The sequence below is a fragment of the Notamacropus eugenii genome, chromosome 2, assembly GCF_028372415.1.
Source record: "Notamacropus eugenii isolate mMacEug1 chromosome 2, mMacEug1.pri_v2, whole genome shotgun sequence".
NCBI lineage: Eukaryota > Metazoa > Chordata > Mammalia > Diprotodontia > Macropodidae > Notamacropus > Notamacropus eugenii.
In genome coordinates this window covers 29,434,534-29,578,712 of record NC_092873.1, presented here as the reverse complement: position 1 = coordinate 29,578,712, position 144,179 = coordinate 29,434,534, and the positions used below count along the sequence as shown (strand labels likewise).

General features: G+C 41.5%; 2 protein-coding genes and 3 long non-coding RNA genes across 19 annotated transcripts; 3 read left to right on the top strand and 2 right to left on the bottom strand.

Moving 5' to 3' along the window:
• Nucleotides 1-12,302: 12,302 nt before the first annotated feature.
• On the top strand, nucleotides 12,303-33,096 carry LOC140524830 (golgin subfamily A member 3-like). 2 transcript variants are annotated; one of them, XR_011973848.1, is made up of 10 exons: nucleotides 12,303-12,939; nucleotides 17,112-17,312; nucleotides 17,648-17,845; nucleotides 20,934-21,050; nucleotides 21,340-21,479; nucleotides 22,369-22,462; nucleotides 23,296-23,456; nucleotides 28,013-28,131; nucleotides 28,324-28,443; nucleotides 32,825-33,096. XR_011973848.1 is itself a non-coding variant. In XM_072639646.1 (8 exons), exons 1-8 carry the CDS (start codon nucleotides 12,676-12,678, stop codon nucleotides 27,507-27,509), a joined length of 1,272 nt encoding a protein of 423 aa, XP_072495747.1. In that variant the 5' UTR covers nucleotides 12,314-12,675; the 3' UTR covers nucleotides 27,510-27,775. The 2 variants fall into 2 exon arrangements, 1 of the variants encoding a protein (XP_072495747.1); XM_072639646.1 differs by lacking the exons at nucleotides 28,013-28,131; nucleotides 28,324-28,443; nucleotides 32,825-33,096 and adding an exon at nucleotides 27,413-27,775 and having other exon boundaries at nucleotides 12,314-12,939.
• Nucleotides 33,097-43,728: 10,632 nt separating this feature from the next.
• LOC140523435 (uncharacterized) lies at nucleotides 43,729-46,996 on the top strand. Its single transcript, XR_011973401.1, has 3 exons — nucleotides 43,729-43,838; nucleotides 46,376-46,725; nucleotides 46,834-46,996. It is a non-coding gene; the product is annotated as an uncharacterized lncRNA (long non-coding RNA).
• Nucleotides 46,997-65,782: 18,786 nt separating this feature from the next.
• On the bottom strand, nucleotides 65,783-137,432 carry LOC140524826 (golgin subfamily A member 3-like). Of its 14 annotated transcripts, none has more exons than XM_072639640.1 (11): nucleotides 137,214-137,432; nucleotides 110,860-111,058; nucleotides 110,392-110,484; nucleotides 107,199-107,364; nucleotides 81,494-81,694; nucleotides 80,961-81,158; nucleotides 77,862-77,978; nucleotides 77,433-77,572; nucleotides 76,452-76,545; nucleotides 75,454-75,614; nucleotides 65,783-66,110 (listed from the first exon to the last, which is right to left on the bottom strand). In XM_072639640.1, the coding sequence occupies exons 6-11, from the start codon at nucleotides 81,006-81,008 to the stop codon at nucleotides 66,044-66,046; spliced, it is 627 nt and encodes a 208-aa protein (XP_072495741.1). In that variant the 5' UTR covers nucleotides 81,009-81,158; nucleotides 81,494-81,694; nucleotides 107,199-107,364; nucleotides 110,392-110,484; nucleotides 110,860-111,058; nucleotides 137,214-137,432; the 3' UTR covers nucleotides 65,783-66,043. The 14 variants fall into 14 exon arrangements, with proteins under 14 accessions (XP_072495741.1, XP_072495732.1, XP_072495736.1 ...); XM_072639631.1 differs by lacking the exon at nucleotides 65,783-66,110 and adding an exon at nucleotides 71,129-71,494; XM_072639635.1 differs by lacking the exons at nucleotides 65,783-66,110; nucleotides 137,214-137,432 and adding exons at nucleotides 71,129-71,494; nucleotides 116,843-116,944.
• Nucleotides 99,334-107,189, bottom strand: LOC140524828 (uncharacterized). Its single transcript, XR_011973846.1, has 3 exons — nucleotides 106,532-107,189; nucleotides 105,779-105,863; nucleotides 99,334-102,868 (listed from the first exon to the last, which is right to left on the bottom strand). It is a non-coding gene; the product is annotated as an uncharacterized lncRNA (long non-coding RNA).
• A 16-nt stretch (nucleotides 137,433-137,448) lies between the features above and the next one.
• LOC140524829 (uncharacterized) lies at nucleotides 137,449-140,047 on the top strand. Its single transcript, XR_011973847.1, has 2 exons — nucleotides 137,449-137,875; nucleotides 138,740-140,047. It is a non-coding gene; the product is annotated as an uncharacterized lncRNA (long non-coding RNA).
• Nucleotides 140,048-144,179: the final 4,132 nt, after the last annotated feature.

The following is a 144,179-nucleotide window of genomic DNA, read 5'->3' as shown; positions in this document are numbered from 1 at the left end:
TGAAAATATAGGACCATTTTTTTAGGAAAAACACTGGAATGGCTGACTGGAGGTTAGATTGGAGTGGAGAGAGACGTGAGCAGACTTCAGAGACAGCACATATTCCTGCAAAGTATTGCAATAATCCATGTGAGATGATTAGCCCTTCACCAAGTACCACAGGAGAAAAGACTTGTAGAAGAGATGTTGCAACAGTGAGATTGTCAGGCTATGGTAACACTTTGACTATAGGGATTGAGAGATTGTGAAGCATCCAGGATTAGTGGACTAGACTGTGGTCTTATTTGTTACAGGGGTACAGAAAGGAGTAGTGGAAAATGGTTTAAGGATAAAGACAATGAGTTCAGTTGTGGACATGGTGAGTTTCATGTGTCTACTTGATATTCAGGTTGAGATATCTGAAACGCAGAGACACAAGATCAGCAGAAAGATTGGGGCAGGAAAGTTAGAGTTGGGAACCATCAGCATACAGATGATAATTGAATTTATGGGAGTTGATCAGATCACTCAGTGAAAGTGTATAGGGAAGAGGGCCCAGGATAGAACCTTGAGAGTCACCTATGTTTGGAGGAGGAACCAACCCAGGAACCTGAGATGGAGCAATCAGAGAGGTTAGAAAAGAACCTTGAAAACTTGTAGAAGAGAGGGTATCAAGGAGGAGAGAATGGTCCTGGGGTTCAGAGGCTTCAGAGTGGTCAAGAATAATGAGGACAGAGAAAAGGCTGCTGAATTTGGCAACGAAGAGATCCCTGATAACTTTGGAGAAAGTAGTTTTTGTGTCGTAATGAGGTCATAGCAGGATGGTGAAGGCTTAAAAAGAGATAATGGTGGAAGGGTCTTTTGTAGTGGCCTTTCCATGGAGTTTAGCCACAGAGGACAGAAAAGATAGAAGATGAGAGTTAGAAGGGATGGTAGGATCAAGTGAGGGGTTTTCTTGGAAGGGGGAGATGAGGATATATTTGTAAGCAGCAGAGAAAGAGCAGGAGTGAAAGACTGAAAATAGGAGGTGGAGACAGATGGTAGAGTGGGATAAACTGTTGGTGGAGATGAGATGGAAAGAATTCCCCCTTTTCAGGTGTTAGACTTGGTGAGAAGACAGGAAAGAGGGGCAGAAGACACGTGAATGAGGAGCTCATGGGGAAAGCTCTCAATATTTTCTGTACAGTATGAGGTGAAGTTCTCAGCAGAGAGAGTGGAAGGGGAGGGAGAACCATAGGACGTTTGAGGAGGGATGAGTAGGTTTGTAAGATGCACTGTGGAGAGAAGAAGAGTGAGCTGATGAGGGAGGTATAGAAGGTTTGCCTAGAGCAGTGAGGGCCCGGTTGACGTGGTGTTACCAATTTGTCGTGGACCTAGTCAGAACGATTGTGTGACTTTCTCCAACTTCATCTTGTAGCATATGTGTAGTATGCATAGTGGGAAAGGGGGGGACTGATCGAAGGCTGAGTTTTGAAAGGGAATAAGGGAGGAAATGATGAAGGGGCTAGGGATACAGGAGTGGGCTACAGTGTGGAAATGAATTGGTTTAATAAGGAGTCAGGATGAAAAAAAGAGGTGAGAGTGAACAGTACAGGGAGACAACTGAGGAGTAAAGGAATCAGAGCTCATTGGGGTAGGAGAGGAGGAGGTTTGGAAGCAGAGTTGAAGAGAAAGGAGCAAAGTCTGATGCTTAGGTGGGACAGGGCCAGCATAACAGGTGAGGCTGGAGGGAAGCAGAGGGATGACTTGGCTAGAACTAAGTTAAGTAAAGAAGGTGGCAGAATTTAGGTGGCGAAGAGTGATGTTTACATGGCAAGGAGGGAAGTCAGAGAGCATCTTAACTGAATAGAAGAGGGGCACCGAGGTGAGCTTAGGAGAGGGACCATAGGTACGGGGACCAGTAAGAGAATGATATGAGGGGCCTGCGCCAGAGGTTAGGGTTCCTAGGTAAGAGCTCTAGTGAGGCTTGGGTAGTGGGCAGAATGGGGCTGGATTTAGGCCAGCTAGATATTGCATGCTGTACCCCAGAGTAGTATTAGTCATGGTGCGCAGTGAGCCCCTTTGGTGGATTAACTTACACATATCAGGGAAAATGTGTTTATGTTAGGCATTGAAGGAGAAAGTGAAGTGGTAGGGGTGGTCTCCCTAAGATGGAATTGCATTATTGAGGAGAAATGGGGATGAATAGCCTGCTGTCTTTGCTTCCCTGCAGCCTTCACATGTGCCAATCAACTACTCAATCACAGAATTCCCTAGAAAAAGAACCCAGGCAGGAGGCTCATCTCCTCAAACTTGTGACTTTTCAGGGCTTAACACCATCTTTGAGATCACCCTCTTTGTCAAATGCTCCAACAGAGTCAGTTGCCATGGAGGTACTTCCTTCACTTCAGTCCACCAGCCAACATGTTCCCACTGAGACAACTGGCCAGTAAATCAAGACACCCTCACACACAATCAACCTCTTCTTCAACGAGAACCCCTGCTGTACCCAAGACATCTGCAGGAGGGAACATGGCAACCAGGAGTCTGTTGTTCACCTTGACTTCAGATGAAACAACAACTACCTCTGAGTCAAGCACTCCATTACAGACCAGCGTCCCTGGGAGAATTCCTTCTCTTCTCCCAATCATCCTGTCTAAAGCACGTACAATTACCATGGAGAAAACCAGTATGGGATCAATATTTATGACAATTCGACCAGATATCCTCTGCACAACTGCCTCAGCTTTAGGGATGGGCACCAGTCCTCCTGCCTCCATGTCCTTCTCTCTTTCAACTTTCCATGGCAAAGAACCAGGAGAAAACCCAGCACTGAATCCAGTACAAGCTGAGGTCACTACCCCACCGAAGTCAGACTCCTAGACTTGAAGAGAGTCTGGCTCAGCTGCCCAGCACCATCGTGCTATAAGGATCATCCCAACACATGTTCTTCCTTGGCACCTACCAAGGGATATCTGGGCCTATAACACTGTCTGTTTTCTTTCTGGAATGTACACTCAAACACCACACAACTCTCAAATATCAAACACATTCAGAGGGATCCCCAACTTTTACCAGGCCAGAGACAACATCCACTGTTGGCTCCCATGATGTAAGACAAGGAGCCAACCTTTCTCAAACTATCCCCTCTCCTCTCACGACAAGAGCCCTGACAACACAAACTCTACCTCCTACCTCTGAACACAGGGAGACCTTGCATTCTGAGAGGGCAGCCAGATCAGTTGGACCAGTGACTGGAGAAACATCTTTTCCTCCTAGTGTTAGAAGAGATGCTAGATTTTTCATCACTCTTGCAAACAGACAGCTGGCTAGTTATATGGCTTCCATAAGCACCCCTTCATTTGAGATGAGTCGGGGATGGGGAGCAATGGTGCCAGGGCATCTTTTCCTGCTGAGACCTCAGCTGACCTCAAGGCAAGTCATGCTGGAGTGTCTAGCACCAGGCCAGATGGCAATTCCACTCTACACTGCACCCTCCTTTCCCTGGGATTCAGGCTTGGAGCAAAAACAGTCTTGTGTCCTGTATCAACAGTGGCAAGTCATGCTACTTTTAGCAGCAGTAGCTCTGTGACTCATATAGGAGAAAGAACTGACAGCACCTCATCTTCTGCTACATCTGAAGTCATATCTCTTGCCATGACTGGAATGGCAAACATCTTTACTTGGCCAGCAATTCGCCATTCTGCTTGCCCTTATGGACTCATATTACTAGGACTTGAAGGGAATTTAGTTGTCTAGTACAAATATGTTAAAGTAGAGAAAACTCTAAAGTAGATGTGAACCTTTGACCAAAGCCTCACAAGGATAAGCGTTAGCAGTGTAGATTGAATCATATTCCTTTGACATACTTCCTGAAATGTGGTACCCAGATTTTCCTGTCTAATTGCTTTCTCCAGTGAAGCCTGTAGGGTAATAGCAACTTTGGAGAATTGTGGGTAAGGGCTTGGGCAAGTATCAATCAGTCAGTTAATCTGAGCTTAATTTTCATTTGTTATCTTTTTGCAAGAGAGTTGGGGTTAAGTGTCTTTGCCAGGGTCACATGGCCAGTGTCAAATATCTGAGGCTGGATTTCACTCAGGTCCTCCTGATTTCAGAACCAGTGCTCTATCCCACTGAACAATCTAGCTGCCCCCGGGTCTAACTGTCTATCCTAATTCATTCCTCTGCCACAGATATCAATAAAATTGCAAGTAAGGATCAGTACCTTCTCCTCTTATCTCTGTTCTGCAAGTCGTCCTGGGATCTGCATGAGTCAAAAATGAATCTTGTCATGGGATTGGTTCACTTACATGGGCCTCACAGACAAACGTGGCCACACTAAGGTTAGCATAGCAGTGTATAGCAGTCTCTGATGGAATCCTTACACCATAGGTAAGGCTTATCCAGGAACTGAAGCTGAACTAATGAATGCAGGGGAAAGTGAGGCAGTGGTTTGGGAGATGTCTTGAATATAGAAGGCGCCATGTTAAGAGGCAATAAAAATCTGTCTAAATGAGGCCAAAATTTCTCCTTCAACACTTAGGCACGCTTCAACCAACTGCCAACTCCAACTAACTTACATGAGCACAGAATTCTCCAACTCAAGAATAGTGACATTGGATAACGTCAGTGGATCCGACTTGGGAAGAGACTAAACAGGGTCCACCAGCATCCCCAAGATTGTCTCTATTGAGAGAGATACCATTTCTGTCACTGCAACAGAGATGATCATCATGGAGACAACTCCAGGTACAAGAGCCATTGAAGCTCCACCTTCTCACTGTGGCCACCATCACAGTTGGTTTCAGGCCTACGAAACAGAGAATAATCATGTACTCTTTCACAGAAGCCTCAATATCACATGAAACATTGGCTGGAGATGCCTTGGGCTTGCTGAAAGCCCAATACTTTGCTTGCCTCCAATAGAGGCCATAGTCAGCTCAATCTCCAGCAGTCCTTTTAAAGATAAGTAGAGCCAGGACAATGTTTTCTGCATTCCCTTTGGACATGCTTCTATCAGAAATATCCCCTAGGAAGAGTCCCACTACCACCCAGGCTCCATGGCCCACTGGATTTGATTCTACCCATGTCTCTGTCTGAATAACAGGAATTGAAATCAGGCCCATTTTTTTCTCTACCTTCAAATCCTACATCCATCAGTGCCATGGGAGTTGGGCCAAACCCAGATATGTCTATGATGTGAATCACCCCAGAAAAGTAGGATGCCTGCCCTAGACAGTAACACAGTCAGGGTCAGTGCCCTGTCCTCCATTGCTCCCAGAATCATGCCAACATCTCCTGGAAGAGACACACGAACTTTCTTGGTGTCTACAGAAAAGTCAATGGAGTGTAAAAGAGTGGGCAACAATTTCCTATAGACCACATGATACTCTAAGACAAGCAGCCCACAGGTCAAGGAGTAACTTGAATGGCTTTATATGATCTCCAACTCTTGTCTGCCCAGCCTCAGTGAAGAGACCAGTTACTCCAGGACTTTCTTTTCACTCTCTGAAAGAAGTGTGATGAGCTCAGAGAATCCCACTTGTATCACTTGCGACTGAACCTACATAGCCCACAGCTTTTGAGAAGTATACTGTTTCAGTTACACCAGTGGCTACATGCAGTGCTGATTCTGCCTTCTCCACCAGGACCCTAGCGTGAGAGCTACTCCAACAGGCCACACAGCTCTCTCAGAGCCCAGTGAAATTGCATCAGGGATGTCTCTCCTGATGAGCTGAGAGCTGGCCTCTTGACAAATCCTGTGGGAGGATGAGGTAAATACCTGATAAATCGGAGATTATCAATAAAAGAAGGACACTAGAATTAATAGTGATCCCTTAAGAATCAAGGGCATCATGTCTATTAAGATCACACCTTCCTATAGACAGGAAAGGAATACCTTTCTACAGGAAGGGGGGAATCTTAACAGGGGCTTGAAGGAAGTTAGTAAAATGAGGAGGGAAAGGACTCCAGGGATGGAAGGCAGTCGGCGAAAATGTGCTACGTTGGGAGATGGTGAGGCAATGCAAGGAAGAGCAAGAAGGCCAGTGTCACTACAAGAGGATTGGCAAATAAAAGGGGGGGCAGCCTGTGAATGACTCTGAATGCCAACCAGCACTTTCTATTTGATTCTTGAGGGTAAGAGAAAGCCATTGTATTTCATTCAATGGTAAAATGGCATGGGGAGACCTGGGCTTTAGGAAAATCATTTTGGTGGCTGAGTGGAGGATGGACAAGAGTGTCTTATGACAAGAAAACCCACCAGAAGGCTAATGCAATAGTCCAGGAATGAGGTAATGTGGGCTTGCACCAGGATGATGATAGGGTCACAGGAGTGAAGGAGCATATAGCAGAGGTGTCAGGAGAGCAAAATCTGTATTCCTTATCGCCAGATTAGACATGGGATTGGGAGTGAAAGAGAGTAATCTTGAACTGTGAGCCTAGGTGATTAGGAAGATGGTGATAGCCTGAAATTGAGAAACTGAGATAAAATGAAGGTTTACAGGGAGGGGCAATGAGTAGAATTTTGGATGTGTTGCATTTCAGATGTGTACAAGACAACAAATTCAAGATTTCTAACAGGCACTTGTCCAACAGGACAGATTTCACACCCCCTGAAGGAGGCACTCCCTCTGTTGCACCAATGAATGACTTCAGAACTAGGTGACAGTGGACATTGACATGGCAGTTTGGCCTCTAGTAGCACATCAGTGTGGGAGACCATCAGATCATGTAGCACTGCAGCATCACAGGCTGGCACACTCATCCCAGGGATGTTTCTTCTGGCTGAGAGTACAGCTCACTACATCTCAACTCCTTTGTGAGGGTCTAGGGCAGAGTTAGCTGGCTACAGTACTCCTTGCCCCTCTCCAAGTACGTCCGGGGTCAGGCTTGAAGGAGAATCAGACTCATCCTTGGTATTCACTTCACCAGCACCTGCTATCTCCATCACCAGCATTGCTGGGGCTCTGCCTGAAATAAAAACAGAGGTTCCCTGGTTCTTGACCTCTACTGAAGCCACATATGTCAACAGGATTGGTAGATATTATGTCTACTTTGCCCCAGACCTTCTCTCCTTTGTCTACAGTCACCATCTCTGAGGATACTTACAAGTCTAAGGCTATGAGCTTAAATATTCCTGGAACTGAAAGCCCAAGTGTCATCCTCAGCAGCAGGGTCACAGATATGGTGTCTTTTTATCTCGAGTCCCCTCCCAACCAAGAGCTTCTGGGTACAGTGGGAGAAAGCAGCACAGGTGCTTGACTGATCACTCCTTTACCTGTATCTCCTATGTCCTCAGCTGCTTTTATGGGAGAAGTACCAAGGGGGTTAGGTACCACTCGTGGCTTACTTCCACTGGTGATTGCAACAAAAAATCTCCAGTCTCCATTGAAGAAGAAGGCTGGGGATATCGCTATGACTCTTACAGGGCACAGCACAGAATCTCAAGTGAACTCAGCACTGCTTCTTACTACCAGCACCACTTGCATGGTTTTCCCTGGACAAAGCACAGTTTCCCCCTCATCTACTGAAGCTGAAGCCAGTTATCTCACCACGGTGAACATCAGCTCAACTGTCCCAAGGCCGGATATCACCTTTATCACCAAAATCCCAGATATTGGCCCTCTCTGTCCTGTGGTCACTCTCAGCCCCGAGATTCCAAGTAGAGTGTCAGACAAAAGCACAACTGAACCATAGACTACCACTTCTACTGAAGATCAACTGTTCTCAAACACTAATCCTGGAGGTTCATTGATCACCATGGCAGGCTCAACTTTTGTGGTGACTGATGCTCATATTGTTTCACAAGCAGACAGAAGGGAGCTCAGAGGTTCCTCTGACTACAGAGAGCATGATTACATGCAGGACAATAACAAGTATCAACTCAATTCCTCCAGGGCTCAACACAGCAGCTGAATTGAGCTCAGCCATACCTCCTCCTACAATTGCAGAGGAGACTCCAAAAAGTACTGAGGCCATTCTGACTGCCAGAGATATATACCCTTCTTCCACTTGGCAGTGGGTAGGAGGGGGAACTACAGTGACTCCTGTCCATATGAGATGAGGTTCAAGTGTGTCTGCCGTGACCCAGACCATCCTCTTTGAAATTCAAAGTTCATTTAAAATCACCAAAGCCCCATGGGAGATTGACACAAAGCATCCATTGTCTTGTACTGCAATCAAGGTCACTAACACAGTTACTCTATCAGATTTCACTCTGATCTCAGGGCTGGAGGAGGACCAGGATTCCAAAGGTGCCATCTCACGGACACAACCCAGCAGGACCCATCCCACCTTGTTTTGCCCTTCAGAAAACCCCATAACACATGGCACTAGTCCTGTGGACACCCTCTGACCAAGCACTATCCACTGGGCCAAGGGAGCAATTGCTTGAAAGAGGCACCAGTGCTGCTACTTTTCTTTTCAAAATGCTTGCTGAAGTCACTGTTCCAGCACCACAGAAAACTACCCACGGGCTTGAAAGTCAAAAGCATTTCTACCCTGGATGGTCAAACTGCCCTAGCAGTCCGCACTGGCCTTATTGGGAACTTGATCTCTGCATTGTCAAAGGTCACAGCTTATATCAGCAAAGATAGGGAAACAGTGTGAAATGGAGCTCCTCAGGCAGCCAGCCTTCAAGGAATTTGCCTCTAATGGGGGAGACAAGGCCTAGAAAGGAGTGGTAACCAGTGAGAGGCAACTGAGTGCCTCATCACGAAGGAATGGTACCTGGGGAACAAGTGGAGTACATGGACACATGACATTAGAGAAGTATGAGAGAGAGGATTGGGTCAAATTTCCAGACCTGGAGAGGATCTGGGGGATGAAAGTGTACCCGTGTACGGTAAAGGAGAGAGTGAGATGAAGCATGAGCTTGGATTCGATGAAAAAATATATGAGGAGAGTGATGCACCTATGGGGACCATGGTAGGCCAGGGCTGAATTTCTGGAGACTAAGCTTGAATCCTTCAAGACCAGTCTTTTGTGTGGGCATCAAGGAAGTAAGGAGGCTCGAAAAGAAATGGCTAGAGCATAGGTTCAAGGCCTGAGCAGGGCTGATGAGAGTGCTCTACGGGAGGAAGTGCCCATGATGTGCATGGGGGAGGAAAGTGTAGCTCAGGAGATTGGGTATTATCCCACTGAGAGAAAATGGATATCCCTGTGACAATAACACCAAACCTGCCCACATAAACTAACCAACTCCTTTGCTTGTAGCATTCTCTTCCAGGAGCACATTTCATGGGCTTAGGGAGTCTGATGTTACCAGCAAATCAGCAGAGTCTACCAGCATCCCCATGATGAGCTCCACAGTCAGAGATTCTATTTCAGAGACAGTTATCATGGAAATCCCTGTAGGCTCAGCTACCGTTCTGTGTACACTTCTCATTGTGGCCATGATCACAAATGGGCTCAGATCTGAGACACCCAGTGGACCAGCGAATTTTCCCAAAAAAACTTCACTTTCACCTAAGAGATCCTCCAGAGTGATCCTGATTTCTCCCATAAACCTCCCATGCTTCTTGACTCCAGTAGAGTCCACAGTCAGCCAAGGATCTAGAGAGCTTTGAAAGGCCACACTAGTGGCATGGGATACTCAGGCAGCAGCAGAGGCAGGTTCAGCTGCCTTGTCCTTCACTGCTCCCAGCACCATCCCAACAGATGGTGGAGGGGACACAAGCCCTTTCTTGGTGTCTACAGAAGGGCCAAAAGAAAGTCAGACAGTGTCCAGCACACTCCCAGAGAACACAGACACTTCTGCAAGCACTCACAGAGAACACATGCACTTCTAACTACATGAGTAAGCTACTACCCTGATAGAAGTTCCACTTCTTCTCTGCTCAGCCCAACTGAAGGACACAGTTACCCAGGACTTGGCCTTGAACCTCTTTGAGAAGCCTGAGGAATTAGGCTAGGAATGTGGCTAAATGCCCCACCTCATCGTTCATAAACTCTCTGATCATCCTCCTTTACATGGGAAGACACAAGATTAAATAGAAATTGACACATGAAGAACCACTTCAACAAGGTCCACAATCATTGAACTGTATGAATGTCAAGAACTGCTATAGAAATTTAACTGAATGCTATGAAAATCTAATGAACTCTTTATCCATTTAGAAGAGATATCAAAATTTATTTCCCTCCTTCCCTTGAAATATTAAGGGTCTATCAGTATGGAACATTGATTTAATGTAAAAACTTTTTGATGTATTGGCTAGTTGTGCTACACATTCTAAAATCTTTTATTTTAAGGGAAGTCTCTTCGTGGGAGATGGATATATTTGAAGATAAATATGTAAAAAACAAAATGTAAAGATATCTTTATAACTAATTAATGTAAAATTGAAGCAATTTAAAGGAGATATTATGCTTAATAACGTGCCAATGTATGAAACAATTTTAGAGAAAGACATGAATATATATATAAATGTAAACAGATCAGATCAACAGGAGAGAAAATGAAATACTTAGTCCCATCTTCATAAAAAAATTGAATAAGCTTTAAATGAGGTCCTTAAGTGCAACTCCCAGGATCACTTGCATTGACAAGTGAATACTACCAAACATTAATCTACTTAGCTCTAAAGATGCTCCCAAGAGTTGGTACTCTCCCACCTTGGCCAGCCATGGATCAAGCTATCTAAAACAGAATCCCCCTAAGTCTCTTTGGCAGTCTTACTGCACCTTCTTCCACACAACTGAGGCTCCTATTGAAACTCTATCTGTTGTATTCTTCCTTTGTTTGGGAAGGACTTGGACTCCAAGGCCTCTGAAGGACATCAGAGAAATGATAACGTGATTTGCACTAGACATTGTTTTGAGTGAGGGAGGGCTGTGCAAGGTCACCAGCCTCGTATTTTCCTCCTAAGCCTTCTGGATCCAGTGACCAGATATTAATCATGATAACTGGAGATGGGCCGGGATGCAGTGGGAGATGTTGTTTTCTTCTGCTAAGTCCTATTCTGGAATTCTCTTAGAGAGTGATTATGCATGTTTAATGAATAGAACTCTTTCAGAAATAATCAGGGAATGGCCATTGTAATGATCAAAAGAAAAAAATATGAGTAAATACGACTGGAGGGAAAGAGCAACAGTGACTACTGATAATCATTTAAACCAAGAAGGTTCAGAAAAATATTAAGTGGAGTTTGGTCAGGGACATATTGGTGTGCCATGTATGAGTGTACTTGCTGTAAGGTTTGGGAAGAGAGAGAGAGAAAGACAGAGAGACAGAGACGGAAGGAAGGAAAGAAAGAAGAAAAGAAGGAAGAATTTAAGGAAGGAGGGAAGGAAGCAAGAAAAGAAGGAAAGTGAAAGACAGACAGAAAGTAAGACAGACAGACAGACAGAGAGACAGAAAGGAAGGAAGGAAGGAATAAAAAAGAGAGAAATGAAGAAAGAGGAAAAGAAAGAATGGAAGGAAGGAAGGAAGAAAGATAGAAAGACAGAACAAAAGAAAGAAAGAGAAAGAAAGAAAGAAATATAGCCAATTAACCCCACGTTTATTGGTGGCCCTCTGGCCATTCAAATTTACCTTCCTTTGGAGAGGAGAAGGTAGGGGTCTACAAAATCGAAAAGATGAACTGAGGTACCCAGCTAGCTGCATCCCTATTCAAGCATCTAGGTCTACTCATAGGTCTGTGTTTGTCCTTAGTTTTTGAAGAAGACCATGTCATCAGAGTAAAGATGACATGACTTGCAGTTGACTATGTTTTGAGCGAGGTAAGGGCGTACCGCCTCACCAACCTCCCTTTCTCCTGCTGAGCCTTCTGGGTCCAGTGACCAAATGTTCATCAGGATGACTGGAGATGACCCAGCATGCAATGGGTGATGCACTGGGAAAACAAAAATGACCAAAGACATTGCCTGCCATGAACGTAGCTCACATTCTACCAGAGGAGACTACGTGCAAATAACGATATGCAAAGCAAACTATAATAGAGGATAAATAAGGAATGAAAAGAGAAGCACCCTGATTAAGAGAGGTCTGACCAGGGAATCATCCCTGAGTCCCCATTTCCAAATGTGAGCTTCTTCCAACCTCCTCTAGCACCTTTGTCTAGTGATGGTGGTGTTCCTGATGAGGATACTGCTGCTGCAGAACCCTGCTTGGGTGCCCCTGAGGGGGTCAACAAGTTGGACTCAAGGGAGGTGTACAGAGATTGTCATCATGCCTTAGGAGGGTTAGGACATGGGAAAAATCTGACCAGATCTGACCTGTCTTCGGTGGTCCTAGAGAACTCAACTGGGGGCTCAGTTGACTGAGGGACCCCTGGGGGTGGGGAAGGAGGCTCCTGTGTGGCCAGGTCCCTGGGGTTGGTAGTTGTGGTTGACTGGGGACACTGGGGCTGGTTCAGTGGAGTCCATTGGACTGGGTGGGGCAGAACTGTCTCCAATCCATTCAAGGGGTAGGAGTGATTAGATCAGTTAAGATGCCCCATCCTTAGAACTGAGGGGGCGGGGCTCAAGGGCATATAGGCTCTGGCATTCCAGTGCCTAGGTTGAGCCTGTGTCTTGGGGAACTTGGAACGTTCGTTGGTTGCCTGGTTCCCGTTTGTGCACGGTTCACTGGGAGCCCTCAGTTGTCTTCAGGATCCACAGAGGAGGTGGATTGGAGGTCCTTCAAGTACCCTGGTGACCCTGAAGCTGCCAAGGGGGCCGGAGACTGAGTGGGAGCACAAGCCTTAGTGGGAGGCAGTGTGCTTCCAGGGTGTTATGTGGTGGGGGATGGGAAATTTGGGGGCGTTACGGTGGGAGGAGGGGTGGTGGGGGGCCAATTGGTGGGACAAGGGGCCAGGAGAGTGGCCAACACTAGTCTGGGAGCTGCTGTGCGCTTTGGCTGTCGTGCTGCTGGTCGGCTGTGCCGTGCACATCTGGAAACAGTGTAGCGGGGCATTCTGCCATGGCATCGCTGGACACAGCAGCTACCTTGCCTGGCCCAGTGCCCTCCATCCCTGGCACTCAGGGAACACAGATCGGGTGAGACCATGGAGGTCCCAGGGACCTACCTTCCCCCTTCCCCAGAGTAGCGCCCTTAGTACAGCAGATTGCCAGTGGCTCAACACTCAGAATCACAAGGACTTTCCCGCCTTTCTTGTCTCCTTGCCTCGGGGGTCACTTGAGAGGCCCTCACCCTCGTCCCTGGGCCTGCTTCAGCCCAGGCCTGCCTGGTTCTCTTCAGCTGGCCCAGAAGCGGCGAGGCAACCTCCAGGGTGGGAGGACCCATCTCCCCCTTCCAACCTGGTACGGGCCCCTGAGATCTCTCAGCCACCATCTCCTAGTATGTCAAAGAAAAATCTGTTCAAAAACAGTCATAGCTTCTAAGTGCTAGGAATATGTGGAGGAAAGAAGGAGATTAGCTCCACAAAATGCTGTGTAAACCTTAAAGCAGCATGTAAGTGCTGTTAGAAACTTTTCATTATAGAAGCAATAATAGCCAGGTTGAAATCCTGCACTGGACTCTTCGTTGCTATGTGACCTTGGGCAAGTCATTGTGTTGAGGTTTGGGGGTGGTCGGAACCTGAAATAGCAACCCCCTGCCCTTCCCAGATAAACTGAACCAAGCCTTCTTTGACAGCCAGAGAAAAAGTTGATTATAGGTCTTCCATTTGGGGTAGACTGGTTAGGGACATGTACATTTGTGACTTACACATGGACCAGTTAGAAACTGAACCCTGGTGATAAGGTCCAGATGGAATCTGAGCACTATCATGGAGGCAAGTTGGGTCTTATATTCAGAAAGACTTTGGTAGGGATCTGGGCATGCTCCAGTAGTCTGGGGTGAGTGGAGAATGGATTTATGGAGGGTCTTGAAGGGCGTGACCAATAAGTTGGCATCAGGACAGCAGAAACCAATAAAAAAGCATTTTGCTAGCATGAAGAATGGGCAGTAGTTGAAGGTTCCCTGGAGGTAAGACAATGGAGGGCTAGGCTTGTAAGGGTAGCTGACATTTGGGCCCAGGGATAACGGGCCCAGCCCATTGATGACCTCAGCCAAACACCAGCTTCTGAGGCAAGACCATGAGAAATAACTTATTCACACTCTGGAGGGGTGAATAGAACAGCCTCCAGAAACAAAAGTAAGCCTTAAAAACCTTTACCTGACTACAAAGTCTGTCCCCTAGGACCTCATTGACTAGGTAATACAGGGTGTATAGTTTCCAATACCATGTTCTCCCTTCCCATACCTGTAGGTGTGGGATGACCGTGAAAATGAACCTTTAGCTTTCCTAGAAGAGAAATCAACATTTGTTAGCTTCTTATTCATGAGAATTCCAAGCTACACTTCACATTTATTCTACTTAGCTGCCTTCTAACCTCAAAACAAGTTCCAGACCAGTTGGACCTTTGCTTTGTGTGTTACCTTCTCTGTGAAACATAACTCCTTCCTTATGTCTCCCATTCTACTGATGGCTATTCTGAACTTAGGGAAATGATTTCTCCATGATATTGCTCAAATTTCCCTCTTCCTCTGCTAGAAAATAATCTAGTACTAATTCACGTTGATAGTGTCTCCTACAGTTAGTTTATTTTCCTGTATTTCTTGCAAGTCAAAACTCTCTGGCCTGTATGGATCCCTTTGGTTTCATTTCATATATTATGTAATTTTTGTGGAGAGAAAAATTGTACTCATTCCTCCCAATTCATCCTCTTTTATTTATTCAAATCTTTGTTCCACATCTATCTCCATTCTGATGAATGCTATCTCACTCTCTTTTCCATACACATCCTTCCTTCCATCCATCTCCCCTTTAAGCAAGAATAGATTGTTCTCAACAAATATAGAAAGAGGGAAAGAGAAGATGATGATCAACGCATTAATAAGTCAAAGGGGCAGTCCCTTTGGTAAGGACAGATATAGAGACCCAAAAGAAAAAGATAAAATATAATTGCACATTTAGAAGTCTCATCTCACACAGCAGTCTAGGGGTTGGGGGAGACACAGTCTGAGGCAGATTTCTGATCTGCATGCTCATCTAAGTCATCTTCAAAAAAGGAACTTCTTGCCGTCTTTATGTAGAAATCTTCTGTCTTTTGTCAATTCTGCTACAAACTTGATCTTGACACAATTTAAAATTACCATGCAGCCTTTATACCCTTGTTTTTCTTATGGAAGTGTATGCTATTTCTCCTGTTTGGTGACCCAAATACAGAAAAATGACTCTTTCTAAAGGATGCTTTTCTTGTTCTTCCACCAAAACAAAATTTTCTTAAGACTCAATTTCCTCATTCATGGTACTCCAATGCCAAATTTCAAAGTACCAAATCTTGTATGGTTTTCAAAATCTCTCCACCAAATAAGGATTTCCCCGAGGACTTTCCAAACCTAACAAATTATGAAATTTCTCTTCCCCCAAAATCAGGCTTTTTAGATAGACTGTGTCCATCCCCCCGTCACCACCTAGTCCAGTGTTTTCTGTAACGACTAAAAGCCCCCATCATCTTTTTATAACCAAGCTTGTAGGAGTGTGTGTAACATTTATCCCTCCTTGAACATGAACTGCTTCTGATTCCTGCCTCCACCTCTCTCTCTTCAATGAGAAGCACCCCCTTCTCCTAGCCCTTCCCCGTTCGATTTTCCAACAGTGTGAGATGGATTTCTATACATAACTGAGTTATTCCTTCTGGTGCCATTCCTTGCTTGAGTCAGTACAGAGGAGAATAAGGTTCACGGTGAAGGTTCAAGATTAAGGTTTCCCACCTCCTCCATCTTCCCCTCAACTGTTATAGTTCATTCTTTATTCTTTGTTGTGAGATAATTTACCTCATTGTACCTTTCCCTTTCCCTTTCTCCCAGTGTATTCCTTTTTCTAACCCTTTAATTCTTATTCCTTTAGAAATCATTGGTTGGTTTTGGGGACCTTTTCTCCTCCATCCAAAGAACCCTTTGTGAATACCAGTATTCTTCCAGTGTTGATGTATGGCTACAATACAGGGAGCACAGTAGAGTCCACAGCCTGAAAACGTAGAGAGCAATAGGGTAGGAAAGTGGGAAGCAGCTTTCCCACAGATCAGCCACAAAGAAGTGTGACTGGCAACTGCTATGGCCATGTAGTGAAGCTCGCATGGGCACAATCCAATGGGTCCACCTGTGTCCTCATGGTGTCAGGAGTCAGACTCTGGCAGACCTGTGTGTGGATAGATATGAAATCATTTCTTCATCACTCGAAGTCCAGGGTTCTATATTTTGTTCAACCAAGCTGCCCCAGGAACACCTAAGTTCCAATCTTACCTCAGACACTTCCTGGTTGTGTGAACTTGAGGAAGTCACTTCACTGCTGTATTCCCCCGAAAATTCTGTAATACACATTTCCAGTGAGCTGGACCTAGCTCATATACATGCAATTCTCTACACTGACAAGACCACAGATTTAGTGTGAGAAAACCAGAAAATTAGGCATGAGATGTGTACTCCTAAGACATGATAGTCAGCACTCAAATATTTGTCTGTTTTTGGTTTGTGTTTTAAACATCGTTTGCCTGAAAGTTGGGTTAAAAGAGGCAAACAGGCTAGGTGGCATTTAATTCACATTGTTTCTTCCCTTCAGGCTGGCCAAAGATAGAGAACATGCATATCTAAGGATCAGGAATGTAAATTCGGATTGTGTGCTCAAAAGAATGAGAAGGCTTTAACACGTGCTAGAACAATCCTGATGCATTACTCAGATTTATGATTTCCATAAATGTTTAACCATAATATGCAAAAGAATTTTCTTAACTGAATGAGTGGTAAATACAGTAAGACAAGAGAGGAGACAAACAATTAATTGAAATATGACCCAGGATATCTGTTTTCTTTACCATGAAAATGACATAACATAGCATATGTCCATGAAATATATATTTACGATAGTGCCTTCTCTTGAGGAGCTTTGTCCTTGGTAGTCATTAGTAGCAGAATGCTCTGGTCTACTTCATCTTGCCTTGTTGACACAGTAAAGGGAATTCTGGGAGTAGAGAAGTAGAGAGTAGAGAAGAGATATCTGTGAGACCAGGGGGCTACCTCTAGTCAATTAGTTCAGGCTCTGCCCTTTATCGACGTTTACATGATATTAAATGATTAGCAATCAAACAGCAGCCCAAGAAAGGACAAGTGAACACTGGAATTGTTGTGTTGGATGGAGGTGACTTATGGAGTTGATTTCTCACAGGGAAAGGTGACTATGCCTCAGGGAGACTCGCTATTGGATGCCTTGCAGCAGAAGAACCTGGATCTCATGAGACAGATCACCCTGGTCCAGGAGACTCTGCACATCCGGGAGCAGTCCTTCAGCGAGCTGCAGACCCAACATGAGGAGCTGCAGGGCAGGCTGGAAGAGTACCAGGAGAAAGTCATGGACCTGGAAGATGAGGTGGTTGTCTCTGCTGCTTCTTGGGGGAGATGTTAAGGGATGCTGCAGAAACAGAGTGTGAGAAATGGCAGGAAAGATGGGCTGGTGACTGTGGGGACTGCAATAATGTACAGGCTAGTGATTGGGTTTTGTGATGGTTGAAGCTGGTTTCTTGGGATGTCGTGTTGAGTACAACTCTATGGATACAACTTCTGTACATCTGTCACATATTTTATTGGTGTGGTCTATTTCCTGGAACATTACTCTGCCTGATAAGTATTCATCAAAATATTTTACTCACTAAAGTGTCCAACTAGCTCAGATCACAGGGAGCCTGTACTGTAATCTCTCCCCAGCTCCAAGAGCCAAGAGGCTTCAAAAGGCAAATACAGCGCCTGAAGGATATCAATAAGAATTTGACTCTGCAATTACATCAGGAGCAGGAAAAGGTTAACATTTTGGAACAGGCCAATGAAGCCCTTCAGGAGAAAAACAATGTCTTGGAAATGACTTCAATGAAGAGAGAAGCCGATTTAGTAGAGTTGAACCTGAAGGTATTTGGAGCTTTATGCTAGTGGGTTGGTTCACCTGCATCTTCAAATCAAAACACATTTTTCTTTAAGAATAGTTTGGAGGGAAACAATTTGACTGTGAGGCATGAGTAGAATTACTATTTCTTCCTATCTATCCTTGTGGAGATAGAATTTCCACAGTGAAAACGGGAACGTTTTTCCTTGTTTCATAAGGTTATAGTATATATGGTAATTTTACTCAACAAGGTTTTATTAAGGCACAACTTTAACCTCCGGGACTAAACCAACAAGATGAGTGACTCATGAATTTGTTTCCTTCTTTGTTTCTTCTTCTTCTTCTTTTTATTTTACTTAGAAAGGTGCTATTGTCTTGGCCATTGCTAAAGGTCTTTTCTTAGCTCCGTAGTTTGGAAATTTCTTGTGGGAAAAATTGCACTACACATATATTTTTTTTAAGTTTATTTATTAATTTTAGTTGTCAACATTCATTTCCACAATGTTTTGAGTTCCAAATTTTCTCCTCATCTCTCCCCTCCCCCATCCCATAATACTTGGTATTCTGATTGCCCTTTCCCTCAATATGCCCTCCCTTCTATCGCACCCCTCCCTTCACTTATCCCCATCTTCTCTCTTTTCTGGTAGGGCAAGATAGATTTCTATATAACATTAACTATATTTCTTATTTCCCAGTTATATGCCAAACAGTTCTCAACATTCCTTCCTAAAGCTTTGAGTTCCATCTTCTCTCCCTTCCTCCCTCCCCACCCATCCACACTGAGAAGGAAAGCAATTCAATATAGGCTATATGTGTATAGTTTTGCAAAAGACTTCCATAATAGTCATGCTGTGTAAGACTAACTATATTTCCCTCCATCCATCCTGCCCCCTATTTATTCTATTCTCTCTTTTGACCTTGTCTCTCCCCAAAAGAGTTTACTTCTAGTTACTCCCTCCTTCCATCTGCCCTTCCTTTTATCATCCCCCCACATATCCCCGCGCTCATTTGTCCCCCATTCTATCATCGCCCCACACCCCACTTATCACCTTCTCCTCTACTTTCCTGTAGTGTAAGATAGATTTTCATACCAAATTGAGGGAGCATGTTATTCCCTCCTGAAGCTTAATATAAAGAGAGTAAGCTTCACTTTTTCCCTCTCAACTTCCTCCCTTTTCTTCTCAATTGAAAAAATATATTTTTACCTCTTTTATGTGAGATAATTTGCCCCATATCATTTCTCCCTTTCTCCTCCCAATATATTCCTATCTCACCTCTTAATTTTATTTCTATAGATATCATCCCTTCTTATTCAATTCACCCTGTTCTCCCTCTCTCTCTCTCTCTCTCTGTCTCTCTGTCTCTCTCTCTGTCTCTCTCTCTGTCTCTCTGTCTCTGTCTCTCTCTCTCTGTCTCTGTCTCTCTGTCTCTGTCTCTGTCTCTCTCTCTCTCTCTCTCTCTCTCTCTCTCTCTCTCTCTCTCTCTCTCTCTCTCTCTCTCTCCAGAGAAGTGTGAGTATGTGTGGCACAATCTGTACAACTACACAAATACTGAGAAAAGTCTCAAGAGTTACAAATATTATCTTTCCATGTAAGAATGTAATGATTTGAACTTTAGAATGTGCCTTGTGATTTCTGTTTTCTGTTTACCTTTGCATGTTTGTCTTGATTCCTGTGTTTAAAATTCAGATTTTCTATTCATTTCTGGTCTTTTCATCTAAAAGGCTTGAAAATCCTCTATTTCATTGAATACCCATTTTTTTCCACTGAAATATTATCCTCAGTTTTGCCCTTTAGGTGATTCTTGGTTTTAATCCTAATTCTCTTGAATTCTGGAATATTATATTCCAAGCCCTTTGATCCCTTAATGTAGAAGGTGTTAGATCTTCTGTTATGCTGACTGTATTTCCACCATACTCGAATTGTTTCTTTCTAGGTGCTTGCAACACTTTCTCCTCGACCTAGGAACTCTGAAATTTGGCTGAAGTATTCCTAGCAGTTTCTCTTTTCGGATCTCTTTCAGGAAGTGATTGGTGGTTTCTCTCAATTTTTTATTTTACCCTCTGGTTCTAGAATATCAAGGTAGTTTTCCTCGATAATTTCATGAAAGATGCTGTCTAGGCTCTTCTTTTGTTCATGCATTTCCGGTAGTCCATACGTTTTAAATTGTCTCTTCTGCATCTGTTTTCCAGGTCAGTTGTTTTTCCAGTGAGATATTTCAAATTATCTACTATTTTTTCATTCTTTTGGATTTGTTTTGTAATTTCTTGGTTTCCCATACACTCATTCACTTCCATCTGCTCCATTCTAATGATTATGCAACTATTTTCTTCAGTGAGCTTTTGAACCTCCTTTTCCATTAGGCTAATTCTGCTTTGTAAAGCATTCCACATTCCTTTCTCCTTGGCAAAGGAGCTTTTTCATGACCTTTGAAACTGTCTTTGTCATTTGTGGATTGAGCAATTTGGAAAAGGCTGCAGCTGGTGGCTCCCTGAAACCTCTTCCATATCTCGTCCCTGCCCCATCATGCCGTCCACCCTGGGCTATGTGCTACTCTGCATCTTCTGTGATAACACTTTCCTGGTGGCTTTCCAGGCTGTCTTGGGCTGCAATTCTCTGTCCTTTTATGGTTTCTGCTGCTCCAGAATTTGTTTAGTCGTACTTGCAAGTATTTTATGGGCTACGTGGGGCGCTTCCACAGCTTCTTCTTTCTACTCTGTCATTTTGACTCTGCCCCCTATCACTCAGGCTGCCTTTATCAGGGACTTGGCCAGGGAGCCCACTAGAGACCATGCTTGCTTGAGAAGGCTAAGAAACACCACTAGATACTCCACATTCTGCAATCTCTGTAGTCCATTTTTACCTAGTTTCTCTGGAAAAGTATTTTAGTCTCTTCACAGAAACTCAAAACTCTGTGGCTTGCTTTTAAGTGGCACGTTGGAATGTGCATGGTCCTGCTTGGAGCTAGTGCCTAGAAGAGCATACAGCCCCCACTCTAAGGTCTGCTGTTGTGGCAATGTTGTCACCCAACACTAGTTCTACTTTTTACACTAACTGTGGTTTCCCAGACACTTGACAGGACAATGTGCCACCCCTCTGCCTTCCTGTTGTCTAGGTCAAGGTGGTTCTCCAGAAAAAAGTAGAGGAAGACCAGCAAATCAACCAGCGGATTCAGGCATTCATGAGGGCGTTAAAGACTGAGAAGGCCAATGTTCACAGCCTCAAGGAGCAGGTATGTGGTTGCTCAGGTGGATGTGGGTGGATGTGGCTACTCCTGCTGCCTCTGAATCTCAGAACAGCTCTCACCAGGGGCTATGTGGTTTTGGTCGTTGCCAGATGTGGAAAGACATATCACAGAGATGGTAGTGTCAAAGGCTTTCTCAGCATCTTTCAAGGAGTACTATTGAAAGGCCTTTTTGTCTACACCAGAAGTAAAAAGGTCTGCTTATTTGCCTGTTCATTTCACAGAAAATGCAACTTAATAGGCTTCTTGGCCTGACTCTTGCTTCCCCTTGCCACAGGTGGCAGCAAGTAAGATCAAAGCCGTTCACAACAAGCTGCATTACAAAGCTGCCACCTTGGAACTCATTGAACTGAAGAAAGAACTGCAGGCCAAGGAGCAGCTGGCTAAGAATCTCCAGGCAGACACACATAGGCTGCTGTAAGTATTGCCCCACTGGGACTTGTCTGGGCTCCGACTCCAGAATTCAAATCTGGCTTCAGGCACTTAGTGCTCTAAACCTTCACCCTCTGTCTGTCTCAGCTGTCTCGACTCTTAAGATGGGGATGTTGATAGCATCTGTTCCAACAAGGTTGTTGTGACGATCATATGAGATGATCATTGTAAAGTCTTCTGCAAAGTTCCTGGCTCATAGTAGGTGTTGAAGAAATGTAGCCATTCGTGGTATTATTATTAATACATTCCAGTATCTCCTGAGGTCCAGAAGCCAGAGACACAGGCACAATGTCTTTTCATGTCTGGGTCATTGCCAATGCAGTCTGGGTCATTACCAATGCAGTCTTTCCTGGTTAGACCATGTTTTCCCTTGGACTTGATCTCTAATCAGCACTGGAAGCATGGGTAGGAATAGGAGGGGCTCAGGTTCAGTTTGGCTCCCTTCCGAGGTCAACTTCGAAGAGAAGCTTTTAGCTAATGTAAGGGATAGGCAGTGTTTATGCCAGCATAAAAATGCCTTGGTGGCACACTTGAGGGTAACTAGAAAGGGTACAGTAAATCACCCTTGAAACACATATGGTGTCTGTGACTAGTGCAGACAGCACAAGGTGAGGATCATCAGGCAGATTTATCAGAAACATGTAGTTATCAAACATCTGTGCTTAAGTGTTTTTTTGGAGTCTGTGTGCTCATAAATCCCTAGTGCTCTGGAACATCACTGTACGTCTTGTATACATGACATTAAGAAAGATGCAAAATACAATACCAGGTGCCATCACTTCTAGACTGGACATAGATTGCTTTATAGCCAAAACCAGTTGCAGATCAGCATAGAAATGCCATTTTTACTTGATATTCTTCTGTCCATCCTTAGGACACAGGAGGAAAAACACCACCGGGAAGTGTCCCAGTTGAAGCTGGAGTTGGCAGAAGCTCAGGCTGAGCTGCAGCAAGGCAAGATGAGCAAGGTAATGCCCCCTGACCTGAGCTCCCTCATGGGGCAGAATACCCTCCCCAGGACAGGTCACGTGGTCATGCTGCAGAGCCTTAGCCAGCAGAATCATGTTCCCTCTGTAGCTGCCAGTTTGTAGTTAGTTAATGTCCCAAGAGGAAGAGGTGTTGTGATGGAAAGATCTTTAGGCCCCCAACAAGTGGCAGGTTCTGGAATTTATCTTGCTCAGGAGATCTGGAATGAAACCCAATCCAGAAAACTGCTCCTGAATGTTTCTGTTCAGAGGCCAGAGGTCCCAGGCATCCTTTGCTTTGGGCCATGGCACGCCCAAGGCTCACTCTGTATGGCGTCTTCCTGCTATGTCTTTAGAGGACTTCCATACGTTTGAGGATGATTGCTGTAATTCATCCATCTGAAATAAATGTCCCAGTAAAATAAAGGTGAAGCCTGATGACCCATTGTACAAGTAACAGTTGCTTATGATGCCAGAAGTGCTTCATGGAAAATCCTCATCTAGTGGTTCATATCTAAGGGAGATGATATTGATGATCATGAGTTTGGCAAATTCATATAATCCCCATCAGTTCCCACATGTCAAGTGCTTTACAAACATGAAAATGCAATACAAATATTAGCTACAACTTGGGGGCCATCAAAACACCAACATTGTACTTGCTGAGTTTGGGGGCCCTCCTGTCAATAACTGGGTAACATTGTGCACATTTAGAAAGCTTGGGTTTGCACACATGTACCATTATTTTATGTCTCTCCCTCCTTCACCCCTGCAGTTTTTCTCTGTGTCTCTAAACGGTAGGCACTAATAACACAAATAACACCTTTGTTTTTCAGAGGAAGGAACTGAAGGGAGAGATCAAATCCTTCCCTGTGACTCCCATTCAACTTCCATCCTGCCCTGTCCCTGCTTCCCTTCTAGAGGAGCTGCTCAATACCCAGCCCACTGTGAGCAAGGAGAAGCTCCACAGCCTGCACATCTCTCTCCACCAACTCAGGTAGGACCTTTTGTTTATCATTTATTATGGTATGTTTGGAACATCCTTTCATGTTACTTATGCCAAATGCACAACAAGTGGATCTGCCAACCTAAAAATCTCTTCCTGCCCTGTGACTGTGCCATGTTGCTTCCTCTCACAAGATAACAAAAGGTTCAGATTTGAACAGGATCACCTATGGACTCCGTCTGCCAACTCACACCTGAAGAAAATTCCCCTTGAACAGATCCCCAACATAGCGTGAGCCTCTAACCCAGGCCTTCCCCACCTGTGGTCCATGGGCCCTGTGCTACCTACCAGAGTATTTCAGGTTTGGCCACTGACAAATTTAGAGGAAAATGTGGAGAGGAAGTCCTTGGACTCATTGCATCCAGCTCCAGAGCCCGAGGGCCTCAGGTTGCACAGACCTGCTCCAACCTCTACCAGGAGACCTCCCCTTGTGGGCAGCCCTGGCCAGAGTGGGATATCTCTAAGTGATTTTGTTTTTTCCACTCATCTATCCTTTATTGATACATACTGTGTGTGCACCTAGGATTGAGTATAGGAGATAGAACTTAGCAGAGTCTTACAAACAACTCTAGTACATAGACACACATAATACAGAAAGACAGGCACATTTAAGTTTTAGATCGATTCAAAGGAAGGGAGACTGAATTGGACCATTCTCAGAGGCGTTTTGGATTCTACTCTGCAGAGACTGCAGACAAGGGCTTCCAAGGCAAGGGGAACGGCATGAAAGAAGGCAACACTAAGCAGACTTAAGACTCTAGAGAAGACCAGCTGGCCTCTGATGCCAGGGGAGAGGCTATGTTAATCAGTAGCTAGACATAGAGACAGCTAGTTCACCCTCTCCTTCAACTGCTTGCCTTCTCTCTGAGACTGCTTTCTTCCTCTGTAGTGCAGGACCATTTTAAGCCATGTGAAATGCCTGATGGGGTCAAGAAGAGTAGGACACTACAGAACGTCACAACCCCACATCATCTGGTCAATATTCCTTGTTTTGAACAGTTTAGAGGATACCTTTACATTCTTTTCATTGGAATATCTTTGATTGTGAGGGAGGATGAACAGAAGAAAAGGCTCTCACTTTTAAATTTTAACTTAAATTCTTAAATTTAAATTTTAACTTAAATTTAAACTTCTTAAAAGATTTTATCTCAATGTGGAAATAGAGGATGAAGAAACAAGGATCGGGACTAGGGCTCCAGCTGTATAATCTACCTGAGAGCAGAGAGGCAGTCCCTCCTACTGCACTTTAGTTTTCTTTACTAAGGAGAATCCATTTTATACTGAAATAGCTGCTCAAAAGGAAGATGCGTCAGTTAAGAGAGGTACCTGATTGTCCTTGGCGACTTCAGGGCACGAGGCACAGTTGAGCTCTCAAGATGGGAAAAATAAGGCAGATGTCACTGGTGAGGCCACAAACTAGGATTTGGGGAAAATCATGGAGCACAGGAGAGGACCAAAGGAGGGCGAGTGTCCTGATCTTCTCAAAAGGGAAGAGAGCGAAGTCTGCACATGGAGAATAAGGAGGGTGACCTCTGTTGCTGAGAAATTATAGAGCATGTTATTTAGGGAGTGGCTAGAAAACTGCTAGAAAAGCAGGAAGTGTCAGCGCCTGGTGTTAGCTTTCCCAAAGTCACACACAGTTCATTTCATCTCCCTTCTTCTCAGGGTCATTAGACTGCTCAGGAAGGGGAATGCTGGAGCTATCCTTTATCTAGATTGTAGCCAAACATTTGACCAAGTTTCCCATGCGGTCCTTTCCAAAATGAGTGAAGAAAGTGGCTAGAAAGTAATACGTTCAGATGGATTTACAAGGAGATGAAAGACAAGACTGAAGTCGTAGTCATACCTCAGTGACTTAGGCATAGATGGCATGTTTTTCCAAGACAGTTAACACTTCTAACAGTCAGATGCCAAAAGATCTCACGTGGTAAAGTTATTAGGTCAAATCTAGTAAGATGAAATTATTTTTGGTCTCTTTAACTAAGAATTTGACAAACATCAACCAATATGACTATGTCTATCAACGATAGAATAAAGAGGAAAAAGAGAATTGTGTATGAAACATGAATCTCTATTATATGTAGTTTGGGTAATTTCAAAGTATGCATTTATTTTGTGTGGCTTACATATGTCTATGTCCCTTTTCTGAACTTGATTCTCTTCTTTGCTGGATGTTCTTAAATTTAAATTTAAATTAAATGTTTTGTAGCTCATTTTTTTTTTATTTTTGGAATCAGTATCTTCTTGATACACTTGCCCCCCAAATATTCATATCCTTCCTTCTAATCCTCCCTGAAGACAACGTAATCCGCCCCCATTCTAACAGACTAAGGTAATAGAAGAGAGGGGGGAATCACACATCTGTTATCACTAAAGACAGTATGATCCTGCAATTATAGTCTGTACCAAGAGGATGGAGGCCTGCTTCATTACTAGTCTTCTGGACTCATTGATTCATCATTGCATTGACCAGAGTCTCAAGTCTTTTGGAGGAATTTCTCTTTACCACATTGCTGTCAGTGTATGTAATTGTGCTTTAATCTGTCAGCTCATATGTCTTCCTAGATTTCACTTAATCCCTTTTATAACTCCGTACTGTGCAGCAACACTCTCTTCCTTTCATATACCATGTTTTCAGTCATTCTGTAATGGATTAACACACCCTCAGTCTTCAGTTCTTTGCTGTAGCAACAAATGCTACCACAAATATTTTGCACGTATCTATTCTTCCCTTCTTCTTTGGTCTCTTTGGAGTATAAAATTATTTGCTAGAATAAAATAATTAAGGATCAAAAAATCTACTTCACTAACAAAGTAGGGGCAGGCATAATTAGGCAGAGATTGTCCTGAAAGAATCTGGCCTTTTAGTGCACTCCAAACTCCAGTTGAGTCAGTAGTGTAATATGGCAGACAAGAGAGCAAGAGCGATCTTTGCTGACATAAGAAATGAACATACCCAGACCTAGGAAGGCAATCATCTCTCTGTACCTTGCCTCAGTAAGTACACATCCAAAAGGCAGTGTGAAGCTCATTGGTAAAGTAGAAAGTGTAGTCATAATGATTGGTGGTCTTCAGGCCCTGCCAGCTTATCTAGGGAGGACGAGGGCATGATTAGCTGGGGAAAGAGGATATCTGCAGGAATTGTGGCAGTTTTCAAGTATTTGAAAGGCAGTCACATGGAAGAAAGCTGAGTCCCATGTGTCAGAATGCCAAACAGTGGAATTAGCAAATCACCAGAATTCCAGGTGACACAAAGGGGAATAGGTTTTCTCAAGAGGTGATCAGTTCTCTATCCCAGCAAGTCTTTTTGGAGAAGATATCTAACAGGCCCTAAGGATATTTGCTATTGGGGGTTCTTTGTCGAAGTTTGGGTTGGCATGTGTGGATGCCTACGTCCTCAGAACTCATAATTTCTGGGGGGGTTTCAAGAGATGATTTTTGATGTATGTGTTGTTGATTGTCTGTGGATAGATCACCTTTGGTCCATTAGGGGATGAGTGATTCCTTTGAATATTTCTACGATTGCAAGACATCCTAATTTGACAGATTACGTTTAATGGAGCTATTTAGTCTCTGCTGATTTTGATTCTCTTGGTTATTGGTGAAGGGATAAGGGTGTTTTGCTCTTTTTTTATCTAATTCTATCATATGTTCCTCTTCTCAACAGATAAAAATTCTTGAAGCATGATTTCATTTTCATCGAACTTTGGGTTTCCTTAAGGGCTTAACTGTACGATCTTGCTCCAATTGATGTTAATATATAGTATAAGGTTGAGAACCCAAGTTTATATTCAGCCACATCCAGTTGTTAACGAGGACTTTCTATTTGCTTTGGAAACTAATATTTCAAATAATTGTGATAGAAATTTATTATAGCTCTTTCTGTTGTTCCGGGGGTTCATTTTACACAGTATTTATTCCTTCGACCTGTTTCCTTTTCTTAAAAGGCAACAAATGGATAGTCTTCAACACCACATGGAAAATCAAATGATCAAAATACATGAATCGATGCCTTCATGGACTCATCGATGGACTGTCACTTAATGGACCTCTCCATTACCTTCCCATCTGCTGCTTCTAGGAAACTCGTAAATTTCTTCTTTGCCTGAACCACCCTGTCAACACCCAGCCAGCAGTGAAGCAACGACCCTATATCTGAATAAGCTTTATTTTCCTCCAGAGAAGAGAACATTTCTTTGGGACATTTTACTTTATTGTTCAAATACATACATTGTATATAGTTGGTTGTGTAAAAACAGTAAAATTATAACGATTTAATTGTTGCAAAATCCCATTTTGCAATTTCAGAATTCTTGGATTGTCTTTCTTTTTCTTTTGGCTCATTGTCATGTTTAAGTTTGCTGCTAGAATATCTGGTATAAAGAGATTTAGGGAAGTTGACATGTACTGGTAAGGTTTTTAGAAAAATGATTGGTTTTTTTTAGTATACCTTTCCAACACAAAAGTGCCTACATGACAGGGTTTTATTTTGTTTCCATCACCTTTCTTTCTCAACTATTTGCAAAGGAACATTGCTTCTCTTTCAGTGGGACAAACCTTCCTCTCTCTAGCTGACGCACCAAAGTTCCTAAGTAGCAGTTGGGGTACCTGTCACCAGAAGGTCCATGAAGGACCTTTTGTCCCACACAAGCAGAGAAAAAAGATGGTAAGTGGGAGGATGAGGGAGTGCATAAGAGGGAGGGAGGGAAAGGAAAGGGGGATATGGACAAAGATTGGCAATAGTTAGTGCAGGGCACTATAGTTTGGCTAGCTCTTGGCTTGTATTCCTGGATCCATCTTACCTTGGCAGAGTGGTCAAAGACAGGATAACAACAAGGATCTCTCTTCTCTCCATCAGTTGTGAAAACCTGAGGTTTATACCTGAAACTGACAGCAGGTGAGAGTCGCCCCAGCCAAAGGAAACCAGTGAAACCATGGAGAAAAGTACAATCCCAGGAGACTGGACTTTATGAGCATGGTAGGTAGTTTTACAAAAAAAAAAAAAAAAAAAAAAAAAGGGAAAACTTCCATTTCTGTCACTTTCCTGCTCAGGAGTCATTGTTTCTGATGCACAGGAATGGAAAAAATTAAGACACCACATCAGTTTACACTTCTGCTTGCTCTGTCTTTGCATGGTGCTCTGGAAACATAGAATACATTCATTCATTTACAAATAAGCATCCCTGGATAGGCCACACTTCAGCTCCTCCCACTACTCCACCAAAACTAAATATCATCAGATGGCTACGTCAGAAGGCTAGCAGTTTGCGAAATTTGGATTTGGTTGAGTTTTATTTTTTAAAAAACCGTAGAAATACAGTTGCAGTAAAGAGTTGGAGATTTCTGTGTTTGTAATCTTTAGGGATGAGAGGGAGTAATCCCTGAATGGGGACTTCAGATGACTATTCTGCATAATAATTGGCCTGAAAATGATGTAATGCAGGGGTCCTGATCATTCCAGACATGTTCATGTGTACTCTGTATGTGACAGAAGCATAATTGCTCTCATGGAGTAAACAGTACTGTATTTTTAAGCCATTCATGGTGTTCTCTTTTTTATTTTTAATTCTCAAAGTTCACTTCTATACGTTTTAAATTTTCTCCCCCTCCCTTCCCAAGGCTGCATGCAATCTGATATAGGCTTTACACATACATTCCTATGCAAAACATGTTCATATCAGTCAGATTGCATGTCAGAATTATAACGAATGGCAGAAATCATGAGAAAGAAAACAAAACAAAACAAAATAAAAAAGAAAATGGTCTTCTTTGCTCTCCATTATGACTCTTTAGTTGTTTTCTCTGAATGTGGATAGCATTTACCATCATTAGTCCTTTGAAATATTTAACCTCCTTGCGTTGCTGACAAGGGCTAAGTCTATGAAAATCAGTCATCATACACTGAGGCTGTTTCTGTGAACAATGATCTCCTGTTTCTATTCACTTCAATCAGCATCAGTTCATTGAAATCCTTGAAGGATTTTTAAAATTCTGCCTGTTTCTCATTTCTTATATCTAAATAGCATTTGATTATATTTATATGCCACAAGTTGTTCAGCAACAACCCAACTGATGGCCATCCCCTGAATTTCCAGTTCTTGGACATCAGAAAAAGAGGTGTGAAAAATGTTTTTATACGTGTGGTTCTTTTCCCATTTTATAATTTCTTTGGCATACAGCCCTAGGAGTATTATTGCTGGGTCAATGGTTATGCACGTTTTTGTAGATCTTTGGTCAAAGTTCCAAATTGCTTTCCAGCATGGTAAGATCAGCTCATACTTCCACTAACAACGAATCAGTCTTCCAAATTCCTCACATCTATTCCAATACTGATCATTTTCCTCTTTTCATGTTAGCCAATCTCATAGGCATGATGGAATACCTCACAGTTGTTTTTATTTGCCTCATTTTATACAAAAGAGATTTAGAGCATTTTTCTTAGGAATATGGATAGTTTTAATTTCTTCCTCTGAAAATTGCCTCTTCATATCTTTGACCAGTTATCAACTAGGGAATGAGTTGGATTCTCCTTAATTTGACTCAGCTCTGTATTTATCTTAGAAATGAGTCCTTTATTACAGACACTACTTGTCAAAATTATTTCCAGGTTTCTACTTCCTCCTAATCATTGATGACTTAGGTTTGCACATAAACTTTGCAAGTTAATGGAAACGAAATCATGCATCTTGCATTTTGTAATGTTCTCTATCTCTTGTCTGGTCATAAAGTCCTGCATTCTCCATAAATGTGACAGATAAACTACTTCTTGTTCCCCTCATTTGTTTATACTCTCAATCAGTCTTTATACATAAATCAGATAACCATTTGGACTTTTTTTTTTTGGTATATGGTGTCACACATTGTCCTATGTCCAAATTTTCCTTGTTATTTTCCAGTTTTTCTAGCAGCTTTTGTGAAACAGTGAGTTCTTATCACAGAAGATGTCGTCTTTGGGTTTATCAAACAGTTGATGACTGTACCCATTGACTACTGTGTCTTGTGAAGCTAACCTACTCCACTGATTTACTGTTTTATTTCATAGAACAGGACCAAGTCATTTTGATGATTGTTGCTTTATAATACAATGTAAGGTCTGGTATGGTACACCAGCTTGGGAATATTTCTTTTCGTTTCATAGCTTGATGTTCTGGACCTTTTAAATTTCCAGATGAATTTTGATATTTTTTTCTATCTCTTCAAAACAATACTGGTTGTTGATGGCACTGAGCAAGCAAATTAATTTAGGTTGAATTATCATTTTGATTGCATTAGCTCAGGCTATCCTCGAGCATCTGATGTTTTTCCATTGATGTAGATCTCATTATACTTGTGGGAAATGGGTTCTCTGATTGTGTTCCCATAGCCCTTAGGTTTATTTTGGCAGGTAAGCACCCAAATATTGTATAATTTCAATGGAAGTTCTATTTCCATCTATTGGTCCTGAGTTTTAAAAGGCAAAATGGAAAATTTTGATTACATTAAATTGAAAAGCTTTTGCACACACAAACCAAAAGTAAGAGGGAAGCAGAAAAATGGGAAAGAATTTTTGTAACTACTGTCTGTGATAAAGGCCTGATTTCTAAAATATATAGAGAACGGAATCAAATGTCCAAGAGTACAAGTCATTCCCCAATTGACAAATGGTCAAACAGACAGTTTTCAGAGGAAGAAATGAAAGCTGTCTGTATTCATAACAAAAAGTGTTCTAAATCCCTATTGCTTAGAGATATTCAAATGGAAACAACTCTGAGGTATCCAGATTGGTACCATGACACAACAGGAAGTTGATAAATTTTGAAGAAGATGTGGAGAGTTGGAACACTAATTCATTGTTGGTGGAGCTGTGAGCTGATCCAAGCATTCTGGAGGGCAATTTGGTACTATCACCAAAGGGCTTCAAAAATGATCTTATTCTATGACCCAGCAATATCTTTTCTAGGACTCTATCCTAAAGAGACCATACAAATAGGAAAAGGTCCCACATATAAAAAATTATTTATAGCGTCTCTCTTTGTGGTGGCCCAGAACCGGAAATCGAGGGGACACCCATCAAATGAGGAATGGCTGAACAAGTTGCAGTATATGAACATAATGGAATTCTATTGTGCTATAAGATATGATGAAGTGAAGTTTCCGGGATTGTCTCATGTCCTACACTGGTCCCCTTCAGACACAGCAAGAAGGGTCCTTCCTGTCAATCTCTAAAAGACCGTTGTATCACTTCTGCTGGTTCCACTTCTCCTGGGTATATCCTGGGAAAATATTCTGTGGATTTTTCAAGATCAACAAAGCATGGTGACAGTATTTACAATGTACTCTACCCTCCTGGATTCTGGAAGTTCAAGTAGGGAACTTTCAAATATTCAGTCTGTGAGCTGACAGGCCCAGAAGTAGCTGTTGCTGCTGCAGCTGCTGCTGCTTACTCAGGCCCTGTGCTTCTCTCTCTCCCAACTCTGCCAGACTCCCAATGGCCTTTTTACAAACCTCAGTCTCCTTGAGGTCTTTGCAGCTTCTGCCACCAATAATCATTCTCTCTTCCTTGATACCCTCTTCTCTAGATTTTTGAGGTTCTCCTCCCACCTCTCTGACTTCTCCTACTCCCCTTCCTTTGTTGGATACTATTCTAAACATAGGTCTCCCTCAGGGTTCTGTCCTGGGCCCTTCTCTTCTCCCTCCACACCACGTCATTTGGTGATCTCATCAGCTCCCATAGGTTTAACGATTTTCTCTATGCTGATTGCCAATGGCCCTTTGCTGTCCCAATATTTCTGCCAATCTCCAGTCTTTTATCTCTAAGGGCCTTTCAGACATCTCAAACTGGATGTCCACTAAACATATGGAACTAAAAATGCAGAGAGATGAACTCATTATCTTTCCCCCTAGACCCTTCCCATCGCATACCTCCCCCAAGAGTGCAGAGAGCAATTCCACCCTCCAAATCCCTCAGGATCATGACCTAGGAGTCAGCCTGGATTCCTCACTATGTCTCACCCCCTTGGCAACAAGCTATTGGCAAGGCCTGTCAATTACACCCTCACATCATCTCTCCCATGTCTGCACTTCTCTCCTGTGACACTGACACCCCCTGTTACAGACTTTCACACCCAGGACTATAAAAATAACCTTCCGCGGGGGGGGGGGGGGGGAGGAGAGAAGGGGAGAGGAGGACATTCCTATCTGCCTCAATCCATGCTCTGTTCAGCCACGAAAGTGATTTTCTAAAGCTTAAGTCTGATCATATCACCCCTGTCCCTACTCAATAAAGCCCAGGAGTTTCCTATTGCTGCCAGTATCCAATACAAAATGCCTCATTAGGCATTCAAAGCCCTTCATAACCTGGATCCCTTCACCTTTTCCAGGTTTCTCCCACCTTACTCCCCAGCAAGTATTCTTCCAACGGGTGACACTGACTTTCTGCCACTTTGACAAAGAAGACCCTCCATCTGTCGTCTCTGAGCACTCATTCTGGCTGAACCCCATGCCTGAAAAGCTCTTGCTCCTCTACCCTGACAAGTGACCTCCCTGGCTAAAATCTCACCCTCCACAGGAATCTTTCCACAGCCACTAGACTGTAGTACCTCCCCTCTCTCCACTGTCTTGTATATATCTTCCTTTGCAAATATTATTTTATATTTCCTTCTTCACTATAATAATTCACTTAATAAAGATTTCTTAAGTGTGTCTACATGCTGGTGACTGTGCAGTCAATCTCGCAGTAAAAGAGATCTTTCATTCTTTTCTGTTAAAACTACTTTTCTATTAACTGGGGGCAACTATGTGGCAGGTGATCTGGAGTCAAGACTATGTAAGTTCAAACCGGCACTTTTCTGCTGTGTGCTGATCAAGACAGAGTAAAATGAAAGTAATAATACCTATCTCCTACAATTGTTGTGAGGATCAAAGGAAATATTAGTTAAGAGATTAGCACAGTGTCTAGCACATAGTGGTGCTTAACTCAAAGTGTGGGGAAATAAAATTGATGATTTTTCAGACACATACACACACACAAACATCTGTATTAGAAATAATTAGAAGTAGATAAATTCGTTGCCAAGTACCGAACCAATGAATTCCATATGTGTGTATGTATGCATACATATATTTAAATACTTTCTTATTTTTTTGTTCTAGTCAGAAAAACCTTGTATTAGAATAAGGTATACATATATATATATACATATATATACATATACATATACATATATATATATATATATATACATATATATATATATATATATATATATATATGAATACATACAAATATATGTCACTCGTCATTTGGGTATTTATTATTTGGGTCCTCAAAGTTATGAGGTTGCATTTTGTTTGAATCTGGATTTGTTTCATGGTAGCCGATTAGGGGACTCCCAGTGAGAAAACTTTTACCAGGCCACAGATCAGCAGTTATCTTGCAATTTGTGGTCATAGAATATTGCCGAGAGAATTGAAAGCTGAAGGTAACAATCTAGTGCATTTTACTGGCAGACTCTGAGCACAAATTTTCTTGCTACAGAGATCTGTTATACTGCCTCCTCTGGAAGTTACTGGGGCAAACCAAAATTGTAACATGAATATATTTTCACGAATTGACCACTTATACAATTAGATGCCACCATTCATACTTAAGACTGATGTATTTCCAAGACCATCCTATTTTGTCTTTGTCTGGTCCTTTTCTTCCTGATTGTCAGTAGATAGTTCAGAAAAGAATGATATGAATATAAGAGGATCTTGGGGAAATTGATGAAACCCTTATTTTTTGGTAACATTTGATCTTTGCTCATTCTAAGAATTACTTCAGGGTTGCAGTCATCACCAGTATTGTGTTAAACATAAAACAAAATAAATTTCTTTTCATAGTATTTAGATTCAGTTTTTAGGATTGTAAGTGTAGAATTGGAAGAGACCTTAAAAAATCACTTAGTGTCCTCTGAATTTTAGTTATTTAGTCCTCATTTTAAGATGAGGAAATGGAGGGTAAAAGTTAATTAATGCTGAAAGTCACCTAAGTAGCAAATGTCAGAGGTCTGATTTGGAGTGAAATGATGTGACTCCAGAGCCAGTGTCCTAATATAATAAAATGTATAGTATAGGGTCCCAAACGAAAATTTTCCCACTATTTCAATGAAACATACTGGTCTATATTGTCCGTTGATTTGCTTGAAGTGGCCTTTTCCAGGTACCAATCATGTTCACCCAGGGATGACTGCCTGCATATAACAACCCTAACCCTAAATATATATGTATATACAGATATACAGATATAGATATAGATAGATAGATATAGATATAGATATAGATAGATATGCATATACACATATATTTATATATAGTTATATAGTGATTGTTATAGTTACATAGGTCTATTTCTTTATACAGTCATTTTTATTAAATTAATTGGTAGTTTATAAATTACCAACTTTGAATTTCTAATATTGATTTAGTCTCAGATGAGTTCAGAGTTAAAGTGCTGATCTGAAGAATCCTCATTTACCCTAATCAGAAGCAAGTTAGGCAAGGAAAGCTAAGAGCAGGACAATGAGAATTTTTGTTTTGAAAACTATATGAGAGGAAAGAGGATCAGTGGAGGTAGGTATAAAGACAGGTCTTCCAGATGGACGAGACAATGACTGGCAAGAGGTCTGTGTCTGAAGTGTTTCTGTAATGTTTATTTTGTTTCTGTTTTCTCTGGCGAGGAATATGACTTGAATTAGAAAAAGCAGAACAAAAATTGCTACTAGGAGCATGAAGTCTAAGATAATAAGGTCACTATTTTATCTTTAATCAATCCAAATATTGATTCACATACATCCTCAGATACTAGAGGAAATTGATTGCTTGATCACTCTCAGGGATCATTGAAAAATTATGAAGACTGGAATCACAAGAGTGCAGAGTAGAAAACATTCCCAATTTTTTGAAGGGAAAAGCAAGGAGTCTTCCATTTCATATATTCCAACACAAACCAGTTAAATTGATTGCAGTGAGTAGAGAACGTACAAAACATTATTTAAAGAGATAGCTGTGAACCCCTAAAATGGAGGAGATGATCACAAAGACAAAGCATAGCTTCATCAACATTTTTCAGGCTTCTACTCTATGCCACAATACTAGGCACAATCCTAGCTTTTGGAGATACAGAGTATGCTTCCTACCTTCAAAACTCTACTCCAGGAGTTTATATGAGGGGAGACACTAAGTACACATATGTGTATATAAAAATTTTTCAAAAGAAATAGAAGGTAGGTGGAATGGTGCTAGCAGTTGGAATTGTAAAATGCTTTGTTTTGAAAATATTTGCCTTGCATCTTTAAGGAAGAGGAATTTTCTGAAGTAAAAGTTAAGAGAGAGTGGAATAGCAGCTAAAATAAAGGTTGGAGATGCAATTCTGTGTGGGGATTTAGCTAGACTATCATGTGATGGAAGAAAGCTGCAGTGAAGCAAATAGTCAGGCTGTAAAGGACTTTAAAGTCAAAGAGATGAGTTTTTATTTTATCCTAGAAGCAAAAGGGAGTCACTGGAATTGATTGAGTAATGGGATAGACTGTGATAGAGCATTCAACAACCTTTTGTTAAGTGCCTATTATGTACTCAATATAGTAGTTAGTATATGAAATACTAGGCATCCAAAGGCAAAACAAAACAAAGTACTCCCTGCTCTCAAGGAGATCACAATCTAATGGAGGACACATGAACAAAATACGCAAAGTGCAGGATAAATTGGAGATAATCGATGGAAAGTACTCACATTGAGAAAGATGGAAAGTACTCACATTAAAAGAGATCTGGAAAATTTTCTTATACAGGGTGGGACTTTAGCAGAGACCTTAGGGGGTCCAGGAGACAGAGGAGAAGGGAATAATTGTAGGAATGGGAGACCGCCAGTGAAAATGTCTGGAGAGCAGAGCAACGAGTACAGACCAGCGCTGAGCAGCAGGGTCAGGACCCAGAACAGGATTAAGGTGCCACTGGAAGCAGCTCCCACATTGCTCAACCCACTAATACCACAGACAGCTTCAAAGGTCAGTGGGAAAGCTCCTTCACCCAGAAGAGGGGAGTGCCATCTGGACCTTCAGCAGCAGGCATGGCAGCTGCCACTTTCTGAGCCCTTCACCCAGAGCCCTTGGGGAATTAAAGGGTTGATCTAATCTCAGCCCTGAGTGGCTGCCCTGGGAGACCTCTGCCTAAAGCCCATGAGGGATTTGAGCCTCTGATTTGATTCTTAGACCTGAGCTCCACCCAGGGGTGAGGAGGAGCAGTGGTGTGGAGGTGCAGCAGAGGTGTAAAGGATACGGAGAGGGATTTCAATTGCATATGCTGGGCAGAAAAGTTTTTGGTTGCTCCCAGACCAGAAAACAGCTCAGGAAAGGAGTAAATACCTCCTCCTTGTTTGTATACCACCTTGGAGGATGTGAGAAAATACAAGTCACCAGAATAGACCCTCCTCTCAACAAAGGAATCAAAAGTCAAGTAACTGCCTGGGAAAATGCCCAAAAAGGAGAAAAAATAAGACTTTAGAAGGTTATTTTCTTGGTGAACAGGTATTTTGTTCCATCCTTCCAGATGAGTAAGAACAAAGCGTAATCTCAGAGGAAGTCAAGACTTCTTCATCCAAAACTATCAACATAAATATGCCATGGGCTCAGGCCATGGAAGAATTCAAAAAGGATTCTGAAAATCAAGCAAGAGAGTTGGAGGAAAATTTGGGAAGATAAGTGAGAGCAATGGAAGGAAATCATGAAAAGGAAGTCAACAGCTTACTAAAGGAGACCTAAAGAAGTACTGAAGGAAATAACCCTTTTAAAAATTGACTAACCCAAATGGCAAAGAGGTCCAAAAAGGAAATGAGGAGAAGAATGCTTTAGAGAACAGAATTAGTCAAATGGAAAAGGAGGTTCAAAAGCTCACTGAAGAAAATAGTTCTTTAAAAATGAGAATGGAACAGATGGAAGCTAATGACTTTATGAGAAACCAAGAAATTACAAAGCAAAACCAAAGGAAAGAAAACAATAGAAGATAATGTGAGCTATCTCATTGTAAAAACAATTGACCTGGAACGTAAATCCAGGAGAGACAATTTAGAAATAATAGGACTACAAGAAAACCATGATCAAAGAAAGAGCCTAGACATCATCTTTCATGAAATTATCAAGGAAAACTGCCCTGATATTCTAGAATCGGGAGGGGGGGGGGGAAATAAATATTTAAAGAATCCACAGATCACCTCCTGAAAGGATCTGAAAAGAGAAACTCCTAGCAATATTGTAGACAAATTACTGAGTTCCCAGGTCAAAGAGAAAATATTGATAGCAGTTTGAATATGGTGGAAATCAAATCAGGATAAAACAGGACCTGGCAGCTTCTAAATTAAGACATCCAAGGGCTTGGAATATGATATTTCAGAAGTCAAAGAAACCGGGATTAAAACCAAGAATCACCTACACAGCAAAACTGTGTACAATACTTCAGGGAAATAAAATGGTCATTGAATGATATAGAGGACTTTCGAGCGTTCTTGATGAAAAGACCAGAACTGAGTAGAAAATGTGACTTTCAAACACAGGAATCATGAGAAGCATGGAACGGTAAACAGGAAAGAGTGAACATAAAGGACTTTGTAAAGTGGAACTGTTTACATTCCTACATGAAAAGGTAATATTTGTAACTCCTGTGACTTTGGGTAGTGGGTACTTGGAGGGATTGCACACACACAACACACACAGACGCAAACATACACGCATATGTGCGTGTGTGTGTGTGTGGACAGAAAACACAGGGGGAGTTAAATAAGAAGGGATGAGAGTTAAAAAAATTAAATAAATTTGGGGTGTGAGTGAGGAATATATTGGGAGGAGAAAGGGAGAAATGGAATGAGGTCAATTTATTACGCATCAATGAGACAGGAAAAATCTTCAGTGGAGGAAAAAAGGGAAGCCTACTCTCTTCACATTTGGCTTGAGGAAATGACATGCTCACTCAGTTTGATATGAAAGTATATCTTGCACTACAGAGGGCAGGGGAGAAGAGGAAAAATGGGGTGAGGGGGATGATAGAAGGGAGGAGAAATGGGAGCAGGGAGAATTAGAAGTAAATACTTTTGGGGAGGGACAAGGTCAAAAGAGAGAATACAATACTTTGGGGGGCAGGATAGGATGGAGAGAAATATAGCTCGTCTCAAACAACATGACTATTAGGGAAGTCTTTTGCAAAACTACACTTATACAGCCTATATTGAATTGCCTGCCTTCTCGGTGGGGATGGTTGGGAAGGGAGGAAGGGAGAGAAATTGGAATTCAAAGTATTAAGAACCAATGCTGAGAACTGTTTTTGCATACAACTGGGAAATAAGAAATACAAGTAACGGGGTATAGAAACTTATCTTGCCCTACAAGAAAACAGAGAAAAAGGGGATAAGGGAAGGAATGGGTGTGATAGAATGGAGAACTTATTGAGGGAAGGGATAATCAGAATGCAAGATTTTATTGGCTGCGTGTAGGGGAGAGATGGGGAGAAAGTTTGAAAGTTAAATTTTTTTGGAAATGAATTTTGAAAACTAAAAATAAATGAAAAATAAAAAAGAAAAAAAATGTTGGAGTTTCGAGATGTACTATGTAAGCAACAGCAAAGAGACTGATGTCACTGGATCATGGAACATAAGGTGGGAAGTAAGGTGTAAAGACTGGAAAGGGAGTATGAAGGAAGGTTATGAAGATATTTGCATGTCAAAAAATTTATATTTGTTCAGGAGGTGATGAGTCAGAAGATTCTGACCAAGGGTTGACATGGTCAGCCTTGTACTTTAGGAAAACCATTTGACAGCTGAGTGGGAAGAGACTAGAAAAAAGGAGACCTATGAGGAGGTCATTGAAGTAGTGTAGACTAAGTGATGAAGGCTTAATATGGTGACTAGGTAACTAGAGACAAGTGTTCAAATACGAGATATATTGCACAGATGAAAAGGGTAACATTTGGCACTTGATTTGTTATGTGAGATGAACAGAGTGGGGGGGGCATAATTATAGTTTTATGAGCCTGTAAGGGTGGAACAACAAGCGTGAATTAATGGTGATGCTTATAATAGGGAAGTTGGATAAGTGGGATTTGGAGGAAAGATGATAATTCTGTCTTGGCCATGTTGGTTTTGAAATGCCTTTAAGACATCCTGTTTGAAATGTCTACTAGGCAATTGGTGATGTCAGAGTAAAACTCATGAGAGCAAGGGAGGAAGGGAAGGGGAGAGAGAGAGAGAGAGGACAGACTGGGTCTGAGTATATAGATTTGGGATTAATATTAAAAGAAATGATAATTAAGTCAGCTCCTATTGCAGTTGAATGTTTACCACAAGAGAAAATGTAGGGAAAGAATTCCCAGGACAGCATCTTATGAAAGACCCACAGTTAGAAGGCATGATATCGATAATTAAAAAGAGACCTAAAAGGATTGGTCAAACAGGAAAACCAAAAGAAAGAGAATTGACGAGGAAAGGATGGTGAAGATTATAAAATGCAGCAGAGAGGTCAAAATGTATGAGGACTTAAAAATAAAAAGACTATCAAATTTGTCAATTAAGAGACCATTGGTCATTTTGGAGAGAGCAGTTTCATTTTGTAATAAATTCAGAAGCCAGATTGAACAACTTGAGGAATGAGAGGAAATTAATGTAATTAGCTTTAATTAATAACATTTTTGGCAGTTATTAAACTAGTACAACACAGAAATAGTATTTTTCTTGTAACCTTTGGTGCAAAAGAGCTCATTGATTGGGTTGCTCAGTGTCAGAAGTTGGGCAGAGTTGGTGAAAGTGAGAGAGAAGAGAAATTCGTAATCTTTAAACTTCCAGTTTGGAGAGAGAATGTGACATTCTAAACATTTTTCAGGTTGGTGAAGGGAGAAAAAAGACTGGGAAGAAGCTGATATTGTGAAGGAGTTGTCAATCTCTTTCATGTCCTTATCCCCAGTTTGACACATTAGAGACTTCAGGAATTTCTCTTCAGGTGAGATCTGAGACTGTCTCTCTTGGTTGAGCTGAGTTATTTTAATCCCAATGGGAGGAATCATCTATTCTCTATATGGCTTGCCATATAGTCTACATATTTTTCCCTGATTTGCAATTTGTTAACTTGGAAAAATGGATTTATTTGCTATGCTATATCTGTCCATTGTGAAATATGCATTTGGTCAGAATGGGGTAAATCTTGGAGATATGTATATGTGTGTATGCACACATAGATGTACATGTGTGCATATACACATATGAACGTGTATGTATGTGGAGATATATCTAAGTGTATCTTCATATACATGCATTTGTGAATGCACATTTCTGCACATTGTGTGTGTGTGTGTGTGTGCGTGTGTCTGTGTGTGTGTGTGTGTGTGTGAGAGAGAGAGAGAGAGAGAGAGAGAGAGAGAGAGACATGGGCTCTGTGGAAGTCTGGTGACACCTATGGACCCCTTCTCAGAATAATGTTTTTGAATACATGAAATAAATTACAAAGTGCTACAAGGAAAGCCAATTATATTGAATTATGTATATATATATATATATATATATATATATATATATATATATATATATATATATATTTCCTATCCAAGTCCACAGGCCCCCTGAAATCTATTCATAGCTGTCTTGGGGTTTTCTATATTCTTTGTTAAAATCCTCTGCTATGAGTGATCCTAAGCTTGTCTTATCACCAAAGCCCATCATGAAGTACTAGGACACCCCCTAGACTTATTTACAAATGTGGGCAAAGGAATATTCATGTTCTAAACGATCTCTGTTTATATAGAACTAGATAGTTGCAAAGTATGTGAAGAAAATAATGTGAGAAGTGACCAAATCCAGCATGTCCAAGTCCTTTTGTCCCTTCCCCAAATTATGTCTGCCCCTCCTCTGTCCTGCTTCTTTGTTTTCAAGATTATCTTCCATTTAGACTACATGTGACTTGTACGTACATAATAATTCACTGCTTATGTCTCCCATTTGAATGTGAATACCTGGAGAGCAATGACTATGTTTTTGCCTTTCCTTTTATCACAAGTCTTTACTTTTCCTGTGTTGCTTCCTTGTCGATGTCAGACTACTCCTGTTTCTACTGGATAAAAAAGGCCCAACAAAGAGAACAAAACAAGCTTATTTTGAACTTATTGAGAATACAAAGTTGTTGTTCAGTCATTTTCAGTCATGTCTGATGCTTCTTGATCATATTTAGGGTTTTCTTGACAAAGATACTGAAACAGTTGGTCATTTCCTTTCCTAGATCACTATAAGATGAAGAAACTGAAGCAAACAGGGTTAAGTATCTTCAGGGTTAACTGAACAAATTGGTTCAAAATCACACAGGTAATGAAAGTCATTCCACGGCCATCTGAAACTGAAAGTCTTCACTACCTGGCCTCAACCTACCTTCCCAACATTAATACAGTTTTCTCCCTTTGACATGCTCTAAATCCAGCCACACTCATCTACTGGCTGCTTCCCACATTTGGCATTCCACCTACCTTGGCATGTACTACTTTCCATGATTAGAATGCTCCCCCTCCTCACCTCCAGCTTTGAGTTTCCATGACTTCTTTCATGTCTCATATCCAATGCATGCTTCTGCAAGACACCTTTCCTGGGCACTCCAGCTGTTAGTGCTTTCTCCATTGAGATTAAGTGTTTTTTGTTCCATATGTAACCTGTGTGCACCTGTTTTCTGACTTTGCTCTCATTAGAATTTAAGTTTTTTTATAGAAGGGGCTGTTTTTTACCTTACTTTGCACCCTTGTAACTTAGCATAGTGCTTGGCAATACTAATTGTCAGAAATGTTGCCGGTGTGAGTACAAATGGACACATTATCCTACTTGAACTCTCCTGAACTAACTGAACAGTCATGTTGTTGGTTGCATCACATTCTGTTTAGAAGTATTCAACAATGGTGGGGACACCAATAAATTTTCAATCAATATCTGCATCAGCTTATTACACAAGTTGTGCACTCCTGGCCCAGAGAGCAGTACAGAAGAAAATGATGACAGTTTTTGTGCTTTGTTTTGTTTTGTTTTTTTTGGCGACCATTCTAACTTTGTTTCCACAAAGAATTCCTTGGCTGTTTCCCCTACCCCAGGGACTCATAGAATATAGTTTTAGGGATGCTATTTTGATATGCCTGGTTTCCAAGAGAGCACTGTTAATATACTGCTTTTTCCATAAAGAAGGAGCCATAGGAGTTTGTTTTTAAAGAGAAAACAAAGTTGTGCCTGGGCACTTGATACCTTTGAACAAGAAACCTTTTGCTTTGTTGCAGGTGTTGCTTTTCACATCATTGGTGATTGGAACAAGGGAAGAAATTTCACCGTGAGTTATAGAGGAGTCCAAAATTCAAAGTGACATGTGAGAATCACAAAATACAATGTAAGTGATACCACGGAGGCTGTTGCTCAGATCAGGCTAGCATTGAATCATTGAGTACAAGCTGCATGTTCGCATGGCCCTTCCCTCCAAATGGTTGAATAATCTGGTTAGAGACAGGAAATAAAGAAAAGAAAAAATAAATACACAAAAATGTGTAAATATATTTGTGTTCGTATGTATAATTGTATGTGTAAATACAGAGGAAATAAATATCAAGTATTTTATAAAGTAATTATGCAATAAGAGAAACTTAAGAAAAATTAATATGGGAAAAGTAAATACAAGAGCCCTAACAAAACTCTAAATAATTCAAATGTAACTATGCTGAATTTTTAAAAGTTTTTTTACCGATGCCTTTGTTTTTTGCACAATTTTTCCCCACCCACCCCAATCCTCCATACAAATAACGAAATTAATTCATTTCCATGGACAAAACAGTGGTCCAATAATATACGTATATTCTGCCTCCATAGTCTCTTAGTTTTTTGTCAGATGTGTTTCATTATGTGCTCTCCGAAGACTGATGACTGTGACTGATCTGAGCCTGACTACCTTATCTAGGTTATGGTAATCATTGCATATGTTATTCCCCCCCCATTCTATTTATTTGGCTCTGAATTTTGATCTTCAAATGGAGGCTGGATGCTCACCATCATCTTATGGTGATGATATTTATGCTTCACTTAGACACAAGAGAAGATGACTCTAAACTTCCCTAATTCCATGCAATTTTTATTTTCAATGGCATTAGCTCCTACTGGAAGCACCATTTCTCAGTGTATCAACCAAAGAATATTCACTGAATATCTATTTTGTCTTTTAGGCACTCTGAGGCCTTTCAACAAATATACAATGGAAGGAGGTGATATTAGATGAAGACAATTGAAGGGAGGGAGGAAAGTCTAAAGTGGAGCAGAGGAGGCTTCAGTGGAGCTATTATCAATTACACGAAGGATTGTAATATTGAAGGGTAATACTTCTATACTATATATTGCTTCACCTAAGAAGATAGAACTAAAAACAATTAAAAAATTGCAAAGAGGCAAATTGAGGAATAATATGAGGGAAAATTTACTAGTAAGTTAGGTGGAATGAGTCACCTTCTTGAGATATAATAAAGTCCCTATCAATGGAAGCATTTAAGTCAAAATTGGATGACCACTTACTGAGGAATCTATAGAGGCAATAAGATAGACTGTTCAGGGATAGAAGGGTGTAGGCTACCTCTGTGATGTCTTCCAACTGTAAGAGTCTGTTCTTCCAAGAAGGCAGAGCCACTGTGCCTAAGTCATTGGTTATCTAGCAGAAGAGATAATCAACCAATAAACATTCGTTCAGTACCTGTCATGCACTTTACACAGTGCTCAACTCTGAGCACAAAAAGGTAAAAATAGAATGAGTCCTTTCATCAAGGAGCATACATACACAAAGAAGAAGAATTAACAATACAAAGCATCATATAATAAGGGTCAAACGAGTGGCCAAAACAGGGTTTCCAGCAGAGTAGGCACTTACTGAAGCCTTGTAGAACTGTATTCACGTGATCAAAGAAAGGAGAGAGCAGCTGAGATCATCCGGGAAGTCTTCATGGAAGAAGTAAAATTGGAGTTGAACCTGGTATTAAAAAAATTATCTTAGTTTCAATTAAATGACAAGGCTAGAAGCCAGGTAGCAAAAGGTGAAAAGTAAGGATCAGACTTAAAAAGTTTCGTAGGGGAAAATCTTCATGCATGAGATGGGATCTGAGTTGACTTTTGAAAAATGGACAGGATTTACAAATGGAAAGATTTTGAGGCACTGCAATAGCATGATTTGCAAGTGAAGAAGATGCAGAGTTGAGAAAGTACAAGGGGACGATCAGTGAAGAAACATGGCTAAATTAAGGGCTATATGTAAGAGAGAAAATAGCCTGGAATGGGTGATTTAGAAATACTGAAAATCAGGATGAGGTCAAAGAACTGGGAGATCAAGGGCAGGTTAGGCTGCCAGGTGAAATAATAATAATATGATTAATAATAATAGTTTTCATTCTGGTAACTCTTTAAAGAGAGGACAATCAGATAGACAGAAATAAATGATACATACATACATACATACATACATGCATACATAGATAAATGATAGATAGGTGGATCGATGAGAGAGAGAAAGCATTTACCAATCACTCAATATGTGCCAGGTACTGTGCCAAGTTGTAGTGATACAAATACAATAAAAGAGAAGGCCTCTGCCTTCAAGAGGCTTACATTCTAATGTGTGAAGACAGCACATAAACGCAGTGCTGGGAAGTGGAGGAGGGGGATGTACATCCTGGTGTAGGGGAGAGACTTTATAATTACAAGGTGCCTTCGCACTTGCTTTTCTCATCTGAGCCTAGTAACAGCTCTGTGAATCTCCGTGTGATATACATATACATACATACATACACACACACACACACACACATACACACACACACACATACATATATGCCTTGAGAAATGACTATGTTCGAACAGAGCAATTGTCATTCCCATCAGAGCTTGAAATTCAATAAATTAACAATTTATTCAGTGCCTGTTGCGTAACGATTACTATACCTGATTCTAGGGCAGATATGAATTCTGAAATACAAATATGCTGGGTAAGGGAGGTGATCATTCTCTCTTCCTCCACACCAGTCATAATACAGCTGGTGTACTGTGTCTAGTTCTCTGCATCACATAACACAAAGAGCTCAGTTGAGTTGGGGTATGTCCAGTGAAATGTGACTAGGATGGTAAGGGAACTGAAATCCCTACTATATGACTGGCTAAAGGAATTGGAGATGTTTAGACTGCAGTAAAAAAGACCAGATTAGAGGAAGATACAGGGATCTTCAAATCTATCAAGGGCAATCATTCAGAATAGAAATCAAAGGTTTGTTTTACTTGACTCTAGAAGGCAAAACTAGGACTAATGAGTACAATTTATAGGGAAGAATAGGTTGAAAAAACATAAAAATTTCCTAAATATGAGGGTCATGCTTAAATAGGTTGGGAATGTTCAAGCAGAGGCTATCTGGTCACCATAGTTGCTATAGGTGGTAGCTTTGCTTTAGGTAGACGCTAGACAAGACTATCTCCAAAGTCCCTCCCAACTCCTCAGGTACTTTATAATCTAGCAGGGGATTCCATTTCACCACATTATATAATACGAAATTGTACTTGAAGAGGCATTCTAGTTAACAAATTTCTCTGTAAGAGGTAACGAGGTAGAAAGAGTCCTCAACTTCAAATTTGAGAAGATCTGAATCTGAATCCAGATACTGTCAGTTTTTTTGTAAGAACAGGTAAGTCATGTCACTCTCTGAGTCTCAATTTCCTTGTCTTTAAAATGGGGGTGATAATATCAAACTATCTGTGTCTCAACGCTGTTACAAGGAAAGCCTTGGTAAAAGGTAAAGTTTCAGTATACACCCATGAGTTATTCTTGGTGAGAAGGACATAATATTTTGAATTGTTCATTGTTTTGCTTTTACTTCTTTAGGTAGAGGACAGAGTCTGTGTGAGAAGCTTCTGTGCTCCTGTGATCAGACTGCTGCCAAATGTATGGCTGCTGCAACATTCAATGAAAGTCACAGGTACTGGAGTATATCCAGGTGCCAGGAGAATGGAGCAATGTGTGAAGACAATAACTCTGAATGGCCTTTGCCTCGCACTGGTTTAGTGACCAGGAGCTTAAGCTTTGATGAAAACAGCAGTGAAGAGTCGTTGCTTCTCTCACAGGGGGTTTCAGAAGAAAGAAAAGATTTCTGGGAAACTCATTTGACAATGCTGGTTCCACGCCAGCCCATGGACAAGTATTTCAGTTTCCTTCTTTAGTGAAAAACATCAAAAGTAGGTCATCTAGATCTATATTATTTCAAATTTAAGCTTTCTGAAGCCTTGGATGCCTCACCTGCTGACTCATCATAATAATGACTCTGCTACATTTTCCCCCCACAGGCATGTTGGAAAGATTGATTGAGAAAATAAAGAAAGTGCTCTGAAAGTTAGAAGTCCTACACACATACACGTGAAACATTATTATTGCCAGACTTCTTAGAATGCAAGACCAGAGGGCTCTGGATGTACCACTTTGTCTGATTTGTACTGCATGTATTGTATCATGGGAATTAAAGAAAAATTCAAATTAATTGTGTTTTTAGAACTTCATTTTAGATGACGATGCACAAGTGCTCTTGGGGGCATATATGGGAGAGGGACTGAGAAGATCACTACCAGAACACTTAGTCTTTGAATGCTATTCCTGGCAAAGTTGAACCAATGATAAACCTGAAGTTAGCCGTTTACGTAAAGGAAGTTTTACTTAAGTCATACCACTTACTTTCAGGCAACTAGGTAGCACAGTGGATACAGTGCTGGGTCTGAAGTCAGGAAATCATCTTTCTGAGTTCAAATCTGGCCTTAGATACTTATTGTGTGACCCTGGGTAAGCCACTTAACCCTGTTTGCCTCAGTTTCCTTCCTCATGTGTAAAATGAACTGGAGAAGGAAATGGCACATCATTCCCACATCTTTGCCAAGAAAACTCTAAACAGGGTCACGAAGAATCAGACACACCTGAAAAACAATTGAACAACAAAAACCCCCACTTATATAGAAGTACGCACGTGACTGAGTAACTAGTCATTTCCCAGTCCTAGAGGTAGAAATGTAATGTGGTGCACTGAGAAGAACCGAGCTGGGAGACAGAAGACATACCTCATGGTGCAGTCACTGAGCAAATTGCTTTCCCTCCCTGTTCCTCCATTGAGGAAATTGGACGCTTTACTAGCTCTAACAACATACGAGTACAATTCTACTCAATTTGAGTAAGATTCACCACCTGCATCAAGAGCTTTCTTTTATGGGGTTGTCTTTGAGGAGCACAGTTTAGTCAGTGAAAAAAAAGATACTTCTTTAACAATAAAGTACCTTCTCAACACTATGAAAAGAAATTGCAGTATATCTGACTAGGCTTTTTTTTGAGAGGATGCAGGCTTTCAGAGGTTTTGCGTAATTATGAACTCTATGCTTCTGTTTTACAACTTAAAGCCTACAAACTTTAGCTAGGAAAATTTTAAAGCTCTTATATTCTTATACCTTGGAGTGGGAAAAAACATATACAATCTGAAAATACAATGATTAGAATTAGAAGGAACTTCAGAGTTCATGTGGTCGGTGCCACCCTTATTTTATTCACGAGTTTTTATATATTTGGTGTTCATCCAAAATCTGGTCCAACATTCTTCATGATGGAGTCCTTGTTACTTCTTAAGGCAATCTTTTTGGACCCTTTGTTGGGAAAGTCTTATCTTGAGCAAAACCTGCACCTTCACCTTCAGCGATCCCATTAATTTTGCATTCTAAGCCAAGGCATGCCATGAAGTGTAACATTAAATAACTTCCAGCACAAGGCACTCTAAGGAAACCATTTTTATTCCATTCTCAACACTATCATTTTACTCTGCTGTCATTTGGAAGCCCCCAAAATACCTCCCCCACCTCCAGAAGTGCAGGACTCACGTTCTATCTAGAATTCCATTTCTTTATATAAATGCTTTGTCAGTCTATTAAGTTAGAAAAACTCCTCACCCCCATTACCTCCTAAAAGATAAAGACTTTTAAATATTGGTCCTGCATATTTAATGGAAACATATTCTTTCCAGAGAATAGGTTTTGAAAGATATGGAAGGAATGTGTCTACAGCATGAGCTTTTTAGGCATCTGAAAGTGATCAGAGGAGGACCAATGCTGGAAAGAACAGTGGAGGCTTGGAGGGCTGAATATCTATGAATTGATAATTTATGAAATTAGGAAATGGGGGCAAACATATCCAGTGTTTCGGGTACTTGCCAGAAAACACCATAAGTTGACAGGGAGAAAAGAGGTGGCAATAACACTTTAATTAAACTGAGTATGGGGGTAAAAAATCCTGTAAAAGAAGAGACAAATGATGAAGAGTGAAACAGAGGCAGATCTCATGGAAACGGATGGAGTGGAAGAAAGGCAGGTGGTGTGGAGTAAAGGATAGGGAAGGGGAGAGGCAGAGAATATCCCGCATGTAACTATGGGCTAGAGTTGGCCAGCATGGACCTGACTCAGACGGAAGGGTACTGGGGGTGAGGAAGAAGCAAGAGTTTATTTTTTGTGGAAACAGACCAATTATCTATGACAATTTGGAGATAGTTCGTTGGCATATCCACATCATCTCAAATCATCAGCACCCTTGGATATTCTGCTGATCTGAAACTGCAGAGGCTGGATTTTGTCTGGAATTCACATTTCCCAGGATCAAAACCTTGACATCACCACCTGGATGGTTTCCCCTGATCTAGCACATGTTACCTAGATATGAGTTGCCATTAATATATGATACAATTTGCAAATCATGCTCCTTTGACCTTTAAGACAGTTTGTACATGACTTTCAGGCTCCTCTTTGCAATCTCATTTCCTGCTATTGTCCCTTTATAGCAGTTACCTATAAATTTACTGACTATATTGATTAGAAGGAGTGGACCAGAATAAGGTGCAATTTTCATACAATCCACTTCATCTGTTGCCTAATTTTACCAAAACTGTGTCCTGCTTAAACACATTTCCAGCTGGAGGTAAGTCATTAGGAATTCAATATTCCCTAGATTTAGATGATGCAATATCAGTCCTTTAAATAAATACTTTTTTGGAAGCTATACTTAGGTATTTTGGAACAAACACCTTGGTTATTCTGTGCAAGCTCCAATGCACATTCTTCCATTCTATTGCCAGGCCTCCCAGTCTTTCTCTGAGTCCCAACTAAATCCCATGTTCTGCAAGAAGCCATCCTCAATACTGCTACATGTTAGTGACTTCCTTCGTTCCTTATCTAATACTTAACTTGATTATATTTTGTTTGCTCATAGTTCTTTGCCTGTTGCTTGTCACTTACCTTCAGATGAGTATGACATAATTTAGAAATTGATGGTTTGAGTGGGGAGAGAAGAGAAAGGATGAGGGAGAGTAAGGGGAAGAAAAGGGAGAGGGAAGGCTCCTGCTTCAGTGGTGGGGAAAATCATAGCTTAAAAACTAGAAATTGATCTGTAGAGAAACATTTCAATTTGCCTCTTTTAGAGATGAGGAAACTGGGGCCCAGAGAAGAAACTGTCTGAAGTTAGCAAGTGTTTCTTCTAACCCCCATTCTGGTGCTCTTTCATTGGGTAGAGATTTTAGAAAAGTTAACTGAACAAGCACATTTTATATATGCTAAGTTATTATGATACAAAAAAAGGCAAGAAATAGATCTTATTCTCAAGGACTTCGGATTCTAATTGGGGAGGCCACATGTTCAGAAGGAACCCAGTTCTTATCTAGTCAGACCTATGCCTGAAAGAGTCCCCACTATGATACAGTCCATGGGACATCAGGTGGCCTTTGGAAAACCACTACTTTACTCAAGGCAGATCATTTCACTTTTGAAGAGTTCTAACAATTACTTTTTTTTCGGACTTCAAGTCCAAATTTGCCGTTGAGATTTCTACCCACTTCTTTTGATTCTGCCCTCTGGAGCCATATGGAAAAATCTAAATCCTTTCCCATGTGACACGGTTTTAAATGCTTAAAGACACTGCGTTCCAGTTTTGTCTTCTACAAGTTAAATATCTCCAGTTAAACTGCCATTCGTTCATATGATGGAATCACTATCATTTACAATCTGGTTTGCCCTTCTTTAGGTGTTGTCTAAGTTATTTATGGCCTTTCAAAAAAGTAGGACTCAGAATGGAACCCAATGCTCCAGATGTCATCTAAGAAGGGCAGAGTGCATTGGGACATCTCATTACTAAAAGTTACAATTCCCTTAATGAAGCTCAATCACATTCCCTTTTTTGATTGCCACATCAGAGTTGACTCAGTTTGACCTTAAACTCTGTTAAAACCTTTTTCCCCCCAAATAATTACTACCCATGCCTACTTAACTTGTACTTGTAGAGTTGTTTTTTGATGCAAAGTATAAATGGTTACCAATTTATTAAATTTGTATCCAATTTTATCTAAAAAAACATTCAATCCCTATATTCCATTGTGTTAAGGTCTATTTTGGATGAATATTTTATCTTACAGTATGTTAGTTATATCGCACAGTTTGAATAACCTAAAAAGTAGTCATATCCATGTATGTCTTTGAGTCATTGACAAAAGTATTAAACAAACTGAGCAAAGATGCATGGCACATGCTAATAGAGAATTCTTTCCTGGTTGACATCAGCTCGTTAATAAATATTCTTTGAGGGATGCCATTCAACCAGTTCCAAAGTCATCTAATGTCACTTCTAAACTTATCTATGCCATCTGATTGTACTATGCACTCGATCGTCTCCATAAGAACAGCATGAGATAGTTTATCAAACTCTTCACCAAAATCTAGTGTAAGAGGGTATGGGTTCTTTTTTGTTGACCCATGTACGTTATGAGTGCCTATGTGGGTCTGTCTAGATGTGACTTTCACGGAGGCAAAAGCAGATATTTCTAGAATCTCTTCCTCCCACCCTTCTCCAAGGAGTCTGATTCTTGCCAGGAAGGAAAGCAGGAGATTGGAGGTAGTAGCTGGCCACTCTGCCCTTCTTGGAAAGGGTTAAGATTTATAGCTTCTCCCTTAAATACGGTAAATCTGGGGAAATAATTTTTAAGTTTAAGCTACTGCTTTAAAAAAAATTTAGGGGGTGTAGCCAACATGGTGGAGTAGAATGACACAAAAATGCAGGCTCTCCCCAAACAGCCCACACAATACCTATAGAGAGGGACTCTCAACAAATTTTGGAGCAGCAGAAGTGGAGAACAACAGAGTGGAGGAGATTTCCAGCCAAGAGTGACCTGAAAGGCCCACGGGAACCGTCTATTGTCTGTTACACTGGACAAGGAGTGGAGCCTAGTCTTGGCTGCCCGGTTGCGAACAGCACTCGGGGGCAGAATGTCCAGTCCCAGAATCCCCAGTCCCAGTAGCAGCAGGTTTTCAGATCCCTCAACCCACAGGCGCCAAAGGTCAGTGACGGCGTTTTTTCAGCTGGTCAAGAAGGGAGAAAGTCTTTCCCATAGCTCCAGCCTCAGGCAGCAACTGCAGAGGCCCAGCAGCCCCTACAGCAGTCTGCGACCATTGTTGGATTGCAAAACCCCTGGGGACACTGAGGAGCTGAGTCTTACCTCAGCCCTGTATAGAGGCCCTGGGGGAGCTGGTCTTTGTCTCGCACTGAATGGTGGCTCTGCCCCCACAGCTTGACTGAATCCCACCTCCCGACTCCTCCCAGTGCTGGCTTGGCTGAACTGGAGGCCGGGTGGCTGGGGAGAAGAAACTCTGTGAAGATTCTCGGCACAAAAATCCCTTTCTGTGCCCAGACCAGTACACGCTTGATTGTGCCACCTTGGAGGAACTGAGATTTTAAGGATTCCCAGAGTATAACGTACTCCTGACAAAGGACCCAAAAGTCAAGTAACTGGTAGCGAAAATGTCCAAAAAAGGGGAAAAAATAAGGCCATAGTCTTCTCTCATTCTTTGGATGAGGAAGAACAACGATTACCCTCAGGGAAAGACTTAAAAGTCAAGGCTTCTGTATCCCAAATATCCAAAATAAATACTCTATGGTCTCAGTCCTTGGAAGAGCTCAAAAAGGATTTTGAAAATCAAGTAAGAGACATGGAGGAAAAACTGGGAAGAGAAATGAGAGAGATGCAAAAAAATCATGAAAAGCAGGTCCACACCTTGCTAAAGGAGACCCCAAAAATGCTGAAGAAAATAACACCTTGAAAAATAGGCTAACTAAATTGGTAAAAGAGGTTGAAAAAGCCAATGAGGAGAAGAATGCTTTAAAAAGCAGAATTAGTGAAATGGGAAAGGAGGTTCAAAAGCTCCCTAAAGAAAACAGCTCTTTAAAAAAGAGAATGGAACAGATGGAGGCTAAGAACTTTATGAGAAACCAAGAAATTACAAAAGAAAACCAAAAGGATGAAAAAATGGGAGATAATGTGAAATATCTCATTGGAAAAACAACTGACCTGGAAAATTGATCCAGGAGAGACAATTTAAAAATTATGGTACTACCTGAAAGCCATGATCAGAAAAAGAGGCTAGACATCATCTTTCATGAAATTATCAAGGAAAACTGCCCTGAGATTCTAGGACCAGGGGACAAAACAAATATTGAAAGAATCCACCAAGCACCTCCTGAAAGAGAACCAAAAAGAGAAAGTCCTAGGAACAATGTGGCCAAATTCCAGAGTTCCCCGGTCAAGGAGAAAATATTGCAAGCAATTAGAAAGAAACAATTCAAGTATTGTGGCAATACAATCACGAAAACACAAGATATAGCAGCTTCTACATTAAGGGATCGAAGGGCGTGGAATATCATATTCCAGAAATCAAAGGAACTAGGACTAAAGCCAAGAATCACCTACCCAACAAAACTGAGTATAATACTTCAGGGGAAAAATGGTCTTTCAATGAAATAGAGGACTTTCAAGCATTCTTGATGAAAAGACTAGAGCTGAAAAGAAAATTTGACCTTCCAACACAAGAATCAAGAGAAGCATGGAGAGATAAACAGCAAAGAGAAATCATAAGGGACTTACTAAAGTTGAACGAGTTACATTCCTAACATGGAAAGACAATATTTGTAATTCTTGGAACTTTTTTCAGTATCTGTGCAGTTGGTGGAATTACACGCATGCACACACACAAATACACGTAGAGACAAAGACCACAGGGTGAATTGAATAGGATGGGATCATATGTAAAAAAATGAAATTAAGTGGTGAGAGCGAAATATATTGGGAGGAAAAAGAGAGAAATGGAATGGGGAAAACTATCTCTTACAAAACAGGCAAGTAAAAGACTTTTCAGTGGAGGGAAAAAGATGGGAGGTGAGAGAAAAAACATGAAGCTTACTCTCACCGCGTTCGACTCAAGGAAGGAATAAAATGAACACTCATTTTAGTATGAAAACCTGCCTTACAATACAGGAAAGTGGGGGAGAACGGGATAAGCAGGGCGGGGGGGGATGATGGAAGGGAGGGCAGTGCGAGGAGGGAGCAAATTGATGTCAACACTCTTGGGGAGGAACAGGATCAAAAGAGAGAATAGAAGCAATGGGGGGCAGGATAAGATGGAGGGAAATATAGTTAGTCTTACACAACACGGCTATTATGGAAGTCATTTGCAAAATTGCACAGATATGGCCTATATTGAATTGCTTGCCTTCCCAAAGGGAATGGGTGAGGAGAGAGGGATGAAGAGAAGTTGGAACTCAAAGTTTTAGGAACAACTGTTGAGTATTATTCTTGCAGCTAGGAAATAAGAAATACAGGTAAAGGGGTATAGAAAGTTATCTTGCCCTACAGGACAAAAGAGAAGATGGGGATAAGGGAAGGGAGGGATGATAGAAGAGAGGGGAGACTGGTGATAGGGGCAATCAGAATGCTCGGTGTTTTGGGGTGGGGAGAGGGGACAAATGGGGAGAAAATTTGGAACCCAAAATTTTGTGGAAATGAATGTTGTAAAATTAATTAAATAAATTAAAAAATTTATTTTCAATTTCGAAGTTTTCTCCCTCTCTTCAATCTCCTCCCCCATTAACTGAGAAGATAATTTGATACCCATTTTACATGTGAAATCACATAAAACGTTTTCACATGCGCTATGTTGCAAAAAAGCAAGAAAAATGAAGTGAAAAGATATATGCTTCAATTTTCATTCAGAATTAATCAGTTCTCATTCTAGAGGTAAGTACCATTTCTCACCATGGGACTTTTGGAATTACCATGGATCACTATATTACTTAGAGTAGCCAAGTCTTTCACAGTTAATTAATGTTATGATAATGCTATTTCTGTGTGCAGTACTGTGTAGTTCTTCTCACTTCATTTTCATCAGCTCCAAGATTTTTCTAAAACCATGTAGCTCATCATTTCTAATAGCACAATAATATTCTATCACAGTCATATACTACACCTTGTTCAGTCATTCCCCAGTTGATGAGCAGCTTCTCAATTTTCAGTTTTGTGCCACCTTTAGAGCACCTACAAATATTTTTGTATATATAAATCATTTTCCCTTTCCTTTGATCTCTTGGGTTTATAGAACAAGTACTTGTACTTCTGGGTCAAAGAATATGTACAGGATGATAGCTCTTTGGTCATAATTTCAAATTGCTTTCCAGAAAGGTTGGACCATTTCATAACTCCACCAACAGTGCCTTAGTGTAACTCTTCTTCCACATCCCCTCTAACGTCTATTATTTTTGCTTTCTCTCATATTAGCCAATCTGGTAAGCATCTCAGACTTGTTCTGACTTGCATTTCTCAGATTATTGGTGATTTAGAGCATTTTATATGACCTTGATAGGTTTGATTTATTCTTCTGAAAACTTGTCCATATCAACTGCATAATGGTTTCTATTTCTATAGATTTGGATCAGTTCCCCAAATATTTGAGAAATAAAACTTTTATCTGAAGCAACTTGCTGTCAAATATTTTCCCCAGTTTCCTGCTTTCACTCTAATTTGGGCTACATTAGTTTTGTTCATTTAAAATTTTATTATATGCAATCAAAATTAGCCATTTTACTTCCCATGCTACCTATTGCTTGTTTGGTCATAAAATTTTCCTTATCTGCCAGGCAACTTTTTCCCATGTTCCCCTAATTTGCATATGATATCACTCTTCTCTTTCAAGCTTTTCTTAGTACACGGTGTGAGATATTGGTCTATGACTGATTTCTGCCAAATTGCTTTCCAGTTTTCTCAGAATTGTTTTTTGGTCAAATAATGACTTTTTGTCCCCAAGGTTTGAAATTTTGAGTTTATCAAATTCTAGATGACAATGGGCATTTGCCTCCCTATATTGTGTATCTAATCTTTAATGCTGTTCTACTACTCACTTACCCAATGCCAGATTGTTTTGATGATTGTCACTTTGTAATATAGTTTAAATAAGGTATGGCTATGCTACCTTCTGCATGTATTTTCTATTGATTTCCTTGATATTCTTCACCTTTTGTTGTTCTACATAAATTTTGTTACTATTTCATCCAACTCTATAAAATAACATGGTAATTTGATTGGTATGGCACTGAATAAATAAATTGATTTCAGTAGAATTATCATTTGAATTATATTGATTTAGCCTGCCCTTAAGGAATGAATAGTTCCCAGGTTATTTAGATCTTTTTATGTGAAAAGTGTTCTAAAATTATATTCATATAATTTTGTAAGTGTGTGTTTTCAGGTAGACTCCAAGTATTTTATACTGTCTGTAGTTATTTTAAATGGAATTTCTCCTTCCTCTTTCTCCTCGATTTTGTTGGTAATATTTAGAAATGGTGATGATTTATTTGGGGTTAATATTATTTCCTGATAATTTGCTGGAGGTTTTAATTGTTTCAATTAGTTTTTTAATTGATTGTCTAGTTCTTCATTATCCACAAAGAATGCTGGTTTTGTTTCCCCACTGCCCAGTTTTATTCCTGCAATTTCTTTTTCTTTTATTATTATAGCTACAGTGTCCAGTATAATAATGAATAGTGGTGGTGATAATGGGCATCTTTACTTCACACTTGATCTTCTTGGAAAGGCTTCTAATTTATCTCCATTAAAAATGTATGCTCTTGGTTTTAGACAGATACTACTTACCATTTTAAGAAAGGCTTCATTTATTCCTATGCTTTCTGATATCTTTAATAGGAATGGATGTATTTTGTTAAAAGCTTTTTCTGTATTCATTGATATAACCATATGGTTTTGGTTGTTTTTGTTATTGAGAGGTCAACTACACTTACAGTTCTAGTAATATAGAACCAGTTCTGCATTCCTGGTATAAATTCCACCTGATCACAGTGTTATGATCTTTGTGATATATTGCTGTAGTTTCCTTGGCGTTATTTTTTCCTTGAATTGGGAGTTCTGGAATTTGACTGTAATATTCCTGGGAGTTTCCATCTTCATATTTCTTTCAGGAGATGATTTGTGTATTTTTTTAATTTTCTATTTTTCCTTTTGTTTCCAGTATATCAGGATAGATTTTCCTTAAAATTTCTTGAAATGTGTCTAAGCTCTTTTTGTGGCTTTTAAAATTACCTCCCATTGATCTACTTTTCAGTTCAGTTGTTTTTCCAGTGAAATATTCACTTTTTCATACATTTTCATTCATTTGGCTTTATTCTGTTTCTTGATGTGTCATGGAGCCATTACCTTCTATTTGCCCAATTCTATTTTTTTTTTTGAGGCAATTAGAGTTAAGTGAATAATCCTGGGGCACAGAAGTAGTAAGCGTCTCAGTCTGAATTTGAATTCAGGTCCTCCAGACTCCAAGGCAAGTAAATATTCTATCCACTGTACCATCTAGCTGCTCCTTAATAATAATTTTTAATGAATGATTTTCTTCAGTGAGGTTTTAAGGCTCTTTTTCCATTTGGGCAATTCTGCTTTTTAAATTTTTTTTTCATCAACCTAGTTTTGTACCTCTTTTACTATTTGGTCAATTAAGTTTTTTAAGGTATATCACCCCCCCCCCCCGAACTTCATATTTTCTTCTCATCTTTTCATAATTGTCTTGCATCGCTCTCATTTCTTTCCCTATTTCTCCTCTACAATTCTTACTTGATGTTTAACATAGTTTTTCTTTTTCTCTTTCTTTAGTTCGCTCAGAAATTATTTTTGAGCTTGTTTCTAATTGGCATGTGTTCTTTGAGGCTTTGTTTCCAAATCTTTTTATGTCAATGGCTTCTGAGTTTTTTCTTGATCTTAACCATTGCCAGAGCAGCTTCTTAAGGTCAGGGTCTTCATTTGTTCTTTGCTCACTTTTCCAGCTTTTTTTCTTGACTTTGAATGCTTTATATTAAAGTTGGGAATTCGTAGAGCTGTCTCTAGCTCATTTTTTTATTCAATCTGCTGTTTTCATAGATGATTCTTTAAGTCTCTATATTTAAGGTTTCCAAGATGGTGGAATGCAGAAAGATGCAGTCAATGCTACAGCCTTCAGTGGCAACACGACTACACTCCTGCATGCCACCCACACCAGTGTCATAGACCTTTTTTCATACCTCTTAAGTAAGGTGTTCTGTTCTGGAAAAAATATCTCACCCTGAGTTTTTGTTAGCTATGCTACTATAAAATTTAATTTGAGGGATTATTTTGAAGTTTTTTAGTGTGGAATGTTAGGAAAGTTTTCAGCAGGAATGCTCCTTTTACTCCATCATCTTGGTTCCCCCGTCCCAGCTTCACTTTTGATAACTATCCCTTAATGGGAAGGAGGGTCCGAAGCACTCTGTGTGTGTGTGTGTGTGTGTCTGTCTGTCTGTCTCTCTCTCTCTTTCACACACACACAAACACACACACGCACACACACACACACAACGTGCAGATGTGTGCATTCACAAATGCATGTATATGAAGATACACTTAGATATATCTCCACATACATACACGTTCATATGTGTATATGCACACATGTACATATATGTGTGCATACACACATATACATATCTCCAAGATTTACCCCATTCTGACCAAATGCATGTTTCACAATGGACAGATATAGCATAGCAAATAAATCCATTTATCCAAGTTAAAAAATTGGAAATTAGGGAAAAATATGTAGACTATATGGCAAGCCATATAGAGAATAGATGATTCCTCCCATTGGGATTAAAATAACTCAGCTCAACCAAGAGAGAGAGTCTCAGATCTCACCTAAAGAGAAATTCCTGAAGTCTCTAATGTGTCAAACTGGGGATAAGGACATGAAAGAGATTGACAACTCCTTCACAATATCAGCTTCTTCCCAGTCTTTTTTCTCCCTTCATCAACCTGAAAAATGTTTAGAATGTCACATTCTCTCTCCAAACTGGAAGTTTAAAGATTACGAATTTCTCTTCTCTCTCACTTTCACCAACTCTGCCCAACTTCTGACACTGAGCAACCCAATCAATGAGCTCTTTTGCACCAAAGGCTACAAGAAAAATACTATTTCTGTGTTGTACTAGTTTAATAACTGCCAAAAATGTTATTAATTAAAGCTAATTACATTAATTTCCTCTCATTCCTCAAGTTGTTCAATCTGGCTTCTGAATTTATTACAAAATGAAACTGCTCTCTCCAAAATGACCAATGGTCTCTTAATTGACAAATTTGATAGTCTTTTTATTTTTAAGTCCTCATACATTTTGACCTCTCTGCTGCATTTTATAATCTTCACCATCCTTTCCTCGTCAATTCTCTTTCTTTTGGTTTTCCTGTTTGACCAATCCTTTTAGGTGTCTTTTTAATTATCGATTTCATGCCTTCTAACTCTGGGTCTTTCATAAGATGCTGTCCTGGGAATTCTTTCCCTACATTTTCTCTTGTGGTAAACATTCAACTGCAATAGGAGCTGACTTAATTATCATTTCTTTTAATATTAATCCCAAATCTATATACTCAGACCCAGTCTGTCCTCTCTCTCTCTCTCCCCTTCCCTTCCTCCCTTGCTCTCATGAGTTTTACTCTGACATCACCAATTGCCTAGTAGACATTTCAAACAGGATGTCTTAAAGGCATTTCAAAACCAACATGGCCAAGACAGAATTATCATCTTTCCTCCAAATCCCACTTATCCAACTTCCCTATTATAAGCATCACCATTAATTCACGCTTGTTGTTCCACTCTTACAGGCTCATAAAACTATAATTATCCCCCCCCCCACTCTGTTCATCTCACATAACAAATCAAGTGCCAGATGTTACCCTTTTCATCTGTGCAATATGTCTCATATTTGAACACTTGTCTCTAGTTACCTAGTCACCATATTAAGCCTTCACCACTTAGTCTACACTACTTCAATGACCTCCTCATAGGTCTCCTTTTTTCTAGTCTCTTCCCACTCAACTGTCAAATGGTTTTCCTAAAGTACAAGTCTGACCATGTCAACCCTTGGTCAAAATCTTCTGACTCATCACCTCCTGAACAAATATAAATTTTTTGACATGCAAATATCTTCATAACCTTCCTTCATACTCCCTTTCCAGTCTTTACACCACTTCCCACCTTATGTTCCATGATCCAGTGACATCAGTCTCTTTGCTGTTGCTTACATAGTACATCTTGAAACTTCAACATTTTTTTTCTTTTTTATTGTTCATTTATTTTTAGTTTTCAAAATTCATTTCCACAAAATTTTAACTTTCAAACTTTCTCCCCATCTCTCCCCTACACGCACCCAATAAAATCTTGCATTCTGATTATCCCTTCCCTCAATAAGTCCTCCATTCTATCACACCCATTCCTTCCCTTATCCCCTTTTTCTCTGTTTTCTTGTAGGGCAAGATAAATTTCTATACCCCGTTACTTGTATTTCTTATTTCCCAGTTGTATGCAAAAACAGTTCCCAACATTGGTTCTTAATACTTTGAATTCCAATTTCTCTCCCTTCCTCCCTTCCCAACCATCCCCACCGAGGAGGCAGGCAATTCAATATAGGCTGTATAAGTGTAGTTTTGCAAAAGACTTCCCTAATAGTCATGTTGTTTGAGACGAGCTATATTTCTCTCCATCCTATCCTGCCCCCCCAAGTATTGTATTCTCTCTTTTGACCTTGTCCCTCCCCAAAAGTATTTACTTCTAATTCTCCCTGCTCCCATTTCTCCTCCCTTCTATCATCCCCCTCACCCCATTTTTCCTCTTCTCCCCTGCCCTCTGTAGTGCAAGATATACTTTCATATCAAACAGAGTGAGCATGTCATTTCCTCAAGCCAAATGTGAAGAGAGTAAGCTTCCCTTTTTTCCTCCACTGAAGATTTTTCCTGCCTCATTGATGCGTAATAAATTGACCTCATTCCATTTCTCCCTTTCTCCTCCCAATATATTCCTCACTCACACCCCAAATTTATTTAATTTTTTAACTATCATCCCTTCTTATTTAACTCTCCCTGTGTTTTCTGTCCACACACACACACACGCACATATGTGTGTATGTTTGCGTCTGTGTGTGTTGTGTGTGTGCAATCCCTCCAAGTACCCACTACCCAAAGTCACAGGAGTTATACAAATATTACCTTTTCATGTAGGAATGTAAACAGTTCCACTTTACAAAGTCCTTTATGTTCACTCTTTCCTGTTTACCGTTCCATGCTTCTCATGATTCCTGTGTTTGAAAGTCACATTTTCTACTCAGTTCTGGTCTTTTCATCAAGAACGCTTGAAAGTCCTCTATATCATTCAATGACCATTTTATTTCCCTGAAGTATTGTACACAGTTTTGCTGTGTAGGTGATTCTTGGTTTTAATCCCGGTTTCTTTGACTTCTGAAATATCATATTCCAAGCCCTTGGATGCCTTAATTTAAAAGCTGTCAGGTCCTGTTTTATCCTGATTTGATTTCCACCATATTCAAACTGCTTTCAATATTTTCTCTTTGACCTGGGATCTCAGTAATTTGTCTACAATATTGCTAGGAGTTTTTCTTTTCAGATCCTTTCAGGAGGTGATCTGTGGATTCTTTAAATATTTATTCCCCCCCTCCTGGTTCTAGAATATCAGGGCAGTTTTCCTTGATAATTTCATGAAAGATGATGTCTAGGCTCTTTCTTTGATCATGGTTTTCTTGTAGTCCTATTATTTCTAAATTATCTCTCCTGGATTTACGTTCCAGGTCAATTGTTTTTACAATGAGATAGTTCACATTATCTTCTATTGTTTTCTTTCCTTTGGTTTTGCTTTTTAATTTCTTGGTTTCTCATAAAGTCATTAGCTTCCATCTGTTCCATTCTCATTTTTAAAGAACTATTTTCTTCAGTGAGCTTTTGAACCTCCTTTTCCATTTGACTAAATCTGTTCTCTAAAGCATTCTTCTCCTCATTGCCTTTTTGGACCTCTTTGCCATTTGGGTTAGTCAATTTTTAAAAGGGTTATTTCCTTCAGTACTTCTTTAGGTCTCCTTTAGTAAGCTGTTGACTTCCTTTTCATGATTTCCTTCCATTGCTCTCACTTATCTTCCCAAATTTTCCTCCAACTCTCTTGCTTGATTTTCAGAATCCTTTTTGAATTCTTCCATGGCCTGAGCCCATGGCATATTTATGTTGATAGTTTTGGATGAAGAAGTCTTGACTTCCTCTGAGATTACGCTTTGTTCTTACTCATCTGGAAGGATGGAACAAAATACCTGTTCACCAAGAAAATAACCTTCTAAAGTCTTATTTTTTCTCCTTTTTGGGCATTTTCCCAGGCAGTTACTTGACTTTTGATTCCTTTGTTGAGAGGAGGGTCTATTCTGGGGACTTGTGTTTTCTCACATCCTCCAAGGTGATATACAAACAAAGAGGAGGTATTTACTCCTTTCCTGAGCTGTTTTCTGGTCTGGGAGCAACCAAAAACTTTTCTGCCCAGCATATGCAATTGAAATCCCTCTCCATATCCTTCACTAGCTCCACAACACTGCTCCTCCTCACCCCTGGGTGGAGCTCAGGTCTAAGAATCAAATCAGAGGCTCAAATCCCTCATGGGCTTTAGGCAGAGGTCTCCCAGGGCAGCCACTCAGGGCTGAGATTAGATCAACCCTATAATTCCCCAAGGGCTCTGGGTGAAGGGCTCAAAAAGTGGCAGCTGCCATGCCTGCTGCTGAAGGTCCAGATGGCACTCCCCTCTTCTGGGTGAAGGAGCTTTCCCACTGACCTTTGAAGCTGTCTCTGGTATTCGTGGGTTGAGTAATGTGGAAGCTGCTTCTAGTGGCACCTTAATCCTGTTCTGGGTCCTGACCCTGCTACTCAGCGCTGGTCTGTACTCGTTGCTCTGCTCTCCAGACATTTTCACTGGCGGTCTCCCATTCCTACAATTATTCCCTTCTCCTCTGTCTCCTGGACCCCCTAAGGTCTCTGTTAAAATCCCACCCGGTATAAGAAAATTTTCCAAATCTCTTTTAATGTGAGTACTTTCCATCAATTATCTCCAATTTATCCTGCACTTTGTGTATTTTGTTCATGTGTCCTCCATTAGATTGTGAGCTCCTTGAGAGCAGGGAGTACTTTGTTTTGTTTTGCCTTTGGATGCCTAGTATTTCATATACTAACTACTATATTGAGTACATAATAGGCACTTAACAAAAGGTTGTTGAATGCTCCATCACAGTCTATCCCATTACTCAATCAATTCCAGTGACTCCCTATTGCTTCTAGGATAAAATACAAACTCATCTCTTTGACTTTAAAGTCCTTTACAGCCTGACTATTTGCTTCACTGCAGCTTTCTTCCATCACATGATAGTCTAGCTAAATCCCCACACAGAATTGCATCTCCAACCTTTATTTTAGCTGCTATTCCACTCTCTCTTAACTTTTACTTCAGAAAATTCCTCTTCCTTAAAGATGCAAGGCAAATATTTTCAAAACAAAGCATTTTACAATTCCAACTGCTAGCACCATTCCACCTACCTTCTATTTCTTTTGAAAAATTTTTATATACACATATGTGTACTTAGTGTCTCCCCTCATATAAACTCCTGGAGTAGAGTTTTGAGGGTAGGAAGCATACTCTGTATCTCCAGAAGCTAGGATTGTGCCTAGTATTGTGGCATAGAGTAGAAGCCTGAAAAATGTTGATGAAGCTATGCTTTGTCTTTGTGATCATCTCCTCCATTTTAGGGGTTCACAGCTATCTCTTTAAATAATGTTTTGTAAGTTTTCTACTCACTGCAATCAATTTAACTGGTTTGTGTTGGAATATATGAAATGGAAGACTCCTTGCTTTTCCCTTCCAAAAACTGGGAATGTTTTCTACTCTGCACTCTTGTGATTCCAGTCTTCATAATTTTTCAATGATCCCTGAGAGTGATCAAGCAATCAATTTCCTCTAGTATCTGAGGATGTATGTGAATCAATATTTGGACTGATTAAAGATAAAATAGTGACCTTATTATCTTAGACCTCATGTTCCTAGTAGCAATTTTTGTTCTGCTTTTTCTAATCCAAGTCATATTCCTCGCCAGAGAAAACAGAAACAAAATAAACATTACAGAAACACTTCAGACACAGACCTCTTGCCAGTCATTGTCTCATCCATCTGGAAGACCTGTCTTTATACCTACCTCCACTGATCCTCTTTCCTCTCATATAGTTTTCAAAACAAAAATTCTCATTGTCCTGCTCTTAGCTTTCCTTGCCTAACTTGCTTCTGATTAGGGTAAAAGGGGATTCTTCAGATCAGCACTTTAACTTTGAACTCATCTGAGACTAAATCAATCTTAGAAATTCAAAGATGGTAATTTATAAACTACCAATTAATTTAATAAAAATGACTGTATAAAGAAATAGACCTATGTAACTATAACAATCACTATATAACTATATATAAATATATGTGTATATGCATATCTATCTATATCTATATCTATCTATCTATATCTATATCTGTATATCTGTATATACATATATATTTAGGGTTAGGGTTGTTATATGCAGGCAGTCATCCCTGGGTGAACATGACTGGTACCTGGAAAAGGCCACTTCAAGCAAATCAACGGACAATATAGACCAGTATGTTTCATTGAAATAGTGGGAAAATTTTCGTTTGGGACCCTATACTATACATTTTATTATATTAGGACACTGGCTCTGGAGTCACCTCATTTCACTCCAAATCAGACCTCTGACATTTGCTACTTAGGTGACTTTCAGCATTAATTAACTTTTACCCTCCATTTCCTCATCTTAAAATGAGGACTAAATAACTAAAATTCAGAGGACACTAAGTGATTTTTTAAGGTCTCTTCCAATTCTACACTTACAATCCTAAAAACTGAATCTAAATACTATGAAAAGAAATCTATTTTGTTTTATGTTTAACACAATACTGGTGATGACTGCAACCCTGAAGTAATTCTTAGAATGAGCAAAGATCAAATGTTACCAAAAAATAAGGGTTTCATCAATTTCCCCAAGATCCTCTAATATTCATATCATTCTTTTCTGAAATATCTACTGACAATCAGGAAGAAAAGGACCAGACAAAGACAAAATAGGATGGTCTTGGAAATACATCAGTCTTAAGTATGAATGGTGGCATCTAATTGTATAAGTGGTCAATTCGTGAAAATATATTCATGTTCCAATTTTGGTTTGCCCCAGTAACTTCCAGAGGAGGCAATATAACAGATCTCTGTAGCAAGAAAATTTGTGCTCAGAGTCTGCCAGTAAAATGCACTAGATTGTTACCTTCACCTTTCAATTCTCTGGGCAATATTCTATGACCACAAATTGCAAGATAACTGCTGATCTGTGGACTGGTAAAAGTTTTCTCACTGGGAGTCCCCTAATCAGCTACCATGAAACAAATCCAGATTCAAACAAAATGCAGCCTCATAACTTTGGGGACCCAAATAATAAATACCCAAATGATGAGTGACATATATTTGTATGTATTCACATATATATATATATATATATATATACCTTATTCTAATACAAAGTTTTTCTGACTAGAACAAAAAAAAATAATAAAGTATTTAAATATATGTATGCATAAATACACACATATGGAATTCATTGGTTCAGTACTTGGCAGCGAATATATCTTCTTCTAATTATTTCTAATACATATGTTTGTGTGTGTGTTATGTGTCTGAAAAATCATCAATTTTATTTCCCCACACTTTGAGTTAAGCACCACTATGTGCTAGACACTGTGCTAATCTCTTAACTAATATTTCCTTTGATCCTCACAACAATTGTAGGAGATAGGTATTATTATTTTCATTTTGCTCTGTCTTGATCAGCACACAGCAGAAAAGTGCCGGTTTGAACTTACATAGTCTTGACTCCAGACCACCTGCCACATAGTTGCCCCCAGTTAATAGAAAAGTAGTTTTAACAGAAAAGAATGAAAGATCTCTTTTACTGACAGATTGACTGCACAGTCACCAGCATGTAGACACACTTAAGAAATCTTTATTAAGTGAATTATTATAGTGAAGAAGAAAATATAAAATAATATTTGCAAAGCAAGATATGTACAAGGCAGTTGACAGAGGGGAGGTACTACAGTCTAGTGGTTGTGGAAAGATTCCTGTGGAGGGTGAGATTTTAGCCAGGGAGGTCACTTGTCAGGGTACAGGAGCAAGAGCTTTTCAGGCATAGGGTTCAGCCAGAGTGAATGCTCAGAGACGACAGATGGAGGGTCTTCTTTGTCAAAGTGGCAGAAAGTCAGTGTCACCCGTTGGAAGAATACTTGCTGCAGAGTAAGGTGGGAGAAACCTGGAAAAGGTGAAGGTATCCAGGTTATGAAGGGCTTTGAATGCCTAATGAGGCATTTTGTATTGGATTCTGGCAGCAATAGGAAACTCCTGGGCTTTATTGAGTAGGGACAGGGGTGATATGATCAGACTTAAGCTTTAGAAAATCACTTTTGCGGCTGAACAGAGCATGGATTGAGGCAGATAGGAATGTCCTCCTTTCCCCTTCTCCCCTCCCCCTCCCCCCCGCGCAGAAGGTTATTTTTATAGTCCTGGGTGTGAGAGTCTGTAACAGGGGGTGTCAGTGTCACAGGAGAGAAGTGCAGACATGGGAGAGATGATGTGAGGGTGTAATTGACAGGCCTTGCCAATAGCTTGTTGCCAAGGGGGTGAGACATAGTGAGGAATCCAGGCTGACTCCTAGGTCATGATCCTGAGGGATTTGGAGGGTGGAATTGCTCTCTGCAGTCTTGGGGGAGGTATGTGATGGGAAGGGTCTAGGGAGAAAGATAATGAGTTCATCTCTCTACATTTTTAGTTCCATATGTTTAGTGGACATCCAGTTTGAGATGTCTGAAAGGCCCTTAGAGATAAAAGACTGGAGATTGGCAGAAATATTAGGACAGCAAAGGGCCATTTGGGAATCAGCATAGAGAAAATCGTTAAATCTATGGGAGCTGATGAGATCACCAAATGACGTGGTGTGGAGGGAGAAGAGAAGGGCCCAGGACAGAACCCTGAGGGAGACCTATGTTTAGAATAGTATCCAACAAAGGAAGGGGAGTAGGAGAAGTCAGAGAGGTGGGAGGAGAACCTCAAAAATCTAGAGAAGAGGGTATCAAGGAAGAGAGAATGATTATGGGTGGCAGAAGCTGCAAAGACCTCAAGGAGACTGAAGTTTGTAAAAAGGCCATTGGGAGTCTGGCAGAGTTGGGAGAGAGAGAAGCACAGGGCCTGAGTAAGCAGCTGCAGATGCAGCAGCAACAGCTACTTCTGGGCCTGTCAGCTCACAGACTGAATATTTGAAAGTTCCCTACTTGAACTTCCAGAATCCAGGAGGGTAGAGTACATTGTAAATACTGTCACCATGCTTTGTTGATCTTGAAAAATCCACAGAGTATTGTCCCAGGATATACCCAGGAGAAGTGGAACCAGCAGAAGTGATACAACGGTCTTTTAGAGATTGACAGGAAGGACCCTTCTTGCTGTGTCTGAAGGGGACCAGTGTAGGACATGAGACAATCCCGCAAACTTCACTTAATCATATCTTATAGCACAATAGAATTCCATTATGTTAATATACCGCAGCTTGTTCAGCCATTCCTCATTTGATGGGTGTCCCCTCGATTTCCGGTTCTGGGCCACCACAAAGAGAGACGCTATAAATAATGTTTTATATGTGGGACCTTTTCCTATTTGTATGGTCTCTTTAGGATAGAGTCCTAGAAAAGATATTGCTGGGTCATAGAATAAGATCATTTTTGAAGCCCTTTGGTGATAGTACCAAATTGCCCTCCAGAATGGTTGGATCAGCTCACAGCTCCACCAACAATGAATTAGTGTTCCAACTCTCCACATCTTCTCCAAAATTTGTCAACTTCCTGTTGTGTCATGGTACCAATCTGGATACCTCAGAGTTGTTTCCATTTGAATATCTCTAAGCAATAGGGATTTAGAACACTTTTTGTTATGAATACAGACAGCTTTCATTTCTTCCTCTGAAAACTGTCTGTTTGACCATTTGTCAATTGGGGAATGACTTGTACTCTGGGACATTTGATTCCGTTCTCTATATAATTTAGAAATCAGGCCTTTATCACAGACAGTAGTTACAAAAATTCTTTCCCATTTTTCTGCTTCCCTCTTACTTTTGGTTTGTATGTGCAAAAGCTTTTCAATTTAATGTAATCAAAATTTTCCATTTTGCCTTTTAAAACTCAGGACCAATAGATGGAAATAGAAATTCCATTTAAATTATACAATATTTCGGTGCTTACCTGCCAAAATAAACCTAAGGGCTATAGGAACACAATCAGAGAACCCATTTCCCACAAATATAATGAGATCTGCATCAATGGAAAAACATCAGATGCTCGAGGATAGCCTGAGCTAATGCAATCAAAATGATAATTCAACCTAAATTAATTTACTTACTCAGTGACATCAACAACCAGTATTATTTTGAAGAGATAGAAAAAAATATCAAAATTCATCTGGAAATTTAAAAAGTCCAGAACATCAAGCTATGAAACGAAAAGAAATATTCCCAAGCTGGTGTACCATACCAGACCTTACATTGTATTATAAAGCAAAAATCATCAAAATGACTTGGTACTGTTCTATGAAATAAAACAGTAAATCAGTGGAGTAGGTTAGCTTCACAAGACACAGTAGTCAATGGGTACAGTCATCAACTGTTTGATAAACCCAAAGACGACATCTTCTGTGATAAGAACTCACTGTTTCACAAAAGCTGCTAGAAAAAACTGGAAAATAACAAGGAAAATTTGGACATAGGACAATGTGTCACACCATATACCAAAAAAAACGTCGAAATGGTTATCTGATTTATGTATAAAGATTGATTGAGAGTATAAACAAATGAGGGGAACAAGAAATAGTTTATCTGTCAGATTTATGGAGAATGCAGGACTTTATGACCAGACAAGAGATAGAGAACATTACAAAATGCAAGATGCATGATTTCGTTTCCATTAACTTGCAAAGTTTATGTGCAAACCTAAGTCATCAATGATTAGGAGGAAGTAGAAACCTGGAAATAATTTTGACAACTAGTGTCTGTAATAAAGGACTCATTTCTAAAATAAATACAGAGCTGAGTCAAATTAAGGAGAATCCAACTCATTCCCCAGTTGATAACTGGTCAAAGATATGAATAGGCAATTTTCAGAGGAAGAAATTAAAGCTATCTATATTCCTAAGAAAAATGCTCTAAATCTCTTTCGTATAAAATGAGTCAAATAGAAACAACTGTGAGGTATTCCATCATGCCTATGAGATTGGCTAACATGAAAAGAGGAAAATGATCAGTATTGGAATAGATGTGAGGAATTTGGAAGACTGATTCGTTGTTGGTGGAACTGTGAGCTGATCTTACCATGCTGGAAAGCAATTCGGAACTTTGACCAAAGATCTACAAAAATGTGCAGAACCATCGACCCAGCAATAACACTCCTAGGGCTGTATGCCAAAGAGATTATAAAATGGGAAAAGAACCACACATATGAGAACATTTTTCACACCTCTTTTTGTGATGTCCAAGAACTGGAAATTCAGGGAATGGTCATCAGTTGGGTTATTGCTGAACAACTTGTGGCATATAAATATAATCAAATGCTATTTAGATATAAGAAATGACAAACAGGCAGAATTTTAAAAATCCTTCAAAGATTTCAATGAACTGATGCTGATTGAAGTGAATAGAAACAGGAGATCATTGTTCACAGAAACAGCCTCAGTGTATGATGACTGATTTTCATAGACTTAGCCCTTGTCAGCAACGCAAGGAGGTTAAATATTTCAAGGGACTTATGATGGTAAATGCTATCCACATTCAGAGAAAACAACTAAAGAGTCAGAAATGCAGAGCAAAGAAGACCATTTTCTTTTTTATTTTGTTTTGTTTTGTTTTCTTTCTCATGATTTCTGCTATTCGTTATAATTCTGCCATGTAATCTAACTGATATGAACATGTTTTGCATAGGAATGTATGTGTAAAGCCTATATCAGATTGCATGCAGCCTTGGGAAGGGAGGGGGAGAAAATTTAAAACTTTTTGAAAATTTAAAATAAAAAAGAGAACACCATGAATGGCTTAAAAATACAGTACTGTTTACTCCATGAGAGCAATTATGCTTCTGTCACATACAGAGTACACATGAACATGTCTGGACTGATCAAGACCCCTGCATTACATCATTTTCAGGCCAGTTATTATGCAGAATAGTCATCTGAAGTCCCCATTCAGGGATTACTCCCTCTCATCCCTAAAGATTACAAACACAGAAATCTCCAACTCTTTACTGCAACTGTATTTCTAAGGTTTTTTTAAAAATAAAACTCAACCAAATCCAAATTTCACAAACTGCTAGCCTTCTGACGTAGCCATCTGATGATATTTAGTTTTGGAAGAGTAGTGGGAGTAGCTGAAGTGTGGCTTATCCAGGGATGCTTATTTGTAAATGAATGTATTCTATGTTTCCAGAGCACCATGCAAAGAAAAAGCAAGCAGAAGTCTAAACTGATGTGGTGTCTTAATTTTTTCCATTCCTGTGCATCAGAAACAATGACTCCTGAGCAGGAAAGTGACAGAAATGGAAGTTTTCCTTTTTTTTTTTTTTTTGTAAAACTACCTAACATGCTCATAAAGTCCAATCTCCTGGGATTGTATTTTCTCTATGGTTTCATTGGTTTCATTTGGCTGAGGTGACTCTCACCTGATATCAGTTTCAGGTATAAACCTCAGGTTTTCACAACTGATGGAGAGAAGACAGATCCTTGTTGTTATCCTGTCTTTGACCACTCTGCCAAGGTAAGATGGATCCAGGAATACAAGCCAGGAGCTAGCCAAACTATAGTGCCCTCCACTAACTATTGCCAATCTTTGTCCATATGCCCCTTTCCTTTCCCTCCCTCCTTCTTATGCACTCCCTCATCCTCCCATTTACCATCTTTTTTCCTCTGCTTGTGGGACAAAAGGTCCTTCATGGACCTTCTGGTGACAGGTCCCCCAACTGCTACTTAGGAACTTTGGTGCGTCAGCTAGAGAGAGGAAGGCTTGTCCCACTGAAAGAGAAGCAATGTTCCTTTGCAAATAGTTGAGAAAGAAAGGTGATGGAAACAAAATAAAACCCTGTCATGTAGGCACTTTTGTGTTGGAAAGGTATACTTTAAAAAACCAATCATTTTTCCAAAAACCTTACCAGTACATGTCACCTTCCCTAAATCTCTTTATACCAGATATTCTAGCAGCAAACTTAAACATGACAATGAGCCAAAAGAAAAAGAAAGACAATCCAAGAATTTTGAAATTGCAAAATGGGATTTTGCAACAATTAAATCGTTATAATTTTACTGTTTTTACACAACCAACTATATACAATGTATGTATTTGAACAATAAAGTAAAATGTCCCAAAGAAATGTGCTCTTCTCTGGAGGAAAATGAAGCTTATTCAGATATAGGGTCGTTGCTTCACTTCTGTCTGGGTGTTGACAGGGAGGTTCAGACAAAGATGAAATTTACGAGTTTCCTAGGAGCAGCAGATGGGCAGGTAATGGAGAGGTCCATTAAGTGACAATCTATCGATGAGTCCATGAAGGCATCGATTCATGTATTTTGATCGTTTGATCTTCCATGTGGTGTTGAAGACAATCCATTTGTTGCCTTTTAATAAAAGGAAGCAGGTCAAAGGGATAAATACTGTGTAAAATGAACCCCAGGAACAACAGAAAGAGCTATAATAATTTTCTACCACAATTATTTAAAATATTAGTTTCCAAAGCAAATAGAAAGTCCTCGTTAACAACTGGATGTGGCTGAATATAAACTTGGGTTCTCAACCTTATACTATATATTAACATCAATTGCAGCAAGATCGTACAGTTAAGCCCTTAAGGAAACCCAAAGTTCGATGAAAACGAAATCATACTTCAAGATTTTTTATCTGTTGAGAAGAGCAACATATGATAGAATTAAATAAAAAAAGAGCAAAACACCCTTATCCCTTCACCAATAACCAAGAGAATCAAAATCAGCAGAGACTAAATAGCTCCATTAAACATAATCTGTCAAATTATGATATCTTGCAATCATAGAAATATTCAAAGGAATCACTCATCCCTTAATGGGTCGAAGGTGATCTATCCACAGACAATCAACAACACATACATCAAAAATCATCTCTTGAAACCCCCCCCCCCAGAAATTATGAGTTCTGAGGACCTAGGCATCCACACATGCCAACCAAAACTTCGACAAAGAACCCCCAAAAGCAAATATCCTTAGGGCCTGTTAGATATCTTCTCCATAAAGACCTGCTGGAATAGAGAACTGTTCACCTCTTGAGAAAACCTATTCCCCTTTGTGTCACCTGGAATTCTGGTGATTTGCTAATTCCACTGTTTGGCATTCTGACACATGGGACTCAGCTTTCTTCCATGTGACTGCCTTTCAAATACTTGAAAACTGCCACAATTCCTGCAAATATCCTCTTTCCCCAGCTAATCATGCCCTCGTCCTCCCTAGATAAGCTGGCAGGGCCTGAAGACCACCAATCATTATGACTACACTTTCTACTTTACCAATGAGCTTCACACTGCCTTTTGGATGTGTACTTACTGAGGCAAGGTACAGAGAGATGATTGCCTTCCTAGGTCTGGGTATGTTCATTTCTTATGTCAGCAAAGATCGCTCTTGCTCTCTTGTCTGCCATATTACACTACTGACTCAACTGGAGTTTGGAGTGCACTAAAAGGCCAGATTCTTTCAGGACAATCTCTGCCTAATTATGCCTGCCCCTACTTTGTTAGTGAAGTAGATTTTTTGATCCTTAATTATTTTATTCTAGCAAATAATTTTATACTCCAAAGAGACCAAAGAAGAAGGGAAGAATAGATACGTGCAAAATATTTGTGGTAGCATTTGTTGCTACAGCAAAGAACTGAAGACTGAGGGTGTGTTCATCCATTAGAGAATGACTGAAAACATGGTACATGAAAGGAAGAGAGTGTTGCTGCACAGTACAGAGTTATAAAAGGGATTAAGTGAAATCTAGGAAGACATATGAGCTGACAGATTAAAGCACAATTACATACACTGACAGCAATGTGGTAAAGAGAAATTCCTCCAAAAGACTTGAGACTCTGGTCAATGCAATGATGAATCAATGAGTCCAGAAGACTAGTAATGAAGCAGGCCTCCATCCTCTTGGTACAGACTATAATTGCAGAATCATACTATCTTTAGTGATAACAGATGTGTGATTGCCCCCTCTCTTCTATTATCTTAGTCTGTTAGAATGGGGGCAGATTACGTTTTCTTCAGGGAGGATTAGAAGGAAGGAAATGAATATTTGGGGGGCAGTTGTAACAAGAAGATATTGATTCCAAAAATAAAAAAAAATGAGCTATAAAACATTTAATTTAAATTTAAACTTAAAAACATCGAGCAAAGAAGAGAATCAAGTTCAGAAAAGGGACACAGACATATGTAAGCCACACAAAATAAATACATACTTTGAAATTACCCAAACTACATATAATAGAGATTCATGTTTCATACACAATTCTCTTTTTCCTCTTTATTCTATCATTGATAGACATAGTCATATTGGTTGATGTTTGTCAAATTCTTAGTTAAAGAGACCAAAAATAATTTCATCTTACTAGATTTGACCTAATAACTTTACCATGTGAGATCTTTTGGCATCTGATTGTTAGAAGTTTTAACTGTCTTGGAAAAACATGCCATCTATGCCTAAGTCACTGAGGTATGACTACGACTTCAGTCTTGTCTTTCATCTCCTTGTAAATCCATCTGAACGTATTACTTTCTAGCCACTTTCTTCACTCATTTGGGAAAGGACCGCATGGGAAACTTGGTCAAATGATTGGCTACAATCTAGAGAAAGGATAGCTCCAGCATTCCCCTTTCTGAGCAGTCTAATGACCCTGAGAAGAAGGGAGATGAAATGAACTGGGTGTGACTTTGGGAAAGCTAACACCAGGCGCTGACACTTCCTGCTTTTCTAGCAGTTTTCTAGCCACTCCCTAAATAACATGCTCTATAATTTCCCAGCAACAGAGGTCACCCTCCTTATTCTCCATGTGCAGACTTCGCTCTCTTCCCTTTTGAGAAGATCAGGACACTCGCCCTCCTTTGGTCCTCTCCTGTGCTCCATGATTTTCCCCAAATCCTAGTTTGTGGCCTCACCAGTGACATCTGCCTTATTTTTCCCATCTTGAGAGCTCAACTGTGCCTCGTGCCCTGAAGTCGCCAAGGACAATCAGGTACCTTTCTTAACTCACGCGTTTTCCTTTGGGACAGCTATTTCAGTATAAAATGGATTCTCCTTAGCAAAGAGAACAAAAGTGCAGTAGGAGAGACTGCCTCTCTGCTCTCAGGTAGGTTATACAGCTGGAGCCCTAGTCCCGATCCTTGTTTCTTCTTCCTCTATTTCCACATTGAGATAAAATCTTTTAAGACGTTTAAATTTAAGTTAAAATTTAAATTTAAGAATTTAAGTTAAAATTTAAAAGTGAGAGCCTTTTCTTCTGTTCATCCTCCCTCACAATCAAAGATATTCCAATGAAAAGAATGTAAAGGTATCCTCTAAACTGGTCAAAACAAGGAATATTGACCAGATGATGTGGGGTTGTGACGTTCTGTAGTGTCCTACTCTTCTTGACCCCATCAGGCATTTCACATGGCTTAAAATGGTCCTGGACTACAGAGGAAGAAAGCAGTCTCAGAGAGAAGGCAAGCAGGTGAGGGAGAGGGTGAACTAGCTGTCTCTACGTCTAGCTACTGATTAACATAGCCTCTCCCCTGGCATCAGAGGCCAGCTGGTCTTCTCTAGAGTCTTAAGTCTGCTTAGTGTTGCCTCCTTTCATGCCGTTCCCCTTGCCTTGGAAGCCCTTGTCTGCAGTCTCTGCAGAGTAGAATCCAAAACGCCTCTGAGAATGGTCCAATTCAGTCTCCCTTCCTTTGAATCGATCTAAAACTTAAATGTGCCTGTCTTTCTGTATTATGTGTGTCTATATACTAGAGTTGTTTGTAAGACTCTGCTAAGTTCTATCTCCTATACTCAATCCTAGGTGCACACACAGTATGTATCAATAAAGGATAGATGAGTGGAAAAAACAAAATCACTTAGAGATATCCCACTCTGGCCAGGGCTGCCCACAAGGGGAGGTCTCCTGGTAGAGTTTGGAGCAGGTCTGTGCAACCTGTGGCCCTCGGGCTCTGGAGCTGGATGCAATGAGTCCAAGGACTTCCTCTCCACATTTTCCTCTAAATTTGTCAGTGGCCAAACCTGAAATACTCTGGTAGGTAGCACAGGGCCCATGGACCGCAGGTGGGGAAGGCCTGGGTTAGAGGCTCACCCTATGTTGGGGATCTGTTCAAGGCGAGTTTTCTTCAGGTGTGAGTTGGCAGACGGAGTCTATAGGTGATCCTGTTCAAATCTGAACCTTTTGTTATCTTGTGAGAGGAAGCAACATGGCACAGTCACAGGGCAGGAAGAGATTTTTAGGTTGGCAGATCCACTTGTTGTGCATTTGGCATAAGTAACATGAAAGGATGTTCCAAACATACCATAATAAATGATAAACAAAAGGTCCTACCTGAGTTGGTGGAGAGAGATGTGCAGGCTGTGGAGCTTCTCCTTGCTCAGAGTGGGCTGGGTATTGAGCAGCTCCTCTAGAAGGGAAGCAGGGACAGGGCAGGCTGGAAGTTGAATGGGAGTCACAGGGAAGGTTTTGATCTCTCCCTTCAGTTCCTTCCTCTGAAAAACAAAGTTGTTATTTGTGTTATTAGTGCCTACCATTTAGAGACACAGAGAAAAACTGCAGGGGTGAAGGAGGGAGAGAGATAAAATAATGGTACATGTGTGCAAACCCAAGCTTTCTAAATGTGCACAATGTTACCCAGTTAATGACAGGAGGGCCCCCAAACTCAGCAAGTACAATGTTGGTGTTTTGATGGCCCCCAAGTTGTAGCTAATATTTGTATTGCATTTTCATGTTTGTAAAGCACTTGACATGTGGAAACTGATGGGGATTATATGAATTTGTCAAACTCATGATCATCAATATCATCTCCCTTAGATATGAACCAGTAGATGAGGATTTTCCATGAAGCACTTCTGGCATCATAAGCAACTGTTACTTGTACAATGGGTCATCAGGCTTCACCTTTATTTTACTGGGACATTTATTTCAGATGGATGAATTACAGCAATCATCCTCAAACGTATGGAAGTCCTCTAAAGACATAGCAGGAAGACCCCATACAGAGTGAGCCTTGGGCGTGCCATGGCCCAAAGCAAAGGACGCATGGGACCTCTGGCCTCTGAACAGAAACATTCAGGAGCACTTTTCTGGATTGGGTTACACTCATTCCAGATCTCCTGAGCAGGATAAATTCCAGAACCTGCCACTTGTTGGGGGCCTAAAGATCTTTCCATCACAACACCTCTTCCTCTTGGGACATTAACCAACTACAAACTGGCAGCTAGAGAGGGAACATGATTCTGCTGGCTAAGGCTCTGCAGCATGACCACGTGACCTGTCCTGGGGAAGGTATTTTGCTCCATGAGGGAGCTCATGTCAGGGGGCATTACCTTGTTCATCTTGCCTTGCTGCAGCTCAGCCTGAGCTTCTGCCAACTCCAGCTTCAACTGGGACACTTCCCGGTGGTGTTTTTCCTCCTGTGTCCTAAGGATAGACACAAGAATATCAAGTAAAAAGGGCATTTCTATGCTGATCTGCAACTGCTTTTGGCTATAAAACAATCTATGTCCACTCTAGAAGTGATGGCACCTGGTATTGTATTTTGCATCTTTCTTAATGTCATGTATACAAGACGTACAGTGATGTTCCAGAGCACTAGGGATTTATGAGCACACAGACTCCAAAAAACACTTAAGCACAGATGTTTGATAACTACATGTTTTGATAAATCTGCCTGATGATCCTCACCTGGTGCTGCCTGCACTAGTCACAGACACCATATGTGTTTCAAGGGTGATTTACTGTACCCTTTCTAGTTACCCTCAAGAGTGCCACCAAGGCATTTTTATGCTGGCATAAACACTGCCTATCCCTTACATCAGCTAAAAGCTTCTCTTCGAAGTTGACCTAGAAAGGGAGCCAAACTGAACCTGAGCCCCTCCTGTTCCTACCCATGCTCCCAGTGCTGATTAGAGATCAAGTCCAAGGGAAAACATGGTCTAACCAGGAAAGACTGCATTGGTAATGACCCAGACTGCATTGGCAATGACCCAGACATGAAAAGACATTGTGCCTGTGTCTCTGGCTTCTGGACCTCAGGAGATACTGGAATGTATTAATAATAATACCACGAATGGCTACATTTCTTCAACACCTAATATGGGCCAGGAACTGTGCAGAAGACTTTACAATGATCATCTCATATGATCGTCACAACAACCTTGTTGGAACAGATGCTATCAACATCCCCATCTTAAGAGTCGAGACAGCTGAGACAGACAGAGGGTGAAGGTTTAGAGCACTAAGTGCCTGAAGCCAGATTTGAATTCTGGAGTCGGAGCCCAGACAAGTCCCAGCGGGGCAATACTTACAGCAGCCTATGTGTGTCTGCCTGGAGATTCTTAGCCAGCTGCTCCTTGGCCTGCAGTTCTTTCTTCAGTTCAATGAGTTCCAAGGTGGCAGCTTTGTAATGCAGCTTGTTGTGAACGGCTTTGATCTTACTTGCTGCCACCTGTGGCATGGGGAAGCAAGAGTCAGGCCAAGAAGCCTATTAAGTTGCATTTTCTGTGAAATGAACAGGCAAATAAGCAGACCTTTTTACTTCTGGTGTAGACAAAAAGGCTTTTCAATAGTACTCCTTGAAAGATGCTGAGAAAGCCTTTGACACTACCATCTCTGTGATATGTCTTTCCACATCTGGCAACGACCAAACCCACATAGCCCCTGGTGAGGGCTGTTCTGAGATTCAGAGGCAGCAGGAGTAGCCACATCCACCCACATCCACCTGAGCACCCACATACCTGCTCCTTGAGGCTGTGAACATTGGCCTTCTCAGTCTTTAACTCCCTCATGAATGCCTGAATCAGCTGGTTGATTTGCTGGTCTTCCTCTACTCTTTTCTGGAGAACCACCTTGACCTAGACAACAGGAAGGCAGAGGGGTGGCACATTGTCCTCTCAAGTGTCTGGGAAACCACAGTTAGTGTAAAAAGTAGAACTAGTGTTGGGTGACAGCATTGCCACAACAGCAGACCTTAGAGTGGGGGCTGTATGCTCTTCTAGGCACTAGCTACAAGCAGGACCATGCACACTCCAACGTGCCACTTAAAAGCAAGCCACAGAGTTTTGAGTTTCTGTGAAGAGACTAAAATTCTTTTCCAGAGAACTAGGTAAAAATGGACTACATAGATTGCAGAATGTGGAGTATTTCGTGGTGTTTCTTAGCCTTCTCAAGCAAGCATGGTCTCTAGTGGGCTCCCTGGCCAAGTCCCTGATAAAGGCAGCCTGAGTGATAGGGGGCAGAGTCAAAATGACAGAGTAGAACGAAGAAGCTGTGGAAGCGCCCCACATAGCCCATAAAATACTTGCAAGTATGACTAAACAAATTCTGGAGCAGCAGAAACCATAAAAGGACAGAGAACTGCAGCCCAAGACAGCCTGGAAAGCCACCAGGAAAGTGTTATCACAGAAGATGCAGAGTAGCACATAGCCCAGGGTGGACGGCATGATGGGGCAGGGACGAGATATGGAAGAGGTTTCAGGGAGCCACCAGCTGCAGCCTTTTCCAAATTGCTCAATCCACAAATGACAAAGACAGTTTCAAAGGTCATGAAAAAGCTCCTTCGCCAAGGAGAAAGGAATGTGGAATGCTTTACAAAGCAGAATTAGCCTAATGGAAAAGGAGGTTCAAAAGCTCACTGAAGAAAATAGTTGCATAATCATTAGAATGGAGCAGATGGAAGTGAATGAGTTTGTGGGAAACCAAGAAATTACAAAACAAATCCAAAAGAATGAAAAAATAGTAGAAAATTTGAAATATCTCTCTGGAAAAACAACTGACCTGGAAAACAGATCCAGAAGAGACAATTTAAAACGTATGGACTACCGGAAATGCATGAACAAAAGAAGAGCCTAGACAGCATCTTTCATGAAATTATCGAGGAAAACTACCTTGATATTCTAGAACCAGAGGGTAAAATAAAAAACTGAGAGAAACCACCAATCACTTCCTGAAAGAGATCCGAAAAGAGAAACTGCTAGGAATACTTCAGCCAAATTTCAGAGTTCCTAGGTCAAGGAGAAAGTGTTGCAAGCACCTAGAAAGAAACAATTCGAGTATGGTGGAAATACAATCAACATAACACAAGATCTAACACCTTCTACATTAAGGGATCAAAGGGCTTGGAATATAATATTCCAGAATACAAGAGAATTAGGATTAAAACCAAGAATCACATAAAGGGCAAAACTGAGGATAATACTTCAGTGGAAAAAAAGTGTGTATTCAATGAAATAGAGGATTTTCAAGCCTTTTAGATGAAAAGACCAGAAATGAATAGAAAATCTGAATTTTAAACACAGGAATCAAGACAAACATGCAAAGGTAAACAGAAAACAGAAATCACAAGGCACATTCTAAAGTTCAAATCATTACATTCTTACATGGAAAGATAATATTTGTAACTCTTGAGACTTTTCTCACTATTTGTGTAGTTGTACAGATTGTGCCACACATACTCACACTTCTCTGGAGAGAGAGAGACAGAGAGAGAGAGAGAGAGAGAGAGAGAGAGAGAGAGAGAGAGAGAGAGAGAGAGAGAGAGAACAGGGTGAATTGAATAAGAAGGGATGATATCTATAGAAATAAAATTAAGAGGTGAGATAGGAATATATTGGGAGGAGAAAGGGAGAAATGATATGGGGCAAATTATCTCACATAAAAGAGGTAAAAAATATTTTTTCAATTGAGAAGAAAAGGGAGGAAGTTGAGAGGGAAAAGTGAAGCTTACTCTCTTTATATTAAGCTTCAGGAGGTAATAACATGCTCCCTCAATTTGGTACGAAAATCTATCTTACACTACAGGAAAGTAGAGGAGAAGGTGATAAGTGGGGTGTGGGGCGATGATGGAATGGGGGACAAATGAGCGCGGGGATATGTGGGGGGATGATAAAAGGAAGGGCAGATGGAAGGAGTGAGCAACAAGAAGTAAACTCTTTTGGGGAGAGACAAGGTCAAAAGAGAGAACAGAATAAATAGGGGGCAGGATGGATGGAGGGAAATATAGTTAGTCTTACACTGCATGACTATTATGGAAGTCTTTTGCAAAACTATACACATATAGCCTATATTGAATTGCTTTCCTTCTCAGTGTGGATGGGTGGGGAGGGAGGAAGGGAGAGAAGATGGAACTCAAAGCTTTAGGAAGGAATATTGAGAACTGTTTGGCATATAACTGGGAAATAAGAAATATAGTTAATGTTATATAGAAATCTATCTTTCCCTACCAGAAAAGAGAGAAGATGGGGATAAGGGAAGGGAGGGGTGCGATAGAAGGGAGGACATATTGAGGGAAAGGGTAATCAGAATACAAAGTATTATGGGATGGGGGAGGGGAGAGATGAGGAGAAAATTTGGAACTCAAAACATTGTGGAAATGAATGTTGACAACTAAAATTAATAAATAAACTTAAAAAAAAATATATGTGTAGTGCAATTTTTCCCAGAAGAAATTTCCAAACAACGGAGCTAAGAAAAGACCTTTAGCAATGGCCAAGACAATAGCACCTTTCCAAGTAAAAAAAAAAAAAGAAGAAGAAGAAGAAACAAAGAAGGAAACAAACTCATGAGACACTCATCTTGTTGATTTAGTCCCGGAGGTTAAAGTTGTGCCTTAATAAAACTTAGTTGAGTAAAATTACCATATATGCTATAACTTTATGAAACAAGGAAAAATGTTCTCGTTTTCCCTGTGGAAATTCTATCTCCACAAGGAGAGATAGGAAGTGATTCTACTCATGAATCACAGTCAAATTGTTTCCCTCCAAACTATTCTTAAAGAAAGATGTGTTTTGATTTGAAGATCCAGGTGAACCAACCCACTAGCATAAAGCTCCAAATACCTTCAGGTTCAACTCTGCTAAATCGGCTTCTCTCTTCATTGAAGTCATTTCCAAGACATTGTTTTTCTCCTGAAGGGCTTCATTGGCCTGTTCCAAAATGTTAACCTTTTCCTGCTCCTGATGTCATTGCAGAGTCAAATTCTTATTGATATCCTTCAGGCGCTGTATTTGCCTTTTGAAGCCTCTTGGCTCTTGGAGCTGGGGAGAAATTACAGTACAGGCTCCCTGTGATCTGAGCTAGTTGGACACTTTAGTGAGTAAAATATTTTGATGAATACTTATCAGGCAGAGCAATGTTCCAGGAAATAGACCACACCAATAAAATATGCCACAGATGTACAGAAGTTGTATCCATAGAGTTGTACTCAACACGACATCCCAAGAAACCAGCTTCAACCATCACAAAACCCAATCACTAGCCAGTACATTATTGCAGTCCCCACCGTCACCAGCCCATCTTTCCTGCCATTTCTCACACTCCGTTTCTGCAGCATCCCTTAACATCTCCCCCAAGAAGCAGCAGAGACAACCACCTCATCTTCCAGGTCCATGACTTTCTCCTGGTACTCTTCCAGCCTGCCCTGCAGCTCCTCATGTTGGGTCTGCAGCTCGCTGAAGGACTGCTCCCGGATGTGCAGAGTCTCCTGGACCAGGGTGATCTGTCTCATGAGATCCAGGTTCTTCTGCTGCAAGGCATCCAATAGCGAGTCTCGCTGAGGCATAGTCACCTTTCCCTGTGAGAAATCAACTCCATAAGTCACCTCCATCCAACACAACAATTCCAGTGTTCACTTGTCCTTTCTTGGGCTGCTGTTTGATTGCTAATCATTTAATATCATGTAAACCTCAATAAAGGGCAGAGCCTGAACTAATTGACTAGAGGTAGCCCCTTGGTCTCACAGATATCTCTTCTCTACTCTCTACTTCTCTACTCCCAGAATTCCCTTTACTGTGTCAACAAGGCAAGATGAAGTAGACCAGAGCATTCTGCTATTAATGACTACCAAGGACAAAGCTCCTCAAGAGAAGGCACTATCGTAAATATATATTTCATGGACATATGCTATGTTATGTCATTTTCATGGTAAAGAAAACAGATATCCTGGGTCATATTTCAATTAATTGTTTGTCTCCTCTCTTGTCTTACTGTATTTACCACTCATTCAGTTAAGAAAATTCTTTTGCATATTATGGTTAAACATTTATGGGAATCATAAATCTGAGTCCTGCATCAGGATTGTTCTAGCATGTGTTAAAGCCTTCTCATTCTTTTGAGCACACAATCCGAATTTACATTCCTGATCCTTAGATATGCATGTTCTCTATCTTTGGCCAGCCTGAAGGGAAGAAACAATGTGAATTAAATGCCACCTAGCCTGTTTGCCTCTTTTAACCCAACTTTCAGGCAAACAATGTTTAAAACACAAACCAAAAACAGACAAATATTTGAGTGCGAACTATCACGTCTTATGAGTACACATCTCCTGCCTAATTTTCTGGTTTTCTCACACTAAATCTGTGGTCTTGTCAGTGTAGAGAATTGCATGTATATGAGCTAGGTCCAGCTCACTGGAAATGTGTATTACAGAATTTTCTGGGGAACACAGCAGTGAAGTGACTTCCTCAAGTTCACACAACCAGGAAGTGTCTGAGGTAAGATTGGAACTTAGGTGTTCCTGGGGCAGCTTGGTTGAACAAAATATAGAACCCTGGACTTCGAGTGATGAAGAAATGATTTCATATCTATCCACACACAGGTCTGCCAGAGTCTGACTCCAACATGAAAAGGGTTTTATTCTCTTTCTCCTGACACCATGAGGACACAGGTGGACCCATTGGATTGTGCCCATGCGAGCTTCACTACATGACCATAGCAGTTGGCAGTCACACTTCTTTGTGGCTGATCTGTGGGAAAGCTGCTTCCCACTTTCCTACCCTATTGCTCTCTATGTTTTCAGGCTGTGGACTCTACTGTGCTCCCTGTATTGTAGCCACACATCAACACTGGAAGAATACTGGTATTCACAAAGGGTTCTTTGGATGGAGGAGAAAAGGTCCCAAAAACCAACCAATGATTTCTAAAGGAATAAGAATTAAAGGGTTAGAAAAAGGAATACACTGGGAGAAAGGAAAAGGGAAAGGTACAATGAGGTAAATTATCTCACCACAAAGAGTAAAGAATGAACTATAACAGTTGAGGGGAAGATGGAGGAGGTGGGAAACCTTAATCTTGAACCTTCACCGTGAACCTTATTCTCCTCTGTACTGACTCAAGCAAGGAATGGCACCAGAAGGAATAACTCAGTTATGTATAGAAATCCATCTCACACTGTTGGAAAATTGAAAGGGGAAGGGCTAGGAGAAGGGGGTGCTTCTCATTGAAGAGAGAGAGGTGGAGGCAGGAATCAGAAGCAGTTCATGTTCAAGGAGGGATAAATGTTACACACACTCCTCCAAGCTTGGTTATAAAAAGATGAAGGGGCCTTTTAGTCGTTACAGAAAACACTGGACTAGGTGGTGACGGGGGGATGGACACAGTCTATCTAAAAAGCCTGATTTTGGGGGAAGAGAAATTTCATAATTTGTTAGGTTTGGAAAGTTCTCGGGGAAATCCTTATTTGGTGGAGAGATTTTGAAAATCATACAAGATTTGGTACTTTGACATTTGGCATTGGAGTACCATGAATGAGGAAATTGAGTCTTAAGAAAATTTTGTTTTGGTGGAAGAACAAGAAAAGCATCCTTTAGAAAGATTCATTTTTCTGTATTTGGGTCACCAAACAGGAGAAATAGCATACACTTCCATAAGAAAAATAAGGGTATAAAGGCTGCATGGTAATTTTAAATTGTGTCAAGATCAAGTTTGTAGCAGAATTGACAAAAGATAGAAGATTTCTACGTAAAGACGGCAAGAAGTTCCTTTTTTGAAGATGACTTAGATGAGCATGCAGATCAGAAATCTGCCTCAGATTGTGTCTCCCCCACCCCCTAGACTGCTGTGTGAGATGAGACTTCTAAATGTGCAATTATATTTTATCCTTTTCTTTTGGGTTTCTATATCTGTCCTTACCAAAGGGACTGCCCCTTTGACTTATTAATGCGTTGATCATCATCTTCTCTTTCCCTCTTTCTATATTTGTTGAGAACAATTTATTCTTGCTTAAAGGGGAGATGGATGGAAGGAAGGATGTGTATGGAAAAGAGAGTGAGATAGCATTCATCAGAATGGAGATAAATGTGGAAAAAAGATTTGAATACATAAAAGAGGATGAATTGGGAGGAATCAGTACAATTTTTCTCTGCACAGAAATTACGTAATATATGAAATGAAACCAAAGGGATCCATACAGGCCAGAGAGTTTTGACTTGCAAGAAATACAGGAAAATAAACTAACTGTAGGAGACACTATCAACATGAATTAGTACTAGATTATTTTCTAGCAGAGGAAGAGGGAAATTTGAGCAATATCATGGAGAAATCATTTCCCTAAGTTCAGAATAGCCATCAGTAGGATGGGAGACATAAGGAAGGAGTTATGTTTCACAGAGAAGTTAACACACAAAGCAAAGGTCCAACTGGTCTGGAACTTGTTTTGAGGTTAGAAGGCAGCTAAGTAGAATAAATGTGAAGTGTAGCTTGGAATTCTCATGAATAAGAAGCTAACAAATGTTGATTTCTCTTCTAGGAAAGCTAAAGGTTCATTTTCACGGTCATCCCATACCTACAGGTATGGGAAGGGAGAACATGGTATTGGAAACTATACACCCTGTATTACCTAGTCAATGAGGTCCTAGGGGACAGAATTTGTAGTCAGGTAAAGGTTTTTAAGGCTTACTTTTGTTTCTGGAGGCTGTTCTATTCACCGCTCCAGAGTGTGAATAAGTTATTTCTCATGGTCTTGCCTCAGAAGCTGGTGTTTGGCTGAGGTCATCAATGGGCTGGGCCCGTTATCCCTGGGCCCAAATGTCAGCTACCCTTACAAGCCTAGCCCTCCATTGTCTTACCTCCAGGGAACCTTCAACTACTGCCCATTCTTCATGCTAGCAAAATGCTTTTTTATTGGTTTCTGCTGTCCTGATGCCAACTTATTGGTCACGCCCTTCAAGACCCTCCATAAATCCATCCTCCACTCACCCCAGACTACTGGAGCATGCCTAGATCCCTACCACAGTCTTTCTGAATATAAGACCCAACTTGCCTCCATGATAGTGCTCAGATTCCATCTGGACCTTATCACCAGGGTTCAGTTTCTAACTGGTCCATGTGTAAGTCACAAATGTACATGTCCCTAACCAGTCTACCCCAAATGGAAGACCTATAATCAACTTTATCTCTGGCTGTCAAAGAAGGCTTGGTTCAGTTTATCTGGGAAGGGCAGGGGATTGCTATTTCAGGTTCCGACCACCCCCAAACCTCAACACAATGACTTGCCCAAGGTCACATAGCAACGAAGAGTCCAGTGCAGGATTTGAACCTGGCTATTATTGCTTCCATAATGAAAAGTTTCTAACAGCACTTACATGCTGCTTTAAGGTTTACACAGCATTTTCTGGAGCTAATCTCCTTCTTTCCTCCACATATTCCTAGCACTTAGAAGCTATGACTGTTTTTGAACAGATTTTTCTTTGACATACTAGGAAATGGTGGCTGAGAGATCTCAGGGGCCCCTACCAGGTTGGAAGGGGGAGATGGGTCCTCCCACCTTGGAGGTTGCCTCGCCGCTTCTGGGCCAGCTGAAGAGAACCAGGCAGGCCTGGGCTGAAGCAGGCCCAGGGACCAGGGTGAGGGCCTCTCAAGTGACCCCCGAGGCAAGGAGACAAGAAAGGCGGGAAAGTCCTTGTGATTCTGAGTGTTGAGCCACTGGCAATCTGCTGTACTAAGGGCGCTACACTGGGGAAGGGGGAAGGTAGGTCCCTGGGACCTCCATGGTCTCACCCGATCTGTGTTCCCTGAGTGCCAGGGATGGAGGGCACTGGGCCAGGCAAGGTAGCTGCTGCGTGCAGCGATGCCATGGCAGAACGCCCCGCTACACTGTTTCCAGATGTGCACGGCACAGCCGACCAGCAGGACGACAGCCAAAGCGCACAGCAGCTCCCAGACTAGTGTTGGCCACTCTCCTGGCCCCTTGTCCCACCAATTGGCCCCCCACCACCCCTCCTCCCACCGTAACGCCCCCAAATTTCCCATCCCCCACCACATAACACCCTGGAAGCACACTGCCTCCCACTAAGGCTTGTGCTCCCACTCAGTCTCCGGCCCCCTTGGCAGCTTCAGGGTCACCAGAGTACTTGAAGGACCTCCAATCCACCTCCTCTGTGGATCCTGAAGACAACTGAGGGCTCCCAGTGAACCGTACACAAACGGGAACCAGGCAACCAACGAACGTTCCAAGTTCCCCAAGACACAGGTTCAACCTAGGCACTGGAATGCCAGAGCCTATATGCCCTTGAGCCCCGCCCCCTAAGTTCTAAGGATGGGGCATCATAACTGATCTAATCACTCCTACCCCTTGAATGGATTGGAGACAGTTCTGCCCCACCCAGTCCAATGGACTCCACTGAACCAGCCCCAGTGTCCCCAGTCAACCACAACTACCAACCCCAGGGACCTGGCCACACAGAAGCCTCCTTCCCCACCCCAGGGGTCCCTCAGTCAACTGAGCTCCCAGTTGAATTCTCTAGGCCCACCGAAGACAGGTCAGATCTGGTCAGATTTTCCCATGTCCTAACCCTCCTAAGGCATGATGACAATCTCTGTACACCTCCCTTGAGTCCAACTTGTTGACCCCCTCAGGGGTACCCAAGCAGGGTTCTGCAGCAGCAGTATCCTCATCAGGAACACCACCATCACTAGACAAAGGTGCTAGAGGAGGTTGGAAGAAGCTCACATTTGGAAATGGGGGCTCAGGGATGATTCCCTGGTCAGACCTCTCTTAATCAGGGTGCTTCTCTTTTCATTCCTTATTTATCCTCTACATAGTTTGCTTTGCATATCGTTATTTGCATGTAGTCTCCTCTGGTAGAATGTGAGCTACATTCATGGCAGGCAATGTCTTTGGTCTTTTTTTGTTTTCCCAGTGCATCACCCATTACATGCTGGGTCATCTCCAGTCATCCTGATGAACATTTGGTCACTGGACCCAGAAGGCTCAGCAGGAGAAAGGGAGGTTGGTGAGGCGGTACGCCCTAACCTCGCTCAAAACATAGTCAACTGCAAGTCATGTCATCTTTACTCTGATGACATGGTCTTCTTCAAAAACTAAGGACAAACACAGACCTATGAGTAGACCTAGATGCTTGAATAGGGATGCAGTTAGCTGGGTACCTCAGTTCATCTTTTCGATTTTGTAGACCCCTACCTTCTCCTCTCCAAAGGAAGGTAAATTTGGATGGCCAAAGGGCCACTAATTAACGTGGGGTTAATTGGTTATATTTCTTTCTTTCTTTCTCTTTCTTTCTTTTGTTCTGTCTTTCTATCTTTCTTCCTTCCTTCCATTCTTTCTTTTCCTCTTTCTTCATTTCTCTCTTTTTTCTTCCTTCCTTCCTTTCTTTCTGTCTCTCTGTCTGTCTGTCTTACTTTTTGTCTGTCTTTCTTTCACTTTCCTTCTTTTCTTGCTTCCTTCCCTCCTTCCTTAAATTCTTCCTTCTTTTCTTCTTTCTTTCCTTCCTTCCGTCTCTGTCTCTCTGTCTTTCTCTCTCTCTCTTCCCAAACCTTAAAGCAAGTACACTCATACATGGCACACCAATATGTCCCTGACCAAACTCCACTTAATATTTGTCTGAACCTTCTTGGATTGAATGATTATCAGTAGTCACTGTTGCTGTTTCCCTCCAGTGGTATTTACTCATATTTTTTTCTTTTGATCATTACAACGGCCATTCCCTGATTATTTCTTAAAGAGTTCTATTCATTAAACATGCATAATAACTCTCTAAGAGAATTCCAGAAAAGGACTTAGCAGAAAAAACCAACATCTCCCACTGCATCCCAGCCCATCTCCAGTTATCATGATTAATATCTGGTCACTGGATCCAGAAGGCTTAGGAGGAAAATACGAAGCTGGTGACCTTGCACAGCCCTCCCTCACTCAATACAATGTCTAGTGCAAGTCACGTTATCATTTCTCTGATGTCCTTCAGAGGCCTTGGAGTCCAAGTCCTTCCCAAACAAAGGAAGAATACAACAGGTAGAATTTCAATAGGAGCCTCAGTTGTGTGGAAGAAGGTGAAGTAAGACTGCCAAAGAGACTTAGGGGGATTCTGTTTTAGACGGCTTGATCCATGGCTGGCCAAGGTGGGAGAGTACCAACTCTTGGGAGCACCTTTAGAGCTAAGTAGCTTAATGTTTGGTAGTATTCACTTGTCAATGCAAGTGATCCTGGGAGTTGCACTTAAGGACCTCATTTAAAGCTTATTCAATTTTTTTATGAAGATGGGACTAAGTATTTCATTTTCTCTCCTGTTGATCTGATCTATTTACATTTATATATATATTCATGTCTTTCTCTAAAATGGTTTCATACATTGGCACGTTATTAAGCATAATATCTCCTTTAAATTGCTTCAATTTTACATTAATTAGTTATAAAGATATCTTTACATTTTGTTTTTTACATATTTATCTTCAAATATATCCATCTCCCACGAAGAGACTTCCCTTAAAATAAAAGATTTTAGAATGTGTAGCACAACTAGCCAATACATCAAAAAGTTTTTACATTAAATCAATATTCCATACTGATAGACCCTTAATATTTCAAGGGAAGGAGGGAAATAAATTTTGATATCTCTTCTAAATGGATAAAGAGTTCATTAATCTTGTGTCTTCCCATGTAAAGGAGGATGATCAGAGAGTTTATGAACGATAAGGTGGGGCATTTAGCCACATTCCTAGCCTAATTCCTCAGGCTTCTCAAAGAGGTTCAAGGCAAAGTCCTGGGTAACTGTGTCCTTCAGTTAGGCTGAGCAGAGAAGAAGTGGAACTTCTATCAGGGTAGTACCTTACTCATGTAGTTAGAAGTGCATGTGTTCTCTGTGAGTGCTTGCAGAAGTGTCTGTGTTCTCTGGGAGTGTGCTGGACACTGTCTGACTTTCTTTTGGCCCTTCTGTAGACACCAAGAAAGGGCTTGTGTCCCCTCCACCATCTGTCGGCATGGTGCTGGGAGCAGTGAAGGACAAGGCAGCTGAACCTGCCTCTGGTGCTGCCTGAGTATCCCATGCCACTAGTGTGGCCTTTCAAGGCTCACTAGATCCTTGGCTGACTGGGGACTCAACTGGAGTCAAGAAGCATGGGAGGTTTATGGGAGAAATCAGGATCACTCTGGAGGATCTCTTAGGTGAAACTGAAGTTTTTGGGGGAAAATCCACTGGTCCACTGGGTGTCTCAGATCTGAGCCCATTTGTGATCATGACCCCAATGAGAAGTGTACCCGGAATGGTAGTTGAGCCTACAGGGATTTCCATGATGACTATCTCTGAAATAGAATCTCTGACTGTGGAGCTCATCATGGGGATGCTGGTAGACTCTGCTGATTTGCTGGTAACATCAGACGCCCTAAGCCCATGAACTGTGCTCCTGGAAGAGAATGCTACAAGCAGAGGAGTTGGTTAGTTTATATTGGCAGGTTTGGTGTTATTGTCACAGGGATATCCATTTTCTTTCAGTGGGATAATACCCAATCTCCTGAGCTACACTTTCCTCCCCCATGCACATCATGGGCACTTCTTCCCGTAGAGCACTCTCATCAGCCCTGCTCAGGCCTTGAACCTATGCTCTAGCCATTTCTTTTCAAGCCTCCTTACTTCCTTGATGCCCACACAAAAGACTAGTCTTGAAGGATTCAAGCTTAGTCTCCAGAAACTCAGCCCTGGCCTACCATGGTCCCCATAGGTGCATCACTCTCCTCATATATTTTTTCATCGAATTCAAGCTCATGCTTTATTTCACTCTCTCCTTTACCGTACACGGGTACACTTTCATCCCCCAGATCCTCTCCAGGTCTGGAAATTTGACCCAATCCTCTCTCTCATACTTTTCTGATGTCATGTGTTCATGTACTCCACCTGTTCCCCAGGTACCATTCCTTCAAGATGAGGCACTCTGTAGCCTCTCACTGGTTACCACTCTGTTCTATGCCTTGTCTCCCCCATTAGATGCAAATTCCTTGTAGGCTGGCTGCCTGAGGAGCTCAATTTCACACTGTTTCGCTATCTTTGCTGATATAAGCTGTGACCTTTGACAATGCAGAGATAAAGTTCCCAACAAGGCCAGTGCCCACTGCTACGGCAGTTTGACCATCCAGGGTAGAAATGCTTTTGACTTTCAAGCCCGTGGGTAGTTTTCTGTGGTGCTGGAACAGTAACCCTTGGCCCAGTGGATAGTGCTTGGTCAGAGGGTGTCCACAGGACTAGTGCCATGTGTTATGGGGTTTTCTGAAGGGCAAAACAAAGTGGGATGGGTCCTGCTGGTTTGTGTCCATGAGATGGCACCTTTGGAATCCTGGCCCTCCTCCAGCCCTGAGATCAAAGTGAAATCTGATAGAGTAACTGTGTAAGTGACCTTGATAGCAGTACAAGACAATGGATATTTTGTGTCAATCTCCCATGGGGCTCTGGTGATTTTAAATGAACTTTGAATTTCAAAGAGGATGGTCTGGGTCACAGTAGACACACTTGAACCTCATCTCATATGGACAGGAGTCACTGTAGTTCCCCCTCCTACCCACTGCCAAGTGGAAGAAGGGTATATATCTCTGGCAGTCAGAATGGCCTCAGTACTTTTTGGAGTCTCCTCTGCAATTGTAGGAGGAGGTATGGCTGAGCTCAATTCAGCTGCTGTGTTGAGCCCTGGAGGAATTGAGTTGATACTTGTTATTGTCCTGCATGTAATCATGCTCTCTGTAGTCAGAGGAAGCTCTGAGCTCCCTTCTGTCTGCTTGTGAAACAATATGAGCATCAGTCACCACAAAAGTTGAGCCTGCCATGGTGATCAATGAACCTCCAGGATTAGTGTTTGAGAACAGTTGATCTTCAGTAGAAGTGGTAGTCTATGGTTCAGTTGTGCTTTTCTCTGACACTCTACTTGGAATCTCGGGGCTGAGAGTGACCACAGGACAGAGAGGGCCAATATCTGGGATTTTGGTGATAAAGGTGATATCCGGCTTTGGGACAGTTGAGCTGATGTTCACCGTGGTGAGATAACTGGCTTCAGCTTCAGTAGATGAGGGGGAAACTGTGCTTTGTCCAGGGAAAACCATGCAAGTGGTGCTGGTAGTAAGAAGCAGTGCTGAGTTCACTTGAGATTCTGTGCTGTGCCCTGTAAGAGTCATAGCGATATCCCCAGCCTTCTTCTCCAATGGAGACTGGAGATTTTTTGTTGCAATCACCAGTGGAAGTAAGCCAGGAGTGGTACCTAACCCCCTTGGTACTTCTCCCATAAAAGCAGCTGAGGACATAGGAGATACAGGTAAAGGAGTGATCAGTGAAGCACCTGTGCTACTTTCTCCCACTGTACCCAGAAGCTCTTGGTTGGGAGGGGACTCGAGATAAAAAGACACCATGTCTGTGACCCTGCTGCTGAGGATGACACTTGGGCTTTCAGTTCCAGGAATATTTAAGCTCATAGCCGTAGACTTGTAAGTATCCTCAGAGATCATGACTGGAGACAAAGGAGAGAAGGTCTGGGGCGAAGTAGACATAATATATACCAATCCTGTTGACATATGTGGCTTCAGTAGAAGTCAAGGACCAGGGAACCTCTGTTTTTATTTCAGGCAGAGCTCCAGCAATGCTGGTGATGGAGATAGCAGGTGCTGGTGAAGTGAATACCAAGGATGAGTCTGATTCTCCTTCAAGCCTGACCCCGGACGTACTTGGAGAGTGGGAAGGAGTACTGTAGCCAGCTAACTCTGCCCTAGACCCTCACAAAGGAGTTGAGATGTAGTGAGCTGTACTCTCAGCCAGAAGAAACATCCCTGGGATGAGTGTGCCAGCCTGTGATGCTGCAGTGCTACATGATCTGATGGTCTCCTACACTGATGTGCTACTTGAGGCCAAACTGCCATGTCAATGTCCACTGTCACCTAGTCCTGAAGTCATTCATTGGTGCAACAGAGGGAGTGCCTCCTTCAGGGGGTGTGAAATCTGTCTTGTTGGACAAGTACCTGTTAGAAATCTTGAATTTGGTGTCTTGTACACATCTGAAATGCAACACATCCAAAATTCTACTCATTGCCCCTCCCTGTAAACCTTCATTTTATCTCAGTTTCTCAATTTCAGGCTATCACCATCTTCCCAATCACCCAGGCTCACAGGTCAAGATTACTCTCTTTCACTCCCAATCCCATGTCTAATCTGGCGATAAGGAATACAGATTTTGCTCTCCTGATACCTCTGCTATATGCTCCTTCACTCCTGTGACCCTATCATCATCCTGGTGCAAGCCCACATTACCTCATTCCTGGACTATTGCATTAGCTTTCTGGTGGGTTTTCTTGTCATAAGACACTCTTGTCCATCCTCCACTCAGCCACCAAAATGATTTTCCTAAAGCCCAGGTCTCCCCATGCCATTTTATCATTGAATGAAATACAATGGCTTTCTCTTACCCTCAAGAATCAAATAGAAAGTGCTGGTTGGCATTCAGAGTCATTCACAGGCTGCCCCCGCTTTAATTTGCCAATCCTCTTTTAGTGACACTGGCCTTCTTGCTCTTCCTTGCATTGCCTCACCATCTCCCAACTTAGCACATTTTCACTGACTGTCTTCCATCCCTGGAGTCCTGTCCCTCCTCATTTTACTAACTTCTTTCAAGCTCCTGTTAAGATTCCCCCCTTCCTGTAGAAAGGTATTCCCTTCCTGTCTATAAGAAGGTGTGATCTTAATAGACATGATGCCCTTGATTCTTAAGGGATCACTATTAATTCTAGTGTCTTTCTTTTATTGATAATCTCCGATTTATCAGGTATTTACCTCATGCTCCCACAGGACTTGTCAAGAGGCCAGCTCTCAGCTCATCAGGAGAGACATCCCTGATGCAATTTCACTTGGGTCTGAGAGAGCTGTGTGGCCTGTTGGAGTAGCTCTCACGCTAGGATCCTGGTGGAGAAGGCAGAATCAGCACTGCATGTAGCCACTGGTGTAACAGAAACAGTATACTTCTCAAAAGCTGTGGGCTATGTAGGTTCAGTCGCAAGTGATACAAGTGGGATTCTCTGAGCTCATCACACTTCTTTCAGAGAGTGAAAAGAAAGTCCTGGAGTAACTGGTCTCTTCACTGAGGCTGGGCAGACAAGAGTTGGAGATCATATAAAGCCATTCAAGTTACTCCTTGACCTGTGGGCTGCTTGTCTTAGAGTATCATGTGGTCTATAGGAAATTGTTGCCCACTCTTTTACACTCCATTGACTTTTCTGTAGACACCAAGAAAGTTCGTGTGTCTCTTCCAGGAGATGTTGGCATGATTCTGGGAGCAATGGAGGACAGGGCACTGACCCTGACTGTGTTACCGTCTAGGGCAGGCATCCTACTTTTCTGGGGTGATTCACATCATAGACATATCTGGGTTTGGTCCAACTCCCATGGCACTGATGGATGTAGGATTTGAAGGTAGAGAAAAAATGGGCCTGATTTCAATTCCTGTTATTCAGACAGAGACATGGGTAGAATCAAATCCAGTGGGCCATGGAGCCTGGGTGGTAGTGGGACTTTTCCTAGGGGATATTTCTGATAGAAGCATGTCCAAAGGGAATGTAGAAAACATTGTCCTGGCTGTACTTATCTTTTAAAGGACTGCTGGAGATTGGGCTGACTATGGCCTCTATTGGAGGCAAGCAAAGTATTGGGCTTTCAGCAAGCCCAAGGCATCTCCAGCCAATGTTTCATGTGATATTGAGGCTTCTGTGAAAGAGTACATGATTATTCTCTGTTTCGTAGGCCTGAAACCAGCTGTGATGGTGGCCACAGTGGGAAGGTGGAGCTTCAATGGCTCTTGTACCTGGAGTTGTCTCCATGATGATCATCTCTGTTGCAGTGACAGAAATGGTATCTCTCTCAATAGAGACAATCTTGGGGATGCTGGTGGACCCTGTTTAGTCTCTTCCCAAGTCGGATCCACTGACATTATCCAATGTCACTATTCTTGAGTTGGAGAATTCTGTGCTCATGTAAGTTAGTTGGAGTTGGCAGTTGGTTGAAGTGTGCCTAAGTGTTGAAGGACAAATTTTGGCCTCATTTAGACAGATTTTTATTGCCTCTTAACATGGCGCCTTCTATATTCAAGACATCTCCCAAACCACTGCCTCACTTTCCCCTGCATTCATTAGTTCAGCTTCAGTTCCTGGATAAGCCTTACCTATGGTGTAAGGATTCCATCAGAGACTGCTATACACTGCTATGCTAACCTTAGCGTGGCCACGTTTGTCTGTGAGGCCCATGTAAGAGAACTAATCCCATGACAAGATTCATTTTTGACTCATGCAGATCCCAGGACGACTTGCAGAACAGAGATAAGAGGAGAAGGTACTGATCCTTACTTGCAATTTTATTGATATCTGTGGCAGAGGAATGAATTAGGATAGACAGTTAGACCCGGGGGCAGCTAGATTGTTCAGTGGGATAGAGCACTGGTTCTGAAATCAGGAGGACCTGAGTGAAATCCAGCCTCAGATATTTGACACTGGCCATGTGACCCTGGCAAAGACACTTAACCCCAACTCTCTTGCAAAAAGATAACAAATGAAAATTAAGCTCAGATTAACTGACTGATTGATACTTGCCCAAGCCCTTACCCACAATTCTCCAAAGTTGCTATTACCCTACAGGCTTCACTGGAGAAAGCAATTAGACAGGAAAATCTGGGTACCACATTTCAGGAAGTATGTCAAAGGAATATGATTCAATCTACACTGCTAACGCTTATCCTTGTGAGGCTTTGGTCAAAGGTTCACATCTACTTTAGAGTTTTCTCTACTTTAACATATTTGTACTAGACAACTAAATTCCCTTCAAGTCCTAGTAATATGAGTCCATAAGGGCAAGCAGAATGGTGAATTGTTGGCCAAGTAAAGGTGTTTGCCATTCCAGTCATGGCAAGAGATATGACTTCAGATGTAGCAGAAGATGAGGTGCTGTCAGTTCTTTCTCCTGTATGAGTCACAGAGCTACTGCTGCTAAAAGTAGCATGACTTGCCACTGTTGATACAGGACACAAGACTGTTTTTGCTCCAAGCCTGAACCCCATGGAGAGGAGGGTGTAGTGTAGAGTGGAATTGCCATCTGGCCTGGTGCTAGACACTCCAGCATGACTTGCCTTGAGGTCAGCTGAGGTCTCAGCAGGAAAAGATGCCCTGGCACCATTGCTCCCCATCCCTGACTCATCTCAAATGAAGGGGTGCTTATGGAAGCCATATAACTAGCCAACTGTCTGTTTGCAAGAGTGATGAAAAATCTATGATCTCTTCTAACACTAGGAGGAAAAGATGTATTTCCAGTCACTGGTCCAACTGATCTGGCTGCCCTCTCAGAATGCAAGGTCTCCCTGTGTTCAGAGGTAGGAGGTAGAGTTTGTCTTGTCGGGGGTCTTGTCATGAGAGGAGAGGGGATAGTTTGAGAAAGGTGGGCTCCTTGTCTTACATCATGGGAGCCAACAGTGGATGTTGTCTCTGGCCTGGTAAAAGTTGGGGATCTCACTGAATGTGTTTGATATTTGAGAGTTGTGTGCTGTTTGAGTGTACTTTCCACAAAAAAAACAGACAGTGATATAGGCCCAGATATCCCTTGTGTAGGTGCCAAGGATGCACATGTGTTGAGATGATCCTTATAGCACGATGGTGCTGGGCAGCTGAGCCAGACTCTCTTCAAGTCTAGGAGTCTGACTTCGTTGGGGTAGTGACCTCAGCTTGTACTGGATTCAGTGCAGGGTTTTCTCCTGGTTCTTTGCCATGGAATGTTGAAAGAGAGAAGGACATGGAGGCAGGAGGACTGGTGCCCATCCCTAAAGCTGAGGCAGTTGTGCAGAGGATATCTGGTCGAATTGTCATAGATATTGATCCCATACTGGTTTTCTCCATGGTAGTTGTACGTGCTTTAGACAGGATGATTGGGAGAAGAGAGGGAATTCTCCCAGGAACGCTGGTCTGTAATGGAGTGCTTGACTCAGAGGTAGTTGTTGTTTTATCTGAAGTCAAGGTGAACAACAGATTCCTGGTTGCCATGTTCCCTCCTGCAGATGTCTTGGATACAGCAGGGGTCCTCGTTGAAGAAGAGGTTGATTGTGTGTGAAGGTGTCTTGATTTACTGGCCAGTTGTCTCAGTGGGAACATGTTGACTGGTGGACTGAAGTGAAGGAAGTATCTCCATGGCAACTGACTCTGTTGGAGCATTTGACAAAGAGGGTGATCTCAGAGATGGTGTTCAGCCCTGAAAAGTCACAAGTTTGAGGAGATGAGCCTCCTGCCTGGGTTCTTTTTCTAGGGAATTCTGTGATTGAGTAGTTGATTGGCACATGTGAAGGCTGCAGGGAAGCAAAGACAGCAGGCTATTCATCCCCATCTCTCCTCAATAATGCAATTCCATCTTAGGGAGACCACCCCTACCACTTCACTTTCTCCTTCAATGCCTAACATAAACACATCTTCCCTGATATGTGTAAGTTAATCCACCAAAGGGGCTCACTGGGGACCATGACTAATACTACTCTGGGGTACAGCGTGCAATATCTAGCTGGCCTAAATCCAGCCCCCTTCTGCCCACTACCCAAGCCTCACCAGAGCTCTTACCTAGGAACCCTAACCTCTGGCGCAGGCCCCTCATATCATTCTCTTACTGGTCCCCGTACCTATGGTCCCTCTCCTAAGCTCAACTCGGTGCCCCTCTTCTATTCAGTTAAGATGCTCTCTGACTTCCCTCCTCGCCATGTAAACATGACTCTTCGCCACCTAAATTCTGCCACCTTCTTTACTTAACTTAGTTCTAGCCAAGTCATCCCTCTGCTTCCCTCCAGCCTCACCTGTTATGCTGGCCCTGTCCCACCTAAGCATCAGACTTTGCTCCTTTCTCTTCAACTCTGCTTCCAAACCTCCTCCTCTCCTACCCCAATGAGCTCTGATTCCTTTAGTCCTCAATTGTCTCCCTTTACTGTTCACTCTCACCTCTTTTTTTATCCTGACTCCTTATTAAACCATTTCAGTTCCACACTGTAGCCCACTCCTGTATCCCTAGCCTCTTCATCATTTCCTCCCTTATTCCCTTTCAAAACTCAGCCTTCGATCAGTCCCACCCTTTCCCACTATGCATACTACACATATGCTGCAAGATGAAGATGGAGAAAGTTACACAATCGTTCTGACTAGGTCCACGACAAATTGGTAACACCACGTCAACCGGGCCCTCACCGCTCTAGGCAAACCTTCTATACCTCCCTCATCAGCTCACTCTTCTTCTCTCCACAGTGAATCTTACAAACCTACTCATCCCTCCTCAAACGTCCTATGGTTCTCCCTCCCCTTCCACTCTCTCTGCTGAGAACTTCACCTCATACTGTACAGAAAATATTGAGAGCTTTCCCCATGAGCTCCTCATTCACGTGTCTTCTGCCCCTCTTTCCTGTCTTCTCACCAAGTCTAACATCTGAAAAAGGGGAATTCTTTCTATCTCATCTCCACCAACAGTTTATCCCACTCTACCATCTGTCTCCACCTCCTATTTTCAATTTTTCACGCCTGCTGACTCTTTCTCTGCTGCTTACAAATATATCCTCCTCTCCCCCATCCAGGAAAACCCCTCACTTGATCCTACCATCCCTTCTAACTCTCATCTTCTATCTTTTCTGTCCTCTGTGGCTAAACTCCATGGAAAGGCCACTACAAAAGACCCTTCCACCATTCTCTCTTTTTAAGCCTTCACCATCCTGCTATGACCTCACTACGACACAAAATCTACTTTCTCCAAAGTTATCAGGGATATCTTCGTTGCCAAATTCAGCAGCCTTTTCTCAGTCCTCATTATTCTTGACCACTCTGAAGCCTCTGAACCCCAGGACCATTCTCTCCTCCTTGATACCCTGTCTTCTACAAGTTTTCAAGGTTCTTTTCTAACCTCTCTGATTGCTCCGGTTCCTGGGTTGGTTCCTCCTCCAAACATAGGTGACTCTCAAGGTTCTATCCTGGGCCCTCTTCCCTATACACTTTCACTGAGTGATCTGATCAACTCCCATAAATTCAATTATCATCTGTATGCTGATGGTTCCCAACTCTAACTTTCCTGCCCCAATCTTTCTACTGATCTTGTGTCTCTGCGTTTCAGATATCTCAACCTGAATATCAAGTAGACACATGAAACTCACCATGTCCACAACTGAACGCATTGTCTTTATCCTTAAACCATTTCCCACTCCTCCTTTCTGTACCCCTGTAACAAATAAGACCACAGTCTAGTCCACTAATCCTGGATGCTTCACAATCTCTCAATCCCTATAGTCAAAGTGTTACCATAGCCTGACAATCTCACCTTTGCAGCATCTCTTCCACAAGTCTTTTCTCCTATGATACTTGGTGAAGGGCTAATCACCTCACATGGATTATTGCAATACTTTGCAGGAATATGTGCTGTCTCTGAAGTCTGCTCAAGTCTCTCTCCACCGCAATCTGACCTCCACTCAGCCATTCCAGTGTTTTTCCTAAAAAATGGTCCTATATTTTCACATAAACTGCTTCGCACTTGCCCACTTAATAATCTCCAATGGCTCCTTTTCACTTCCAGGATCCAGTACAAAATTCTGAATGACCTTAAGCCCTTCATAACCTAGGACCCTCCTAACTTGCTGGTATTCACACACCTTACCTCTCAATTCATACTCTTGTATCTAGTGAGGCTGGTCTCCTGGATGTTTCATCACACAGACCCTCAACTACCCAATTCCAGGCATTTTTTCTGGCTGCCCCCCATACTTGGAACACTGCCCCCCCTCCCCCCACCACTCTACCTTATGAACCTCCCTGACTTCCTTTTATGTCCCAGCCAACAACTCATCTTTTACTGGAAGCCTTTCTCAGTCTTTTCCCTCTGTTGGTTATGTTCTACTTACCCTGTATAGAGATTGTTAGTACATGTTTCTTTGCTTCTTGTCTCCATTACATTGTAATCAGGGTCTGTCATTTGTTTTCACATCCCCAGAGCTTAGCAGGGGACTAGCACATGGGAGGATTTCAATAAATGTCTATTTACTAACCGAGTCAGGGCAGGCACTGGGATGAGTGATGTGGATACAAAGAAGGGAAAGAAAGAGCCTGTGCTCCAAAACTTTCCAGGCCAATGGGGAAGACAACGTACTGTGTAGGGTACAGAGACGCTTAGCAATGAATGAGCGACTCAGAGATATTAGCAAAGAAAACAGTTCGTTTATTGACTTTCTCAAGAAAGGGTTCCCTCAGAGTGCTGGAACCTAAGAGAGCTGAGGTGTGTTCAGCTCAGCAGATTATAACTTCTAACAACAATCCTCTCCTCACTAACCCCCTTCCTCAGGGCTCATTGGTGCAAGCCCTGAGGGTACAATTCACAGCAATCTAAGCTAGCCACAGAGAACAAAGACAGTTGCACAAACTTGCCTAGAGACAAGGACAGGAGGGAGGTTGGGGGGTAGAGGTGTTATTTCTCCTAGCTATGTGCCTATAACATGGTGGGGTGGGGGAAGTCTGGGAAAGTACATAATATATTGAGATAGTTCTTTACAAGTCAACAGGACAAGAAAAAATTGACTCTGTGAGGAGGCTTGCTTCACTCCTGAGAAATCCTCAGAGATCATCTCTCACAACACTAACCACTCTTTACAGATGAGCTCTCAGGCAATGAGAAGCCATTGCATGCTGTGGAGAAGGTGAGGGCAATGGTGACTGTGAAGCCTTGGAAAGTAAATGTTTGAAGGATTTGAGGAGGCTGCTGCCTTTACAGCAGCAGCAGCAGCTACTTCTGGGCCTATCAGCACACAGACTGAACATTTGAAAGTTCCCTACCTGAACTTCCAGGATCCAAGATGACAGAGTACATTGTAAGTGCTGTCACCATGCCTTGTTGATCTTGAAAACTCCAGAGAATATTGGCCTAGGATATATCGAGGAGAAGTGGAACGAGTAGAAGGGATACACCAGTCTTTTAGCTGGGGAGACTGGGGAGATTAACAGGAAGGGTCCTTCTTGCTATGTCTGAAGGGGACCAGTGTTGGACATGAGACATCTCAGAAAGTCTCACTTCATCATATCTTATAGCACAATAGAATTCCATTATGTTCATACACCACAACTTGTTCATTCACTCCCCATTTGATGTGTGTCCCCTCCATCTCCAGTTCTGGATCAACACAAAGAGAGCTGCTATAAATAATTTGGTACGTGTGGGACCTGTCCCTACTTTTTGTTCTCTTTAAGATAGAGTCCTAGAAAAGATACTGCTGCGTCATAGAGTAAGAACATTTTTGTAGCCCTTTGGTCATAGTTCCAAATTGCTCTCCAGAATGGTTGGATCGCCTCACAGCTCTGCCAGCATTGAATTAGTGTTCCGGCGCTTCAAAACTTCTCCAATATTTATCATCTTCTTTTTTGTCAATGTAGTCAATCTGACTCAAGTGATGTGGTACCCCAGAGTTGTTTTCGTTTGTGCATCTCTAAACAATGGTGATTTAGAGCACTTTTTCTTATAAATACAGATAGTTTTATTTTCTTCCTCTGAAACCTGCCTGGTTATATCTTTTGACCAATTGTCAATTGGGAAATGACTTGTATTCTTGGACATTTGACTCAGCTCTCCATATATTTTAGAAATCATAATTTTAGAAATTTGGATAGGAGACAACAGTTACAAAAATGTTTTTCCCATTTTTCTGCTTCCCTCCTACTTTTGGTTGCTTTTGGTTTGCCTATGCAAAAGTTTTTCAATTTAATGTAATCAAAATTATTTGTATTGCACATTACAGCCCAATGGCATGAGATGGAAAGAGAATTCCATTTGAAGTTACTGTATACATTATGAAATATTTGGGAGCCTACTTGCCAAAATAAACCTAGGAGCTGTGGGAACACAATCAGAGAACACTTTCCTCACAAATATACTGAGATCTAAACCACTGGGAAAACATCAGTTACTCCAGGGTAGCCTGAGCTAATGCACTAAAAAAGATAATCCAATTTAAATTAATGTACTTTTTCAGTGCCGTCCCAGTCAACAACCAGATATTACTTTGAAGACCTAGGCAAAAATATCAAAATTCATCTGGAAATATAAAAGATCCAGAATATCAAGCTATGTAAGGAAAAGAAATATTAGTCAAGCTGACGCACTACAACAGATATTAAATTGCATCATAAAGCAGCAATCATCAAAACGACTTGTTCCTGTCTATGAAATAAAACAGCAGATCAGTGGAGTAGGTTAACTTCACAAGACACAGTAGTCAATGAGTACAGTAATCAACTGTTTGATAAACCCAAAGATGCCATCTTCTGTGATAAGAACTCACTGTTTGACAGAAGCTGCTAGAAAAACTGGAAAATAACAAGGAAAATTTGGACATGTGACACCATTCACCAACATAAAGTACAAATGGTTTTCCAATTTAGGTATAAAGGCTGATTGATTGCATAAACAAATTAGGGGTGTAAGAAATAGTTTATCTCTCAGATTATGGAGAATGCAGGATTTTATGACCAAACAAGAGATAGAGAACATTATGAAATGCAAGATGGATAATTTTGTTTCCATTAAATTGAAAGGATTTTGTACAAAGGTAAGTCATCCAAGATTAGGAGCGAAACAGAAAACTGGAAATAATTTTGAAAACCAGTGTCTGTGGTCAGGGACTAATTTTTAAAATAAATAGAGAACTTAGCCAAATTAACAAGAATACAATTCATTCCCCAACTGAATACTGGTCAAAGATATGAAGAGTGAATTTTCAGAGACAGAAATTAAAGCTACTTATATTCATAAGGAAAATGCCCTAAATCACTTTTGTGCAAAATGAGGCAAATAAACACAAGCTATGCCTATGAGATTCCCTAACATGACAAAACCGGAAAATGATCAATGTTGGATTAGATGTGAGTAATTTGGAAGACTAATTCGTTGTTGGTGGAACTCTAAGGTGATCTAACCATTCTGCAAAGCAATTTGGAACTATGACCAGAGATCTACCCCATCTTTTTCCTCTCCTTGTGTGGGACCTAAAGTCCTTCAGGACCTGCTGGGACAGGGGACCCAACTACCATTTAGGAAATTTGGTGTTTCAGCCAGAGAGGGAAAGGCTGGTCCCACTGAAAGAGAAGTAATGTGCTTTTGTAAACAGCTGAGAAAGAAAGGTGATGGAAACAAAATAAAACCCTATCATACAGGCATTTTTTTGTTGGAAAGGTATACTAAAGAAAATAATCATTTTACTAAAAGCCTTACCAGTACGTCAGCTTCCCTAAATACTCCGTATACCAGATTTTCTAGCAGCAGACTTCAACATGGCAATGAGTCAGAAGAACAAGAAAGACATTCCAAGTAATTTTGAAATTGTAAAAGCGGATTTTGTAACAATGAAATCCTTGTAATTTTACTATTTATAGACAACCAACTATATACGATGTATGTACTTGAAAAATAAAGTAAAAGGTCCGAAAGAAATGTTTTCTTCTCTGGAGGAAAAGAAAGCTTATTCAGATCCAAGGTCATTGCTTCATTACTGACTGGGTGTTGAAAGGGTGGTTCTGTTCCTTTCAGTCAAAGCTGGAATTTTCAAGTTCCCTAGAAGCAGCAGATGGGCAGGTAATGGAGAGGTCCATTAAGTAACATTCCATCCATGAGTCCATGAAGGCATCGATTCATGTATTTTGGTCTTGTGTTCTTCCATTTGGTGTTGAAGACTATCTATTTGTTGCCTTTTAACAAAAGGAAACAGGTCAAAGGAATAAATACTATGTAAAACAAAACACAGGAACAGCAGAAAGAGCTATAATCATTTTCTACAACAACATTTAAAATATTAGCTTCCAAAGCAAGCAGAAAGCCCTTGTTAACAACTGGATGTGGCTGAATATAGACTTGGGTTCTCAACCTTCTACTGTATCTTAACATAAACTGGAACAAGATCGTACAGTTAACCATTTAAGAAAACCCAAAGTTAGATGAAAATGAAATTATACTTCAAAATTTTTTATCTGTTGAAAAGAGGAACATATGATAGGATTAGACATAAGAAACCCACAACACCCTTATCCCTTCACCAATCACCACGAGAAACAAAATCAGCAGAGTCTAAGTAGCTTCATTAAGCATAATCCATCAACTTGTGATGTTTCAAAATCTCACAAATATTCAAAGGAAACATGCATCCACTAAGGGATCAAAGGTTCTATCCGGAGACAATAGACAACACATACATCAGAAATGATGACTTGTGAAGACCTAGGCATCCACACTTGCCACCTCAAACTTTGACAAAAACACCCCTAAAGTGAATAAACTTAGGGCCTCTCAGCTAGCTTCTCCCTAAAGATCTGCTGGGATAGAGAACTGACCACGTCTTGAGAAAGCCCATTCCCCTTTGTGTCAGCTGGAATTTTGGTGACACTGCTAATTCTACTGTTTGGCATTCTGCTGCATGGGACTCCGCTCTCTTCCATGTGACTGCCTATCAAATACTTGAACACTGCCACAATTCCTTCAGATATCCTCTTTATCCAGCTACTCATGGACTGCTCCTCCCTAAATAAGCTGGCAGGGCCTGAAGACCACCAATCATTATGACGACACTTTCTACTTTACCAGTGAGCTTCATACTGCCTTTTGGATGTGCACTTACTGGGATAAGGTACAGAGAGATGATTGCCTTCCTAGGTCTGGGTATGTTCATTTCTTATTTCAGCAAAGATCACTCTAGCTCTCTTGTCCACCATATTACACTACTGACTCAACTGGAGCTTGGAGTGCCCTAAAAGGCCAGCTTCTTTCAGGACAATCACTGCCTAATAATACCTGTCCCTGTAATTTATTAGTGAAGTAGATTTTTTGATCCTTAATTATATTATTCTAGTTAATAATTTTATACTCCAAAGAGACCAAAGAAGAAGGAAAGGATTAATACATGCAAAATATTTATGATAGCATTTGTTGCTACAGCAAAGAACTGAAGACTGAGGGCATGTTCATCCATTAGAGAATGACTGAAAACATGGCATATCAATGGAAGAGAACATTACTTCACAGTATAGAGTTATAAAAGGGATAAAGTGCAATCTAGGATGACATATGAGCTGACAGATTGAAGCACTATTACATACACTGACAGCAATGTTGTAAAGAGAAATTCCTCCAAAAGACTTAAGACTGGCCAATGCAATGATGAATCAGTGACTCAGAAGACTAGTAATGAAGCAGGCCTCCATCCTCTTGGTACAGATTATAATTGCAGAATCATACTATTTTTAGCGATAACAGATGTGTGATTCCCCATCCCTCCTATTATCTTAGTCTGTTAGAATGGGGGCGGATTACGTTTGCTTCAGGGAGGATTAGAAGGAAGGATTAAATACTTGGGGGGCAAGTGTAACAAGAAGATACTGATGCCAAAAATAAAATAAAAATGAGGTACAAAACACATTTAAAAACAACCAGCAAAGAGGAGAATCAAGTTCAGAAAGGGGACATAGACATATGTAAGCCACACAAAATAAATACACTTTAAAATTACCCAAACTAAGTATAAAAGGGATTCATGGTTTCATACACAATTCTCTTTTCTCTCTTTTTTCTAACTTTGATAGATGTAGTCATATTGGTTGATGTTTGTCAAATTCTTAATTAAAGAGACCAAAAATAATTTCACCTTACTAGATTTGACCTAATAATTTTACCATGTGAGATCTTTTGGCATCCTGACTGTTATAGCCGTTAACTGTTTTGGAAAAGCATGCCATCTATGCCTAAGTCACTGAGGTATGACTACGACTTGAGTCTGGTCTTTCATCTTCTTGTAAATCCATCTGAACGTATTACCTTCTAGCCATTTTTTTCACTCGCTTTGGAAAGGACTGCATGGGAAACTTGGCCAAATGACTGGCTACAATCTAGATAAAGAATAACTCCAGCATTCCCCTTCCTGAGCAGTCTAATGAGCCTGAGAAGAAGGGAGATGAAATGAACTGGGTGTGACTTTGGGAAAGCTAACACCAGCCGCTGACACTTCCTGCTTTTCTAGCCATTTTCTAGCCACCCTCTGAATAGCATGATCTATAATTTCTCAGCAACACAGGTGACACTCCTTATTCTCCATGTGCAGACTTCGTTCTCTTTCCTTTGTAGAAGATCGGGACATTCGCCCTCCTTTGGTCCTCTCCTGTGCTCCATGATTTTCCCCAAATCCTAGTTTGCGGCCTCACCAGTGACATCTGCCTTATTTTTCCCAGTACCTTAAGAGCTCAACTGTGCCTGGTGCCCTGAAGTTGCCAAAGGCAGTCAGGTACCTTTGTTAACTCAGGCATCTTCTTGTTGAACAACTATTTCAGTATAAAATGGATTCTGCTTAGTCAAGAAAACAAAAGTGCAGTAGGAGGGGCTGCCTCTTTGCTTCCAGGTAGATCATACAGCTGGAGCCCTACTACCAAACCCTGTTTAATCTTCCTCTATTTCCACAATGTGATAAAATCTTCTAAGAAGTTTAAATTTAAAAATTTAAGTTAAAATTTAAAAGTGAGCCTTTTCTTCTGTTCATCCTCCCTCACAATCAAAGATATGCCAATTAAAAGAAATTAAAGGCATCCTCCAAACTGGTCAAAACAAAGAATATTGACCAATGATGTAGGGTTGTGACGTTCTGTCTTGTCCAACTCTTCTTGACTCCATCTGGCATTTCACATAGATTCAAATGGTCCTGAACTGTAGAGGAAGAAAGCAGTCTCAGTGAGAAGGTTAACAGGTGAGGAAGAGGGTGACCCAGTTGTCACTATGTCTGGCTACTGATTAAAAAAGCATCTCTCCTGGTAGTAGAGGTCAGCTGGTCTTCTCTGGTGTCTTAGTTCTGCTTAGTCTTGCTTTCCTTCATGCTATTCCCCTTGCCTTGGAAGCCATTGTCTGCAGTCTCTGCAAAGGAGAACGCCAAACTCCTCTGAGAATGGTCCAATTCAGTCTCCCTTCCTTTGAATCCCTCTAAAACTTAAATATACCTGTCTTTATCTATTAAATGTGTCTATGTACTAGATTCGTTTGTAAGACTCTCCTAAGTTGTATCTCCTGTTTTCAATCCTGGGTGCACATACAATATGTATCAATAAAGCATGGATGAGTGGGAAAACCAAAATCACTTAGAGATATCCCACTCTGGCCAGGGCTGTCACACAAGGGGAGGCCTCCTGGTAGGAGTTGGAGCAGGCCTGTGCAAACTGTGGCCCTCGGGCCCTGGGGCTAGAAGCAGTGGGCCCCAGGACTTCCTTTTCATACAAAGGATCTTTTCCTCTACATTTTCCAGTGACCAAGGCTGAAATGCTCTGGTGGGCAGCACAGGGCCCATGGGATACATTTTGGGAAGCCCTGGGCTAGAGGCTCACCCTGTGTTGCGGATTTGGTCAAGAGGAATTTTGTTCAGGTGTGAGTTGTCAGAGGGAGTCCATAGGTGATTCTATTCAAGTCAGAAACTTTTTTCATCTTGTGAGAGGCAGCAACATGGCATGGACACAAGGGAATGAAGAGGTTTTTAGCCTGGCAGACCCACTTGTTGGGCATTTAGCATAAGTGATATGAAAGCATGTTCCAAACATATTTCCTTTATTATAATGAATGATAAACAAATAGGTCCTATGTCAGTTGCTGGAGAGAGATGTGCAAGCTGTAGAGTTTATCTTTGTTGACAGCGGGTTGAGGATTGAGCAGCTCCTCTTGAAGGGAGGCAGGGACAGGGAGGAGTCACAGGAGTCATTGTTCTCTCCCTTCAGTTCAGGAGAAGGTAAGAGTCAGGATAAGAAGCCTATTAAATTTCATTTTTTGTGCAATGAACAGGCAAATAAGTAGAGGTTTTTACTTCTGGTGTAGACTAAAGGACCTTTCAACAGTACTCCTTGAAAGGCTTAGAAAGGCTTTGGCACTACCATCTCTGTAATATGTATTTCTAGATCTGGCAATGGTCAAGCCTACATGGCTCCTAGTGAGGGCTGGTCTGAGATTCAGAGGCAACAGAAGCAGTCACATTCACCCACATCCATCTGAGCACACACATACCTATTCCTTGAGGCTTTGAACATTGGCTTTCTCAGTCTTCAGTGTCCTCTGCAACCCCTGAATAAACAGGCTGATTTTCAGGTCTTCCTCTTCTTTTTTTCGGCAAACTTGCAGTGGACATAGACCACAGGAAGGAAGTGGTGCTGCACATTGTTCTGCCAAGTGTCTGGGAAACCACAATCAGTGGAAAAACAAGAATTCTGTTGGATGACAGCACTGCCATGGCAGGAGACCCTAGAGTGGGGACTGTATGCTCTCCTAGGCACTGGCTACCTAGACCCTGGACATTCCAATGTGCCACTTAAAAGCAAGCCACAGCATTCTGAGTTTCTGTGCAGAGACTAAGGTGCTTTCCCAGAGAAACTAGGTAAAAATGGACGACATAGGCTGGTGGATGGAGAGACTTTAGTGCTACTTTTTAGCCTTCTCAAACAGGAGTGGTCTGTAGTGGACTCCCTGGCCAAGTCCCTGAGAAGTGCAGTATGGAAGATGGGTGTAAAGTCAAAATGGCTGAGTAGAAAGAAGGACCTGTGGAAGCTCCCCCAAATACCCCATAAAATACCTGTAAAAATGAGTAAACAAATTCTAAAGCTGAAGAAACTAAAAAACAACAGAGTTGCAGCCCAAGACAGTCTGGAAAGCCACCAGGAAAGGTCTATCCTACCAGGTTCAGAGTGGCACAGAGCCCTGCATGGACAGCATGGCGAGGCAGGGACAGGATCCAGAATAGCCTTCAGGGAACCACCAGCAGCAGTATTTCCCAGATAGCTCAATCCACAAACACCAATGACAGTTTCAAAGGTCAGTGAGAGAGCTCCTTCACCAAGGAGAAAGGAATGTGGAGTGCTTTAAAAAGCAGAATTAGCCTAATGGAAAAGGAGGTTCAAAAGCTCACTGAAGAAAATAGTTGTATAATAATTAGAATGGAGCAGACATTAAAAGGAATGATTTTATGGGAAACCAAGAAAGTACAAAACAAAAGAAAAGAATGAAAAAATAGTAGATACTGTGAAATATCTCACTGGAAAAACAACTGACCTGGACAATAGATCCAGGAGAGACAATTTAAAATTTGTGGGAATAACTGAAAGCTATGAACAAAAACGGAGCCTAGACATCATCTTTCATGGAATTATCAAGGAAAACTACCCTGATATTCTGGAACGAAAGGGTGAAATAAAAATTGAAAGAAACCACCAATCACCTCCTGGAAGAGATCTGAAAAGAGAAACTCCTAGGAATACTGTAGCCAAATTTCAGAGTTCCCAGGTCAAGGAGAGACTATTGCAAGCAACTAGAAAGAAACAATTTGAATATTTTGGAAATACAATCAAGATAACAGAAGATATTACAGCTTCAACATTAAGGGACCAAAGGCCTTGAAATATGATATTTCAGAATTCAAGGGAACTAGGATTAAAACCAAAGATCACCTAATGAACAAAACTGAGGATAATACTTCAGTGGAAAAAAGTGGTTATTCAACGAAATAGAGGATTTTCAAGCATTTTTGATGAAAACATCAGAGATGAAGAGGAAATTTGACTTTCAAGCACAAGAATCAAGAGAAAGAAGCAAAGGTAAATAGGAAAGAGATATCACAAGGCAGTTTCTAAAATTCAGCTGTTTACATTTCTACATGCAAAAATAATATTTGTAACTCTTGAGACTTTTGCCAGTATTTGTGTAGTTGAATGGATTGTACCAGACATACACACGAAGACATACAGAGACAAACACACACGCACACACACTGAGACATATATACATATTTAGATAGATAGATATATGGAGTGAGAGATTACAGGATGACTTGCATAAGAAGGGATGATATCTAAAAAATAAAACAGCTGAGAGAGGAATATATTGGGAGGATAAAGAGAGAAATAAAATGGGGAAAATTATCTCATCAAAGATGCAAAAAAAGTTTTTTCAATGGATGAGAAAAAGGAGGAAGAGAGAGGGAAAAGGGAAGGTTACTCTCTTTACATTAAGCTTAAGGAAGGAATAATATGCTCATTCAATTTGGTATGAAAATCTATCTTCCACTACAGGAAAGTAGGCGAGAAGTGGGGTGTGGGGCGATGATAGAAAGGAGGGCAAATGACAGGACGGGGGTACGTGGGGGGATGATAAAAAGTAGGGCAAATGGGAGGAGGGAATAATTAGAAGAAAACACTTTTGGATAAGGACAAGGTCAGAAGAGAGAATAGAATAAACGGGGGCAGGATAGATGGAAGGAAATACAGTTAGTCTTACACAGCACGACTATTGTGGAAGTCTTTTGCAAAGCTACACATATAGCCTATATTGAATTGTTTTCCTCCTCAGTGTGGATGGGTGGGGAGGGAGGAAGAGAAAGTAGTTGGGATTCAAAGTTTTAGGAACGAATGTTGAGAACTGGTTTTGCATATAACTGGGAAATAAGAAATACAGTTAATGGGAGATAGAAATCTATCTTGCCCTACCAGAAAAGACAGAAGATGAGGGTAAGGGAAGGGAGGGGGTATAATAGAAGTGAGGGCATATTGAGGGAAGGGGTAATCAGAATGCAAAGCATTATGGGGTGGGAGGAGCTGAGAGATGGGGAGAAAATTTCAAACTCAAAATATTGTGGAAATGAATGTTGACAACTAAAAATAAATAAATAAGCGTTTTTTTTTTAAAAAAGTGCGGTACTATTGTTCCCAGAAGAAACTTTCAAACCAAGGAGCTAAGGAATGACCCTCAGCAATGGTTGAGACAATAGCAACCTCTTCCGTTCTAAGTAACCCCCCCAAAAAAAAAGAAATATAGAAACAAACCCATGAGTCAGTCATTTTGTTGATGTACTCCTAGACAATAAGGCTGTACCTTAAGAAAACCTTTTTGAGTAAAATTACCAAATATACTATAACCTTATGAAACCAGGAAAAATGTTCACATTTTCACTGTGGAAATTCTGTTTGCACAAGGAGAGATGGGAAGAAATAGTCATTTTACTTATGCCTCACTGTCAAAGTCTTCCCTTTCTAACTCTTCCTAAAGAAAGATGTGTATTGATTTGAAGATCCAGGAGAACCAACCCACTAGCATAAGGCTTCAAATACCTGCACGTTCAGCTGTGCTAAATCTGCTACCGTCTTGATTGATTCCATTACCAAGATATTGTGGTTTCCTGAAGGGCTGCATTGGCATCTCCCAAAATGTTTACCTTATCTTGCCCTTGATGTAACTCCAGAGACAACTTCTGAAATACATTCTACAGGTGCTGTATTTGCTTTCTGAAGCCTCTTGGTTCTTGGAGCTGGGAAAAATCACAATTCAAAGGCTCACTGTGACCTGAGCTGGTTTGGGACTTTAGGGAGTAAAATATTTTCATGGACATTTATCACTCAGAATATTGTTCAAGGAAATGGACCACACCAATAGAACACGTTACAGATGTACAGAAGTTGTATCAATAGAGTTCTGCTCAACACAATACCAGACAATAGTCAGCAGTGCTAAAGCATGAGATGAGAGCACAAGGTCCCATGAAACCAGCTTCACAAAACCCAATTATTGACCAATATATTACTGCAGTCCCCACAGTCACCAGCCCATCTTTCCTGCCATTCCCCACACTCCATCCCTGAAGCATCCCTTAACTTCTCCCCCACGAAAAAACAGAGAGAAGCACCTCATCTTCCAGACTGATGAATTTCTCCTGGTACTTTTCCAGCCTGGCCTGCAGCTCCTCATGGTCAGTCTGCAGCTCGCTGAGGGCCTGCTCCCGGATATGCAGTTTCCTGGACCAGGATGAGCTGTTTCATGAGTTCCAGGGGCTTCTGCTACTGGGCATCCAACTACAGCTCTCGCTGAGGCATAGTCACCTTTCCCTGTGGGAAATCAACTCCATAAGCCACCTTCATCCAACACAACAACTCTAGTGTTCACTTGTCCCTTTTTTGGGCTGCCATTTGATTGATAATCATTTAATATCATGTGAACCTCAATAAGGGGCAGAGCCTGAACTAATCAACTAGGGGTAGCCCCTTGGCCTCACAGATATCTCTTCTCTGCTCTCTGAGTAAACTCCCGCAATGCCTCTTACTGTGTCAATAAGGCAAGATGAAGAAGACCGGAGCATTCTTCTATTAATGACTACCAAGGACAAGGCTCCTCACCAAAAGGCACTATCTTAAATACATATTCCTTGGACATATGTTATGTCATGGTCATGGTAAAGAAAACATAGATATCCTAGGTCATATTCCAATTAATTGCTTGTCAACTCTCTTGTCTTACTGTATTTACCACCCACTCAATTAAGAAAATTCTTTTGCATATTATGGTTTAACATTTATGGAAATCACAAATTGGAGTCCTGCATCAGGATTATTCTAGCATGTGTTAAAGCCTTCTCATTCTTTTGAGCACACAATCAGAATTCACATTCCTGGTCCTCATACATGCATGTTCGCTAGCTTTGGTCATCCTGAAGGGAAGGAACAATGGAAATTAAATGCTACCAAGGCAGTTTTCCTCTTTTAACCTAATTTTCAGGAAAACCAAGTTTAATACACAAACCAAAAACAGAGAAATGCTTGAGTGCTTACTATCATGTCATATGAGTACACATCTCATACAAAACTGTTTGGTTATCTCACACTAGATCTGAGGTCTTGTTAGTGTAGAGAACTGCATGTACGTGAGCTAGGTCCAGCTCACTGGGAATGTGTATTACAGAATTTTCTGGGGATTATAGCAATGAAATGACTTCCTCAAGGGCACACAACCAGGAAGTGTCTGAGGTAGGATGTGAACTTAGGTATTCCTGGGGCAGCTTGGTTGCAATGTATAGAGTCCTGGACTTGGCGTAATAAATGTTCTGTCCACACACAGGCCTACCAGAAGCTGACACCCACATGTAAAGGGATTTCTTCTCTTTCTCCTGACACCATGAGGACACAGGTGGACCCAAAGGATTGTGCGCATGCCACCTGCACTACGTGAACAAGCCAGCTTCCAGTCATACTTCCTTGGTGCTGATCTGTAGGGCAGCTGCTTTCCACTTTTCTACACTACTGCCCCGTATGTTTTCAGGCTATGGAGTCTGTTGTGCTCTCTGCACTGCAGCCATCTATCAACATTGGCAGAATACTGCTATTGACAAAGGGCTCTTTGGTTCAGGGAGAAAAGGTCCCACAAATCAACCAATGACGTCTAAAGGAATTAAAATTAAGTGATTAGGTAAAGGAATGCACTGGGAGAAAGGGAAAGGGAAAGGTACAATGAAGTAAATTGCCTCACAACAAAGATTTCAAGAAGGAGGTTTTACAGTCAAAAGGAAGATTGGGGAGGTGGCAAAACCTTTATTTTAAACCTTCACCTGGAACCTTATTCTCCTCTGAACTGGCTCAGGCAAGGTATAGCATAACAAGGAATAACTCAGTTAGGTATGGAAATCCAATTCACATTATTGGAAAATAGGAGGGGAAAGTGATAGGAGAAGAAGGAGAGAGAGAGGTGGAGGCAGGAATCAGAAGCATATCGTGTTCAAGGAGGGATAAATGTGATACAGGCTCCTGCAACCTTGGTTATAAAAAGGTGAAGAGATCTTTTGGTGTTACAGAAAACACTGGACTAGGTGGTGATGGGGAGATGGACACAGTCTATCTATAAAGCCTGAGTGCTGAGGAAGAGAAAGTTCATAATTTGTTATATTTGGAAAGTTCTCAGGGAAACCCTTATCTGGTGGAGAGATTTTGAAAATCACACAAGATTTGGTACTTTGACATTTGGCACTGCAGTGCTGCGAAAGAGGAAACTGATTCTTAAGAAAAAAAAATTTTGATGGAACAACAAGAAAAGCATCCTTCAGAAATGTTCATTTAGCTGTATTGGGGTCACCAAACAGGAGAAATAGCGTACACTTGTTTAAGAAAAATGAGGGTATAAATGGTGAATGAAAATTATACTTGTGTCAAGATGAAGTTTGTAATAGAACTGACAGAAGATAGAGGATTTCTACATAAAGACAGCAAGAAGTTCCTCAGTTGAAGATGACTTGGATGAACATGCAGATCAAAAATCTGCCTCAGATGGTGTCTCCCCCCCGCCCCCAGACTGCTGTATGAGATGAGACTTCTAAATGTGCAATTTATTGTTTATCTGTTTCTGTTGGGTCTCTCTATCTGTCCTTACCAAAGCGACTGCTCCCTTTGATTTGTGTATGGGTTCATCAACCTCTTCCCTTTCCTCATTTGTATATTTGTTCAAAATAATCTATACTTACTTAAAGAGGAGATGGATGAAAGGAAGAATGTGTATAGTAGAGTGAGGGAGCATTCATCAGAATGGAGATAGATGTGGAAACAAGATTTGAATAAATAAAAGAGGATGGATTGGGAGGAATGAGTACAATTTTTCTTTCCACAGACCTTATGTAATATACGGAATGAAGCCAAAGTGATCCAGGTCAGAGAGTGTTTTGACTTGCAAAGAAATGCAGGAAAATAAAGTGATTGGAGAAGATACTATCAACAACAATTAGTACTAGATTATTTTCTAGCAGAGGAAGAGGGAAATTTGAGACATATCACGATAATATTTGTCTCCCTAAGTTCAGAAGAGCCACCAGTAGAATGGGAGACATAAGGAAGGAGTTATGTTTCATAGAGAAGATTACAGGCAAAGCATGGGTCCAACTGGTTTGGAACTTGTTTTGACGTCGGAAGGCAGCTAAGTAGAATAAACATGAAGTATAGCTTGGAATTCTCATGAGTATGAAGCTTACAAATATTGACTTCTCCTCCTCTAGGAAAGCTAAATGTCCATTTTCATGGTCATACATAACTTGTGGCAGAAGGGGGAACATGGTACTGGAAATTGTACATCCTGCACTACCCAGTCAATGGGGAGATAGGGGAGGATCTTTATAGTCAGGTAAAGGTTTTTAAGGCTTGCTTTTGTTTCTGGAGGGTGCTATCTTCACCCCTCCAGAGTGGGAATAAGTTATTTCTCATGTTCCTGCCTCAGAAACAGGTGTTTGGCTGAAGTCCAAAGTCTTTCATTATCCTTGGGCCCAAATTTCAGCTACCCTTACCTAGCCTCTCTTTCCATTGTCTTATTTCCAGGGAACCTTCAGCTACTTCCCATTCTTCATGCTATCAACATGCTTTTCTCTTGGTTTCTGCTGTCTTGATGCTACTCACCGAAATTACTGGTCACTCCCTTCAAGACCTTCCCTAAACCCCTCCTCCACTCACCTGAAACTACTTGACCATGCCTAGATCCCTATCACAGTCTTTCTGAACATAAGATCCAACTTGCGTCCATGATAGTGAAGGAATATTTCATATCCCTTGAATAAAGTAAGTTCACTCTGTCCTTTTGGTGACCTCTCAAGGAATATAACATATGTGAGTCGGCCATGTATTAATGTTTTGGGAACTAGCCACTCCTGGAACACATAGATAATACTTGGAAGATTTGTCTAATCCTCCCAGTATATGACTAATTAACTTATATCTTGTGACCCCTGTATGATATCTCCCTGATGGACAAACATCTGTGTTCCCATGGCCATGTTCCCGACCAGCTTGGAACAGTGTGCGGAGCCGTTGGCAAAAAGCCGTCTTTGTCTAGGTCCCTATAAACTCTCCTTGCTTAGTGGAAGTCCTCGGAATCTCACCCATGGAGAGGACGCTCTGGCTGGGACTACTTGCTCCCAATTCAGACCCTGAAAGCTGTATCCCGGGACTCCCCAGGTGAGAAAATTCAGGTGTTGGTACTTTCCTGAATTGGTGATGTTTTTCTATTTCCTCTTATATCTATGTTAATATTGCTATAATTATATTGGTATTAGGCTATATTAATTATTTCTGCTATAGCTCTAAACTGTTCATGCATTTGCCTTTTCTGTAAATCAATAAATTATCCTGCTTCTTCTTCTCAAATGGGTCTTATTGTAGGTGCGAATCTGAACCATAAATTTCCTTAATCACACAGATAGTGCCCGGATTGCATCTGGGCCTTATCCGCAGGGCTCAGGTTCTAACTGCCCCACGTGTAAGTCACAAAGACACAGATTCCCAAGAAGTCTACTGCAAATGGGAGACCTATAATCATCTTTGTCTTTGACTGGCAAAGAAGGTTTGGTTCAATTTCTCCGGGAAGGACAGGGGTTGCTCTTTCAAGTTCCAACCACCCCCAAACCTCAACATAATGACTTGCCCAAGGTCATATAGCAAGGAAGAGTCCAGTGCAGGATTTCAACCTGGCTATTGTTGCTTTTACAATGAAAAGTTTCTAACAGCATTTACATCCTGCCTTAAGATTTCCACAGCACTTTCTGGAGCTCACCTCCTGCTTTCCTCCCCATATTCCTGGCACTTAGATGCTGTGAAAGTTTTTGAACATATTTTTCACTGACGTATTAGGAAATGGTGGCTCAGAGAGCTCAGGGGGCCCTGTCAGGCTGAAAGGGGGCGACAGACCCTCCCACATGGGAGGCTGCCTCGCTGCTTCTGGGCCATCTGAAGAGTAGCTGGCAGGCCTGGGCTGAAGTGGATCTCAGGGATGAGGGCAAGGGCCTCTTAGGTGACCCCTGAGGCAAGGAGACAAGAAAAGCAGGAGTGTTCTTGTGATTCTGAGCACTCAGCTGTAGGCACGCAATTGTACTAAGGATGGTAGGCTGGGGCAGAGGGAAGGCAGGTCGCTGGGGCTTCCATGGTCTCACCTTATCTGTGTAACCTGAGTGCCAGGGATGGAGGGCACTGGGCTAGGCGAGGTAGCTACTGTGTCCACCAATGCCATGGCACAATGCCCTAGTCGACTGTTCGCGGAAGTGAACAAGACAGCAGACCAGCAGAACGACAGCCAAAGCACCCAGCAGCTCCCAGACCAGTGCTGGCCACTTTCCTGGCCCCTTGTCCCACAAATTAGCCCCCCTCCCCCAACCTTGCCTCCCACCGTAAAGCCCCCAAATTTCCCTTCTCCCACCACATCATCACCCGGAAGCACACTGGCTCCCACTCAAGCTTACACTTCCACTCAGTCTCCGGCCCCCTTGGCAGCTTCAGGGTCACCAGCGTCCTTCAAGAGCCTCCATTCTGCCTCCTCGATGGATCGTGAAGACAAGTGAGGGCTCCCAGTGAGGAACAGGTAAGCAGCGAACGTTTCAAGTTCCCCAAGACACAGGCTCAACCTAGGCACTGGAATGCCAGAGCCTACAAGCCCTCAAGCCCCATCCCCTCAGTCCTGGTGAGATGGGACACACTTACTGACCTAATGAATTCTACCCCATGAATGGATTGCAGACAGTTCTGCCCAACCCAGTCCAATGGATTCCACTGAACCCACCCCAGTGTTCCCAGTCCACCATAACTACTAATCCAAGGAGCTTGCTCACCAGGAGCCTCCTTCCCCACCCCAGGGATCCCTCAGTCAAGTGAGGCCCCAGTTGAATTCTCTAGGACCATCTAAGACAGGTCAGATCTGATCAGATTATCCCATGTCCTAACCCTCGCAAGGCACGATGATGATCTCTATACACCCCACTTGAGTCCAACCAGTTGAACCTCATCAGGGGAACCCAGGGGTTCTGCAGCCACAATATCCTCATCAGGAACACCACTATCACTAGACAAAGGTGCTGGAGGAGGTTGGAAGAAGCTCACCTTTGGAAATGGGGACTCAGAGATGGTTCGCTGGCCAGATCTCTCAACCAGGGCTCTTCTTCTCTTTTCATTCCTTATGTATCCTGTACGTAGCTTGCTTTGTATAGAGTTATTTGCATGGAATCTCCTGTGTCAGAATGTGAGCTCCTTTCAGAGCTGGCAATGTCTTTGGCCTCTTTCTGTATTCCCAGTGCCTCACCCATTGCATGGTGGACATCCTGATGCATATTTGGTTACTGGACCCAGAAAGTTCAGCAGGAGAAAGTGAGGTTGGTGAGGCTGTACAGCCTTCCCTCACTCAAAACAAAGTCAGCTGCAAGTCATGTCATCATTTCTCTGACGACATGGTCTTCTAAAACTAAGGACAAACACAGACCTGTGTGTAGATCTAGATGTCTGGATGCGGGTTCAACTAGCTGGGTACCTCAGCTCATCTTCTAGCTTTTGTTGACTCCTTCCATCTCCTCTCCAAAGAAAGGTAAATTTGGATGGCCAGTGGGTCACTAGTTAACGTGATGTTAACGGAGCATATTTCTTTCCCTCTTTCTTCTTTCTTTCTTATTCTTTCTTTTTTCTTTTTCTTCCTTCTTTCTTTCCTTTCTTTCTTCATTTCTCTTTCTTTTTTCTTTCTTTCTTTCTCTCTTTCCGTCTGTCTTACGTTCTGTCTTTTTTCTCTCCTTCCTTCCTTCTTTTCTTCCTTCTTTCCTTCCTTCTTTCCTTCCTTCCTTCCTTCCTTCCTTCCTTCCTTCCTTCCTTCCTTCCTTCCTTCCTTCCTTCCTTCTCTCTGTCTCTGTCTGTCTGTCTCTCTCTCTCTCTCTCTCTCTCTCTCTCTCTCTCTCTCTCTCTCTCTCTCTCTCTCTCTCTCCAAACCTTAAACCAAGTGCCCTCATACATGGCACACCAATAAGTCCCTGCCCAAACTCCACTTAATATTTTTCTGAACTTTTCTGACAGAAGAGGGATTATCAGTAGTCACTTTTGCTGATTCCTTCCAGTGAGATTTACTCATTCTTTTTCTTTTGCTCATTGAAGGAGCCAATCCTAGATTATTTCTTAAGGGGACATATTCATTAAATGTGCATAACCACTCTCTAAGAGAGTCCCTGAATAGGACTTAGCAGAAAAAGACCAAAATCACCCATTGCATCCTGGCCAATCTCCAGTCATCATCATTAATGTCTGGTCACTGGATCCAGAAGACTTAGGAGGAAAAGGTGAGGCTGGTGACTTTGCACAGCCCTCCCTCATTCAAAACAATGTCTAGTGCAAGTCATGTTATCATTTCTCTGTTGTCCTTCAGAGGCCTTGGAGTCCAAATCTTTCAGAAACAAAGGACGACCACAACAGGTAGAGTTTCAACAAAAGCCCTGGTTGTGTGGAAGAAGGTACAGTAGGACTGCCAAAGAGAGTGAGAGGAATTTTGTTTTAAAGGGCTTGATCCATGACTGGGCAAGTTGGGAGAGTACCAACCCTTGGTAGCATCTTTCGAGTTAGGTAGATTAATGTTTGATAGAATTCACTTGTGAATCCAGGTGATTCTGGGAGTTTCTCTTAGGGACCTCATTAAAAGCTTTTTCAATTTCTTTATTAAGATGGGACTAAGTATTTTATTTTCTCTTCTGTTGGTCCGGACAAATTACATTTTCGTAAATATTCACGTCTTTCTCTAAAATTATTTCATATATTGATATATAATTAGGTATAACATCTCCTTTAAATTGTTTTAACTTTATATTAATTCGTGATAAAGTGATGTTTGCATTTTGTTTTTTAGGTAATATTTATCTTGAAATATATCCATCTCCCTTCTAGAGACTTCCTTTAATATAAAAGATTCAAAAACGTATAGCACAACTAGCCAATATATCAAAAAGCTTTTACATTAAATTCATTATTTCATACTTAATTTAATACTAATATTTCATACTAATAATTATTTCATACACTTCAACATTCCAATGAAAGGAGGGAAATAAATTTTAATATCTATTCTAAATGAACAAGAAGGTCATTAGTATTTCACAGCATTCAGCTCAATTTGTATAGTAGTTCTTGACATTCACATTGTTAAATGATTGTGCACATGGTTTAAATGGTTCTTCATATGTCGGTTTCTATTGGAACCTATGTCTTCTCATATAAAGAAGGATGATCAAAGAGCATATGAACGATGAGTTGGGGCATTTAGCTACATTCCTAGCCTAATTCCTCAGGCTTTCCAAAGAGGTTGAAGGCAAAGTCCTGGGTAGCTGAGTCCTTCAGTTAGGCTGAGCAGAGAAGTGGAGATTGTGTCAGGGCAGTGGCTTACTCATGTGCTTGGAAAGTGCATGTCCTCCCTGTGAGTGCTTGAAGAATGTTTGTGTCTTCTAGGAAGGGGCTGGACACTGTCTGACGTTCTGTTGGCCCTTCTGTAGACACCAAGAAAGGGCTTGTGTCCCCTCCACCATCTGTTGGCATGGTGCTGGGAGCAGTGAAAGACAAGGCAGCTGAATTTGCCTCTGCTCCTGCCCGAGTATCCCATAATAGTATGGCCTTCCAAGGCCCACTAGATCCTTGGCTGACTGTGGGCTCTGCTGGATTCAAGGAACGTGGGAGGTTTATAGGACAAACAAGAGGATTTCTCAGGTGAAGCTGATATTTCTATGACAAAATCTACTGATCCTCTGGGTGTCTCAGATCTGAGCCCATTTGTGATCATGGCCGCAATGAGAAGTGTACCCCAAATGGGAGCTGAGCCTGGAGGGATTTCTATGCTAACTGTCTTTCTTACAGTCTCAGAAACAGAATCTCTCACTGTGGAGCTAGTCATGAGGATGCTGGTAGACTGTTTGCATTTGCTTGTCACATTAGACTCACTAATCCATGAACTGTGCTCCTGGAGAATACTACAAGCAGAGGAGTTGGTTAGTATGTGGACAGGATTGGTGTTATTCTCATAGGGATATACATTTCCTCTCAGTGGGATTCTTTCATTCCTTGGGATAATACCCAATCACCTGAACCTCGCTTTCCTCTCCAATGCACATCACAGGCACTTCTTCCTATAGAGTACTCTCATCAGCCCTGCTCTGGCCCTGAAGCTAAGCTCTGGCCATTTCTCCTTGAACGTCATTACTGTCCTGATGCCCACACTAAAGACTAGTCTTGCAGGATTCAAGCTTAGTCCCTAGAACGTCTGCCCTGGACTTCCACGATCCCCATTGTTGTGTCACCCTACTCATCTATTTTTTTTTTTTTTATCAAATTCAAGGTCATGCTTCATTTCACTCTCTCCTGTACACGGGTACACTTTCGTCCCCCGGATCCTCTCCAGATCTGAAAATGTTACCCAATCTTGTCTCTCATTCTTCTCTAATGTCACGTGTCCATGTACTCCACTTGTTCCCCAGGTAACACTCCTTCATGATGTATAACTCAGTTGCATCTCACTGGCTACCACTCCTTTCTATGCCTTGTCTCCCCCATTAGATGCAAATTCCTTGAAGGCTTACTGCCAGAGGAGCTCAATTTCACAGTTTCCCTATCGTTGCTGATATAAGCTGTGACCTTTGACAATGCAGAGATAAGGTTCCCAATAAGGCCAGTGTCCACTGCAAGGGCAGTGTGATCATCCAGGGCAGAAATGCATTTGACTTTCAAGCTCCTGGGTAGTTTTCTGTGGTGCTGGAACAGTGACTTCAGCAAGCATTTTGAAAAGAAAAGTAGCAGCACTGGTGCCTCTTTCAAGCAAGTGCTCACTTGGCCCAGAGGATAATGCTTAGTCAGCGTGTGTCCACAGGACTAGTGCCATGTGTTATGGGGTTTTCTGAAGGGCAATCCAAGGTGAGATAGGTCCTGCTGGGTTCTGTCCATGAGATGGCACCATTGGAATCCTGGCCTTTCTCCAGCCCTGAGATCAGAGTGTAATCTGATAGAGTAACTGTGTTGGTGACCTCGATTGCAGTACAAGACAATGGACATTATGTGTGAATCTCCTAAGGGGCTTTGGTGATGATAAATGAACTTTGAATTTCAGAGAGGATGGTCTGGGACACAGCAGACACACTTGAACCTCATCTCATATGGACAGGAGACCCTGCAGTCCCCCCTCCTACCCATTGCCAAGTAGAGGAAGGGCTTATATCCCTGGCAGTCAGAATGACCTCAGGACTTATCGGAGTCTCTTCGGCAATTGTTGGAGGAGGTATGGCTGAGCTCAGTTCAGCTGCTGTGTTGAGCCCTGGAGGAGTTGACGTGATACTTATTATCATCCTGCATGGAATCATGCTCTCTGTAGTCAGCGGAACCTCTGAGCTCCCTTCTGTCTGCATGTGGAACGATATGAGCACCAGTCCCAACAAAATTGAGCCAGTCGTGTTCACCAATGAACCTCCAGGATTAGTGTTTGAGAAGAGTTGATCTTCAGTAGAAGTGGTGGTCGATGGTTCAGTTGTGCTTTTCTCTGACACTCTACTTGGGAGATCAGGGCTGAGAGTGGCCACAGGCTGAGAGGGTCAATATCTGGGATTTTGGTGATAAAGGTGAGACTTATGGTATCAGGTCTTGGGGCAGGTGAGCTAATGTTCACTGTAAAGGGAATCGTTTCAGTTGAATTTAGGGAAGTTGAAGAAGAGAGTGTCCGTGGCCGTGCAGGGGTGGCATCTGTCTCAGTGATGGTGAGATCACTGGCGTCACCTTTAGTAGGTGAGGGAGAAATTGTGCTTTGTCCAGGAAAAACCATGCAACTGCTGCTGGTGGTAAGAAGCAGGGTTGAGTTCACTTGAGCTCCTGTGCTGTCACTCTGGAGCCACAGAGATATCTCCAGTCATCTTGACTGTGACAGTATGGACTTTGCTCCATTGTGGCCAAAGGGAGAACTCAGGTCCTCTCTGAGTGTCCAATTGGGACTGCAGATGGTTAGCCGCAATCACCGGTGGAAGGGAGCCAAGAGTGGTACCTGACCTCCTTGGTCCTTCTCCCAAAAGGGAAGCTGAGGACATAGGAGATCCAGGTAAAGGAGTGATCAGTGAAGCACCTTTGTTACTTTCTCCCACTGTACCCAGAAGCCCTTGGTTCTAGTGGTCTCAAAATAAAGAGAGCCCACATCTGTGACCCTGCTGCTGAGGATGACACTTGGGCTTTCAGTTCCAGGAATATTCAAGCTTATGGCCTTGGACTTGTAAGTATCCCTCAGAGAAAATGACTGGAGACAAAGGGGCAAAGTAGACATAATATCTAACAATCCTGGTCAGATCTGTGGCTTCAGCAGAGGTCAAGGACTAGAGGACCTTTGTTTTCGTTCCAGGCAGAGCCCCATCAATGCGGGTGATGGAGTCAGCAGGTGCTGGTGAAGTCAAAACCAAGGATGAGTCTGTTTCTCCTTGAAGCCTGACCCTGGAAGTAGTTCGAGTGTGTGATGGAGTTATGTAGGCAGCTGACTCTGGCCTAGACCCTCACAAAGGACTTGACATGGAGTTAGCTGTGCTCTCAGCTAGAAGAAACATCCCTGGGATGGTCTGATGGTCTTCCACACTGATGTGCTGCGAGAGGCCAAACTACCATGTCAATTTGCACTGTCATCTAGTTCCCTACTAACCTATCTGCAAAAAATGAATTCTCACAAAAAAAAGCACCTTCAGTTTTTCATTCTTTCCCTGATAATATTCTTCCTTAGTTCTTCCCTTTTTCTCTTCAAGGTCATTGAGATAGCTATTTACAAAAGGTGTTTCCACTTCCATTTCTCCCACTCTCTTTTTATCTCTACAGTCTGGTTGCTAAGTTTCATAAGCAAAATGAAATTGTCCTCGCTAATGTTACTATAAAACTCGTCATTGCAAAAAGAAATGACCTTTTCTCAATCCTCATTCTTCTTCTTCTCTTTGCAGCCTTTCATTCCATTCTCCTACTTTCATTGATATTCTCTTCCCTTTAGATTTTTATGACAATACTCTCCTGGTTCTTTGGCTGAATCCTGTCTCAGTCTTTTTTGCTACATTCTCACCCAAGTCATCAATGCGAATTTTGGGTATTGTATATTAGGGCTCTGAGTTGGGCCCTTGTTTTTTCTTATTCTAGGAGATTTTGTAAGCTCCTGGAAATCCGTCCTGAGAATGGATGATTCTCTAATATACTCATCTACCTTTAGCCTCTCTAGTCATCTGCAAACGCATTACTCCTTTTGGACAACTGCCTGTTAGAAATCTTGAACTGGTTGTCTTGTCCGTATCTGAATCGCAACACATCCAAAACTCTACTCATTTCCTTTCCCCCCCAAAATTCATTTCGTCTCAATTTCCCAGTTTCATGCTCTCCCCATCTTCCAATCACCCAGGCTCACAGCCCGGAACTACTTACTTTCACGCCCAAACCCATATCCAATCTTTTGTTAAGGAATATAGGTCTTGCTCTCTTAACACCTCTCCTATATGCTCCTTTACTCATATGACCCTATCATCCTCCTGGTGCAAGCCCACATCACCTCATTCCTGGACTATTGCAGTACCCTTCTTGTGGATTTTCTTGTCATAAGACACTCTTGTCCATCCTCTACTCAGCCACCAAAATGATTTTCCTTAAGTTCTTGTCTGAACATGTCATTTTACCATTCAATGAAATATAATGGCTTCCTGTTCCCTCAAGAATCAAATAGAAAGTGCTAGTTCACATTCAGAGCCTGTCCCTCCTTTTATTTGTCAATCTAATTGTACTTTACTCCTGCATTCTGCCAGTGACACTGGCCTTCTTGATCTTCCTTGCATTGACTCACCATCTCACAACTCAATATATTTTTACTGACTGTCTTCCATCCCTGGAGTCCTTTTCCTCTGTATTTTTCTGGCTTCCTTCAAGCCCTTGTTAATCTTCCCCGCTTACTGTAGAAAGGTATCCTCTTCCTGTCTGTAGGAAGATGCGATCTTAATAGACATGATGCCCTTAAAAGTTAAGTGCATGAAGTTCTTTAATTCTTACGACCTCACAGAAGTGGGAAGAGATGAAATGGGAGAGCTCTCCCGATCACCATTAAAACAGTATAGTTTCCTTTTCAGAGACAAATGAAACAGTATAGTATAGATAGAGAGGAGGTAAATGTTGCAATATATATAGCATGTGGGGAAAGTACCAAAACAAAGTATCCTTATATAGAAAATGATCCTATTTGTATTTAGTCTCGAGAAAAGAAAATTCTCAAATTTGTAATAGTAAATTCACAAAAGAGAACACAGAAAAGATCAGAGCATCTATAAATATTAGCTTAAACATAATTTAGTAAACCAAAACAAATATGGAGAGATTTGAAAATGATTCATCTTACGTAAAACAACAAAGCTTTACTGGGACTTCACTACAAAGCATTTCTTTTTTTTTTTTTTTTGAAACGTATGTCAATGAAAGTTCTCATTTGATTTCCATAAAGGTATTACTTATACAAATAATATGATGAATATAAAATAATGAAAACTTCATCACTTAATCAGGGAAATTCGAAAACTTTAAGAAGAGCCCTCCCAAAATCCCTTACAAGGTTATTGCAGTTGCCATAGTACTATTTATGATTGGCACCTTTCACACTGTCATAGGCGCTCTGTTATTAGCTGGATATATCAGCAAAGGTGGGGCAGAATGAGTCATTTCTGTTCTGGTAATTGAAATTCTGGTATTCCTGCCAGGATTCTACTTTTTGTGCATTGCCTACTATGTTCCCAAATGCTACACTGGCTACTCTTACAATGACATTCCAGATTTTGATGACTAGAGTCTACTTTGGTGCAGAAAAAAAAAATTTGCCTTTGGGAATAAGCTTATCACTGAAAAGCTGAACCCATGGAAATTTAAATACCAGTGGGTCAGAGAATTCTCTACTTCTCTAGCAGTTACTTTACCAAGGTCATTGCTAGTCTCTATGGGGTTATCCCAAAGATGTGAACTGAGCTTGCAATTAGAGAAATAAGTTTCCTTACCTCCTGTTCTGAGATAAGGTTTTTGAGGAGGCAGCTTTCCCATACACATATACAGATACATATTTTCCAAAGCAGTTGTGGAAATGAGAATAGAATCATTCAAAAATTTTTTTTGGTGAGACATGTCCTTTTTAGTCTGAGGTTCATCATCAGGTGGGCTTGATGATGACGAATTTTTCTATTGCAGATTCTTTTGGAGACCGTCAACAGAGTTATAGAGAAGTAGCTGGATTTCCCTATCTGAATACATGTGTGTGTATATGAATAGATGAATACATACATATATGTGTATATTCACATGTACATATACACACAAACTTATATAGTAACAGGAATTTGGTGAGGAAATGGCCAAATAATGGTTTGGTTGAAAAGAGACTGAATCTCTCAACTGTAAGTTGAAAATGTTGACATTTTAGCTTTTATTTTTGGAAATAGTTTGTCATTAACAACATGATTTGTGTCAAATAGAACATGTAATGTGTTTAATTTTATTTTGTTAAATAATTATTTGAAAAACTCCAAATGACTCATTTAACCCATGAAGCTATTTTGTCCATTGTCCTCCAGTAGAACACATCTCAGTAAAACTAGGCATAATCGAATGACAATCCACGATCATTCCAACTTGCTTTTTGAAGTGTCACACAAATTAGGAATTTTGAATGTCTAAGAAGAGATTTTGCAGTTTTTCATCTTCCTGATATTCTTGCTAGGCCTTATATGTTTCATGAAGGTTTGATGTCTATACCATGGGGCATCTTGTCCTCTGATGATAAGGATGTGCCATGCTTTTATCATTATTTTAATTTTTTTTACCAGTTGTTAGTATTGCTAATTTTTTTAATGAAAAAATAAGGTTGGGGTAATCATAATTTAGTTGTTTTATAAATTGCTTTATTAGTACCTTTTGCTGTTTTCTTATTGTTAAGAGATACAGACTCAGTCACTTGAAGTCTACTCTTGGCCAAAGTAGGCTGATTATTTCATTGTTGCAGGAAGTGAGTACATTTAAGAGAAGTTAAAATGTCAAAGTCAGAGCTCTAGATTTAATACTTGTAAAACCTGTGCCTTATATTGGACATTTAATAGACTTGATTATCATGTTGCATTTCAGTCTATGAATCACATATAGAATATATCCTCTACTATCTTCAATTGAGGACACCAGCGACCAGATTCCCACTGGGACAATTGGCCAGAAATCAAGACACCCTCTCTCACACACAGTCAACCTATTTTTCAAGAAGAGCCACTGCTGTACCTAAGACATCTGCAGGAGTGAACATGGCAACCAGGAGCCTGTTGCTCGCCTTGACTTCAGATGAAACAACAGCTACCTCTGACTCAAGTACTCCTTTACAGACCAGCCTGACTGGGAGACTTTCCTCTCTTCTCCCAATCATCCCATCTAGAGCACCAACAACTACCATGGAGAACTCCAGTATGGGATCAATATCTATAGCAATTCCACCAGATGTCCTCTGTACAACTGCCTCAGCTTCAGGGATGGGCACCAGTCCTCCTGCCTCCATGTCCTTCTCTCCTTCAACTTTCAGGAGAAAACCCTGCACCAACTCCAGGACAACCTGAGGTCACTACCCCAGAGAGGTCAGACTCTCAGATGTGAAGAGAATCTGGCTCAGCTGCCCAGAACCATCCTGGTATAAGGATCATCCCAATACATGTTTGTCCTTGGCACCCACAAAAGGGATATCTGGGCCCATAACATTGTCTGTTACCTTTGTGGAGAATATACTCAAACCCCACACAACTCTCAAATATCAAACACATTCCTTGAGACCTCCAACTTTTACAAGGCCAGAGACAACATTCATTGTTGCCCTCCATGATGTAAGACAGGGAGCCAACCATTCTACAACTATCCCCTCACCCAACACGACAAGAGCCCAGACAAGCCAAACTCTACCTCCTACCAATGAACACAGGGAGACTTTGCATTCTGAGGAGCCAGCCAGATAACTTGGACCAGTGACTGGAGATACATCTTTTCCTCCTAGTGTTAGAAGAGATCCATGGAAATTCCAAAGATCAGGCACTATTTTCCTATAAAATTTAGAACAGGAATCCTATTTTTAAAAGTATCATTATGCTTTAAGCATTAATTATTTTTATGTGATACTAACTCTGTTTTTTAAAAATTGTGTTTGTTTCCCTACTAATTTTTTATTTATCTCAGTATTTATTTTTTACCCTTTAATAACAATTCTTGCTCTGTGTCCAAAATTGCAGTTTGTGTAATCACTGGCTTTTATTTGTGGAAGATGAATAGCTTCGTACAGTCTAATAGCAGTTCCCATTATCTATGATTTTTCACATATGCAATGGGTGCCAGTTCTGAGAAATATTAAACTGGGTAGCAATTTTGTATAAAAAATTTTTAAATGTTATGTATAGTATAGATGATCATGTGTTTTAATCTAGTCATTCCATACAAGAATTTAGTGTAGTTGGAGGAATTCAATGAATTATGCCAAATTTACCCTTCACAACTTTACATTGGCTTCTTTAAACTTTACATTTTCATTAAAAAGTTTACCAAACTTTAGTTAGATTTATTTTTACAAGGTACTTAATCTTATCTAATAAGGGAAAAAATTGATTTCTTTTGCTTTTTGGTTTGATTTGCTATTAGCAATTTTGAAGTAATTTGCTTTGCTCTGAAGTATTTTTTGTAGCATATCCGTATATACATATACAAGTGTGTATTTTTGTGTGTATACGTACATATACATATATACATATATATATACATATATATGTATATATATATATGCATGTGTATGAATGAATTTACCTATGTAGGTCTTCCTTCCAGGTTAAAGAATGAAATGAAATGGAATGACCTGACTTCCCTTTACAAAAGTGAGCCCTTTCACCACACTGTATTCACATAAGTGGGAGAACTATCATACTTTCTATAGTTTAGCCCTTTTCTGTCCTATGACTGCAACCAGGAGTGTAATTCCTATCCTAACAGAAAAAGGAATTTCTTTGAAGACTTGGCAAAGAGAGTTGAAGATGTGAAGGGTAGTTCTCAACCTTATTTTTGCTATTGTTTTGGCTTTAGGCAAACAAGGTCATTGATGTCAAGTGCTTTTACCAAACCTGACAAGCATATCAGTGCTTATATCATTCTTTTTTGAATTAATTAATTTATTTAACTTTTAACATTCATTTCCACAAAATTGTGGGTTCCAAATTTTCTCCCCATTTCTCTCCTTCCCCCACCCCAAAACGCTGGGCATTCTAGTTGCCACTATCACCAATCTGCCCTCTCTTCTAACATCCCTCCCGTCCCTTATCCCCATCTTCTCTTTTGTCCTGTAGGGCAAGATAATTTTCTATACCCCATTACTTGTATTTCTTATTTCCCAGTAGCATAAACAGTACTCAACAGTTATTCCTAAAACTTTGAGTTCCAACTTCTCTTCAACCCTCCCTCCCTACCCATTCCCTTTGGAAGGCAAGCAATTCAATATAGGACATATCTGTGTAATTTTGCAAATGACTTCCATAATAGTCGTGTTGTGATAGACTACCTCTATTTCCCTCCATCCTATCCTGCTCCGCATTGCTTCTATTCTCTCTTTTGATCCTGTCCCTCCCCAAGAGTGTTAACTTCAAATGGCTCCCTCCTCCCATTGCCCTCCCTTCCATCATCCCCCCCACCCTGCTTATCCCCTTCTCCCCCACTTTAGGTATTGTAAGATAGGTTTTCATACCAAAATGAGTGTGCATTTTATTTCTTCCTTGAGTCAAATGTGATGAGAGTAAACTTCATGTCTTTCTCTCACCTCCCTTCTTTTCCCCTCCACTAAAAAGTCTTTTGCCTGCCTCTTTTATGAAAGATAATTTGCCCCATTCCATTTCTCCCTTTCTCCTCCCAATATATTTCTCTCTCACCGTTTAATTTCATTTTTTTAAGATACGATCCCATCCTCTTCGTTTCACTCTGTGCATTCTGTTTGTGTGTGTGTTCATGTGCGTGTGTGTGTCTGTAATCCCACCCATTACCCAGATACTGGAAAGCTTCAAGAGTTACAAATATTGTCTTTCCATGTAAGAATGTAAACAGTTCAACTTTAGTAAGTCCCTTATGACTTCTCTTTGCTGTTTACCTTTTCATGCTTCTCTTCATTCTTGTGTTCGAAAGTCAAATTTTCTTTTCAGCTCTGGTCTTTTCATCAAGAATGCTTTAAAGTCCTCTATTGCATTGAAAGACCATTTTTTTTCCCTGAAGTATTATACTCAGTTTTGCTGGGTAGGTGATTCTTGGTTTTAGTCCTAGTTCCTTTAACTTCTGGAACATGATATTCCAAGCCCTTCTATCCCTTATTGTAGAAGCTGCTAGATCTTGTGTCAACCTGATCGTATTTCCACAATACTTGAATTGTTTCTTTCTAGCTGCTTGCAATATTTTCTCCTTGACCAGGGAACTATAGAATTTGGCCACAGTGTTCCTATTAGTTTCTCTTTTTGGACCTCTTTCAGGAGGGGATCTGTGGATTCTTTCAAAATTGAAAAGATGATGGTGTTTAGGTTCTTTTTTTGATCATGGCTTTCAGGTGGACCCATAATTTTTAAATTGTCTCTCCTGCATCTATTTTTCAGGTCAGTTGTTTTTCCAATGACATATTTCACATTATCTTCCATTTTCTCATTCTTTTGGTTTTGATTTGTGATTTCTTGGTTTCTCCTAAACTCATTACCCTCCATGTGTCCCATTTTACTTTGGAAAGAACTATTTTCTTCAGTGAGCTTTTGAACCTCCTTTTCCATTTGGCTAATTCTGGTTTTGAAAGCATTATTCTCCTCGTTGGCTTTTTGAACCTCTTTTGCCAACTGAGTTAGCCTATTTTTGAAGGTGTTATTTTCTTTAGCATTTTTTTGTGTCTCCTTTAGCAAGGTGTTGACCTGCTTTTCATACTTTACTTGCATCTCTCTCATTTCACTTCCCAGATTTTCCTACACCTCTCTAACTTGATTTTCAAAATCCTTTTTGAGCTCTTCCATGGCCTGAGCCCATTGGGTGGGCTGGGATACAGAATCCTTGACTTCTGTGTCTTTCTCTGATGGTAAGCATTTTTCTCCCTAATGAGAAAGGAAGGGAGGAAAGACCTGTTCACCAAGAAAGTAACCTTGTATAGTCTTACTTTTTTCCCCTTTTCTGGACATTTTCCCAGCCAGTGACTTGACTTCTGAATGTCCTCTTCACACCCACTTCACCTCCATATCCACTCAGCCAGCGCTTGGGGTCTGAGATTCAAATGCTGCTTCCCAGCCTCAGGGCTTTGGGAGGGGGTGGGGCTGCTATTCAGTGTGAGATTAAGTTCAGGTGCTCAGGTGGGGGCAGAGCTGCCACACAGGGCTTAGTTCCCGCAGGGGGTTTATGCAGATACCTTCAACAATGGATCCAGGCTCCTGCCTGCTTGGGGAGCCCCTGTTCGTTTCCGCTCCCGCTGCTGCCTCCCAAGGGGGCCTGAGCTATGGAGACTCCCTACTCCCCTCCTGGCAAGCCAAAAAATCTCCCTCACTCACCCTGGCATCTGTGGGTGGAGGGATCTGCGAGGCTGCTGGAGACTCCCTCCCTGAAGCCTGCCTGTATCTGCTCCTCTCAGTGGCTCAATGCCAATGCAGGACTGGGCTAGTCTCCAGGTCCAGGGCGTGACAGACCTTTCGTAGGTTTTTCAGGGCTTTCTGAAACAGAAATCTCCTCCACTCCATTGTTCTGTGGCTTCTGCTGCTCCAGAATTTGTTGGGAGTTCTTTTTTACAGATATTTTATGGGCTGTGGGTTCAAAGCTACCATACGTGTATCTTTCTACTATGCCATCTACACTAATTCTTCTGAATCCAGATGTATCCCATCCCTATCAGCTATGATTAGGGTAGGATTTCATTTTACTCATAAAAGTCACAAAGGGAAAAGGGAAGCAGGGTAAAAGAGCCTGGGTAGATAGAGATATTCCTAGGAGGGCACTGATAAGAGAGGGAAAGGAATTTAAAAATGTGTTGATATACATCTGAGAAATAACAAACTTAGTTATGAGTGGTAAAAGAAATGAGAACGGAAGGAAGCAAAACAGCCTCAAATGTTTATTGTTAGGGGAAAGATGAAGAAAGTGAAAGATAAGTGGGTCAGCCATCATACTACCTGAGTGGCACTATGTGGGGAGGGCACCTTGGTTGCTGTGTATTTTAGGGAAGAATATAACCACAAAGACAGGGGCGACAAAAGTCTGTGACAACTTTCAACCTCACTTCACCTGTAGTTGCTGTTAGCAATTTCAACATTCATCATTCTGAGAATGTCTCTATCCATGGTAATTACAGTTAATCTTCTAACTAGGCAACAATTATCTAGTTGCCATACCATGGAGGATCAACGGGCTAGGGTTCACTTCTTTCAGCACGAATGAACACAGTGAAACGTATCTCAACCTTGAAAAGGGACTAGCATTTTTCAAACTGTACAGTGACTGGTTGTATGTTTTTGTATTTCTTCAGTTTTAGACTACATTTGTATATTAAACAAATAGGTTACTACACTCATTTCCGTTATCATTACTCTACTGAAATGCTTTTTAATAACCATCTCAACAAAACAATATATATTTATGGGAAGGGCAAAAGTTATTATATTAGTCTGCAAATCACAGCTTATGTATCAGAACAAGGTCAATGAGGATAGCCAGACAATCATGAAAGCCTTTGACTTCAGCCATTTCAATGAGCCAGTACCTCAGCTGCTTTAACCTATGAGGCTGTTCTCTCTCATCCATTCCTACTTTGGGCCTGTAATTGTGAAGGCAGCGGTTCACAGGGATCATGCCAATACTGGCATTTCTTGGCTTTTAGGATAAGCGAAAATATTAATCGAAACTCAATATATAGTTATCACTTCTAATTTTGAAAGGTAATGAATGACTAATGTTGGAAATTACATTCAACATAGGGGTATGGTAAAAACAAGACAGCATTTCGTTGTTTCTAAGAACACATATCATAATTTGTGTATATTTTCAACAATTATGAAAATGTACAAACATAGATTGGGGCAAATGAATAACGCGCTGGGAACCATCAAATGCCCATCCTGGATTCCACAGACTTCCAATGTTTCACAGACAAAATAAAACATATATGTCTTTTATAAATACACTTGGAACTTAATTTTCCTATGGATAATTTCTGTGACTCATGTTTAAAGATCCCCTTGCTTGCGTCGTCAATTACACTCCAGAAAGGCAGTACAGCACAGGGGAGAGAAAGCAAGCCTTGGAGCTGGCAAGAACTACCTCTGACTCCCACTGGCAGTGTGACCTAGGCAAGTCACTTAACCTCTCAGGGATCTAAGTAACTATCTAAGATTCTAATTTGCTGAAAGATACTGGCCTGCAGTGCAAAGGGAGTTCCCTATACCATGACACCATATATCCAGTCCATACCCCATGAGAAACTCAAACATTCACATTTAATCGGATAGCTATATTAGGTATGCTGAGAGAGTAAGGAAGCTGATTCTATAAACTACACCTGAAAAACCGGTCACCTTACACTTACCACAGCTGCTCTTCCAAACCTTTTCATCCCTCCTCAAAGCTCCCATATTTCACTCTGCACCTCCTCAGCTAAAAATCTTGTCTCATATTTGGCTGAAAACAATTGAGGCTATTACTTGAGACCACCCTGTCCCCACTTCTTCTCATCTAACATCATCCAAATGCCTTCTGTCAGTATCTCCTCCTTCATTCATCCCACATGAAAATGCTTCTTCAGAGGGCGGAGCCAAGATGGCGAAGTAGAAAGACGCACATACACATAGCTCCTAACCCACAAACCACAGAACGGCTAGAGGGGACCAACCCAGGGCGAATTCTGCACCCAGAGACCACGGAATATTGGAGCGAGGGAGATTTGTGTTCCGGAGAGACCTGCAAACCTCTCGCGGGAGGTCCTTCGCGCCGTGGACTGGGCGCCGGGACTGGGTGCAGAGGGCAGCCCTGTCGTGGCCGAGACACCGTGAGGAAAAGATCCGAGCAGGCTACGGGATGGGATCTCCAGCGGCGGCACAAGCCCCCCCACCAACAGGTGACTGACTGGGGTAGGTGAGAGAGTCTCTTTGGCGGGTCGAGAGGGGAGTGGGGTTCCCTCATGGCCGGGCCCCCCCAGGAGATAGAAGCTGAGAGGCGGCTACAGACAGGGGCTCCCCAAACGGACGGGAGCCTGGATCCATAGTGGAAGGTCTGTGCATAAACCACCTGAGGGAACTGAACCAGAGAGGCGGCCCTGCCCCTGACCACCTCAACTTAATTCTCACACTGAATAGCAGCCCTGCCCCCGCCAAAAACCCTAAGGCGGGAAGCAGCATTTGAATCTCAGTCCCCAAACGCTGGCTGGGAGGACCAGGAGGCGAGGTGGGTGTGAGGAGAACATTCAGAGGTCAGGTCACTGGTTGGGGAGAATGCCCAGAAAAGGGAAAAGAAATAAAACTATTGAAGGGTACTTTTTCGGAGAAAAGACACTTCCTCCCTTCCTTTCTGATGGGGAGGAACAATGCTTGCCATCAGGCAAAGACACAGAAATCGAGGATTCTGTTTCCCAGCCCACCCAATGGGCTCAGGTCATGGAAGAGCTCAAGAGGAATTTTGAAAATCAAGTTAGAGAGGTGGAGGAAAGACTGGGAAGAGAAATGAGAGGGATGAGGGAGAAGCATGAAAAGCAGATCAGCTCCCTGCTAAAGGAGAACCAAAAAAATCTTGAAGAAATTGGCACCTTGAGAACTAGCCTAACTCAGTTGGCAAGGGAGGTGCAAGGGGCCAATGAGGAGAAGAATGCTTTCAAAAGCAGAATTAACCAAATGGAAAAGGAGATTCAAAAGCTCACTGAAGAAAGTAGATCTTTCAAAACTGGAATGGTACAGATGGACGCTAAAGACTTTATGAGAAAGACCGATATCTCAGAACATAGCGTGCAGATTCGAAAAATGGAAGATAATGTGAAATATCTTATCGGAAAAACAACTGACCTGGAAAATAGAATCAGGAGAGACAATGTAAAAATTCTGGGACTACCTGAAAACCATGATCAAAAGAAGAGCCTAGACATCATCTTCCATGAAATTATCAAGGAAAACTGCCCTGAGATTCTAGAACCAGAGGGCAAAATAAATATTCAAGGAATCCGCAGAACACCGCATGAAAGAGACCCAAAAAGAGAAACTCCTAGGAGCATTGTGGCCAAATTCCAGAATTCCCAGGTGAAAGAGAAAATATTGCAAGCAGCTAGAAAGAAACAATTCAAGTATTGTGGAAATACAATCAGGATAACACAAGATCTAGCACCCTCTACATTAAGGGATCGAAGGGAATGGAATAGGATATTCCAGAAGTCAAAGGAACTAGGACTAAAACCAAGAATCACCTACCCAGCAAAACTGAGTATAATACTTCAGGAGAAAAAATGGTCTTTCAATGAAATAGAGGATTTTCAAATTTTCCTGATGAAAAGACCAGAGCTGGAAAGAAAATTTGACTTTGTAACACAAGAATGAAGAGAACCATGAAAAGGTGAACAGCAAAGAGAAGTCATAAGGGACTTACTAAAGTTGAACTGTTTACATTCCTACATGGAAAGACAATATTTGTAACTCTTGAAACATTTCAGTAACTGGGCACTGGGTGGGAGTACACACACACACACATGCACATACGCACACATACATAGAGAAAGAGTGCACAGAGTGAATTGAAGAGGATGGGATCATATCTTTAAAAAAAAATTAAATCAAGCAGTGAGAGAGAAATATTGGGAGGAGAAAGGGAGAAGTTATATGGGGCAAATTATCTCTCATAAAAAAGGCAAGCAAAAGACTTATTAGTGGTGGGATAAAGAGGGGAGGCAAGAGAAAAACATGAGGTCTACTCTCATCACATTCCACTAAAGGAAAGAATATAATGCACACTTATTTTGATAGGAAAACCTATCTCATAATACAGGAGAGTGGGGGACAGGGGTACAAGCAGGGTGGGGGGGAAAATGGAGGGGAGGGCAGGGGGAGGAGAATGCAATACGAGGTCGACACTCATGGGGAGGGAAAGGACCATAAGAAAATAGAAGTAATGGGGGACAGGATAGGATGGAGGGAAATATAGTTAGTCCTATACAACACAACTAGTATGGAAATCATTTGCAAAACTGCTGGGGATGGAAGCTCAATTCCATGTGGACAGTCTCGGGCGGGTAAAGGTGGGAACTTCTAAATCTTAGAGTTCTCACGAGGCCCCCCCAGGAAACGACTGGGAATCGAGGTGAACCGAGTTATCTCGTGTATTTCCGCCTCTTCCCGTGAGAAACGTGATGGGAGAGAGCTCTCCCCGCCCTCGAAATTGTCCCGGACCTGGGCACACCTAACAGCACGGTATTCAGATGCAAACTATGGGGCTGGAGAGCTTAAGTAGGATCAGGAAAGCCTGAAAGTTCTCTTGGGCGGAGGGGCCAAGTGTGAGGACAACAAGGCTCCGCTTTTCCTCTCTCCTCTCTCCCCTCCCCCTCTCTCCCTACTTACACTTCTACTTCCAATCTCTTATTATAAGATCTTTGCCTCCTTGGGAGATTCTTGGCTCCCTCCTAAGGAAGAATTCCCCTGCACTTGTAACTAGACCCTGAAATAAAGCTCAACCCTTGTTCGACTCTGGAACGTCCTTTCTCTCATACGAGCATCCGGTTTGGCCAACCGAAGACCTCCGATAGAGGTAAGGCAAGACTTGGGTAGCCCACAGGCCTCTAGGCCTGGCACAAAACTAAACAGATTTGGCCTATATTGAATTACCTGTCTTCCAAGGGGAAGGGGTGGAGAGGGAGGGAGCTAAAGAATTTGGAACTCAAAGTGTTAGGACCAAATGTAATGTTCTTACCACTGGGTAACAAGAAATACAGGTTAAGGGGTCAAGAAAGCTATCTGGCCCTGCAGGACAAAAGAGAACACGGAGACAAGGGCAGGGAGGGAGGATAGAGGAGAGAGCAGATAGGTCACAGGGGCAATTAGAATGCCTGGGTTTGGGGAGGGAGGGGATAAAAGGGGAGAAAATTTGTAACCCAAAATTTTGTGAAAATAAATGTTAAAAGTTAAATAAAAAAAAGCTATTAGACAAGTCAAGGAAAGAGGAAAAAAAGAAAAAGAAAATGCTTCTATAGGTCCAAGTCATCGCATTCTATCTTATCTCCTCCAGCGTATCGCCCCTCTCTCATTCCTATTCTTGCTTTCTTCAATCTTTCCCTGCCTACTGGCTACTTCCCTCCTTCCCCATTCCCAAAAACATCTTTACTTCATCAACCTGTCCTCACTCTCATCTCACATTTCTCTTGGCATTTTTGCCTAATTTATGCTCTAAGAGGATTCCTGAAAACACGTGTCTCCACTTCCTTTCTGCACTCTTTCTTTTAACATTAGTCTGGCTTGTAAAATCTCCAAAGATACCAATGCTGCCTTAACTGCCAAATCTAATGGTCTTTTCTCATTTCTCATCCGACTTGATCTCTTTGAAGCCTTGTCAAACTAGAACACTTATCTGCTTGATATTCCCTACAGTCTTCGTTTTGTAACACTAGTTTTCCCCGGATCTCCTCCTAAGTATCTGATCCTCTCCTTCCTAGCCTCCCTTGTAGATTACCATCTCCATTCGACTGACCTCCTAGCAAGCAGAGACAGCCTCCAGATTTCTTTCTATCGGTTGTGATTAGCTGGGTGACTGACACATAGAACGCGATTAATAAAAGCAGAAATTTCTTTTCTGCCTTGTTGCTTTTACATTCCACATACAGTGACCATATTTCTCCAGATGGGGCAGCTAGGTGGCCCAGGGGATAGGAGTGCTGGCTTTGGATCAGGGAGACTCATATTCCTGGCTTCAAATCTAGCCTTAGGCAAATATTCGTTGTGTGGCCCCGGGCAAGTCACTTAACCTTATTTGCCTCAATTGGCTCATCTGTAAAAGGACCAGGAGAAGGAAATGGAAAACCACTCCAGTATCTGTGGCAGGGAAATCCCCCAAGTCTTCCCAGAGAGTCAGGCACAACTGAAAGGCTGAAAACAACATTTCACTAGAACAGGGTAGCATTTGCTCCCACCTCACCACTGAGGAGGTGGAAGTCAGCTGGAGGCTGGCTAAAGGAAAAAGTGAAGGAGTTTCCCTTCATTCAAAGTGGGTAGGCAGGAGGGGGAGGGGACGCCAGTGGTCACGATTGGGATCCACTCTCCAGCAGGCAGAGCCTGACCCTGCTCTGTCCCAGATGCTGAGGGGAAGAGCTTGGCCAAGGGGTAGCCGAGGCACAGGCGCCCCCGTGGAGGGGGGGGGTGTCTGAGGCTGCTCCTGGGGGCCTTCCTTTCACTCTCCCCCACTGCCCTCTCACCTGCCCTTTTTATCCAGATCTTCGACTCCAGCCTTTTCGTGGAGCAGCAGTTCCTGCACCTTCTTCACATCCCCAAGCTCGGCAGCTTTGTGTATCTTATCGAGGTCCTTGACTCTGATGATGTAAGAATCCGGGCCGAAGGGTGGGACCCCGCTGTCCCTGTGCGGGGGGAGGAGGAGGAGGAGGAAGATGGGGACACAACGCTCCTCCTAAAGATGTTAGAAATGTTCTTCATGTTGGCAGGGGGTCACAGAGAGGGTGGGGGAATTCACGAGGAGTTCTCCCTTGATGTATTGGCCTCCTCTTGGCCCTCGCCTATTCTCCAAAAAGAACGTCAACCGCTCCAAGTGAAGTGACTCCTAAGCCAGCAACAGCGAGGAATCGATCCTAGAGACGGCTGTAGCCCTAGCAACGCCTCGAGGGGGACCGAAATGAGCATGCGTTCTCCAGATGCAGGAGTCACGCGCATGGGCCCAACGGTAAAGCTAAGCCTGGGCGAGTGCACACGTGCCAGGTCAGTTACCTCTCCGCGGGAGGGGTCCACAGCTCAAGATCGCGAGGGTGGCTGAGCCCTGGGCTGGCTGCTTCCTGTGCTGGAGGTTCTTTGGAGCCTGGAGCTGTGACAGGATGCATAGAAGACGGGGGAAGGCGATGGGGGCCAGGTGAAACCTAAGGGGAGGGTGGGGCATGTGGATTGGGAGGACCTGGGTTCGAACGTCGAATCCTGGACCCGCTCTGTTGTTTCCATTTGTGAAGGTGGGCAAAGCACTTCCTCTCTGAGCCCCAGTTCCTTCTTCTGTACAACGCAGACTTCGGTCTTGATAACTTTCCAAGTGTCTGCCAGCCATGAATAATTCTGTGAAGCCCAGACTGAAAGCCAGCACCATGTTGGTGCTCTGATGTCTGATGGACGCCCTGGGACAAACGCAGTCTAGGTTCCTCTCTGCTCTGATTCTCCCTTCAGGAGAACAGGGCAATGATTCCTCTGGGACAGGGAGCCTGGCACAGGGAGGGTGGAGCTGGCCTTAACCAGGCAGCCCTGGGTTCGAGCCCAGCCTGTGCAGAACTGCAATTGCCCTATTGATGCTTTTATTAGAGTGGGGGCTGAGGGAGTTACAGCAGTTGTTTGGGAAAAGATATGTCAGGTTCAGCTGATTATAAGTAAGGCTAGAGTACAGAATGAGACTATTTTTTTTTTTAACATGGCCAATGCAGAAATTTATTTTGCTTGACTTGACAAGCATATAATAGGAGTTTTGATTTGGTTTCTTTCTCAATGAGGAGCAGGGCAATTGGACGAGAAAAGGTAGATTTCTTTCTGAAAAAAGCAATAAAATAAATTCTTCAAAATGTACCTAATACATACCTACATGAAAGTGCTAGATTATTTGCACAGAAAAAAATGATGAGACACAGGAGGCCACAGTAGATAGAAGGCCAACCTTGAGTTCAGGAAAATGAGAGTTCAGGTTCTACCCTGCCATATTCAAACTGTATAACCACTGGATTGTCATTTAACCTTTCAGGGTTCTGAGGCAGCTCTCCTATAAGCCCCTAAGATTGCGGATGAGTTATTGAATTTACGCAAGTGGAAGGAGTTAACACACCTAGAATTGCTAGTAAAATCCCAGGTCTGAAAAAAAATGGAAAAGAAAACAAAAGGGGAATAGTGCATGACAGGTATTCAGAGAAAGATGGGAAAAGTATGTGGACTAATTGAATTAAGTGAACATAATCAGGAGGACAGCACAAAAAAGGAAAATCACAGTGGAAATGAAACGCCCAAAGACAGTAGCATTGTAATTCTGATGACTAAGCTTCGAGATTAGTCCAAGAGATTTAGGAAATGAAGCTTGCCTTCCCACTCTGTGGAGATGAGGAACTGTGGGAGCAGAATGCCACACAGGTCGTAAACGTCTGAGGCCATGTGACCTAAGAGCTTCCTGACTCCTAAAGGCCCAGTACTCTACATCATGAGCCACCTAGTTGACTCTTAGACAAATTGGGTTCAGTGACTTGCTCAAGGTCACACAGTAAATGTTTGAGGCCATTTGAACTCAGGTCTTCCTGACTCAAAACCCAGCACTCTATTCACTTAATCATCTAGCTGCTTCCCCCTGCTGAAGGTAGTAAATGGCTATTCCTGTCTTCACATGGGAATCCTGTGATGACAGGAAAGATCTATCCATGATCAAGAGCTTGGTTGTCAGATCAGACTTTCCACATGCTACCATTTCCACAAAGGACAAGACTGCTACCATGAAGGTGGAACAATTTTGGTTTTCAGCCTCAATGTCAATGCAGCCATGGCACCTACTAGGACCAGATCAATCTAAACAGTGGAGGGATGTGTGTGTGTGTGTGTGTGTGTGTGTGTGTGTGTGTGTGTATTATATATATATAATGAGACGCAGAGACCATGGACCTACCTGCCATGAGTGACCAGCATGACTGATCTTCCTTCCAACCCCTCCTAAAGGCATCCTCCAAAGCCTTCTCATAGCTCCCCATCTTTTCCCTCCTTCCTTCCTGGAAATTGGCTCCTCACTGTTCAGCCTCAAATACTTTGGCCTCAGCCAGGGAGCCTTGCTTAAAAGCGAAACTGCAACTCCAGCACCAGAGTGAAACCTCCGAACTTTTTATTGCTAAGAAATACTCACCTGTGGTCCTTTGTATGCTGCAACCTGAGGTCAATGAAGCTCTTTCCATCTGACTCACAATTGGAATGTCCTCTATTTTTTGTCTTCAAATATAAACTCCTTGAGGACAGACTTACTTTTCTAAATGTATTCCCAGTTCATTTCATAAACGTCTAATAAAAGCTTTCCCATTCATTCTTTGTTCCTCATTCATACAAAGTAAACAGAACCAGGAGAATCCACAGACTATGACTGCAATGGTGTCAAGAAAAAGAAGACACCATCTTAGAGAACAGAGGAAAAAAGGAAGCAGTTTGAATTGTAGTGACTAATGTTTGTCCAGGAAAACAGATCATCAAAAAGTCTGCCATGCCCTCTACATGTAATCATTCCAACATGTGTTGGAATTCTCTCAGGTCCTGTTGAAGAAAGAGAGATGGGAGAACTGCTTCAGAATGTGAATGAATTCACTTAGATCTTCTCTGTAGCCATTGGGAGGTTTATTGATGCAGAAGCTGAGATTTAGTGAGGAGCTAAACAAAGGCCTTGCTTTGGAAAAAGGACCAGTTTTATGTAGGATGACTTTAGGGTTTCCTTGTGGGTGTAGGAGATCTAGGGTCTTGCAAGATAAAGACACAGGGTGAGGACTATGATGGACACATGGTAAGGAAATCCCATTCCCCAGGATCAGGGGTAGGAACAGGAATTTTTTGTTTCCCCAGGATGAGGGGTGAGAACGGGGAATCATATGGTCCAGGATAAGGGGAGGTTGTGGTAAGGGGGGATTTTTAGGGCACCAAGGGCTTCACAAAGTCAATCAATATTACTTTACCTCTCAGGGCACTGTTTCTACCCACATCAGTCCTGCCTGCAGGAAGAACCAGACCCTAAATATTCCAGAGACTTCATGCTGTGGTTGAGGAGCTAACCACAAATTCCCCTGAGAGAGCAGTGAGGACTCACAACTGGTGGATGACTATGATGGGGTGCTTGGGTGCATGTGCTTGGACCCCAATTCTAAAATCACATTTCTCTTAAAAATCACATTTCTCTTAAAAATCACATTTCTCTCTAACCTCAAAACACTCTCTCAGTCAGTCTCCCTCCAGTTCAAGGACAGCCTGCCCAAGCAGGAACCGTTATCTCCCTTCCTACCATAGTAGCCAGCTGCACCTATAGAATTTATCACTTAGAGCCAGCTGCGTGCTGACTAAACTAGCTGTGCACTGGTTCATGGCGACATTAATTCCTCGCTGACCAGTGATATGCATCTTCAACTTAGATTTATGTGAGCTCCTTTACATAAATCTTGTCTAAGAAGACATTGGTGACAGAAGTATGATTTTTTATGATCAATCCTGACTATCGTTTGACTTAGTGACGTTTCAGACTTAAAACCACACCTCCATGTAGCTCCCCCTTGGGCTATTTCCCGATAAATATTGAGTAAAATACCTACACAGTACATACCTAAAGTACATGTTCTTTTAAGAACTGACTACTCCCTAATCACACCACAGAATACCTAGTTAGCGTATTTGGCACCCATCTTACTATACAATAATCTGTATAAACTTTATCTATAATTCCTTTAAATGGCAGGTTCCCTAAGTATTCTTACCCGCTAAAAAGTGTAATAATAATAAACTGTTTTGCCTACTTGACTTAAGATTGTTTGAGTCCAGTGAATCCTTTCCAGACTAGGTTGACAGGGATCGCTAGCGCTTCGTGCACCTTTCTTGACCCTCATCATATTTTTGGCGACTCCTCCAGAGCATAATCTGACATCTCAAGTCCTCTCCAAGTCAAGGTGAGCTTTCTTTTCCCTTAAGCTTGCTGAGCTTTCCCCTCTCCTTGCCCTATAGCTGAGGTTCAACTCGTGCACAAGGAACGCTTACTGGGGTTCGGGCAGAGCCTTTAATGGGCTCTGCCACTCTCCATTGAAACAAGGGACGCCTTTTGGAATTCAGTGCACTTTCTAGCACACAGTGGTGCTTCATTCAAAATTTGGGGAAATAAAATTGATCATTTTTTATACACACACCCCCACAAACCTATTTATTAGAAGTAATTATAAGTAGATAAATTCATGGCCAAGTAATGAACCAATGAATTCCATATTTGTGTATGTATGCATACATCTATTTAAATACTTTATTATTTATTTTATTTTAGTCAGAAAAAGCTATGTATTCATATACATACAAATACATGTTAGTCATCATTTGGGTATTTATTATTTGAGTCCTCCAAGTTATGAGGCTACATTTTGTTTGAGTCTGGATTTGTTTCACGGTAGCTGCTTAGGGGACTCCCAGTGAGAAAACTTTTACCAGTCCGCAGATGAGAAATTATCTTGCTATTTATGATCACAGAATATTGCCCAGATAATTGAAAGGTGATGGTAATAGTCTAGTGCGTTTTACTGGCACAATCTGAACACAAAATTTCATGCTACAGAGATCCGTTAACGCTGCCTCCCCTGGAAGTTGCTGAGGCAAATCAAAATTGTAACATGAATATATATTCAGGGATTGACCACTTATACAATTAGATGCCACCATTCATACTGAAGACTGACATATTTCCAAGACCATCCTATTTTGTCTTTGTCTGGTCCTTTTCTTCCTGATTGTCAGTAGATATTTCAGAAGCGAATGATATGAATATAAGAAGATCTTGGGGACATTGATGAAACCCTTTTTTCTCTGGTAACATTTGATCTTTGTTCATTCTAAGAATTACCTCTGGGTTGCAGTCATCACCAACGTTGTGTTAAACATAAAATAAAATAAATTTCTTTTCGTAGATTTTAGATTCATTTTTCGGGATTGTAAGTGTAGAATTGAAAGAGACCTTAAAAATCGTTTAGTGTCCTCCAGCTTTTAGTTATTGAGTCCTCATTTTATGATGAGGAAATGAAGGGCGAAGGAGGTTAATTAACGCTGAAAGTCACCTAAGTAGCAAATGACAGAGGTGTGATTTGGAGTGAAATGATGTGACTCCAGAGCCAGTGTCCTAGTATAATAAAATGTATAAAAAAGGGTCAGAAACAAAATTTTTCCCACTGTTTCAATGAAACATACTGGTCTATATTGTCCGTTGATTTGCTTGAAGTGGCCTTTTCCAGGTACCAATCATGTTCACACAGGGAAGACCTCCTGCATATAACTGCATACATATATACAGTTGTATATATGTGTGTATGTGTGTGTGTATCTACACATACACACACATATATACATCTATATATATAGATATATATACACATATCTTTCTACCTATCTATATATATTGACATATACATATCTATATATCTATATACATGTATGCAGACATATATGAATATACATATTTATATATAGTTATACAGTGATGGTTATAGTTCCATAGTTCTATTTCTTTATAAGGTCATTTTTATTAAATGAATTGGTAATTTATAAATTACTAACTTTGAATTTCTAAGACTGATTTAGTCTCAGATGAGCTCAAAGTTAAAGTGCTGATCTGAAGAATCCTCTTTTACCTTAATCAGAAGCAAGTTAGCCCACGAAAGCTAAATGCAGGAAAATGAGAATTTTTGTTTCTAAAGCCATGTGAGAGGAAAGAGGATGAGTGGAGGTAGGTATAAAGACAGCTCTTCCAGATGGATGAGACAATTAGTGGCAAGAGGTCTATGGTCTGAAGTGTTTCTGCAATGTTTATTTTGCTTCTGTTTTCTCTGCCAAGGAACATGACTTGGATTAGAAAAAAAAACAGAACAAAAATGGCTACTAGGAACGTGAGGTCTAAGATAATAAGGTCACTTTGTTGTCTTTAATCAGTCCAAATATTGATTCACACACATCCTCAGATACTGGAGGAAAAAATGATTGCTTGATCACTATCAGGGATCTTCGAAAAATTATGAAGACTGGAATCACAAGAGTGCAGAATAGGAGATATCTGAGACTCTCTCACTTGGTTGAGCTGAATTCTTTTAATCCCAATGGGAGGACTCATCTACTGTGTATATTGATTGTCATATATTCTACATATTTTTTCTCTAATTTCCAATTTGTTAACCTGGACAAATGGATTTATCTGCTATGCTATATTTTTCCATTGTGAAATATACATTTCGTCAGAATGGGGTCAAACTTGGAGATATGTATATGTGTGTATGCACACATATACGTACACATGTGCATACATATATGCGTGTGTGTATGTGTAGATATAACTAAGTGTATCTTCATATACATGCACTAGTGAATGCACACATCTACACATTGTGTGTGTGTGTGTGTGTGTGTGAGAAAGAGAGAGAGAGAGAGAGAGAGAGAGA

Excerpts from the sequence above, each read along its gene's own strand:
- LOC140524830 (XM_072639646.1), top strand. The coding sequence starts at position 12,676 with ATGTGGTGGGGGATGGGAAATTTGGGGGCGTTACGGTGGGAGGAGGGG. Across the intron at positions 12,940-17,111 it reads ACTCAGGGAACACAGATCGG|GGAAAGGTGACTATGCCTCA; the intron begins GTGAGACCATGG and ends GATTTCTCACAG. Across the intron at positions 17,846-20,933 it reads TAGTAGAGTTGAACCTGAAG|GTCAAGGTGGTTCTCCAGAA; the intron begins GTATTTGGAGCT and ends CCTGTTGTCTAG.
- LOC140524826 (XM_072639631.1), bottom strand. The coding sequence starts at position 81,008 with ATGACTTCAATGAAGAGAGAAGCCGATTTAGCAGAGTTGAACCTGAAG. Across the intron at positions 76,546-77,432 it reads GCAGACACACATAGGCTGCT|GACACAGGAGGAAAAACACC; the intron begins GTAAGTATTGCC and ends GTCTATCCTTAG. Across the intron at positions 71,495-75,453 it reads ATCTCTCTCCACCAACTCAG|GCAACAAATGGATTGTCTTC; the intron begins GTAGGACCTTTT and ends TTTTATTAAAAG.